Genomic DNA, 144,179 nt, shown 5'->3' with positions numbered 1-144,179 from the left:
TAGAGTTTTAGGTACTGCAGTATCCTACACAATCCTCACCCATTTTGATATTGTGTACTTTTTCTATATATTTGTTCAACAACATGAAGAAGAGAATTACGTTAACAAGGTTATCCACTAAGCCGCACATTTTTTCAAAAATTAAGAATAGTAAAACAAAGGCAAAAATAGTAAAGCTGAGTCTGTTGCTGAGCTGGAGAATTTTTCAGCTATTTGAATAGCCATTTTTTTTTTTTAATTCTTTATTTTTGAAGTGCGCATAGTAATAACAGTTGCTTAGGAGGTACCCCAAAGGCAGTCCTCGAGCACGTTAGACATAGTTTGAACATAGGGTTAAACATGAGATCTTGCACACAATTTTGAAGTAAAAACATGAACAATAATGATGTACATCGCTTAGAGAGTTTGAAAAACATAACATATAAAAAACAATGCTTTTGTTTTCTACGTAGTAGGGTAATATGCTGCGTCAGACGCTAGGTAGAAACTTGTAGAGGTGTTCTAATTTTAAATTAAGCAGGCAGGTTATTCAGTGTACCTCTTAGTTGAGGACTCAGCTGGTCGCTAACGCTAAAACTGGGAGTTGGACTTTTGAACATTGAAGTCATACATTGAACATTGTATTAGCTGTCGCTGGAGACCGTAAGGTCGTAGGGTCGCAGGCTGAGTTAAGATAGGTATAAAGGTAAGTTTAGCGAGTAAGTTAAATCAAAACGCTGAGCCTTAAAAGCAGTAAAAGTTAATCAACTATGTAGCCCTGTGCCATGTTTCTTGTATTAGCAAATATCTAGTTCTAAAAGCGGCTGGTAGGTATTTATGCTACGCGCGGTATTAATCTCACCTCCGTCCTAGTGCACTAAAAAGCCTGGACATATGGTAGTACGTGCGTGTTTAACAATCTCGTGAAACAGGCTTACAAGAGTACCAAGCAATGAGAAAAGAGAGTCAGATGTGCAGTTCAGAATCAATTTGGCTAGGTTGTTCGTCAGTGAGTTTATCAGTGTGAACAGGTCATTACACTTAGGGATCCTGGGAGTACTGTGGGGCCCCGTATTGTCCCTTCAAGAGTGCAGTCCACTCCTGGTGCTTAATATCCCAGTCAGCCGACGCCTACCCTGGAGGCTTGACAGGTAGGCCTTAGGTATTTGCGGAGTTGGTACTGTAGCAGGAGGTCGCCACCAGCATGGCTTGGAGGGGTATCCCGCCCGGGTCCGTCGCCAGTTGGAAGCTGTGTTGCCTTCTGGTAAGCCTCTCTGTCTTTCTCTCGAAGACTTGAGCGCTGGGTTTTGTCTCTTTGGCCGGAGGAATCCGGCGTTGCCGAGTGGCAGGTTAGGTGTGCAGGCTTGGTCCCATCCTGGTGCTCAGGAGGGCGATGGCCGGTGCTTGGGAGGCCTGTCAGCTTTTCCCGCTGTGAGGAGCTCTGGGGAAGGCGTTGTCTGGGGGCTCTGAACGGGCCACTACTCAGGAGGCGCCGGGTAGCCGGGCGGATCCACGCCGCTACACTCTGCAGTGCTCGTTTAAGGTGCCGACCTACTGTGTGGAGCCAAAGGTTGTTGCGGAGTCGGTAGAAGAATGTTAGGGTGCATTTGGGCGGTGTGGAGAGAGCGTTTCTTCTCGCCGCCATCTTGTCTGCGCCTCTGTGTTCCCGTGCTTGCGGGAGTTTTGTCGCTTTGTGGATTCGCGTTGAGGGGGTTGCCGTCCCCAGCGAGGACCGGGATATCCCCCGCCGGTCCAGAGGGGGGGGCAGCGGGGCAACCTCCGAGTGGGACGTGTGAGCAGGGCCTGTGCTGAGGGATCGGCCGCCTCCCCTTCGCCCCAGGCTCCACTCCAGTGTAGGCCGCATGGCCGGTAAAGGTGCTCCCGTGGCTTGTCGACGTGGGACAGGTGTCGCTGTGTGCCCTGTGAGGTCCTGCACCTGGTTCTGGGCATTTTGAGCCGTTAACATGGTTGGATCTTTCTGGGTGTCCCGATTTGTGCTCGTTGGCATGGGAGCCCTCATGGAGCACGTCCGGCCATCTTGGCAGTCAGGCCCCGCCCCCTGAATAGCCATTTTGCCACTTGGAATTAATTATATGAAAATATGGAGTATGGTATATAACCCTTTTAAGTGTATTATGTTTTTTGTTTTTTTTTTATGTACCGTATATACTCGAGTATAAGACGAGTTTTTCAGCAAATTTTTTGTGCTGAAAACCCCCCACTCGTCTTATACTCGAGTCAGTTGTCTGTATTATGGCAATTTACATTGCCATAATACAGACAAGGACCGGGGGCTGGCAGGAAGCTGTAACTTACCTTCACAGCAGCTCCTGTCAGCTCCCTTCTCTCTCCTCCGGTGCGTGCAGCTCCCAGGTCAGCTCCCTCTGCAACTCTCGCGAGAGCTGCGGGGTCAGAGCGTTGCCACGGGTTACCGTGGCAACACTCCGCGCGGCCGCGAGAGTTGCAGAGGGAGCTGACCTGGGAGCTGCACGCACCGGAGGAGAGAGAAGGGAGCTGACAGGAGCTGCTGTGAAGGTAAGTTACAGCTTCCTGACAGCCCCCTCCTACAGCCCATCCACTGGACCACCAGGGAGTGAGAGCCCCCCTCCCTGGCCAGCTAACAAGCAGGGAGGGGGGACGAAAAAATAAAAATATTAATAATAAAACAAATAATAATAATAAAAAAAAATATTAAAATAATAACATAAAAAAAAATACAAATAATAATAAAATAAAAAAATAGTTACCTAAAAAAAAATAATAACATTAAAAAAAAATTAAAATAATAATTAATAAAATGCCCACCCCCCACCAATACACTGCACACACACACTGCACTCACACACTGCACTCACACACTCACACACTGCACTCACACACACACACACACTGCATTCATACACACACTGCACTGCATTCATTATAAACACACTGCATTCATACACACTGCACTCACACACACTGCACTCATATACACACACTGCACTGCATTCATTATATACACACTGCATTCATACACACACTGCATTCATACGCACACACACACTGCACTCATACACACACACACACTGCACTCATACACACACACTGCACTCATACACACACACTGCACTCATACACACACACTGCACTGCATTCATTATAACACACTGCACTCATACACACACACTGCACTGCATTCATTATATACACACTGCACTCATACACACACTGCATACACACACACTGCATACATTATATACACACACTGTAAATAAATATTCAGTTAATATGATTTTCCCACCCTAGTCTTATACTCGAGTCAATAAGTTTTCCCAGTTTTTTGGGGTAAAATTAGGGGTCTCGGCTTATATTCGGGTCGGCTTATACTCGAGTATATACGGTAAGAATGTGTGATGTATATAGTGTATTTTTTCCCCCTGTTTTTTGGCCTTTACTATAGTTACTTATCCTGTATTTTTAACAAAGATGTATTAGTGAGGTGTGATAAAGAAAATGAAGTGTAGAAAAGCACTCCTATATATCCATCCTGGTAGCTATTCCTGAAATTAAATTTATGAACCTCCCCCATAGTTACATATGACGGTGGGCTCTGCTACTCTCACCATGAAATCAGGGATGAATATGTACCAATGTCAGGACAAGGCTTGTGCACTGTGAGAAATTTTGGTTCTGCCGAATAATTTTTCCCCAAAGACAGAAATATTTTGGCTTGATGTCCGTTTGGCGTTTGGCTGTATTTTGATTTGAAAACCGAATCAGGACCACAAACCAAAAAGATTTGAAACTGGGTCAATCAGCGTGCAGCTAAATATATAGATAATATAATATGTATTGAAGAGGAGCATTTATCCACCATTTGATTTAGAGATCAAATAAGAAAAAGTAACCAAACGAAGAAAAAACATGAGGTACAGTAAAATCGATATTTATATGTTTATATACAGGTGATACTCAAAAAATTTGAATATCGTGCAAAAGTTCATTTATTTCAGGAATGCAACGTAAAAGGGGAAACTAATATATGAGATAGACGCATTACATGGAAAGTAAGATAGTTCAAGCCGCGATTTGTCATAAGTGCGATGATTATGGCTTACAGCTCATGAAAACCCCAAATCCACAATCTCAGTAAATTAGAATATTACATGCAATCAATAAAACAAGGAGTGTACATAGAACAATATCGGACCTCTGAAAAGTATAAGCATGCATATGGACTCAGTACTTGGTTTGGGCCCTTTTTGCAGCAATTACTGCCTCAATGCGGCGTGGCATGGAAGCTATCAGCCTGTGGCACTGCTGAGGTGTTATGGAAGACCAGGATGCTTCAATAGCGGCCTTCAACTCTTCTGCATTGTTCGGTCTCATGTCTCTCATCTTTCTCTTGGCAATGCCCCATAGATTCTCTATGGGGTTCAGGTCAGGCGAGTTTGCTGGCCAATCAAGCCCAGTAATCCCATGGTAATTGAACCAGGCTTTGGTGCTTTTGGCAGTGTGGGCCAAGTCCTGCTGGGAAATGAAGTCAGCATCCCCATAAAGCTCGTCTGCGGAAGGAAGCATGAAGTGCTCCAAAATCTCCTGGTAGACGGCAGCGTTGACCCTGGACTTAATGAAGTACAGTTGACCAACAGCAGCAGATGACATGGCTCCCCAAATTAACAAAGACTGTGGAAACTTCACACTGGACTTCAAGCATCTTGCAGTGTGTGACTCTCCATTTTTCCTCCAGACTCTGGGTCCTTGGTTTCCAAATGAGATGCAAAAGTTGCTCTCATCAGAAAAGAGGACTTTGGACCACTGAGCAACAGACCAGGTCTGTTTTTCTTCAGCCCAGGTAAGACGCTTCTGACGTTGTTTGTTGTTCAGGAGCGGCATGACAAGAGGAATACGACATTTGAAGCCCATGTCCAGGATCCGTCTGTGTGTGGTGGCTCTTGATGCACTTACTCCAGCCTCAGCCCACTCCTTGTTAAAGTCCCCAACACATTTGAATGGCCTTTTCCTGACAATCCTCTCCAGGCTGTGGTCCTCCCTGCTGCTTGTGCACCTTTTTCTTCCACACTTTTCCCTTCCACATAACTTTGGGAACACCCAACTTCATTCTGCACAACTGTCAGGTCAGCAGTCTTCCCCATGATTGTGATTCCTACTGAACCAGACAGAGACCATTTAACCCCTTAAGGACCAAACTTCTGGAATAAAATGGAATCATGACATGTCACACATGTCGTGTGTCCTTAAGGGGTTAAAGGCTCAGAATCCCTTTGCAGGTGTTATGGCTTACTTAGCTGATTAGAGTGGGACACTGTGAGCCTAGAATATTGCACCTTTTCACAATATTCTAATTTACTGAGATTGTGGATTTGGGGTTTTCATGAGCTGTAAGCCATAATCATCGCACTTTTGACAAATCACGGCTTGAACTATCTTGCTTTGCATGTAATGCGTCTATCTCACAGATTAGTTTCCCCTTTTACATTGCATTACTGAAATAAATGAACTGTTGCACTATGTTTTTGAGTATCACCTGTATTTTTTTTTTATGTTCTTCTTGATCTGTGAATAAAATTTATAATTTAGTCACTGTCCCTTAGCCATTAAACATCTTTTTGTCCCATCAATCACCTCTTGTTTTGGTACCATGGGTGGAATTCAGAATATTGACACCCCGCAAAATGTTCGGAATTGCGTAGTTTGGTAAGTCCGTAAGTCGGGTACATTTTCCAAAACACCCATTTGCCCATAATTGCAGTTTGGTCCAAAGCAAATCTTCAGCTCTAGTCAGAACCAACTACTTCTACTCCAGTTAAACGTCATTGCTCTCCAAATCTTTTTGTTCAGAGTAATTGCAAGAATTGTGGCATTCACAGTAGTCCACAGTTACGTTCATCAGTTCTGACAAGTGTACATTCCTTATCACAAATGTATGACTTATGTCAAATGGGCACTTAAACCTATATCAAAAGGCTTCAATTTAGTTATTTTGGCATGAAAATAAAATTCACTTTGCATATTTATTTCTTATATTTTTGATATTTTCCATATTTATAAATAGCCTCCTTTTCATTTTACAAATGGCCAGCAGGTGGCACAACATTACTTTTTGTTCATATTGATTAATTTCCCAGCCATCAAGGCAGATGTGATTTACAAATTCTAATCTAGATAGCACATATGTGACTCTTATTTCATGTTGGTGTGCTTAGGAGAAGGGCTAGGTATCTTTCTATTTCCATCTACTAATTTATCAAAATATATACCTGTTTCATCATTACTAACATTTATTTATCTAATGCCAACACACTGTGAAACACTCAGCTGATTGAGTACAGCCTGTACGAAAACACATTCAAACAGAAGTAATCTGATACAGTGGGAGGCATAGGGCATTTAGACAACTGGTGTAGGTAAGGGTGTGAAGCAAATAATAACGGAGATGGTGAAAGAAAGATATAGTGGGGAAGGAAATAAAAGGATGTAAGGCATTGGTTGTTTTAGACCAGGGGTAGGCAACCTTCGGCACACCAGATGTTGGGGACTACATCTCCCCCGATACTTTGCTATTATTATGGTTGTAAGAACCTTATAAGAGATGTAGTCCACAACATCTGGAATGCGGAAGGTTGCCTGCTCCTGTTTTAGGGATTGGCCAAACTCATTCCAAATTGGTATAGTTTGACCTGGCAGGAGACAGTAACACAATTTCACTCCATCGTATGTTTCCACAATGAACAATCTTGCCCTTTTCCCATAAAAAGTTATATGTATGCTTCCAGAATGCACCAGTTGACATTGGTCATCTCTAAAGAGCAAATAAATATATAAACACCAATATCTAAACTGAAGAACAAAATTATTATTAACATTGACATAGTTACAAAATATTTAGCAGCGGTTTACAGTGATAGAAAGGGAATATTTAGAGGTAAAGGTCCTGCTCAAACAAGCTTACAATCTTTGTAGATCTGAGGTAGGTGGAAATATTTCGTCCTGGTACAGTGGTCTGACCGGGAATTCAAATTAGGTTTTTCAGTTCTGAGGCAGTGCTCTGTGCACAACACAAATGCAAACACTGACTGGTATTCATCCCAACAGATAAAAATAATTGAACCAATCAAGTTTAAAACTACACATGACACATTCCTAATAACATTTTAAATACATTTTATTGGGCATATTAATTCACAAATGACAAGGTGGAGAATCTAAGCCCTATAATTAATTAAAACAAGGTCATAAATTTCAACACCTTAAGAAGACATGGGGTCATTCAAAAGAACGATAGATAAGAATAAGAGAAATGTACCATGGATAGAACATATCCTTCATCTCCTGGAATGGATATGGTCTGGGTTTTATGAAATGTAAATGTTTATGAAATTTAACCACTCTAAACATTTACCAAATTTAACTAATCTTAAACATTAAACACCCCCTGTACTGTTATCTAGACATGTGCAATTCGTTTCGTTCTGAATGTACATTCATACGAATTTCATGCCATTTGGACATTCAGATGCTTTTGAATGTCTGAAGTGCCGAGGTTCCGAAGCACCGAAGTGATGTAGTTCGGAAGTGCCGAAGCACCGAAGCTCCGAAACTCCGAAGTGCCTAAGAGATTTGGATTTCTGAAAAGTGGCAAAACAAGCGAGAGGGAGGGAAAATTACGTGAAGGATGACCAATAAGCTAATTAATTTTGTGCAATGTAATGCTTGCTTGCCGAATCCAGTTTCACTATTCCCTGTCCAATGAAATTAGCAAATTTCTGTTATTGATGTTAGAGGATAGCCAATTAATGGTGATTTTTTTCACTGACACTTGGCCAATGAAGGCACACAGAGTCATTGAGGTGGGATAGTGTATAAATCAGGCTGCCAGGGTGTTCGCTTGCATTCATGTGACCAGACTAGTTGTGATAGCACAAGAGACTGATAGAGATAAATTACATTACATTTATTGTAATAAAGAACAACCACTGGGAGGAAATGGATATACTCCATCCGCCAATGTTGTGGTGGTTATAGGATATAGTGGGGCTTAACCCCTTGAAATATGTAGAAAGAAAGAGGCTACTGGTCGGCAACTCGAAGCACGGATTGCCCTCCAAATAGACCTTATATCCTTAAATTTAACAAAAAGGCTTGTGCTGCAGGTACCCACTAAAGGGGGTCTTTGCATGCAGTTAGCCAAAACAAAAAAACTCTTTAATAGTCCCTCTTGAGGAAGAAAGCAAAAACGTGATTATATATACAAGTGTGAAGTTAAAATAAAGGACCTAGTGGGGTACGGGTCATAGCTATGCCTGGCTGTTACTTATAGCGAACACAAAGGCTAAGGAGATATAAGTGTGGCTTCAAACATATGCCGAATACTCCATTAGAATAATTGTGTCGAAAAGACCAAGGTAACAGAGTGTGCAGCAACAGTTGCTAAAGCGTCTGATTATATTTTGTATCAAAATGGTGGAAACTGCAAAAATGTATACCCAAAAAATGCAAAATATAAACACAATAGAATATCCAGAAAACACCAAAGATATATACAATAATACTTTAGTATATATTTTAGGTGGATTGTTTTAGATAATACTTGTTGTATGAGACAAGGGTACAGTTGTAAAGGATATAAAAAAACTGTGGATGGCTTAAAGGCTGTGGATTGCAATATAATTGTACCTTGAATTGCCATAAAACTTTTTATCCCTTGCAAAGAATGTGAAAACAGGCTCTAAGTATCTCGTTAGAATATACAATCGATATATATCACCATGTGAAAATATCTGGAGATAATTTAAGAGCTGATTGGGTTACAAATGCAGTTCAAACTGTTAATATACCTTTAAGTGCCATAGATAAAGTTCAGTGCAAAAAGCAAATCTTAATTGTTAAGGCAGAAGGTATATGCACATCCATGTTCAATCATATAGAAAAGCATAAAGATGAATAATGTAACAATATGTACTTAGATGCCTAAACAGCTAAATGTGATTTGGGGGTAGGAGTCCCTAGCATCTTGTACATATCGCATACATATATATTCAAATGGTCTTGAAAGTGCTCAGGATCATATAGATGACACAGCCCCAGAATTGTCCAAACAAAAAAATCTTAAAAGGTAAAGATGAATCCGCTCATGGTGAGCTGCTCTGCTCGAGCTGCTCTGCTCAACGCGCGTTTCGGCGATACCAGTCGCCTTTGTCAAGAGCCGTTTTCAGAGTGCATGGCGCCTCTTTTTAAATGAGTCTTAGGACTTCCCCCCAGTATGACGTTAAACTCCCTGTCTAATCGGAAAGTCCGTACGGACGGGAGGGGGCGGGGTAATCCCTTCAATCGATACAGGGTCTAAGTTGCAGTTAACCCGAAACGGGAAAGCAAGTGCTGGAATGAATCAGACACTGATTCAAAACACTAAATGCAGGTAGCAATGTTGGGACCCTGTTGTAAATTTATAGAGATATAAAGGTCGTCCAACATAAACAAACAGATGGATTAAGTACTTAAAAAGGGTTGTAAAGATTTTACAGTATGTAAACCAAAGTACATCCAATTAGTATACAGGACGATATTATTCTATAATAGGCATACAGTTGCCATGGTTAGGGATCGAACTGGAAGTTCAAAAGAGGCATAAATGAACACTCAAAAAATAGATGTTCATTATAAATGGAAAAGAAGTAATAAGCATTCTAACATGCAGAGAAACTAAGAGAAATTGTTTGAATGGACGTGTTGTGTTGACAGTTGTTGTTAGAGGGTTAATAAAAATTAACCTTAAATGAAATAAAATAAGAAAAAGGGAATTTTAAACCAAACAAATGAACTTATAGATATATATGCAGGGTATTTACATAGTGTGAACAATGTAAAGTTTTGCAAAATAACTTGACAGGATATATGAATTGGAATATTTAGATAAAAGGGGCAAAAGAGAATCCTTCATTGAGACCTTTTGGGTGTAGTGTTTTAAGTTGAAAAATCCAAAAAACTTTCCCGTTGTCTCAAAAAGCGGTCATAGTTACCCCTACGTCTATCCTTCCGGACCAATTCTAATCCACAGAAACGAAGTCCCTGTGGGTTACCAGCATGGACTTCCTTTAGATGACGACCTATGGGGGTATCAACGAGCAGTTTAGGTGATCTGACATGCTCTTTGATACGCTCCTTGAAGGGTCTAAAGGTTTTTCCCACGTATTGTAAGTGGCAAGAACATGTGAGGAGATATACCAAACCCGCGGTATTGCAATTGAAAAAAGATTTGATCTTGAACGATCTTTTTCCGGTGCTATCGGAGATGGTTTTGGAGTCCCGTTTAATGAACTTACAAGCCACACAGTGGCCACATTGATATGATCCCACCGTGGTATTGTGTAGCCAGGTACGTACAGGGGGGGAGTGAAAATGACTCGGAACGAGAATGTTTCTGAGGTTTTTCCCTCTACGGGCGGTCATTTCGACTCTAGGTCCCAGAACCCTTTTTAGGTGGGTATCGTCCAAGAGGCACGGCCAGAACTTCTGAAAAACAGTTCTGACGGCCTCCCAGCCTGAATCAAATGTGGCTATCAAACGTGGTGGTTGCAGTTTAGTGGAAAACTCCACCTTCTTGGGTAATAGAAGGTTATTCCTATCTGCCTCTAAAGCTCTTTTGTAAGCCTGTTTGAGGCATTTGTTCGGATAGCCCTTGTCCCTAAACTGCTGTCGTAGTGCATCAGCTTGTACTTTGAATTCTTCGATGCTACTGCAATTTCTGCGGGCTCTAATATATTGTCCGGTGGGGATCCCCCGTTTGAGTGGTTGGGGGTGAAAACTTTCCCACCGTAGGAGGCTATTAGAGGATGTAGGTTTTTTGTATAGTGTGGTGCTGATGGAGTCTCCCCTTAATGTAATTGTGAGGTCTAAAAAGTTCAGTGTATCTCCCCCAAATTCCGATGTAAAAAATAAATTCAGGTTATTAGTGTTGAGAAGTGATACAAAGTTTTTGAATAGATCCTCGCTGCCTGTCCATAGGACCAATATGTCGTCAATATAGCGAGCCCAATGATGGATAAAGGGTCTAAATGGTGCAAAGGCTGAATTTGTCGCCACAACTACTTCCTCCCACCAGCCTAGATGAAGGTTGGCATACGATGGGGCACAAGCCGTCCCCATCGCAGTGCCTTGTATCTGATGATAGAATTTCTCGTTAAAGAGGAAGTAGTTGTGGCTAAGGATAAATTCAAGGAGCTCTAGAGTAAAAAGGGAATGGTCACTGAAGGCAGGGCCCCTTTTATCCAGGAAATGTTTCACATGTTGGATACCCCCCTTGTGTGGAATCGAGGAGTATAGAGCCTCCACATCGAGGCTGCAAAGTGACACAGACTCAGGGATTTCTAAACTTGAGAGGCGGACCAAAGTCTGCTTGGTATCTTGTATGTACGAAGGTAATTTTTCCACGAATGGGCGGAGAACCCTATCAAGATAGATACTGCCATTCTGGGTGAGGTTGTCAACACCGGATACTATAGGGCGTCCGGGGGGATTAGTTTGATTTTTATGGACTTTGGGCAGGCAGTAGAAGGTAGCTATCCTAGGTAGTTTGTTAAGAATAAAATCATATTCCTCCCTGGATAACACCCCTCTACTGCGGCCCATATCCAAAATCACTCGATAATCCTGAAGAAATGTATTCGTAGGATCTTTTTCAAGAGGTTGGTATGTGTCTCTGTTTTCAAGTATCTTAAGTGACATCTTGATATAATCAGTGGTGTTTAAAATGACAATGTTCCCTCCCTTGTCGGCTGGTTTGATAGTGATTGTAGTATCCCCTTTGAGTGCTTGCAGGGCTTTGTTCTCCGATCTTGTAAGGTTCATGTTTGGCTGTATATCCAAATCCTTATGGTGAATATTGTCAATAGCAAATTTCACTGATTCTAGAAAAAATTCAATATTTTTGAAACTACCCAGATTCGGTGTGAATCGACACAGGGGTTTCAAATTTGTCTGGTAAGTAGTGGTATCAGTGTCATTCTCGTCAAGGAGAGATATCAGAGTCATTAGACACTCATAGTCCTTGTCAAGAATGCCTAGATCTTTTAGTTTTTTATCCAGTTTGATTTGATGATATTTGCATAAAGCAAGTTTTCTAGCAAATAGATGTAAATCTTTTACCCATATGAACTTATTGAAGGGTGGAACAGGCACAAAGGAGAGGCCCTTCGATAAAACACTTGTTTCCTGAGGGGTTAGAGGGTGCATGGAGAGGTTGATAATTTGGAGTTTATTTGTCAGTATCGTCGTCTCCTTGTGGTGCTTCTCCCCCCCCGGCCCCTGTTTCGTGTGTAATATGGGGGTTGGCGTGGTAAGGGGTCGTCCAAGTGGCCCATCTCTAAAAAATTCACCCCTTTTTTCAAGATGCCCCTAGAGCTACCCGGGTTAGAGGTGTTAGAGTCAGAGTCTGATGGACAGGCTTGTGTCCGTGATCTGTTCTCCGAATCATTATCGGATGAGTCATAATCCGAAGTTAGTGCGTTTTCGGAGTTGGTTCTTAGGCGGCGTTTGAACGTACTATATACGTTGCCGGTCTCATAATCTTTCAGATCCCTTAAAAATTTTTGATGTTTTCTAACTTTAATCACTTGTTGATATTTGTCTAAGTTCTGCTTCAGTTTAAGTTCTAATTGATTAAATGTGGGGTCAGACTGAAATTGATGGATATTACTCAGTTCAGATTCAAGTTGTTTATCGGTAGCCTCCAGTTTAAGTTTTTCATATTTACAGATAATTTGCATAAATGTATTGGAACAAAGTCCTGCTGCTACTTCCCATTCCTTAACCATTTCTTGGTTTTCAGCATGGGAGGAGGGAACCGTGTGGACTCTAAGCCCTCTTGGAATCATACTCTTTTTTAGATAGAAATCCAAGGATGAAATCTCCCAACTAGCCCTTATTTGTTGTTTATAGGTTTTGCTAAGTTTGTTAAAGCTCTGATGAATATCAGAGGGAACCTCCATATTTTCCAATAATTCGTTGGAAAAAACTTTTTCGGCATCTTTGCACCACATTGTGCTGTCTAGTTTATTAGCAAGAAAACCTGCCATAGTTGTTGTAAATGATGGTTAAACGCCCAAATTAGATAGTCAAACACACACAGTATTTACACAACCTAGGTATTGAAACCTGAAAAAATGAGATAAAGAACAACCACTGGGAGGAAATGGATATACTCCATCCGCCAATGTTGTGGTGGTTATAGGATATAGTGGGGCTTAACCCCTTGAAATATGTAGAAAGAAAGAGGCTACTGGTCGGCAACTCGAAGCACGGATTGCCCTCCAAATAGACCTTATATCCTTAAATTTAACAAAAAGGCTTGTGCTGCAGGTACCCACTAAAGGGGGTCTTTGCATGCAGTTAGCCAAAACAAAAAAACTCTTTAATAGTCCCTCTTGAGGAAGAAAGCAAAAACGTGATTATATATACAAGTGTGAAGTTAAAATAAAGGACCTAGTGGGGTACGGGTCATAGCTATGCCTGGCTGTTACTTATAGCGAACACAAAGGCTAAGGAGATATAAGTGTGGCTTCAAACATATGCCGAATACTCCATTAGAATAATTGTGTCGAAAAGACCAAGGTAACAGAGTGTGCAGCAACAGTTGCTAAAGCGTCTGATTATATTTTGTATCAAAATGGTGGAAACTGCAAAAATGTATACCCAAAAAATGCAAAATATAAACACAATAGAATATCCAGAAAACACCAAAGATATATACAATAATACTTTAGTATATATTTTAGGTGGATTGTTTTAGATAATACTTGTTGTATGAGACAAGGGTACAGTTGTAAAGGATATAAAAAAACTGTGGATGGCTTAAAGGCTGTGGATTGCAATATAATTGTACCTTGAATTGCCATAAAACTTTTTATCCCTTGCAAAGAATGTGAAAACAGGCTCTAAGTATCTCGTTAGAATATACAATCGATATATATCACCATGTGAAAATATCTGGAGATAATTTAAGAGCTGATTGGGTTACAAATGCAGTTCAAACTGTTAATATACCTTTAAGTGCCATAGATAAAGTTCAGTGCAAAAAGCAAATCTTAATTGTTAAGGCAGAAGGTATATGCACATCCATGTTCAATCATATAGAAAAGCATAAAGATGAATAATGTAACAATATGTACTTAGATGCCTAAACAGCTAAATGTGATTTGGGGGTAGGAGTCCCTAGCATCTTGTACATATCGCATACATATATATTCAAATGGTCTTGAAAGTGCTCAGGATCATATAGATGACACAGCCCCAGAATTGTCCAAACAAAAAAATCTTAAAAGGTAAAGATGAATCCGCTCATGGTGATCGTTCAAGATCAAATCTTTTTTCAATTGCAATACCGCGGGTTTGGTATATCTCCTCACATGTTCTTGCCACTTACAATACGTGGGAAAAACCTTTAGACCCTTCAAGGAGCGTATCAAAGAGCATGTCAGATCACCTAAACTGCTCGTTGATACCCCCATAGGTCGTCATCTAAAGGAAGTCCATGCTGGTAACCCACAGGGACTTCGTTTCTGTGGATTAGAATTGGTCCGGAAGGATAGACGTAGGGGTAACTATGACCGCTTTTCGAGACAACGGGAAAGTTTTTGGATTTTTCAACTTAAAACACTACACCCAAAAGGTCTCAATGAAGGATTCTCTTTTGCCCCTTTTATCTAAATATTCCAATTCATATATCCTGTCAAGTTATTTTGCAAAACTTTACATTGTTCACACTATGTAAATACCCTGCATATATATCTATAAGTTCATTTGTTTGGTTTAAAATTCCCTTTTTCTTATTTTATTTCATTTAAGGTTAATTTTTATTAACCCTCTAACAACAACTGTCAACACAACACGTCCATTCAAACAATTTCTCTTAGTTTCTCTGCATGTTAGAATGCTTATTACTTCTTTTCCATTTATAATGAACATCTATTTTTTGAGTGTTCATTTATGCCTCTTTTGAACTTCCAGTTCGATCCCTAACCATGGCAACTGTATGCCTATTATAGAATAATATCGTCCTGTATACTAATTGGATGTACTTTGGTTTACATACTGTAAAATCTTTACAACCCTTTTTAAGTACTTAATCCATCTGTTTGTTTATGTTGGACGACCTTTATATCTCTATAAATTTACAACAGGGTCCCAACATTGCTACCTGCATTTAGTGTTTTGAATCAGTGTCTGATTCATTCCAGCACTTGCTTTCCCGTTTCGGGTTAACTGCAACTTAGACCCTGTATCGATTGAAGGGATTACCCCGCCCCCTCCCGTCCGTACGGACTTTCCGATTAGACAGGGAGTTTAACGTCATACTGGGGGGAAGTCCTAAGACTCATTTAAAAAGAGGCGCCATGCACTCTGAAAACGGCTCTTGACAAAGGCGACTGGTATCGCCGAAACGCGCGTTGAGCAGAGCAGCTCGAGCAGAGCAGCTCACCATGAGCGGATTCATCTTTACCTTTTAAGATTTTTTTGTTTGGACAATTCTGGGGCTGTGTCATCTATATGATCCTGAGCACTTTCAAGACCATTTGAATATATATGTATGCGATATGTACAAGATGCTAGGGACTCCTACCCCCAAATCACATTTAGCTGTTTAGGCATCTAAGTACATATTGTTACATTATTCATCTTTATGCTTTTCTATATGATTGAACATGGATGTGCATATACCTTCTGCCTTAACAATTAAGATTTGCTTTTTGCACTGAACTTTATCTATGGCACTTAAAGGTATATTAACAGTTTGAACTGCATTTGTAACCCAATCAGCTCTTAAATTATCTCCAGATATTTTCACATGGTGATATATATCGATTGTATATTCTAACGAGATACTTAGAGCCTGTTTTCACATTCTTTGCAAGGGATAAAAAGTTTTATGGCAATTCAAGGTACAATTATATTGCAATCCACAGCCTTTAAGCCATCCACAGTTTTTTTATATCCTTTACAACTGTACCCTTGTCTCATACAACAAGTATTATCTAAAACAATCCACCTAAAATATATACTAAAGTATTATTGTATATATCTTTGGTGTTTTCTGGATATTCTATTGTGTTTATATTTTGCATTTTTTGGGTATACATTTTTGCAGTTTCCACCATTTTGATACAAAATATAATCAGACGCTTTAGCAACTGTTGCTGCACACTCTGTTACCTTGGTCTTTTCGACACAATTATTCTAATGGAGTATTCGGCATATGTTTGAAGCCACACTTATATCTCCTTAGCCTTTGTGTTCGCTATAAGTAACAGCCAGGCATAGCTATGACCCGTACCCCACTAGGTCCTTTATTTTAACTTCACACTTGTATATATAATCACGTTTTTGCTTTCTTCCTCAAGAGGGACTATTAAAGAGTTTTTTTGTTTTGGCTAACTGCATGCAAAGACCCCCTTTAGTGGGTACCTGCAGCACAAGCCTTTTTGTTAAATTTAAGGATATAAGGTCTATTTGGAGGGCAATCCGTGCTTCGAGTTGCCGACCAGTAGCCTCTTTCTCTTTACATTTATTGTACTTTACTTGTTGCAAAATTGGATAACCACATTCCTTTTAAGTGTGTGTTCCAGGGAGAGAGAGAGAGTTTTGCCTTTTTTTTCTTCTGAATTTTGTTTCTTTTTCTTCTGAATTTTTGAAGGGGGGAGGTGAGAGAGTGTGTGGCTGTGATTAATTTTGTGTTTTTTAGATGTTGCCAGCAGGGGCGTACCTAGAGCATTTGGCACCCGGGGCGGACCCTGAGTGTGGCACCCCCCCCCCCCCATAATAAAAATTTAAGAAAACACCCACAATGTTTTGCTTTCCTATGGACTGTTTGAATGTGCGCGCAGCTCTTGCCGCGCATGTGCATTCGGCTCCACTCGGGAGCTGACGTCGGCGGGGGAGAAGAGGTCACCCCTTAATCCGAATGCGCATGCGCGGCAAGAGCCGCATGTGCATTCAAACTGCCCATAGGAAAGCATTACTCAATGCTTTCCTATGGACGTCCAGCGTCTTCTCACGGTGAGTTTTACAGTGAGAATTGCGGAAGCGCCTCTAGCGGCTGTCAGTGAGACAGCCACTAGAGGCTGGATTAACCCTCAGTGAAACATATGTTTTCAGCTGCAGGGTTAAAACTAGAGGGACCTGGCACCCATACCACTTTATTGAGCGGATCCTTAGAAATAGCATAGGAAAGGGATTTGAGTTCAAAAGATGTAGCGGCTAGGGCAGAGGTTTTGTAGAAGGGGGCCAGGGCAGGGATTTTGTATAAATGCGCCATTTTTGTAGAAGGGGGAAGACCAGTGCTTTTGTAGAAAGGGGCTGGTGAGAAACTTCTAGAAACCTCCTCCCCTGCCCCTTTCTACAAAGCCCCTGGTCTCGCCCCTTCTAGAAAACCCCTCCCCTCGCCCTTCATATAAAAACCCTGCACACTGATCACATAAATTTCATACACTCGCTACACATAAAAACCCTGCACCCCGATCACATAAATTTCATACACTCCCTACACATAAAAAACCCTGCACATCCCCCTTAATTAAAAAAAAAAGCTGCACACCCCCTTAAAAAAACCAAAAACCTGCACAACCCCCCTTAATTAAAAAAAATCCTGCAAACCCTTAATAAAAACCCTGCACACCCCCTTAATAAAAAACAAAAACTTTCACAACCCCCCTAACAAAAAATATGCACACACCCCTTAATAAAAACCCTGCACACACCCTTAATAAAAAACAAAAATCTGCAGTGCACATCCTCCCTTAATAAATAAAATACTGCAACCCCCTTAATAAAAAAAAACCTGGACCCCCCCTTTAATTAAACATACCCCCTCTAAATAAACTTCCCCCGTTTATCCACAACCCCTCTTTAATTAATCCACCCCCTCTAATTAATCCACCCCCTCTAATTAATCCACCTCCCTCTAATTAATCCACCCCCTCTAATTAATCCACCCTCCCTCTAATTAATCCCCCACCTAATTAATCCACCCTCCCTTTAATTCACCCCCTCTAATTAACCCACCCCCTCTAATTAATCCACCCCCTCTAATTAATCCACCCTCCCTTTAATTAATCCACCCCCTCTAATTAATCCACCCCCTCTAATTAATACACCCCCCTCTAATTAATACATTATACACCCCCTCTAATTAATTCACCCCCCTCTAATTAATCCACCCCCTCTAATTAATACACCCCCTCTAATTAATACACCCCCATCTAATTAATACACCCCCTCTAATTAATACACCCCCCTCTAATTAATACACCCCCTCTAATTAATACACCCCCTCTAATTAATACACCCCCCTCTAATTAATACATAATACAACCCCTCTAATTAATCCACCCCCTCTAATTAATCCACCCCCTCTAATTAATACACCCCCTCTAATTAATACACCCCCTCTAATTAATACACCCCCTCTAATTAATACACCCCCCTTTAATTAATACACCCCCCTCTAATTAATACACCCCCCTCTAATTAATACACCCCCCTCTAATTAATAAACCCCCTCTAATTAATACACCCCCCTCTAATTAATACACCCCCTCTAATTAATACACCCCCCTCTAATTAATACACCCTCCTCTAATTAATACACCCCCTCTAATTAATACACCCCCTCTAATGAATACACCCCCCTCTAATTAATACACCCCCCCCTTTAATTAATCCACCTCCTCTAATTAATACACCCCCTCTAATTAATACACCCCCTCTAATTAATCCACCCCCTCTAATTAATCCACCCCCTCTAATTAATACATAATACAACACCTCTAATTAATCCACCCCCCCTCTAATTAATCCACCCCCTCTAATTAATACACCCCCCTCTAATTAATACACCCCCTCTAATTAATACATTATACACCCCCTCTAATTAATTCACCCCCCTCTAATTAATCCACCCCCTCTAATTAATCCACCCCCTCTAATTAATACACCCCCTCTAATTAATACACCCCCTCTAATTAATACACCCCCATCTAATTAATACACCCCCTCTAATTAATACACCCCCTCTAATTAATACACCCCCTCTAATTAATACACCCCCTCTAATTAATACACCCCCCTCTAATTAATACATAATACAACCCCTCTAATTAATACACCCCCCTCTAATTAATACATAATACAACCCCTCTAATTAATCCACCCCCCTCTAATTAATCCACCCCCCTCTAATTAATACACCCCCCTCTAATTAATAAATCCCCTCTAATTAATACACCCCCCTCTAATTAATACACCCCCTCTAATTAATACACCCCCTCTAATTAATACACCCTCCTCTAATTAATACACCCCCTCTAATTAATACACCCCCTCTAATGAATACACCCCCCTCTAATTAATACACCCCCCCTTTAATTAATCCACCTCCTCTAATTAATACACCCCCTCTAATTAATACACCCCCTCTAATTAATCCACCCCCTCTAATTAATCCACCCCCTCTAATTAATACATAATACAACCCCTCTAATTAATCCACCCCCCCTCTAATTAATCCACCCCCTCTAATTAATACACCCCCTCTAATTAATACACCCCCCTCTAATTAATACATTATACACCCCCTCTAATTAATTCACCCCCCTCTAATTAATCCACCCCCTCTAATTAATCCACCCCCTCTAATTAATACACCCCCTCTAATTAATACACCCCCTCTAATTAATACACCCCCATCTAATTAATACACCCCCTCTAATTAATACACCCCCTCTAATTAATACACCCCCTCTAATTAATACACCCCCCTCTAATTAATACATAATACAACCCCTCTAATTAATCCACCCCCTCTAATTAATCCACCCCCTCTAATTAATACACCCCCCTCTAATTAATACACCCCCTCTAATTAATACACCCCCCTTTAATTAATACACCCCCCTCTAATTAATACACCCCCCTCTAATTAATACACCCCCTCTAATTAATACACCCCCTCTAATTAATAACCCCCCTCTAATTAATAAACCCCCCTCTAATTAATACACCCCCCTCTAATTAATACACCCCCTCTAATTAATACACCCCCCTCTAATTAATACACCCTCCTCTAATTAATACACCCCCTCTAATGAATACACCCCCCTCTAATTAATACACCCCCCCTTTAATTAATCCACCTCCTCTAATTAATGCACCCCCTCTAATTAATACACCCCCTCTAATTAATCCACCCCTCTAATTAATCCACCCCCTCTAATTAATACATAATACAACCCCTCTAATTAATCCACCCCCCTCTAATTAATCTACCCCCTCTAATTAATACACCCCCCTCTAATTAATACACCCCCCTCTAATTAATACACCCCCTCTAATTAATACACCCCCCTTTAATTAATCCACCCCCTCTAATTAATACACCCCCCTCTAATTAATACACCCCCTCTAATTAATACACCCCCCTCTAATTAATAAACCCCCCTCTAATTAATAAACCCCCTCTAATTAATACACCCCCCTCTAATTAATACACACCCTCTAATTAATACACCCCCCTCTAATTAATACACCCCCTCTAATTAATACACCCCCTCTAATTAATACACCCCCCCTTTAATTAATCCACCCCCCTCTAATTAATCCACCCCCTCTAATTAATACACCCCCCTCTAATTAATACACCCCCTCTAATTAATACACCCCCCTCTAATTAATACACCCCTCTCTAATTAATACACCCCCTCTAATTAATACACCCCCTCTAATTAATAAACCCCCCTCTAATTAATACAACCCCTCTAATTAATACACCCCCTCTAATTAATACACCCCCTCTAATTAATAAACCCCCCTCTAATTAATACACCCCCCTCTAATTAATACACCCCTTCTAATTAATACACCCCCTCTAATTAATAAACCCCCCTCTAATTAATACACCCCCCTCTAAGTAATACACCCCCTCTAATTAATACACCCCCCTCTAATTAATACACCCCCCCTATAATTAATCCACCCCCTCTAATTAATACACCCCCTCTAATTAATACACCCCCCTCTAATTAATACACCCCCCCTCTAATTAATCCACCCCCCTCTAATTAATCCACCCCCCCTCTAATTAATCCACCCCCCTCTAATTAATACATTCCCCCCCTTTAATTAATTCAGCCCCAGACATAAAATAACTACTTTATACTTACATTTTGATGATGCCTTGCTTGCCCGCCGATTCCGACCACTGGGTGCCTCACCGCCCGGAAATGGATCCTTCCACTTAAGATCCTTGAAGGTGGACTGACGGCGTTGCGCACGTCGTCATCACGTTGCGCGACGCCGCGGCCCGCAACTCTCCTCCCCCTCCTCCTCATAAAGAAGGAAGTCCCGCCGGTGTTTGCCCGCAAAGGTGCTGCGGCTGTGCGCAGCGTAATGATGGGGGGTGACACATGACACTGGAAGTCATGGCACCCCCCTAGTCAGTGGCACCCGGGGCGGGCCGCCCCCCCTTAGTACGCCACTGGTTGCCAGGTAGCCTGATTGCCAGGGTGTCTCTTTGCTGCACTGTGACTTTGCTACAGTGATTAATGTTGTGTTTTTTAGTTTTCTGTGATTTAATTTAAATAAAAATGTAATAAAACAAAAGAACCCATAATGGAACGTCCACATCCTCCTCACATTCTCCCCTCAAGCAAAGTGACTGAGGAAACTGGTAGCCATCATGTCGCTACTGGTAGTACCACTACTTGCTCCTCCACCAGTACTAGTGTTAAGAGGCAGAGCATTGGTAGTGGTACACTTGCTTCCTCTTCAACTTACCTGAAGCAGAGGCAAATAAAACAGCAGGAGCTGCTAGTGCCACCACCCTCCCTGGGCAAATCTCCTACAACTACCCCACTATCAACTCTCCCTGGGGGACCCTACACTGCTCTCCCTACCAGCCATCACTTGCTCTCACTTGCTTTCACTTTGCTCTCTCTCTCTCACACACACTCACTTGCTTGATCACACACAAATTGCTTTCACTCTGCGCTCACACTCTGCGCTCAGACTCTGTGTGCACACTCTGCTCCTAAACTCTCCACAAAGATGGCGTCACAAGGGTCTGATTATATAGTGTGCAGAAGTGTTGCATGCTGGTAGTGCTTCCTGATTGACTGCAATATCTGTGCCGTGAAAATATCATTTTGTAAATTGTATACATACTAAACTAACACTACTAATTATTAATTAAACCCAGACCACTTATTTAAGATTAAGTGGCTTGGGTGCTGCTGTGGTCCACTATGCAATGTAAAACAGCAGTTCCGAAGTGCCAAACCGAACGCCATTGATCCGAATTGCCGAAGCAGACTAATTTTTTTACTTTCAAACCGAACCGAACTGAATCTTTTGCCCATGCACGTCCCTATCGTAATCTAACCTAAACTCAGTGATTCTAAACCTCCCTTATAGCACAACTTTAACCTTCTCAACACTAAATGCTAACCCCTCTCTAAACTTACGCCCCCTTTACCCAAACTACTTCTATAATTATCTTTCACCCTGTAATTACACAACAACATGCATTCAAACACAACACATTACAAGCAGAAATATTCACATAAACATGCAGTTATCAGGCCTGAATATATGGTTTTAGACATTTTAATGCCTACAATATCTATTTAATCATTTCATTAAACTTGGTTCATCTTCATTTTCCTTTTTTTCTATTTTTGGGGGGAGGGAGGGTGGCATTACTTTAGAAATGGAACAATCAGTTCTCTGGAATGTACATCAAATGAATGAAGCATTAAAAATGACATAACGTGTGGTAACATTTTTTCCATGAGATGTTCCATTTTTATTTGTTTTTAATTTATATTAGAGGTTTACCAAATTGCATCACCGAGTTCAGACAAGGCGAAGGCAGAGCAAACATTGCAAATGAAGAAAAACATTAACCTTTGCATCGATTTGATATTGTTGAATAAACTTTTCAAACAATTTTATATTTTTGCATAAACTTTTAAAATGATTTAGTTTTATGAGAAATAATAACATTTTGCAATACTTAGATATATTGATATTTATATATCTATATATCTGTCACATCCTGCTCTGTTCTGTGGAGATGTCTGGCAATTGCTTCTGGTATCCAGTACTCTTGTTACAATTCTTGTTTAGTTTTTCTTGTTTTTTTGGTTTTCTATTCTATGTCTGGTTTTCTTTATGCTGGGATTTCTGGGTTCATCCCTATAGTACGTCCCTGGATTTCCCAGTCTCTTGGATTCATTTAAATGTTTGTTTTATTTGCCACACCCATTTGTTTTCCATCATTCCTTTTGGTTTCAGCCTGGACCTGCAGCAGTGTTTCAAGTCTCTGCCCTTTCTTGCAGGTAAGTGCTATATATGTCTTTTGGTTGTTTTAGCATACATTAGGCAGTGTAGGACCTGCCAGATATGGGGTACATTGGCGTTGTTGGCAGGCTTATGCAATGTATGATCATATATTGTGACTAAATCCCCATGATTTTCATATGTAGTACTTGGTTATTTCTCCTCTTGTTTTGCCTATGTTATCTTGTCTTGTTTTAGTTTGCATACCCAGTCCATGTACAGTCCTGTCCAGTCATGCCCATGTTATGATCATGTTTTCCTCATGTCTTGTGTATATGTTCTGGGTTTAGCTTACTATCTTTCTCTGGTTCTGGGTTCTATTAGTTCTGTCTTGTTTTCATGTTTGGTGCCTATCTCTAGCCTTGCCTTGTTTCTAGTACTGGATACAATCTTGCTGCAGAGCCTCCCTATTAAGCTCCTGGGAGGTCTGCTTAATTTCCTAGTTCCTGGGATCCGCTTAAGCTGATTCAGGGTCTTGGTATGTGGCTGCACAAACGCTGGTGCTCAACACCAGGGGGCGTGCAGTTACCCTGCACCAGACCCTGCTAATCCACCTCCACACTGTGACTCCTACTCTGAACATCAGGCATACTGGGTCCCGGGCACCGGACCGCCACCCGTGACAATATCACAGTCAAGGGTAAGATGTCGGCTCTACTGCAGGCCTGGGCGATCATGGTGCTCCTTCTTGACTTCATTGCAATACCCCATTACGCGAACACTCCAGAGAATCTGTGTCCCCTACCTAGCCAAGACATTGACTAACTTGTCTCTTCTATGTGATTTGATAGCTTCCTTTTTAGGCTTCAGTGACACCCTTATGCTTTGGTAATATGTTGTCTTATATTATTATTTTCCTTTATTGATCTGTTGAAGCTTAGGCAAGTCCATAGTTAGGGTTGCCACCTGGCCTGTATTTTACCGGCACAACCAGTATTTCAGGCCATCTGGCCGGTGCCACTATTGCAAACATACCGGCAATACAAATGCCGGTATTTCTCACTGTGATTTTAGAATACACTGTAATACTGGCGCCGGCCAGTAGGTGGCGCTGTGTGGGAGAGGCCGGGGTAGGAAGTTTCCCTGCCTCCACTCACTTAATCCGCGGGGGAGCAGCTCAGAGAGTGCAACCAGTAGGTACCAGCATGCGGAGATAGCCTACAGGTCAGGTAAGTGGGGGTGGTTGAGGGGGGGTACACAAGTGGGACAAAATGCGTGTGTGTATTCAGAAGTCTGTGTGTATGTATTTAGCAGTGAGTGTATGTATACAGCAGTCCGAGTCTATGAATTCAGCAGTCTGTGTGTGCATGAATTCAGCAGTCTGTGTGTGCATGAATTAAGCAGTGAGAGCATGTTCAGCAGTTTGTGTGCATGTACTCAGCACTCTGTGTGTATTTAGCAGTGAGTGTATGTATTTTGGAGTCTGTGTATGTGTATGTATTTAGACATGGAGACACTAGGGGACACTGGAAAACATGGGGACACTGAGTCTCTAGGGGAGACTGGGGGACATGGGGACACTGAGACTCCAAGGGACAATGAGAGACATTGAGACACTGGGAGACTAACTGAAACAGAGACAGGGAGACAGTGGCAGCAATCTCTCTATACAACAGAATCAAACTGTAAGTAGTTTTTTGGTGATTTTACAGAATTCTTTTGTATTGCCCTCCTTGTGATTTATAACCTGTGATGTCACGCATACATAATTAATTATGCAAATTAGTATGGCCGGTATTTTTTTTCCCAAGAAAGGTGGCAACCCTATCCATAGTACTGTGAGCCAGTTTTATAAGTTGTTATGGCTATTTATCATCTGCTCAGTACATACATATTACTGCTGTCTGTGAACTGAATGTTGATACTGTTTGAAAATAAAATGTACATTGTGTGATGTTTTGATATTTTCTTTGCATGTGAACATTTGGGCTGATGTATACCAGCTGTCATTGAGATGTCATTTTCATTTATGCCTCAATTAAAAAAAAGTGAACTAAAAAAAAAAAAACACACAAAAATAATAAAAAAGGTTTGACTCCTTACAATGGAGTTGTTTCCAGGGCACTCCTAACTCTATAACCACTAAAGTGTGCACAAGTGGTTATGGTGCTTGAAGTGTTCTATTAAAATAAAATAAAACAATTATCACAACCATCGATAAATATAATCCAGAAAAAAGGGTTTTGGGTTAGCGCTAATAATATAATGGACAGGCAGCAACCTTATAGAGGGTAACCCTCTAACCCTCTATATAAGAAATACACAGTAAAGAAAAAGAAAGGTTGCGCCAAAGAATAAATAAATAAAATGAATAAAAATAAAAGTAATAATAAAAATATATAGAAATACAAAAATGTTAAAAAATAATAAATAATAATAATGGATAAGTTCTAATGGATATCAGGAGATAAGATAAATATAGTCACTGATTCCGCTGTGGGGGTGATTCCTCTTGTTTGTAGTAGACAGTTGAACTTATCCATTATTATTTTTTAACATTTTTGTATTTTTATATATTTTTATTATTACTTTTATTTTTATTCATTTTATTTATTTATTCTTTGGCGCAACCTTTCTTTTTCTTTACTATCGATAAATATAAGCAGGCACCTGGGGTGAATTATATTAGGTATGTGAATTAAAATACAGAAGGTATTGGGGGGGGGGGGGAACTGAGAGAGGTTCACATTCAGAGTTAAAAGATATACAGACAGAGCAACTCAATAAGATGACAAATGTGTAGAACTTGCTAGGGAACTTAAACATTTAGGGTAAAAATAACCAATGAATAATTCTCTATTCATTAGTTAACAGTTGAAAATTGATATTTATAAGTTAAATGATGTGCTTTAAATGTTCTAACAGCAGATTGACTAATTACGGAGGAGACGGAAATACGTTTTGGGAGAGAGCTCAAAATTCAAATGTCTATTTTTGTGAAAAATTCAAAATTAACTGAATTGTGAAATTGTTCTGCGCTCATTGCAAGTCCAGTTTTATTATAGAAAGAGGAAACAAAGACTTCTGCTTCTAAGGACACCACTAAGGAGGAGACAGCTGGGCATGAGTCTTTGGAGATGGTTAGGTGAAGAGGGTAGAATAGTATTTTATCAGTATATAAATTGTTTTTTCTCTTTACATGTTTACAACAGATACAGTATCTCACAAAAGTGAGTACACCCCTCACATTTTTGTAAATTTTTTATTATATCTTTCCATGTGACAACACTGAAGAAATGACACTCTGCTACAATGTAAAGTAGTAAGTGAACAGCCTGTATAACAGTGTAAATTTGCTGTCCCCCCCCCCCAAATTAACTCTACACACAGCCATTAATGTCTAAGCCGTTGGAAACAAAATTGAGTACACCCCTAACTGCAAATGTCCAAATTGGGCCAAATTAGCCATATTCCCTCCCCTGTCTCATGTGACTAATTAGTGTTACAAGGTCTCAGGTGTGAATGGGGAACAGGTGTGTTACAAGATCTCAGGTGTGAATGGGGAGCAGGTGTGTTCAATTTGGTGTTATCGCTCTCACACTCTCATACTGGTCACTGGAAGTTCAACATGGCACCTCATGGTAAAGAACTCTCTGAGGATCTGGAAAAAAAAATGTTGCTCTACAGATGGCTACTAGAGGTGCTTCCTGGGGCAGTTCTGCACAGTGAGCATGGAGACTCTGAACTTTCCTCATAGAGAAAAGGGTTACGAACATGTTTGTGCTCCTAACCCTATAGTGTTTCTTTAAATATCAAACAGTCCAAGTACCTCCATCAGATTACTTAATTTGTATTTCACTAGGCCTAAACATTACTTGATGCTGGAAGCCTATGAAATGGAGTAGTCACCAGGTATAATTTATATTCCCCAGATCTGAATTGTCCATCATTAAGAGGTGGTGCCAGTGGACATTTTGAACCCTGACCCCGATTATGGAATACCCTGAGATTTTTTAAAATCATGTTTCAATGTCATATAATAATGAAACAAATACTAAACATTTAAATGTATGTATTTCAGAGGCTACAGGCCTATAAAATGTTAACTTTTAAGCAGAAAATGAATATTAAAATCTCACTCACACCATCAGCTGGTAAAATCAAGTCAGCAATTGGAATGAAAAAATAAGTAATTGTCTTTGTGTTGCAATCAAAGTATATGAGGAAATATTACAAAACTATGAAAACGTATGACTGTCTACACAGAAAGTATATATAGAATCTGCCTGTTCTATTGTCACTGGGTATGTTGCAAATTCCATTGAACGCAGGGCATGGTATGTGTTGGGTCTATATGTTCAGATGTAAAGCTGAAGGGCTTTATGGGTGAGGTGTATCCCATTATCAGAAATTGTCAAACAGCCAGGAAGGTTTCTTGCTCCTTCAATTAGATCCGCTGAGTTAACGGAAAAGGCAGGAGCGGTCTTCTTGAGCGCGCCTGCCTCCCCGTGTCTCAGATCAGAACTCATATCAGAATGCTGTAAGTATACATGTGTGAACGAGCTGATACATGTGCATGGAGAGAGAGACCTTCAGATTGGCTATTTCCCTGTGAAGAGACCAAATCTTCTGGGGAAAATGGTGAGGACTTGCAAATGCTGCATTCCAACAGAGCTACACTTTAAAGGTCTATTGAGGTATACCCCAATGAAAAGTAAATCAAAACAACTGGATATATAAAATCCACCTATTTTATTGAAATCCCAACACGTAACCAGTGGCGTACACATGACCAATGGGGCCCCGGTGCGAAAATTGATCCGTGGGCCCCTCCCCCCCGCACGCTTACTCTGCGCAGGCCGGGGCCGCAACACATGGCGGCAGGGCACCTGGTCGCGGGGGTTGCAGGGCTGCGACCGCGGTATGTACACCAGTGCATGCAGATGCACACACACTTAAAGGACCACTACAGACACCCAGATCACATCAGCTCAATGAAGTGGTCTGGGTGTCAGGTCCCTCTAGTTTTAACCCTGCAGCTGAAAGCATAGCAGTTTCAGAGAAACTGCTATGTTTCACTGAGGGTTAATCCAGCCTCTAGTGGCGGTCTCACTGACAGCCGCTAGAGGAGCTTTCGCGATTCTAAGACACTGAACGTCCATAGGAAAGCATTGAGTAATGCTTTCCTATGGGCGGTTTGAATGCGCGCACGGCTCTTGCCGTGCATGCGCATTCGGAGCTGAGCGGCGGAGGGATCCCCAGCGCCAAGGGAGTCCGGCGCTGGAGAAAGGTAAGTGCTGAAGACACACACACACTCTCACGAACAGATGCATACACACTAGCTAACAGACACACACATTTACTGACAGAGACACACTCAGCGACAGACAGACATACACACTCACTTACAAAACATACACTCTCACTGACAAACACACACTCACTAACAGACATCAAACAGACTCACAAACACACTCAGTAACAGACACACAGAGTAACACACTCACTGACACTCACTAGCAGACACACACTCAACAGACACACTCACTGACACTCACAGTAACACACACAGTAACACTAACACACAGTAACACACAATAACACACAGTAACACTCCACTCACAGTAACACTAACACACACACTAACACACACTAACACTCACAGTAACACTAACACTCACAGTAACACTAACACTCACACTCACAGCAACACTCACACTCACAGCAACACTCACACTCACAGCAACACTCACACTCACAGCAACACTCACACTCACAGCAACACTCACACTCACAGCAACACTCACACTCACAGCAACACTCACACTCACAGCAACACTAACACTCACAGCAACACTAACACTCACAGCAACACTAACACTCACAGCAACACTAACACTCACAGCAACACTAACACTCACAGCAACACTAACACTCACAGCAACACTAACACTCACAGCAACACTAACACTCACAGCAACACTAACACTCACAGCAACACTAACACTCACAGCAACACTAACACTCACAGCAACACTAACACTCACAGCAACACTAACACTCACAGCAACACTAACACTCACACACACACTAACACTCACACACACACTAACAGTCACACACACACACACTAACACTCACACACACACTAACACTAACACTTTTTTTTTATTTAATCCCCCAGCCTCCTTACCTTTTGGAGTGCTGAGGGGATTCCCTGGGGTCCAGTGGTGCTGCTGGGCTCCTGGGGGGCCGGTCACCCGGGGGCAGTCAGGCTGGCCGGTGCGCGAGGGAGCACTCTCCCCTGAGTGCTTCCTCTTCAGCTCCCTCGCGCTCCGCTTACTGATACCGGCACCGGAAGATGACGTCATCTTCCGGCTCCGGTATCATTACGGTCCGCGAGGGAGCTGAAGAGGAAGCACTCAGGGGAGAGTGCTCCCTCGCGCACCGGCCAGCCTGACTGCCCGCCGGGTGTAAGCAGGGCCAGCCTCGGGGGGCCCGGAGGTGGACGGCTCCTGGGCCCCCCAGGAGAAGAGGCTGGCCCAGAGCGTTCATACCGGGTCGCAGGGGCGGCCGGGCCCTCTGGTGGGCCGGGCCCGGTCGCAGCCGTGACCCCTGCGACCCTGGTATGTACGCCACTGCACATAACAATATAGTACAACCGTATTCTTAAAGTGCCTCCAAAGGTTCAAACATCAAGCTTGACAGCCACCATCTACATGCTTTTCATTTTAACATGAAAAGCCTAGATGGTGACTTCAAATCACCGAAGTGGTCATTGTGCTTGTAGTAACCCATTAAGTTACCTTCTCCAATCACAAAGATATAAATAACCTGCTATAGCATGGGTCCTCAAACTCCTGCCCCCTAGATGTTGCTGAACTACAACTCCCATGATTCTCTGGCTATCTATGTAATTCAAAGAATCATGGGAGTTGTAGTACAGCAACATCTGGGGGGCCGGAGTTTGAGGACCCATGTGCTATAGTTTGATTGACCACACAGTAGATACCCATCCAGTTTTATTGTTTAGGAAGTTACTAGTCAAATATCTCTTCATAATACAGTGAGGCATACATTTATTTTTTCCTATCATAGCTGCCCTGTGGTTATCCCAGAATTCTGCTTTCCATGGTTCTAGTTCCCCCATGTACGCATGCACTTTTAAAAAAAAAACATAGTATTTATATGATTACATAGTCAGGGTTGTTGAAATGAAACGTGTTTGGGATCATGATTATTGTTATTTGCAGTATTAGCAGAGAAATGTGCTCTTATTAGCACATATGGTTTACTGCTGAAGAGAAAATTGTAGGTCTAGCAGAAGGTGGTAAAAGAATTAAGACAAGAGAAGTTGAAGTTATGTCCAGATCATTGGATGAACCTGGCATGATGCCTAGAGCAGGCGCGACGCCCAGCTTGGCAGCACTTGAAAAAAAGATGTACAGATACTTCATACAGAGAACAAAATGGTAATGTGCAATGATGTAATTGCAACACATGTATCTCTAAAAGGAAAAAAAAAAGTAGCGCCAGATGTAATAATTATACTGTACTTTAAAGAATAAAAATCCATGTAAAATCCATGTAAAAAAACTTGAATATAAATAGCAAAAATAACAGGAATAGCAGATATAAATGTCCACATTAATGTCCAATAAATAAAGTGAGATTGAATATGCTGAAATCAATATATAAAATATCCAAATAAAACTTGCAAGAAGAAAACAGCCAGATACTGTCAGGAAGGTTCTTCTATGAAAGTACCAGATCAGGATTCTCCTGGGATCCGTATATAAAAAAACAGAAAAATAACTAATAGTGCAATATGTAACAACAGAAAGTGGTTCTAGTAGATCTAAGGTCTATTTAGTTCTACTCACATTTAATAGAGTTAAAATCAGCTCTATTATGGATAGAGTACAGAGGTATAATGAAGGATACATGAAGTAATGTACTTTAACAGATGTCACAGCGATACGAAGACCATAAAAATAAAAGAAACCGCAATAGTGCTCATTGTAAATAAAAACCAGGAGTATTTCTGTATGATTTCCAGAAAAAAAAAACCATTAAAAAGTAGGCAAATTCAGATTTTTGGGGAAAACACAGTGATAGAGAACCTTTTGAATATATTTTTTTAACTATATAAATGAAATGATTATATCTATATCTTTGCCAAGAAAGTTGATGAATACGTGAGGATATACCTCAAGAAGCTCTGTCACTGTCTGGAGTCTTTGTATAATTTGCATTATGCCGTGACCGCTCCACTGTGTGTCAGGTGGCAGTAGGGTAAGTCAATTTACTTACTTGAACCGTTCCTTCGCAGGCAGCGCCATCTTGAACCTCTTCGGCTACTGGCATTTGAGCTGGCTAGAGCCAACGTCAGCAGTACACTCTCTGAAGTTATGTCCAGATCATTGGATGAACCTGGTATGATGCCTAGAGCAGGCGTGACGCCCAGCTTGGCAGCACTTGCAAAAAAGATGTACAGATACTTCATACAGAGAACAAAATGGTAATGTGCAATGATGTAATTGCAACACATTTATCTCTAAAGAGAAAAAAAAAGTAGCGCCTGAGGTCTATGGAGGATCCTGCACGACCATGGGATAGTCCATGAACTGAGCTTTTTTCCCTACAGCAGTCACTGGTGATGGCTAGTGAAAATGGCAAGTGTAATAAAAGGTAGTTCTGCCTTTTTGTCAAGCTTTGCCAAGCGTAGGAAAAATACTGACACAAAGTAGTCCCTACTTTGTCTTATTATATCTTTTGACTGGGTTGGAATTTCAGTGAAATTACAACACAGTCAATGTGAATATTTCATAAAGGTTCTTTCTATATGAAATACTCATTTTTGAGGGGTGTTGACAGAGAATAGTGGGAGTTTGAGTTACATTTTTTAAAGAGTGATGCGCGTGTCCTCTTTTTTCATTTTACAAAAGATGCAGATTTTAATAGAAATTTACACTTTTGTAAGTTAACCTTGTTACATCCCCTGTTTTTCAAGCAGACAACAGATATTGTTACTTCCTGGCTTGTTTAGCTCAGTGGAGCTAAACTCAATAGGCAGCAATTGCCCAGGGCACTTGCCTTGCAAATAATTCTCACTGGCAAATCTGTGATTGGACAGCCACATAAAGTATTGGTGGAATTTGAAGGGGAGGTCTTGCAAAAGCTTCAGACAAGAGATCTGCTGCTTTTTCAAGTTTCCCTGAACATAGATACGCAGGATTCCATTTGTGAGTAAGCTACTCTATTACATAGCTGAAAGAGACGTGCGTCCATCAAGTTCAGCCTTCCTCATATATGTTTTTGCTGTTGATCCAAAAGAAGGCGAAAAAACCCAGTCTGAAGCGCTTCCAATTTTGCAACAAACTAGGAAAAAATTCCTTCTTGACCCCAAAATGGCAGTCAGATATCTCCTTGGATCAAGCAGCTATTACCCCACTAATTAGAAATTATATCCCTGTATGTTATGTTTTTGCAAGTATTTATCCCAAATGCTGTTTCGACATCCTTATAATTCTTCAGGCAGAGAATTCCACATCCCTATTGCTCTTACTGTAAAAAAAAACAACCTTTCCTTTGCCTTAGACTAAATCTCCTTTGTTCCAGCCTAAATGTGTGACCTCGTGTCCTATGTACAGCCTTATTTATGAATAGATTTCCAGATAATGGTTTGTACTGGCCCCGAATATATTTGTATAATGTTATCATTTCCAAACTAAAGAGATTTACAATTTTTTAACCTTTCTTCATAAATAAAATGCTCCATTCCTTTTATCAATTTTGTAGCCCGTCTGCACTTTTTCTAGCCATGATATCCTTCATTAGAACAGGTGCCCAAAATTGCACAGCATATTTAAGGTGTGGTGTTACCAGCGACTTATAAAGAGGCAAAATTATATTTTCATCCCGAGAATTTATGCCCCTATTTATACAACCTTATTGGCCTTAGCAACTGCAGATTGACATTGCATATTGCTGCCTAATTTGTTGTCTATAACAATTCCCAAATCCTTCTCATGTCAGAGGCGGATCCAGAGCCTGATCTCGGGGGGGGCACTTGTAGATTATTTAACCCCTTAAGGACACATGATATGTGTGACATGTCATGATTCCCTTTTATTCCCTAAGTTTGGTCTTTTAGGGGTTAAAGAAATAATCCATGCACAATAACCACTACAGCTCTGTGTAGTGGTTATGGTGCCAGGAGTGCTGGGACCCCCTCCTAGAGTAAGTAGTCATACCGTTTAAGTACAGTTTGACAACTTACCTGGGTTCTGCTGGGATATGGTGCTGTAGTAGGGCATAGGAGCAGTGGTGTGTGTGAGTGGTGCAATGTGTGAGGGGTGCAGTGTGTGTGTGAAAGGTTCGGTGTGTGTGTGTGTGTGGGTGTAGTGTGTGAATGTGTAGGGTTTGTGGGGCAATGTGTATATGGGGGAGCAATGTGTGTATGGGGGGCTGTGTGTGTGTGTGTGTGGGGGGGCAATGTGTGTATGGTGGCTGTGTGTATAGGAGGGCAGTGTATGTGTGTGGGGGGCAATGTGTGTATGGGGCAATGTGTGTATGGGGCAATGTGTGAATGTGTATGGTGTGTGTGTGGGGGGGGGCTGTGTGTGTGTGGGGGGCTGTGTGTGTGGGGCAGTGTATGTGTGTGGGGGACAGTGTATGTGTGTGTGTGTGGGGCAATGTGTGTGGGGGGCAGTGTGTGTATGTGGGGGCAGAGTATGTGTGTGTGTGTGTGTGTGGTGGGGGAGTGTATGTATGTGGGGGCAATGTGTGTGTGTGTGTGTGGGGGGGGCAGTGTGTGGATGTGTGGGGCAGTGTGTATATGTGGGGACAGTGTGTGTGTGTGTGTGTGTGTGTGTATGCAGTGTATGTGTGTGTAGGGGGCAGTGTGTGTACGGGGGCAGTGTTTGCATGTGTGGTGAGGAGGATAGGGGGACTTTTTTATAATATGTTTTTATTTAATAAAAATAAATATACATTTATGTCCCTCTTCCCTTCTTACCTTTACTTAGGATCCCTGGTGGTCCTAGTGTTGAATCCTTGGTGGTCCCAGTGGTGAGAGTGAACTCTAGCCCGCAGCTCCAGGGCTAGAGTTCACTCTTGCGAGACCCGGAATGTTGCCGTGGTCTTGTCTGTGGTTATCCCTAATTCACTACCATTTAGGGTGTAAGTTGCTTGTGCACAGGGCCGGATTAACATAGGGGCTGATGGAGCTGCAGCTCCAGGCCCAGGCCCATGGAATAGGCCTGTGGTGGAACGAGCCCCGCCACTTGTGTCTGGAGAGGACTGCTTGCCAGCCTCTTGCCCTGTGATTATGGTCCCTGGGAGGTTTGGCCCTTGAAATGGCAGATTTGGGCATAATGGATTTTTGTTGTGCTGCTGCTGGTCCTTTAACTCCCAGAGAAAGGGTTTGTACTTTTAAATTGGCACTTCGAATGCCGCCGAAGTAGTCGGAGTGGCCGCCATTCGAAAAATGAACACGTGGCGGCGGCCATCTTGATTCATTCCATGCGGTCAGCGGTATGTGTAGCCAAATTCATGGAACTGAAATCGGCTACACAGTTCCGCGAACACCGCTGAGCCTTACCTTCTCCCACAATGATTTTGCAGCCGCAGAGACTAAGTCGTGTTCGAAGATTTGAACGCTCGTTCGAATGGGACTTAGTCATTTTTTCAGCCTGAAATAGACCGACCGCACAGCCCAAATCTATGGAACTGTTTTGGGCAGGAAAATATGCTTGCGGTCAGTCATAAAGGACTTCCATCTAACTTTTTAACCCATGAACCGATTGCCCTGATTTTTGAGTATGTGTTTATTTCTCGCATGCTGATTATGAATGTATGTTTTATGTTTGTGACATGTATATTTTAGTAGTTATAAATATTGTGTAAAAACTGTATTCCTCTGCCTCTGATAATGAGATTACCCATTGTGTTCAGTAATCATATCACAGGCAGAGGGGAGGATTTTGTGTGGAAGTGTCTGTGTGTATTGTACGGATTGATTGTTCTGTAAAACCCTGTGGGCTGTACTGTAGTTGTGGATTTGGAATAAAAAAGGCTGTATGTGCCAGGACAGTGAGATTCTGCTTAACCCTCAAAACGAAGTGTCGTCTCGTTATTGGGGGAATTGGATTGTATGCTGACTGCCAGGAGTGTAAACCTTTCGTATGTTTTTACCTGTTCAGTTGTTTCCAGGATTCGTGTAGTTTGCAGTTCGGGAGATTGGTGCTTACAGTAGCTGCCTGTGCATCTGGAAAGGGGAATATCGCCTAAACGGTTTTTAACCTCTGGTAAGCAAAACGGTCCGTTACAAGGCCCATTTAAAAAAAAAAAGTTTTACTTTTTTTTTTTTTTTTTAAACACACTACTGTTGGGTTTTCCATCTGACTGGTATTTTACGAGCACAGCCGGTATTTAGGGCTGCCTGGCGGTTCCATAATGCAGTAATACGGGAAATACAAATGCAGATATTTTTCTCAGTATAAATGGAGATTACTCTGCAATACCAGCACTAGCCAGTAAGGGTCACAGTGTGTGGAGAGAGGCAGGGATAGGAAGTTACAGCATATCCCTCCCTGCCTCTCTCTACTCACTGATCTGCGGGGGAGCAGCTACACAGCACAGAGAGTTCAGACAGCAGCTCCCAGTCTGCAGACAGACAACAGCTCAGGGAAGTAAAGGATGGGGGGAAAGGCAGCAGAGAAACATGGGGACACTGAGAGATTAGGGGACACTGTGAGACATAGGGACATGTGTCTCCCAGCCAATGTCCCTAGTGTCTCAGTGTCCCCACGGCTCCCAGTGTCCCCATGTCTCCCAGTGTTCCAAAATGTGTCAGTGTCCCCATGTCTCCCAGTGTCTCCATGTCTCCCAGCCAATGTCCCTAGTGTCTCAATGTCTCCACGGCACCCAGTGTCCCCTAGTCTCCCAGTGTATGTGTCCCCATGTCTCTCAGTGTCCCTAGTGTCTCAGTGTCCCCATGTCTCCCAGTGTCCCCACATATCTTTCTCCCAGTGTCCATATGTCTCCCAGCCAGTGTCACTAGTGTCTCAGTGTCCCCATGTCTCCCAGTGCCCCCAAAATTTTCAGTGTCTCCATGTCTCCCAGTGTCCCCATGTCTGGGTCCACAGGTGCCCCCATTATTCACAGTGTCCCTAAGTGTCTCAGTGTCCCCATTCCTCCCAGCCAGTGTCCCCATGTCTCCCAGTGTCCCCTAGTCTCCCAGGGTCTGTGTCCCCATGTCTCCCAGGGTCTGTGTCCCCATGTCTCCCAGTGCCTCCATGTGTCCCCATGTCTGTATCCACAAGTGTCCCCATGTCTCTCAATGTCCCCATGTCTCTCAATGTCCCCATGTCTCTCAATGTCCCCATGTCTCTCAATGTCCCCATGTCTCTCAATGTCCCCAAGTGTCTCAATGTCCCCAAGTGTCTCAGTGTCCCCATGTCTCACTGTGTGCACATGTCTCACTTTGTCCACATGTCTCTCAGTGTCCCCTAGTATCATAGTGACAAGAGAAACACTGAGACATGGGGACACGGGGAGAAATGAGGACACTGAGACTAGGGGACTGGGCGTCCAATTCTTTGGACAGACATGCCCCCTTTTTTGGGCATGTCGCCCCTTTTGCAGTTTTGATCACGTGATTCGAGACAGTGGCCCACCCTTTTACCCCGTCCATTGACTTCCTGCTTCACTGGACACTGTTGTTAGGGGGTTTGGATTTACTTGAAAGATGAAAGCATAAATTAGAGAGAAATTAGCATAGAGTATGTGTATTCTTATAGCTGCATCCTTTGAGTTTCCCACCAACACCATCTCCATCAGATACTGTCACGACACTCCTTAGTCGACATGCCCTCGTGCAGTACTCGCACTCACCACTGTTTCTGTTTGGCACTGTTTCTCATTTCCTTTCGTTAGGCACTACACCTGGCCCTTGTTTAGCACCTATATATTCTGGTTTCTCCCCTCACTCCCTGTCAGATCATTATCCTCTATCCTTGACCCTGTACCTGCTATTTCCTGGCTCCCGTGATTCTGGCTCCTGTCTCCTGTCTCCTGTGTCTTGTTTCCTGAGTATCCTGTGTATCCTGAGTATCCTGTGTTTCCTGATCTGGTGTTCCGATGTCCTTATGGTCCTGTGTCCTGTGCCTCCTGTTCCAGTGTTCGCCTGCAGTGTTCCTGTCTAGACTCCTTCTCCAGTGATTCTGACCTTGCTGCATTATTTCTGTGTGACCTGCTTAGGACTTTGCCCCTTGATGTTCATTTTGTACTCAGGGCAGCACCCCTTCATGTCATGACAGATACGTGACGTTTGGGAGGTATGACAGCTTTAGTGTTTTTGGTCGATAAGATTCTGTAATTAGGCCCCATCATAATTGTCAGCACCAGGCCCATTGAGCTCTTAATCTGGTCCTGCTTGTGCATTATTTACCCCGAAGTGCATAACTTTGCATTTCTCTACATTAAATTTCATCTGCCATTTTAGTGCCCAGTCCCCCAATCTATCCAAATCTCTCTGCAGCAAAGCAATATCCTGCTCACATTTTAATACTTTACAAAGTTTTGTGCTATCTGCAAACACTTAAACATGTCTTTCAATGCCTATTTCAAGATCGTTTATAAATATGCTAAATAGAAGCGGTCCCAAAACAGAACCCTGAAAGTTTCCCCGAACAGAGATTCATGGTACCCCATGCTCGTGGGAACTGGTCTATTTTCGGGGGAATTCCCCTGAATGTAGACCTGCTTTCTAGCACATGCTTGCTACTGTTATTCTCTAAAATTAGACATCTACCAAAAATAAGCCCTAGTGCTTTTTTCAAGGGACAATTAATATAAGACCCGGTCTTATTACTAGGGAAAGGCGGTATTTGACATATGCAGACATTTCCTGCTTTATGTACTCCCGCCTTTATGAACTTTTGCCCAGATGCACCGCCATTTTTTTTACTGTCATTTTGTGTCAGCGGTCTGTGGATCAGGACCGAGTAGCATGCTTTGGAGTACAAAAAAGAGAAGAATAATTTGTGGCCAGGAGTAGACAAGAAGAGGGAAAAGGATCAGGAACATAGTTCCTGTCCTGAAGATAAAGGTAAGTCTAAAAAAAAAAAAAAAAAAAACAGGTTTAGACAGTACTGCAGTCTTTCTGCGCTTTCATGGACATACCTGTAATATTATTGCACCTTTTCACATTGAGAAGAGATTTGCCTTGATTTGTCTGTGTGTGTGTGTGGCTGACATTGCTGTCTGTGTGTGCTTGCCATTGTGCCATGTTTTGACAGGCAGCATTAGTGAGGAGTAGGGCTGAACAGCCTGAAGAAGAATAACGAGAGCTTTATATCAGAAAAAATAAAAGGAGTAAAAGAAAAGTGAAAAAGGAGAGAGGGACGCTGATAAAGAAGAAAGGCTTAAAGTGGACTGTGCGGTGCCCCCACTCAACAAGTGCAGCATGTCTCTTCATTGTGGAGGATGATGATTGCTGAGGATTTAATGAAGATTCCAATATGGTCTGTATTCCTTTAACGTTCCAACAATATTTGCTATGCTTTCATTTTGTATTTAATAATTTAGGTTTTCAATGGTAAAATGTGTTGGTCACGAACAGAACCCATGTTTGTCACAATGTGTCTGTGGGAAATTAGTTACTTACTTTATGAACTCTTACTTTGTGAACTAGGCTTCGGAACCAATTAGTTTGTAAAGTCTTTGCAACATTACATCACATCTGTCTTGTGGGACTCTGTCAACGAAACATGACTAATGTGCGCTTTAGCAGCATTTCATTTGACACAGTCTGGTTTTCTTACTTCCCATTCAGTGGGTTTTGCTGACACACTGTCACATTATTGATTTATTAGTAAAACCCACGCTTTTCATTTTTAACCTTGTGATAAATCTGTTTCACTAAAACTTCTTCAAGACGTCTACTCTTCTGCAACCAATACTGTTATAGAGGCTTTAATTATAATGAAAGCCAGGGTTACTCACTAAGGGGTTAATTGCCCCAAATTCAAAGCTAATTAGCAGTGAATTAAATACTTTATGTAAAGTAATTAAAAAATGTAACATTTTAGCTTAAAATAGCAGAAAATTATTCAAGGCAGCTATTTTTATACTTAGCCTATTTTGGCCTAAAAGTTCTTTATTTAAATGAGTTTCAGTGGATTGAAATCAGAATGGCAAATGTTATTTTAAACTAGCTGTTCCCTTTGAATTAAACACACATACACTGTCACGAAATATGTATGAACAAAGACGTGACATTTTATTATGACAAAACACGACTATTTATTTAGCAAGATATTGCAACTATTTATACACACTGACACATGCACACACCTTGACACACAGACACAAACACTGACACACACATATACAAACACTGACACAAACACACATATACACACAGATACACACAGATACACACACTGACACAGATACTCACACAGATAAACACACTGACACAAACACACTCAGATAAAAACATTGGCACATACACACAGATGCACACACTGACACACAGATACACACAATCTGACATATATACACACATACATGTTATCATTTTTAGATGTAAGCTTACCTTTTGTGTCCAAGAGGGTGGCTTACTTGGGATCCTGCTGATGCTGGTTGAGGCTGATGGGAGAGAGCATTCAGCAGCTCACTCCAGGGTCTCCTCTGCCTCCATGCTGTCTGTGCTGCCGCCTTCTCTTTCTTCCACTCTCCTGCGCGGCCCTCGGTGAAGCTGGGAGGAAGTGATCGGCTGATATCACAGAGGCCCAGTCAGCTTATCAAGGGACCCAGCGCTCGACCAGGCCACTGTTTAGAGACAATATCCATTGGGTGGCCCACAAATTATATACACTATATATATTTGTCATATTGTGTGTGTGACCTCCTGGGTATTGTATATGATTTGCAGGTGTCAAGGAGTCGCATTAAAAATGCGTTAAACTCCCTGAACTTCCGGGAGACTTAGGATGTCTGAGACGATATCAAGTTCAGGGTTGATCTTGATGGACTTTAGTAATTTTTCAACCAAGACAACTATGTATGTACAGCGCTACGGAATCTGATGGCGCTATATAAATAGTAAAATAATAATAATAAAACTATGTACTTTAAATCAGCTCTGCCACCAACAAAAAAATCACCTAATCTGTTTCTGTATTTCTCCCTGTGTCTGAAACCGTTTTTATTTTTTTTTGCTGTAGCATTCATAAAATACATAAGGAAAGTAGTGAAATAGGTTTTTCCTTATGTATAACAGGCAAGTTGACATAACTTGACAATGGACAGAACTTAAAGCAAGGTTCTGTTTCAGTTACCAATGAGATTTACCCACAATCCATCAGAAAAATAAATCCCACAGTCAGGAAAGCAGCAGGCGTAATGGGCAGAGAAGTATAAAATGGCAAAATAAATAATATCCGGTAAATGGAAGAAATTATTAATATTATAAATATAAAGGCTAGTTGCAAGAAGGGGCGTATAATAATTAAGATACATAGGGCCATTGGCGTACCTACCACAGTCACAAGAGTCGCAGCTGCGACTGGGCCCCTGACTCCAGGGGGAACGGCCGAAGCCGCGACCCCTGTGACTGTGGGTCACCTGGAAACCTTATGGCCTGGTGCACAGCCGCACTGGGTCCACGGTTCCTGGAGGTCTGGCAGGAAGGAAGAGCTGCACTGTGCTGCTCCCCTCCTGTCTGTGTGTTGCATGCTCAGTGTTAGAGCTCTTCCTGTCAGACCGGGAACCGCGGCCAGTAAGGTACAGGAGGGGAGGGGGGAGAGAGAGGGTATGGGATACAGGGAGGGGAGGGCGGAGAGTGAGGGGGTATGGGGTACAGGGAGTGGAGGAGGAGAGTGAGAGGGTATGGGATACAGGGAGGGGAAGGGGAGAGTGAGAGGGTATGGGATACAGGGAGGGGAAGGGGAGAGTGAGAGGGTATGGGATACAGGGAGGGAAGGGGGGAAAGTGAGAGGGTATTGGATACAGGGAGGGGAGGGGGAGAGAGAGAGGGTATGGGATACAGGGAGGGGAAGGGGAGAGTGAGAGGGTATGGGATACAGGGAGGGGAAGGGGAGAGTGAGAGGGTATGGGATACAGGGAGGGGAAGGGGAGAGTGAGAGGGTATGGGATACAGGGAGGGAAGGGGGGAAAGTGAGAGGGTATTGGATACAGGGAGGGGAGGGGGAGAGAGAGAGGGTATGGTATACAGGGAGGGGAGGGGGGAGAAATGGAGGGTATAGGACACAGGGAGCGGAGGGGGGAGAAATGGAGGGTTTAGGACACAGGGAGCGGAGGGGGGAGAAATGGAGGGTATGGGACACCTGGAGTGGAGGGGGGAGAGAGGGAGAAATGGTACACAGGGAGGGGAGGGGGGAGAAGAGAAAGGGATCAATGTGACACCTGGAGAGTAGGGGAGAGAGGGAGGTATGGGACACAGGGAGGGTATGGGATACAGGGAGGGGAGGGGGGAGAGATGGAGGGTATGGGACACCTTGGAAAAAGGCGGGAGGTATGGGACATGGGAGGGGAGGGAGGAGAGAAAGAACAATGGGACACATGGAGGGGAGGGGGAAAGAGGTAGGAATGAGACACATGGAGGGAAAGGGGGAGAGATGAAGGGTATGGGACACAGGTAGGGGAAGGGGGAGAGATTAGGGGTATGGGACACAGGTAAGGGAGGGGGGAGAGATGAAGGGTATGGGACACAGGGAGGGGGGAGAGAGGGGAAAAATTGGATACCTGGAGGGGATGGAAGAGAGGGAGGGAATAGGACACATGGAAGGGAGTGGAGGAGGGAATGGGATACATGAAAGGGAGGGGGGAGAGAGGGAGGGTATGGGCCACATAGAGGGGCTAAGGAGAAAGGGAATGGGACACATGAAGGGGCTGGACGAGGAGAAACCTATAGGACACATGGAGGGGCTGAGGGGGGAGAGGGAATGGGACACGTGGAGGGTCTGTGGGGAAGAGGAAATGAGGCACATGGGGGTGCCTGGGTGCAGGAATGAGACACCGAGAGGGGGGTTGAGACACATGGGAGGGGGGCCCCAGGGCAATTTTTGCACCGGGGCCCAGTGGATTCTATTTACGCCTCTGCATAGGGCATAAAGAAAGGAAAACCAAAACAAATACGACATGGTCATTTAACTATTACACTGCATGAATATGTTGGTGCTTTATAAATGCCAGTAATAATAATAAAAGCTATTAACGTGTTATATTCCTTTCTTTCTTTATTTATAAAATATTTTACCCGGATACATAGAGATTTCTCTTGTTTTCAAGTATATCCTGGGCCCACAAAACATTGCATTGTTACATTAGGATATAATATTACAAAAGTACAATATACAAATAATATATATATATATATATATATATAAATATATATATATATATATATATACACACACATATATAAATTTAACACATAACAGGCAATAAATATATTCAACCATGACAGGTGCATTCTGTGCTGAGGTATATTGCCATAGATCTCTTAAAAGATTTTTGATTGAATGAAGATTTGACTGTGTCCCTGAGATTATTCCATAATTGTGGTGCTCTGTAGTAAAATGATGATCGAGCCACTTTATTTTTGTATTGCGGTATGCTAAATATTGTGCTAGTACTGGATCGGAGGGTGGGAGTTTCCCAGATATGCTCTTATGCACAAGGCTGGAAAGATGAAGAAATATTCTGAAAGCTCATGGGCCAATGCTTCTTATGCAGCATTAGAAGCATTTCATTTCATTTTACAAAAAGTGCAGATTCCAGTAGAAATTGGCACTTTAATTAATCAAGACAGTGATTTCTTGCCATTCTAGATGATCTGAAGTTTAACCTGCACACTTTCTTTACTGAGTAGATCCACTAGGAGAAAGCTCATGTATATATGACAGCCCATTCTGTTCAGTGTCTGTCTGTCCTATAACCCCTGCGTTCAGTTGTTCTTTCTTTTGTAGTATGTTATGTTTCCGTTTACTGCCTTATGATGCAATGACCATCTGCATCTAGCATGATCTTCTGTCTGTTTCCTTTTTCCATGTACCTAGCATAATTAGAAACACAGCAAGGAATTTCACAACCCACTCACAATCACGATAAGGAAAAACAAAGTACTCCGAAAATCTAATCGGGTGGGCAAATGTAGGAATCTAATAAACACGTCATCGGTAATTACACGATATCTCCCTTTAGAGGACGTGCTAGTTTAATTGATTAATGTAGTCATCAGACTTAGAGATCTCAGGGTTCTTTAATCCGGAACACACTCTGTGGAGGAGCGAATGCATCTGTGCCTGACTAAACATGTTAAGGCTGAAAAACAATATCTGTGCACGGAGGAGGTTTGTCTATATTGTGGCAAAAAGACATCTGTGCTTGAATTGCACTTCCAGTCTGGGAAACTCTCAAGATCCTTGAGGAGACTAGCTTTGGCTGTTGTGTCGCTGTCCCATAGCTAAGAAAGCTTTCTTAGTTTTGGGTGATAACTTTCTAGATGAAGAATTTGCCAGAAACCATCACATACTCTTTGCCAAAATAGAAATATCCTTGGCTGTAGAGGACATAGGTGGTATAACTCTTTATACTCCTATGATCTATGATCTCTGCTAATTGTCTCTGACTTTTAGGGTATTGAACAAGTTGACTTGACCGAACCGCTTTAAATTTTAAAAGTTTCTTTGTTGAGAGAAGCAGGTTAAAATACTGTTGCTTTCTGAGAGGTATTATATCAGCATCCTTCTTTGAAGATGACTACCAAAGGGTGGTCTTCTCTCCTTGCTATGACAATGACAGAGAATTGTTTTTAGATAAAACTGGTAGAATTTTTAGTTCACCTGAAAATTAAAAATAAGTCAGATGTTCACATTACTAGACATCACGTTCGTGCAGTATTCTTTCTCTCTAGTATTTGAATAAAAGAGAGTCTGGACATGCACTGCTGTTCTTGTCAACAGGAGTTGCTAAATGTATTTTCGAAACACATTTATCATTTTAATTAGCTCCACATTGGTAAAATGATCCCAGACTGTAATTTCATCCAGTTGCAATATTAATTTACCAAGTGGTAGTTGGATGTGAAAATGTGCAAAACGTTCACCCTACCCTAACAAAATGTTGATTATCTCTGATCTCAAAAAAGAAAGGTAAAAATTCAGCTAATTTGCACAGTCTCTGTCTATTCTAATACATATTCTAATTGTCAAGGGACTCCTGGTGACCTGGCATCAGAGGATTATAATTTCAGATAGCTACAGGTGACTGAACATTATAAGGGTGTAGTCCATTAGTGCAGTGTTGCATGTTTTAAATGGGATCTGCATCATACCCCAACTTTAAGAACTAAAACGTTGCAACAGTCAAATTAAAGGAACACCATATAGTTACCAGAGAACGGCAGTGTTTACATTAAACTTCCTGAGTTAGGTTATAAATCTCTGCACGATCTGCATGGAGTTGCCGAATGCTCCCCTTGGAGATGCATTAATGCAATGCATCTCTATGAAAAAATGCTGATTGGTGGCATTTTTACACACATGCGCAATAGCCTCTCAGTGGGAAAGCACTGGATTGGCTGAGATCATAAAGATTGATGATCTCAGCCATGGAGTCAGGACCAGACTCGGTGAGACCAGCGCAGCGATGGAGAAAGTCTAGCACTATAGTGTTAGGAATACATGCTTCTAACACTATAGTGTTAATGAGTGCTCCATGAGTCTATTTGTTCTTGTGGACACATCTTGCAAACTTGAAAGAACTAGTGCATTCCCCTCCTTGTATTTGTAAGTCAAGTGAGCATAGGCAGAAGCTCAATGTAGGAAAATTTGCAGAGTTTACGTTGCTACAAAGTGTCTAGATCAGGCATAGGCAACCTTCAGTACTCCAGATGTTATATACTACATCTCCCATAATGCTCTTACACCTTTAATGCTGGTAAAGCATCATGGGAGGTTTAGTCCAAAACATCTGGAGTGCTGAAGGTTGCCTATGCCTGGTCTAGATTGTAAATTTTTGTTTGTTCACAAATTCTTCATCCCTTGTTTCTGGTAGCATTATCCTGGGAAAGTTTCCCCTATTTACCTAACAACAGCCTAAATTATTTGTGAAATTGATTCACAAGGTGCTGGAAACATACTTTAAGGGACACTGTATTAACCAGAACAACTACAGCTTCTTGTATTTGTATATAGTCAGTCCCTGCAGGGCTTTTGCAGTAAACACAGATTTTCTCAGAGAAAAGGCGGTGTTTACCTCCAGCGGCCACTCCTCAGAAGGCTACTAGAGGTGCTTCCTGGGGCAGTGCTGTACACAACTTTCCTCATAGCGATGCATTGATACATTCAGATGACTCCACCCCCGCCCTGCCTACTTGGCTGAGATCATCAGAATGTAAAATCTCAGCCACTACAATGCTTTCCAAAGTGAAAGCATTGTGATTGGCTGAGATAATCACTTCTAATGATGTCAGCCAAGGAGGCAGATCAGGGGCAGAGCTAGCACCAACAGACTGGAATAAAGGTAACATTTTACTATATTTAGGAGGGCAAGGGAGGAGGGGGCAGAGGGGCTAGATGATGGCTAAATGGTGGTTTTAACAATATGGGGTCAGGCATACATGTTTGTGTTCCTGACCCTATAGTGTTCCAATATAGTGACATGTTAGCATCACATCATTGCTGCAGTTTTATTCAGCTGCACAATGATTCATTGTATCACTAATTCCACTACATTCCAAAGGTCTCCTGTAGATTGATACCGTGTAGATAATGAGAGTACGTTGAATGGTTTGATATATTGAGTGCTCAGAGATACTTCTATGCATTGGACAGTAATGCATGGTTATTTCATTTACTGCTGTCTTCCTTATCTCATTTACTGTAATCTTCCTTCCATGCTGTCCATTCTCCACTGACCTCTGACTTTAAAAAAGGTATTTTTACCCATCGAACTGACTCTCAATAAATGTATTTTTTCTCTCACCATACTTGGTAAACTCTTAACTATTGTATGTAAAACCCAGGATGTCAGAAGTTTCTAATATACTTAAACCACAATCATTCCACAGTCTAACATTCCACACCTTTCTGGTGTTTGCTTTGAACAACAAATGAACATCACAATCATTTCTGCATTGAGTGTCTGCCTCTTGTTTGACTGATAAATTATTTGCATCAATAAATAGTTGTAAGATTAATACAGTGGTAACTAGGTATATATAATAATCCAAATTTTAGTTAAAAGCATATTATTATTAGTGAACATGGTTATATAAAAGTCTGCTTGAAAATAATCAATAACAAAGAAACATCATTTTGTAACTAAATATAATTGACTCCTAATATTGAAATATAAGTTTGTGATTCCGACTAAGTTATAATATTTTCCCCACAACTTGTCCAAAAGAAATATATTGGTACTATATCAATACTACAAATAATTATATTTCCCTGTGTTGATTCCCCATTGATCTGAACAGGGAATACATTTTGGGGAAATTGGCTTAACTACGGTTACAGTGAATTTTTCTAAAATCAGCCAAGCTGAGTTGGCATATATTTGTTGCTATACAATACAAAAATGGTTCAGGCACTCCAAGGTTCAGAACAGGCAATTCATTGGAACCCACAGCAACGTTTCGACCTTTACGGTCTTTGTCAAGCCGTGCTTGACAAAGACCGTAAAGGTCGAAACGTTGCTGTGGTTTCTAATAAATTGCCTGTTCTGAACTATGGGAGTGGGGAAAAGAATGCTATGGGACAGGGGGGAAGAACACTAAAAAAGAGGGAGGGTTGTGGAATACTAGAGAGGAGAGAGGAACATTAAGGGGGGGAACTAAGGTACAGGGGAGGAAAGGGAAGAGAAAATGAACACTGGGGTAGTGGGGACCACTAAAAGAGAAGGGAGAGGAACACTAAGATGGGGTGGGGGGTGGGAGGAACATTAAGGGGGAATGGGGGGCACTAAGAGACAGGGAAGAGGGAGGGAAGAGGAACACTAAGGGACATGGGAGGGATTGGAGGGAGGGGAGAGGAACACTAAGAGACAGGGGAGGGAGGGGTGAGGAACACTAAGGGACAGGGAAGGGAGGGGAGAGGAGAGGAACACTAAGGGACATGGAGGGGAGAGGACCACAAATGGACCTGGAGACACACAGGTGGGCCTGGGGGTGAGAAAGTCCACAGAGGGGCCTGTGAGTGGAAATACAAAGGGGCTGGGGGTGAAAGAGACAGAGGGGCTGGAGAAGAGGAAAAAGAGACACAGAGGGGCTCGGGGGAGAAAGACAGGCTAGTGGTGAAAGAGAAACACACAAAGGAGCTGGTAAGAGTAAAGGACACAAAGGGTCTGGGAGAGAAGGAGACACAGAGGCTAGGGGGAGTAAGAAACACAAAGGGGGGTAGTAAGAGATACACAAAGGGAGATGTCAGACACACTATCACTTAGACAAGGAGAACAACCACAAAATGTGTATGAAAATATTTTATTAAATGGGTCACAATAGTAGGCTATCTCAATAACTATATCAATGAATGAAAAAGACATGAAATGCCAAATAAAAAGTACAATATAACACATACAGGTGTTAAAAAAGACTGAACAATGTATGAATCTCAGAATACAAATATCCAAAATAGCCATATGAGAAACCAAACAATAGTAGTAATAAACCCCAAAATAAATTATATATACAAGGAAAAAAAGCATACCAGACCTAGTGAGAAGAAGGACAAGGGTCAACCAAAAAGCCCCCAACGTTTCGGCAAAACTGCCTTTATCAAGGGAGCCTGTGTCAGACACATAACAGGGAAAAAATAGGTAAGACATTTAAAAAGGGGCATAAGAAACAAAAGGCGGGTTAAGAGAGACACAGGTGAAGATGCTTTTGAAGATGCTTTTGGGGGGCCTGTGAACCCAAAAAACCTTGCACAGGCCCTGGCTCTGTTGTCGTCTATTGTTGTCAAGATACAGCAAACCCAACATGCAGAACTTAGAACAAGTAAAGAAAGAGAGGGAATCACAGCATACGTACATGGTCCCTAGAATGGCTAGTCTTAATGTAGAGCCCATGCGGACAAAATTCACCTTAGAAAAGGTGGGGCAAAGTCACGTACAGGCTGAGGTCAGTGATTAGAGAGAAAATGATAAGGTAAACGTCTAGACATACAAAAGTAAAAAATAGCTGAATTAAAACCAAGAAATAGAACAGCCTCTTGCAAGGACCACAACAGGGCACAGGCTAGACTAAGCAGTGAGCATTCATAGAAAGGGAACTGATTACAGAATGACATAAATATTAAATTCACAAAAAAAATATGTATGCTAAGTGAATATTTTGAAGGGTGACTGTACAGGTACTACAATATTCAAGTTTGTTGTAGCTGACTGTTTGAAACATTTATGGCTGTGTGTATGAAAACAATGTTGTATTTTGTCTGTTTGCTGCAATTAAGACATTGATGTAATTAAATTTTTACAGAAATAATTTATAATGTAGATATGATGATTTATATAGATTGAATGATTTATGTAAAGGTTTATTCTTGTCCCGTGTAAAGAAAAAAAAAATGTGTGTATAATAATATTTCGATGTTAGACGAGAACACTCTTGTAAAATGTGTTCCCCAATTCATCAATTCTTAATCACACTGCTGTGTACGCGCGAACAGCTGCTAATTTACTCTAATTGCCAGCGATACAAGACACTCAAATTAGATCTCTAAATTTAACTCTGCTACTAAAACATAGACCAAATAAATGTCAACAAGTGTTGGGTGATTGGTAATCTTCCTCTCCAATCAACTTTTCTTTGTTTCATTCCCCACAAGGAAATTTCAGGAGTCGTGCAACAATTTAAAAATAGACAAAATCAGCTGCTAATTTATATTCACTTTATGTTTCTCAGAACTGCAATCAAAGATTACTTTGTCTAAACCTAACTTCTTGACAACAGATTTTGGTATCCTCTGGGATTTTGCATAACAATTTCACATTTACATCTACATCTACTACCTTGGTCATTTACATTTTTGCACAGAAATGACTTATGCTGAAGTGCTGTGCTATGCATATAACTATGGGTAACACGTGTCAAAATATGTTTATGCAAAAAAGCTAGGACCCGAGCGTCTCACATGTTGCTTACATGTTCAAGGAACCTGCGCGTTCCACAGTTTCACATTTAACTGATACAGACCTGCGAGTCTTGTACTACTCTGTGATGTGTTATATTCTATACCAAAAACTAAGAAGAGGATTCTCTTGTCTAAATAAAAAGATATTCACCAAAAATGTGTATATATATGTTTATGCTGATAATTGGGTATGTGTCCTTGAAGAGTTCTTAAAGGCCACATGCACAACGCCATAAAACTGAGCATGCTGCTAAATTATAAACTGTTAGTTGTTTGATTATACTGTATCTTAATTGGAGACATAAAGTGTAGTTCATATTACAATTAAATGGTTTTATTGCATTGATTTTCTTATAGAAAAACATCAATTGTTTTTTAAAAATATATATATTTGATTGATTAAGGTAGTTGCAGAGTGGATAAACTACAAAAGAATCCAGAATTCATTCCTTAGTCCAACCGGACTAGTTTTAAAAAAGTTCCAATAAGTTTATTACTATTATTGCCATTTATATAGCGCCAACAGATTCCGTAGTGCTTTAGAATATTATGAGAGGGAGGATTTAACTATAAATAGGACAATTACAAGAAAACTTGCAGGAACGATAGTTTGAAGATGTTAAAGAAGATATTAACTGCCTATATCTTGCCCTGTGTTTAAGATCAAATTGATGCTTAAAAGCTATATCTAACAAAAAATGCTTCTGCTTGGTTCATCTATTCTGTTTGCGTGCACAAATCTACTCTCAAACGCTACATCAGCCACGCAAGTACTGCGAGGACGAGATAAAGAAACTCAGAGTTAGAGAACGTGCAGAGACTTGGATTGGTCAAACCACATTTCTGGGACATCTTCAAAAAGTATAAAGACACTGTTTTATCTGATCGTAGTGCACACCAGCTGAATTACTTTCAAAGTGCTAAAGTTCTGTCACTTTGTTTTGTAATCCTGCTTGATTGTTCATTAATAATCCTTTTGATTTGGACCTGTGGTTTCGCGTGCCTTATTTTCTTCAACAAAGAGAACCCTGCTCGAACGAGCTTACAGTCTATATAACACAGAGGTAACCAAAAGTGTTTTTTTCATAAAGCACTTTAAAAAGCTATTCACTAAACCAGGAATTGTGGAGAATTGACAATACCAAAAAGTATAATCTAGATTAGAAAAAAAACAAAATTCATGATGAGAGTGGGCAGACATAATCTGGCTATTTATGGTTGCGCTTCAATAAATGTGATTTTTTTTTTTTTTTTACAGTTTTTTTACAATTTCTTGGCCTGACTTTACCCAGACTACACTGATCTGTGTTTTGTTTCACTAGACCCTGACTAGTTTTTTGACACTGTCATGGATATTTACCAAAGTTAGAATTGCCAGGAAATAAAGGTGAATTTCCATTTTAAGGCCAAAGTAGATAAGTAAAAGTTACTGTGTCACAGAGCTGCTTTACAGAAAAACAAAGAACATAAAAACTGCTTTAATTGTCTCCCAAAACCTGTCATGTCGACGGTGTTCGAGAAATGTGAAAGAAAATGAACACTTTTGCAATTTATTTTTTTTTGGGGGGGGGGGGGGATTCGCCCTGACAAATGTGTGAAGGAAAAAAAATGTAGGAAAATAAAATGACAGAAGGGGCACAATATGGAACATTTTGCCATAAATAAAATAATGAATAGAAATTAGATAAAGCTTGAGGCAAAACATCCTAAGAAGTGTACATGACACCGTCACCGTGTATACATGACCCCCAATGTCCATTGTGTGCCATGGCTGTGCCAGGACCGAGCTGTGATTGTATGAGAATTAAAGGAATATGAGCACAGCATGGACATGCTATAAATGATTTGGAATGGTTATTTATTTAGTGAGAAGTGACTTTGTTTCCCTTTAAAGAGATATCCCCCTTCCCCTGTGAGCTGGCTTTGTCTGTACAGCCAGGTTTAGCCAGCCTCGGGTTCTCCCATTGCACAGCCTGGGAATAAATGGATAGAATCCGCTAATCCTCCTCCTCACTTCGAACACACACATATACAATGTAGCAGCTCTCAGAACTCCCATCCCTTGCACCCCATTGGCTGGCAGTGCTCCCTCGCCGCGCTCTCATTGGCTGCTGTCAACGTCACTCTAGCTAAGCGGGCGTCGCTGTCTGGGAAAACACGACCGACTCCGAGAGGAGCGCTGCGATTGGCTGAGCGGGGATGTAACGTCGCTTAGCTCCCGAGTCCCGCCTCCTGGCTTTCTGCTAGAGCCCAGTGTGGCTGTGGTTGGGGAGAGATGGAGAGCGGGATTACCGGGGAGCCTGCACTGGGCATGGAGCAGTGAGCGCTGGACGGTGAGTACCCTGTGTCCGCTGACTGTATACTGACACTGGGGGAGGGGGGCAGCCGGCCATGAACCCTGCACAGCCCGGGCAGGGGGGGGCTCTCCTGCCCACTAATCCTATGGAGAGAGAGGGGCTGCATGGGATGTATCAGCAGCTGCTGGTCCTTTCAGGCCTATGGCTAGCAATGGCCATGTCTCATAACGGGGGGCACATCGCCCCCCATCTCTGGGCCAAGAGGGGGGGGGGCATCGTATCCCAAAACTGATACCATAATCAATACCCTCTCCTCTATTACTGATTAATAACCATATTCTTCTAATCGATTAAATATATTATTATTATTACTGACTGTATAATACTATGTTGCTAATTACTATATTATTAATATTAGATTTTTGTCCTTATTGCTGATTGTATATTATATCACTAATTACTAATCACTATTTATTATACCCTTATTACCGATTCCTATAATCGTTATCATTATTATTGTGTTCTTACTGATTCATTACATTATTATTATTATTATTATTATTATTATTATTAACTGGTTTGTTACTATATTACTATTGCTGGCTTATCATCATCCTGTTGATTTATTATTACTATATTTAATAGTTTATGACTATTATTGATTTAATATATTTTGTAAAGCAGTTTTTTTCACTTTACTAAATGCTTAGTATTGTTGCTTTATTACTACAACCTTCCTTTATTACTAGACCTGTTGTACTGTTGGGTGTCTGTATAACCTTTTTCTCCCAGGCAGTTCCTGGATTCCTGTGATTTGAAATATTTACTAGCCATCAGTTAAAAGACTGTATCAATCATTGACTGCTGACCATTGGTATTTCAGCTGTCACGGGTTATACATCACTTGATACTTGGCTAGCCATTTTATTGGGTTAGCATCAAGGGAAATGTAGTCCAGAACAACTGGAGCTACAAAGGTTAGGCATCACTGGTGTATGTTTCTGTGCCTCCCCCTCCCCTTCACAAACTGGAAGCCAGCACATTACATACAGTCTGCCTGCTTGGGAGGAATGTGTGATCCTATTTTCTGGACAGCCTTTCTACCACTCTGGGGATACAGTCAGATTTGGGAAGGATCCGTCTGTGGATCAGCTATATTAGTCTCCACATTGGCAGTCTTCCTAGGTATTTCATTCTCACTTTCTAGATCTTGGCACTGGTATATTTATGGATTTTCCCTGGTACCCGTGGAAATATGAGTAGTTTGTGTCATGGATATCATGCCCTCTCTGATTTTCATGATGTAAATACTGACATATTTACTAAAGTGCGAATTCAAGTGAAATTGAAATTTAAAGGGACACTATAGTAACCATAACCACTACAGCTTAAAGTAGTTGTTCTGGTGTCTACAGTCTGTCCCTGCAGACTTTCTAATGTAAACACTGCCTTTTCAGAGAAAAGGCAGTGTTTACATTGCTCCCTTGGTGGTTATGGTGCTTTTAGACTGTGGACACCTTACCATTGGTTGGTTGAACTGTTTGAATGGTGCAACCAAAACCAGATTGCACTGCTCTCCAGAACTATTTGTGCAGAAGATTCACTTCTGCATTATCAGTATCCATTTCATCTAGATATGGATGTCACCAAAGACTGTCAGGGCTATTAATTAAGGTAAGAATTGAAATGAATTTACAATGTAAGGCAAAATAGCCAAATTGAAAAATAATTTGAAGGGAAACTATAGTGCCACAATCGCATTAGGACTACCCCTATAGGAAAGCATTGAATTAATGCTTGCCTATGGGGGTTTAGCTGATGCTGGATGGGCTTGTGCAAAGCGTGAGGACATCCAATGTCAGGCGACCAATACTCATCTAATTACTAGTAAGCGCCTCTTGTGGCTGGCTGGTAGACAGCCACTAGAAGTGGAGTTAACCCTGCAATGTTGTTATTGCAGTTTATCAATAACTGCAATAATTACAATAACAGTGTTAAACTTAAATGAGCTGAAGTGGTCTAGGTGCCTACAGTGTCCCTTGAAGTCGCCTATCCTTCCCGTTGATCTGTTTTGCCTAAAATTTTAAATTCTCTGAGAATTTACTTTCAATTCTCACTTTAGCAACTTTGTATGTACCGTATTTCTAATATAATTTATTTATAAACTGATTTTCTGGGTTAACTAGAAACATCCAACCCCCCACCCGAGTGCAAATATTCCGGTTGCCTGAAAAGCCCTAAATTGGTAAATTCTCTTTTTACATGGAGTATTGAACTGTTGATTTACTATTTTAGAAAGCCATCAGACTAACTTTTTACATACAGCTTACCTTATAGGTATTAAATCATTCACAAGCGGTTTAACCCCAAAGTGTTAAATCTCGCGCCATTTGACTGTGCTGCTGTCCTGATTTTCTCAGCTTCTTGAAAAAAGAAGCCCCAAACATGCGGGCCGTTGATTGTCTAAGAGCGTCAAAGAACATCTTGAGAAAAATACACATGCATCTTAATGAAGTGGTCTGGGTGTAGTTGCTTTGTCGTTTTGATCGTGCAATGTAAAACATTGGTGTTTTGGAGATACGGCAATGTTTACAATGCAGGACTAAGCGCACGTCTTGTGTCTGTCTTCCTGACCATCACTTGATGGTGCTTCCTCACTTACAACCAAGTCAGATTCGAATGACCTCAAATGTCCACTGCTGCTACTCACGGATGTAATATGTCTGTGAGAAGCACTGGATTGGATGTATAGTTGGAAGACGAAAAATAATGAAGAGACGCTGTCCTGGTGCTGGAAAAAAGTTAAAAAACTCACATAAGATTTTTTACGAAGAAGTGTAGGAGGGCAGGGGCATAAACATATAGTCTAAAAATCAGAATCTTACTTTCAGGATTATAGTTTAAAGAAAAAATTGTTGTGAATTCAAAGTGAATAAAAAAATTTGAGGTCCTAGTCATTGAGCCGAAAACATGGCTGACACTGGAGAATCTTTTCAGCTTTTTAAAATTTTACTTTAAATTCCTGATAATTAATACTTTCATAATCCTGTAGAATTATTATTTTATTTATATTCCCCCCCCCCAAAACCGTTTACAAATTTTGTTTTCTTCTTCCTTCACACGCCAAGCCTCTACAAAGTGGAAGCACTTCCCATGCAAAAAGTTCAGGTAGATAAAGTTACAGCGAGGTTTTTTGTTTTGTTTGGTTTCTCTGAAAAATCCCGTTAATAAGCGTTGGAAGCATTGGTGCTCTGTTTCAATCGCCCTTTACTTTTCAAATGATAAAGTTTTGAGGCTTGTCTTGGACTTAATTATAGCTAATTCCTTTCCTAGTGCTAATCTGTCAATGGAAAATAGCACTAATCTATTGGGAGAGAGGGGGGTGGTGGGGAGAGGGGGGTGGCATGTCTATTTTAACTCCCACATTCAATTTACAAGCAAACAATACTGCTCATCCTGGAAAGAGTTCAGCATCTTTTCCGGTGTCCAAGTAATTTGCAATCGTAGCAGGAGGCCTGTTTAGTATATGGCTGTGGAGCAGGTGCACTCAGTGGGTTTAAGTGATGATTCTTCCCACAGGGTAACATTGTTGTTACAGCCACATAAGTCAGGGGAATTGCAAACATTCAAACATTGCTAATTCAGGCAAATTTTAACCTGCCTCCCCCATATGTCCAAAAACTGTCTTCATATCTGGCTTTAAAACTGATACATTGATGGTTGAATTTCGCAGGAAAGTTAAGGTCCATGTAGTTATTTACAGTCGTTACAATGAAGACATCCCCCCCCCCCCTTCACTCCCCACATTCCTGGTGTAGATTAGTTATTGTGTAGATTAGTTATGCTGACGGGTTTTATTTTGTAAGGTTTTGCAGTCTGCAGTGATATTGAAAGTTTCGTGAGCTTGATTGGCTGAGTAACTTCTCAGTTTGATTAAGACATTTTTGAAGATGCGGTGAAAACTAGGGTTTTTCAGCAAAGGCATGGACTTAAAATGTCATTTTACTTTTATGTGAGTGGACTCCAGCCCAGACAGCCCATTTTTTACTCTACATTTTGTGTGTGTGTGTGTGTGTATATGCTTTGTGTTGTTTTTTTATTTATTTATTTTTTATATAGAGCCTACAAGTGATGCCGTGTGTGTTGTGTGGTTTCTGGGGGTGCTGATATGACAATAATTACTTCTGAATCCCAAAGGAACCACTGCAATAAGTTCATTGCTTTCACGTCAACAGCACGTGAATTCCACATACTGATTGGCAGCCCTTTCAAGACTTGCCCAACAGAATGCAGATTACACAAGTATCCTACAAAAGAGAAACGTAATGGAAAAACCAAAAAGATGAACTGACACTCCTACAGTTTCCTTAATCATAGAAATGTAAAATGGGCTCATGCATGTATATATCTGGCTTCTAAATCCCACAAGACCTCTTTAAACCGTCAAAGTTAGAATTTTATAGCAGCCCTCAACAATTTTATTCCTAGTTCTTACATGAGTTCGACCTTTTTGATTACATTTTCTTTGGCTCCAAACAAGCAATGGCTTGATGATGATATTGCTGTAGCACAGTTTGAAATCTTATCCTGTTGAGATACATAATTGTAGAGAATGACTCAATATGATGGGAAAGTGTACTTTAATTACGGGGTAAACAGATTTGAAGTTGACAATACGTTCAAACGTCATTGTGTCTTTTTTTTTTTTTGTCACAGTGCAGAGGATGAGTAAGTGCTGCCTACATTATGGTGTTCAAATTGATGCCTCATTATATACAGGAGAACTTTTACGTCTGTCCTTGCTGGTCCTGTCATTTCACAAAGGTACTAATGGCAATGACAGCCTTGGATAACTAAGTTAGTTACACATATTATTATGCTAGTGAAAGCACTAACAAATATATAGATTAAAATAGATTATTGCTTAAAGGGACATTGACACTATAACAAGTTTATCTCATTGAATTGTTTATAAGGTCTGGAGTCCAATGGCACCATGCTTCCCTTCAGTGTATAAGCATTTTTGAGCCGTTTAACACTAAATAAGGGATCCTTAACCACAACAACCATGCCCCCACTGAAGGTATGAATAAGGATATAAATTACAAACTTCCTTCCAGCTATACCAATGCATACCAGCAATGGGAGCTGTGATAGGCTGATAGTGCTCATCTGACACTCTCAGCCAATCACAGCTGACCATTGTGGCCTTGCTTGATGCTTCCTCGTTAGCCCGAGCAGCATAGAGGGGGGATGGGCTGCCAGGGACAGTCACTTAGAATTGAAACCGTGATGTTTTTAATGCTGAATAGAAGGAAGCACCGTGCCAGACACTATTCCCACTTGAATAAGATAAAGTCATTACAGTGCCTAAAGTGTCCCTTTAATTCTCATTACAAAGATGGTGGCAGCACGGAATTCAAAATTTACCACAAAACCTAGTGTGCTTTGGGATCATAGGTGGGAAATGTATGTATGCAGATAACAATTGATACCATATCTGTATGTATGTATGTATTTATTTATTTATATATAAAATATTTTACCAGGAAGGATGCATTGAGATTTTTCTCATTTTCAAGTATGTCCTGGGTCCACAAAACATTGCATTGCTACACAAAAATGTAAAAAAAAAAAAAAAAAAAAAAAAATATATATATATATATATATATATATATATATTTACTAAACAAAATCTAGGTGTCTGTATAATTCATTTTTTTTTTTTTTTATATATTTTTTTTTGGGGGGGGGGGGCAGCAGTCGCTCTTTAAAGGCCAAGTATCATAACCACTACAGCTTCTTGTAGTAGTTATGAAGCCAGGGGTACCCTGGCACGCCCCCATTGAAAGGAATAAATGTTTTTTTGAATGTTTTTACTTCTTGCTTGGGTCCGCCTTGTGCCATTTCCCACACCTATTGCAATCTTTGGAAAGTTGTAAGTTCCTCAGCAGGGCATAGCTAAGGAGAGCTTCTTGCTCTCTGGAGATGGTAGTGGAGCTATGGAACTGTGCCCAGTGTACCCAAAGTAAGAAGACAAACTGTTCAGAATCCACTTAGCTACTTACAATGGTGGGCACTCGGGGCACCATATCTGCAGTGGTTATGGTATTTGTAGTTTGCCTTTCCACTATATCCCTCAACAGCAAGCCAAACTGAGAAAGGGATAATTGAGTACACTTAATGTTTCCTTGACTCTCCTGGTACCATGCCCCTCCACCCCCCTTTTTTTTTTTTTTCCAACAATGATTTCATTGATTGACTGAGAGATCTGGGATAGCTTAATCCCATCCCTCTCAGCCAAACATTTCCATTGGTGGTGTAAGAAGCCCTGATTTAAATTAAACTATTCTTAAACTAATGATCTTGAAATAAGGGATGGTGCCAGGGTACCCCAGGCAACACAACCACTATAGCAAACTGTATTAGTTATGTTGCTGAAAGTGCCCCTTTAATTTCTGTTTCATCAACGAGCCTCTTGAAAACAAAAATGGGGAACTAGGTGAATGAATGTTCAGAAGAATATGAAATGTTAAAGGATCCATCTGTAGGACTTGAAGCATGGGTTTACAGTTACTAGATCTTTTGAGATACGTTGTGATCCTTTGCATAGCTTTGGTTTGCTTGAAGGAAAAAAAAAAAAAAGTTTCTTTTGACGTTGTGTAACGATGCACGCTTCAATTGCTTAGGGTTCCAGCCGCCATTGTGTATGAAGTGGTTTTGTATGTGGAATTACCATTTTAAAAGGAAATCAATAGCCTTTCAGAATAAGAACTGTGAGGAAGATAAAAGATTGTATGGTAAATTGGTACTCTCGTTGGGCATTCCCCCTATGAGAGTGAGCCTTGTATGCACTTTCCTTGGGTAGTATTGAAAGGACAAGTGTCGTCGTCGTCGTCGTCGTCCCAAAACAATTTTTAATAGTGCTTTTGGAGAGAAATGTATATATTTTAAAAGATGCAAAAACCGAATTCTTACCTTTTTATTATAATAATAACAAAATATTTAAAAAATTCTTCTTCTGATGCCTTAGCCCACTGAGCTATCCATCAGATAGATCTATCTATCTATCTATCTATATCTCTATTACACACCACACACCTTCGGTTGGACAGTGTTTGAAAACTTGGTTAGTCTCTATGGTTTTCCCTGCTTCTGTGCATGGAGTGACTTTGGGAAGATCATAAAGTCATAGAGATCATAATCTTTACATTTTCAAACGGTTTGACCAAAGGTGCATGTATATGTTCGAGCAGACGTGTGGATATGGGGATACCCATCCTTGGCGATTACTGACAACTGTTGGATGCAAATATTGAGCTTGGGTAAATTACATTCTGACCCAAGGTGAATAAAGATGGCTGTAGGAAAAAGTAGGCATGTGATTTCTTCAAATACTTCAGTATTATTCATTATGTCTCTTCACTATATAGGATCTCTGTAAAGCAAGCAAAGGGGAGTGTGGGAATTAGTGTCTCTATAATTTGAACCTATACACTCTCTAAAAACCTGACTACGTTATACATGTAAGGTATTGCTGTATTCGGGAGATAAAACAGAATATAAATCTAGTCTTCAAAGTATCAGAACACAGATTGGCGAAATTCACCATTACAATTAAGTATGTTTGTGAAATTAATAAAACATGATGAAATGGTAGTAGTAGTAGTAGTAAAAAAACAAAACAAAAAAACCCCCAACTAATTATGTCTCATATTAAACAGGCTATTTTGTCTTTCTTTAACCCCATTTTGTATGTCACATTGAGGTTAAAGAAACACACCAACTGTGCTGTAGTGGTCATGGTTCCAGGAGTATCCTAGTGCCCCCCAATGTAACTGTTTGTTTTCTTACCTGGGATTTGCCGTGTGCTGCTTAAAATCTCCTCTCTTCATTGAGCTAAGCCCAGTGCAGCCCTTAACAGTGTTTAACGATATACAGAGCTAAGCCCAGCGCAATGTACAGCAGTATTCAAGACGTAACTATTTTTATTGTTGGGGAGTGGGACTGTGAGGGACTCGTACTTTTGTGTGGTGGTTCCAGGGAAATCTAGTGATCATTTATAGGTCATAGATGCATTTAACCTCCTTGGTGGTATTCCCAAGCGTGGCTCTGCGTTAATGTTCAGTACCAAAAGCTGTAACCCCGAGCCACACTTGGGATTACACTGTAGTATCACCTACCTTGTCCCTACGAGCCTCTGTGGTCCTCCGCCTGATGCCGGCATCAGTCTTCCGGGTTCCCTTCCCTGTGGCGACTCAGGTGGGCAAAACCAGGCGGGAAGTTAAAAAAAGTAAACATACACACAATACATTGTAATACAGTGTAATCTGTTAGGATTACATTACTGTATCAAATCTTTTGACCTCAGTTTTGTCCCAGTGCTTTGTCCAGTGTCTTGCCTGTTCTTTTACCGTTCTTTCTGTAAAGAGAACGTCCCTGGCATCCAAAAAGCGTCCCTTTAGGTCAAAAGTGGTTTTAGAACAGCTAGAAAACAGCGACCGTGAATTAGAATCACTTGCAGAATTGAGTGTTTGTGATTCATGGGAAAATTTGTCATCAGACACTGAAAGTGACGACAGCGACGATTCTGCGACTGAGCTCAGTGATGTGCGAACTTGGTGCTCTGACTGTTACGGATCAGACAGCGCCCCCAAGATCCCTATTTGCTGGAGCATCAGGTATGAAAGTAGACGTTGAACCCCCTGGCATACGTACAATTATTTCTGACCGAAGAGGTTATTGAAAAAATAGTTACTGACAATTGGTTACTCTGCATCGGAAGTTTTCAAGAAGCAGAAAGTGGGAACCAGAGACCAAAGATGACATTTCTGGGACTAATAGTAGTGGTGGCGAAACCCCTGCAGAAGTGATATTGGACAACTAATAAATTACTTGCCACTCCATTCTTTGGTCATGTCAGAGTACAGATTTTCCCTGATCTTGACATTTTTACACTTCGAAAAATTTGATGAAACTACTCATCCTGCACCAAAACTAAAGATAATTTGGGAAGTATCTCAAATGATTCTAAAGAATTTCCAATGGAGCTATGTGCCAGAAAGAGAGATCAGCATGGATGAAAGTCTAATGGCCTACAAGGGAAGGCTCCGCTGCGTACAATACATTGCATCAAAGAAAGCACGATTTGGCGTAAAATTCTACATGCTTTGCGAATCGTCAACTGGCTACATTTGGAATTCAGTCATTTACAATGGAAATGGAACAAAATTCAATCCAAAATACAGCAAATATGGAATGGCAACATCTTCCGTTCTTTCACTCATTGAGCCATTGCTTAATCAGGGCTAATGCGTAACAACCGACAACTTTTATACGTCTCCTGAACTTTGAGTTTCTACTGCAAAACAAAACAGATGCCTATGGAACCTTTGGGGCTAACTGGCGTGACATGCCGCCAATGTTTGGCAATAGGAAGCTGAAGACTGGAGAAATGGTTGCTTAGCAAAACGATGGCACTTCGATGGCGTGACAAGAAAGATGTGTGTCTAATGAGTACAGTTCATAATTCCTCCACTGTTATGGTACGCACGAAAGGTGGGGAAGAAATCACGAAGCCAAAAGTAGTGATAGACTACAATAAGACCATGGGAGGTGTCGACAGAGCGCCCAAGGAATGAGGAAACCGCAAACAAAGTACTACAAGAGATCTTCAGGCATCTTCTTGAGCAATGCTTGTGGAATGCCTACATTCTGTTAAACAAAAAGTGACAAGCCTGTGATTCATTCTGACTTCATTTGGAAAGTTGACAAAAGTACCTTTGTACACCATCAATGGCTGTAAATAGAGCTGGACGTCGTACTGTTGGCATTGTCAACCCGGAACGCCTGAGTGGTCGTCACTTCATGGACTATATCCCACCAACCGAGAAAACGTCAGCACCTACAAGTGTGTGCGTGGTTTGTTGCTCAAAGCGAGATGAGTGGAAAGAAAATCATAAAAGAAACCAGGTTCCATTGTCCTGATTGTGATGTCAGACTTTGTGCAGTCCCGTGTTTAAAACATTTTCATACCCAGGATGTTTACTAAACCAATATGCAGTGATTATTATTATTATTATTATTATTATTATTATTATTATTACTATTATTACTATTTATATAGCGCCCTCAGATTCCGTAGTGCTGTACAACGGGTGGACTAACAGACATTTAATTGTAACCAGACAACTCAACGTACAGGAACAGAGAGGTGGAGGGCCCTGCATTACAGTGACTAGTAATATTGCACCCTTGTTTGGACAAGTCTCAGTGTTTTTGGTTTGATTACATTATTAAATTTTATTATATTTTTTTTTTATAATGTCGACTAGAATGCAATGATTTCTGGACCCAGGACATACTTGAAAACAAGAGAAATCTCAATGTATCTTTCCTGGTAAAATATTTTATAAATAAATGTCTACTAGACTCTTGTTTGGACAGATTTAAGTGAGTTATTCCTAAGAATTCCAAGCCTACAATATGAAACCACAAATTTCCATACAAAACAATGTACCGCTTTAACATTCAAAAATACTGACATAATCAGACCACCAGGGAGGTTAAAGAGGTCACTTCCTCCCTTTTAGCACAACCGATTTAGCTATTGGCAGCACAAGTTTTTTTTTTTTTTTTTTTTGTTTGTGTCTTGCTTACCTTGCTGCTCAATTCACCCCTGTAAACGTTGAAATGGCATTTACTGTGGCGAGCGAACTAGGATCTGTTACTACTCTGGGGGTTCCTCTTTATCTTCTGCTTGTTCTTTATGCATTGTCTTTTAAATTCATTTAGAATTGTGGTGGCTGTCAAATTGTAACTGCAGTTGTAGAGAAAGGGTGATGTTTAAACTGCTGTAAAATACTTTGCTTGAGACCCCTGTTGTATATTTTTGCTGCATGTGTTTTGTACATTATTTGGGAACATTATTAGAGGGTGGTGTTTGTACCATAGCTTGGCTAGATTTACCCCCTACCCTCCATGCCAAAATGAAAACAACAAAAAAAAAACACCTTTTAATTGCTGTTTTTTTCATACACCGAGGGGTGCTGCTGTCCATGACGTCATCTGGCAGGCATTCCACAGTCTGCAATGGTCTGATCCAGAGAGGAGCATTGGGGCCTGATGTCCACGCGTCCATTTAAATGCTCCTCATGGCACAGTATTGAATTCAATACTTTCCTATGAGCTGCATTTGGTCACAGATTGTTGCCCAGGAAGGTGTGTTTAACCCTTATACAAAACTGCATCCAGACCACTTTATTGAGATTATGTTGTCTGGGTAGTGTTAGTAGCCTTTTCATTTACTTTTGTAATGTGTTGCTGTAAAGCTACATGTAATTATAAAATCTGATCTTGAACATTTCATGCTGTTAAACGGTTTTAAACAAACTCCTTATCCAGCTGCTCTCTTGGAGATGTGCAATTTGAAAGAATGGATTCTTTTCAAAATCACGGAACACATTTGGCCATTTCCTGGGTATGATGTCATCAGCATGGCTAGCTTAAACAATATCATCATCACCCTGGGGGTTTTTAAATTGTTTTGATGAAATTACATCTCTCCATTAACCAAAATATATGCTCCTCGTCCATTTGAATCATTATTTATTAATGAATTTAAAGTGAATCTGCTTAAAGGAACACTTGGTTTATGAATGCATTTTTTACATGCACATAAATAATGCACTTAAATAATTTTTGGGTGTGGGTTGGGGCATAGGTGCTGACCTGGGATCTTTACAAAGAGAGAGCATCAATATTTTTACAGATGGAACTGTTAGCTTTTTGTAATTACCATACCTGTTAGGGACTTCCAGCAGGAATAGACTAATTAATCATTAATCAATTTGACGTCTACAGTCATCATGTAAAGTTTGCTGATTCCAGATGCTGTGTGCGTTAATGCTTCTCATAGAGAAGGATTTGATTGGCGGACCAGTGATTGCTGTGCATGTTGTGTTCTTGGTGCTTCTCTGGATTGATTTCATGGTACTAGGGTTGGGCTACAGGTAGGGGGGATTGGCTTAATAATGGCTTCTGTGGGATTGTATGATTTTACTATCAACTCTGCCTAAACACCATCTATATGTATCTGGTCCAATGTGTGTAGTGTTTTTTTTTTGTTTTTTTTTTTCAATCTTTAGTAAACATATTTAAAAGAAACAGACTATAGATAAGGAAGGAATACAAAATTGCGTGTTCATAGTATGGAATAATGTTCAGTAAGTCTAACTGGGGAATCACTGGGGAACTCTTCTTGCAAATAGAATAGTTTTGTTTCAAACTGCCATGGAACACTCTTTATTTTTCCCAAGCCGAGTTGTTGTCAGGATTACAAGTTGATCCAGCACACAGTACTATGTCACACCTAGGACTAAGGACAACGTATAACTGGACCTTAGAATGGCCGGACTTAACTTCTCCAAGAATAGTCAAAATACTTACCGAGGTCAGGGACACAAAACCAGACACAAAGATGAGGGAAAGCCAAAAGTCAAGGATACCAGATATCAGGAAGTCAAAACAAAGCCAAAGTCAAATACCAGAAAATCAAGATCAGTAACGCACTCTCGGATAACCATAGGCATGAAACCACGACAGGGCAATGAGCAAGAGGAGAGCTGGGTTTAAATACCCCTCCTGTGGATCAGAATGGCTGTAACCGGCCTTTGACCCCAAAGGCAATTACCAGGTTTACATGTGCTTGATTGCTGCTCAGCACAAAACCCTCCTGTGGACTTGATTGGCCATGACCGGCCTTTGACCCCAAAAGTAATTACCAGGTTTCCATGAGCATGATTGCTGCTTTTTACACCTTTTCATGTCAGGACAGTAATGTTGCTTGGCACACCTTTTCCTGTCAGGGCAGTAAATGCCATCAACCACATTTTTATGTGCGGATGAATACGTGACAGTTGTTTCCCCATTTGGTTTGGTATTTCTATCTACCGAACGCAGACCACACTCCTGGCTCACACTACCACAAACTCAAGTGCTCTCTCTGGGTGGCTGTCATTTGTATAACTGAAGAACATGTGCTTTGGAAAACGGTGGCCATCTTGTCTCCTAAACGCAGGCAGCGGTACTTGGTCGTGGAGTGTCTGGAACTCAAAGACAGATACTGTAACTCGCAAATCTCTGTAACCTTGTGCCACCGCCTGCTTCTGTTCCCGACAAGCCAGGAATGTGCTGTTCGGGGGGAAAAGGTTCACACAAACAAGGCTAACAATCACTACCTATGAGCCAAGGAATCCATTAGTTTATTTATTTTCACGTAGGAATTTACGAACATTGTCCGACCGCGACCACTTTTCTTATGGAACCAATTTGGGCAGACGCCACGTGTGCGGTCGGTTAAAATTTTCCCGGATGGCGATTCCGTTCTACTGAACGAATCCGAGCGCTATTTGGACAACTTGGGCACTTGGCTATCCTGGGATATAAGACTTGTGGGGGTTCCTAGTAATATTATGTGTGTTTTGTACTTTATTCATTGTACCTCTAGTGCCTGGAAGATAATTCGTTTAAGCAAAGTAAACTCCTTTATCTCCCAGACACAGACACCTGGATGTGTTGTCCTTATGTTTTGTCTAGAGACCCCCTGCTGGGTGTCTGTGTATAAAAGTGGGCCATCTGGCCATAATAAAACATTCTTGTTGTACCCTTCATCAAGTCTCGACTAATGTTTGGGTATGTGACGACTGAGCGCTATTAAACATACGACCTTTCGGGATTTCGGGAGCTTTTGAACAAACATACTACACGAAGTACATGAGGTTTGTTACAAGTTCCCATAATGATCAGAACATTGTTGCCTATAAGCGTGGACAAAGTTTAAGCAGGTGGAATGTATGGTGCCATGTAGGATGTCCGAAGAGATGCTGTTTTTGTACGGTAGAACTGTGAGCAAATCAGCAAATACTGTGTTGGACATGGGTTAGAGGAAAAGGGAAAGAATGGGATAAGAACTGAGGTGACAAAGAGAAGTCATGCCAGCCTATTACACAGCCAGCAATTACTTGAGCCTAATGCGGTGCAGTCTAGGTGCATTCCAGCAAAGGCTGTCACCATATTGGAGCTACAGCAGTGGACCAGTTTAGGAGAGAGGCTGTGAAAGACTTCATAGCACTTAGCTCTTCAACAAATATGGGAACCCTTTTTCAGAGTGCATTGTAACAAAGTAGTAGAATGTTGAGCTCAAGACACATGTCGAGGAGGCTGTTTTATGGAGTGGTTTGTTTTCTTCCCGCCCGGTCTGGTGTAAAGAGCAGAACTATTACAATTGTATAGCCTGCTGTGGTTAGCCAGGAAAATATATATATATTTTTTTTGTGAGTTTTGTAAAAATATCCTCAAGATATTTTTTTCGGTAGCTACATAGTTTCATCTGGTACCCCTGAGGGCCCTTATTTCAAAATGTGCAAATGTAAAGGTTTATAAAAATCTGGGTGTCCTATAATTAGTGGCTGCTTTTAAAAATATGACTTTATTCCAAACACTGTCTCTGAGATCTCCAGACTATGTGGTTGGTGGGTTATGCATTATTATTTGGATTTGCACAAAACAATGCTGGCAAGGAGCCTCTTCCTAAAGTAAAAACTGTGCACGTTTTGTAGGTTTGTGTGTGTCCGTAACCTGAGCTTTTTAATAGCTACACGAGGGCAAGCCCTCTGCACTCAACATGTGATACTTTTAAATGGGGAGAAAAAATGTGGTTGACTTAAATATTTGTAAGTAAACTTTAAAAATTTCTATTTTGACGTGTGTGTGTGTGTGTGTGTGTGTGTTAACTATATATATATATATATATATATATATATATATATATCTTGATAAAGACCCTGAAGGGTCGAAACGTTGATGCTGAAGTTGTGATTAAACACTTTATTCACTGTTGAAAAATCCAAGCGAGTGCTCCTGATTCTCACCTTTTATATATATATATATATATATATATATATATATATATATATATATATATATATATATATATTTTTTTTTTTTTTATTCTTGGGATGAAAATATACACCTTGAATATGCTATGCAGGTTTGGGCGCCTGTTCTAAAGAAAGATATCATGGCACTAGAAAAAGTCCAGAGACGAGCTACAATATTGATAAAAGGAATGGAGCATTTTAGTTATGAAGAAAGGTTAAAAAAATGTAATCTGTTTAGTTTGGAAAAACGACGCCTGAGAGGGGATATGATAACTTTATACAAATATATATTCGGGGCCAGGACAAACCTTTATCTGGAATTCTATTCATAAACAGGGCTATACATAGGACACGAGGTCACACATTTAGGCTGGAAGAAAGGAGATTTCATCTAAGGCAAAGAAAAGGTTTTTATACAGTAAGAACCATCAGGATGTGGAATTCTCTGCCTGAAGAAGCGGTTTTGTCAGCGTCCATACAGATGTTCAAACAGCTACTAGATGCATACTTGCAAAAACAGACTATTCAAGGATATAATCTTTCAATGTAGGGTAATAACTGCTTGATCCAATAAGCATATGGAATTCTCTGCCTGAAGAGGTGGTTTTGTCAGAGTCAGTACAGATGTTTAAACTGCAATTGGATAAATACTTGCAAAACATAACATACAGGGATATCATTTCTAATTAGTAGTCTAATTGGGGTAATAGCTGCTTGATCCAAGGAGACATGTGACTGCTAGTTTGGGGTCAATAAGGAATTTTTTCCTAGTTTGTGGCAAAATTGAAAGCACTTCAGACTAGGTTTTTTGCCTTCTTTTGGATCAACAGCAACAACATATGTGAGGAAGGCTGAACTTGATGGACGCAAGTCTCTTTTCAGCTATGTAACTATGTTACTATATAATGTACCGTATATTCTCGAGTATAAGACTACCCGAATATAAGTCGAGGCCCCTAATTTTACCACAAAAAATCTTATTGACTCGAGTATAAGACTAGGGTGGGAAATGCAGCAGCTACTGGTAAATTTCTAAATAAAATTAGATCCTAATAAAATATATTAATTGACTATTTATTTACTGTGTGTGTGTGTGTATATAATGAATGCAGAATGTGTGTGTGTGTGTGTGTGTGTGTATGTATATATATATGTATATATGTATGTATATATATATATATATATATATATAATGCAGAGTGTGTGCATTATATACACACTGCATTCATACAAACACACACTCTGCATTATATACACTCTGTGTAGTGTGTGTAAACTGGGTGGGGGGGAGGGAATTTTTATTTTAATATATTTTTTTAAAAATATTATTACACTCCGTTCTGCTCACAGTGTAAGTCTCGTGGTCTGCGTGCTGCGCAGAGAGTTGCCACGGCTCTGACGGCCGCGGTTGTCGCGAGACTTACACTGTGAGCAGAACGGAGCTGACAGGGGAGCTGCACAGAGGTGAAGGGAGCTGACAGGAGCTGCTGTAAAGGTAAGTAACAGCTCGCTGCCAGCCCCCAACAGTACCGCCAGGCTTGTAATGAGCCCGGCGGTCCTGGTCTGTATGGCAATGTAAGTTGCAATAATACAGACCTTGACTAGAGTATAAGTCGAGTGGTGCTTTTTCAGCACACAAAATGTGCCGGAAAACTCGTCTTATACTCGAGTATATACGGTATGTATTTTTGAAGAAGAGGGGGGGGGGGGAGAGGGGAAGCATTTTAAAAGTTTATCTAAAAATATTACATTTTAAAAGCTTATCCAAAAATAATTGTTCTTACTTTTTTCTAAAATGAAAGAGATAATGACTTCTTGCACTGAAGGACAAGCAGTATCAAAAACTGGTTTGGATGGTTTCTGTGTTTGCATAGCAATACAACTAAACAATGGATATAAATCCATATGTGATAATGGCTATTGTGAGAGGGAAAAAGCACAAATCTAGCACTGCTATCGATGCATTGAAAAATGCTATACAAACCTAGTTTGAAAAGGAAATAAATTAAAATTAAAAAACCTTTCTAAGTTTGCCTGTGGATAACAATTAAATGTCAACGTGCTTTGCTATATGTGTAAATGGTTTGATTTGTAGATTAACGTTCTGCTTTGCTACTAACTGCCAATATATTGTGCAGACCTATACAATTTGAGCGGTGGAGTAGTTAATCCTTACAATATAAAAGCAGGATATTGTTTCTCAACCTTTTACGGACTATTACCCCTGCAGGTCTAGAAAAAAAATCAATTCCAAAGTACCTGTGCCTCGAAAGTACGTTTCTATTTCTGATGTTTAGGTTACTCCCATATTTGAGAAGAAGCCTGATTAAATGTAGTAAAGATTCATAAAAAAAATATATATATATGACATAATGTGAATATTGTGTACGTAAAGAGGAGTATATGAACTATTAAAGGGACATTACATGCACCCACACCACTTCATCTCATTGAAGTGGTCTGGGTGAGGGAGGAGTTATAACGTAGATGCATGCGTGCACGTAAGCTCGCATGCCTAAGCCTCGCGGGAAACTTTGCTGGGTTCCAAGAGGTCTCTGAAACCAGCACGATGAAATGTTGAGTCCTAGTCGGTGGTGAGGAGGACCGGGCTAAAATATACCGGACAACGGCTCTGGGGATATACAAGACTGCGGTGGTCAAAACCGCGGAGTAGTGCAGGGAGAAAAATAAATCCGTGAGACGGCAAGTCAATATATCTAAGACATAGCACAGCCAAGTGCTTGTGTACATGACAAAAAACATCTGGAGATCTGAGAACTTAATGAAAGAAAGGGAACTGGGAGCGGGGAAAAAAAAGAGGCAGCAGGAAGAAGGAAACAGTCGTGTAAGGCAAACTTTAAACCTTAATTTCAGTTTTAAGCAACTTTTTTTTTTGGGGGGGGGGGGGTGGGGAGTTTGGCAATACCATGATTTTATGCCGGTCTACTAGATGTTAAACTTTTGAATAACATATATAGTTATAGGCTACAATAATGCTCCGGTTAAAATATGAAAAGATGAAAAGCAAAGGAAGAAAGGAAAGGGGAGGAAGAAGATAGAGGGGGGAAAAAAATGGCTACAAAAATAATACATGAAAGCAAACATGCCAAAAAAAAAAAATGTACCACAAGAAAGAAGAGCGTCTAATTTCTTTTCTCGACAAGCTGATAAGGGGAGCCAGCCCAGAATGCAAGATGACTCAAGTTTGTAAAATAAAGAACCTGATATAGATAGAGGGTCCCCAGAAAACCAGTGGCCAGAACAGACTATCATCCCTGCAGAGCATCTAGCTAATTGTTTTGAGGCACAACTTGTAAAAATTAAAGCCGAAAATTACCACCTTCTCTACTGATATTAAATGTGACCTTGCCAAGATTGGCGAAAGGCTAAAAGCAATGGACGAGAAGACCGATAACTTCCAAATGAAGACCAATACTGAAAGGTTGAAAAAACTTGAAGAAAATCTACTAAATAAAATTGGAGACCTTGAGGATAGGTTACGAAGACATAATCTCAGAATAAGAGGTATCCCCGAAAACATTACAGCATCTCAGACTATTGTGAAGATTTGTTTTGGTTTTTTAATTCCTTGAGTTATTCCCAAATAAAGAAACCAATTACATTGAAAGAAGTATCAGTCATGAAACCTAATTCGGAGCCAGATCATGTACCAAGAGATGTGATCATTCATGTGCCTGCACTCATTCCGTTTTAAAATACAAGTGGTACGTGCTAATGCTGTTGACCTAAAAGATACACCTTACTCGCAAATAAAAGTTTTTCAAGACTTATTGTCTCAAACCAGATTGAATAGGAAAGCATTTGCACCCTTTACGGCCATACATGGGGCTTCCCGATACGATTGAATTTAACGTACGAGGACAACAAATGTAATTTTCATGAACCACAGGCTCTCAAGCAATGGCTTCAGGAAAAGAACTTAAAATAACAAATATATAAAATGGAGACGAAAAGGAAAGTGTTTTATTTTTTCTTTTATTTTTCTTCTCTTAAATGCAGTAAAATTACAGATTTCACAGACCTTACAATAAAAGGACGCTTCAAAAAAATGATTTTTATGTACCGTATAAGACGAGTTTTTCAGCACATTTTTTGTGCTGAAAAAACCCAACTTGTCTTATACGCGAGTCAATGTCTGTATTATGGCAATTTACATTGCCATAATACAGACAGGGGGCTGGCAGTGAGCACTTACCTCTCCTGCAGCTCCCTCCTCCTCCGCGCCGGTCCGGTCAGCACCTCTGTCAGCTCCCAGTGTAAGTCTCGCGAGAGCCGCGGGGTCATAGTGCGGCTCTCGCAAGACTTACAGTGTGAGCTGGCAGAGGGAGCTGACCTGACCGGCGCGGAGGAGGAGGGAGCTGACAGGAGCTGCAAGAGAGGTAAGTGCTCTCTGCCAGCCCCCTCCACTGAACTTCCAATGCCACTGGACCACCAGGGAGTGAGAGACCCCCCCTCCCTGCCATGTATCAAGCAGGGAGGGGGGACGAAAAAAATAATAAAAATGCAATAAATAAAATGTAATGCAAAAAAAAAAAAAAAAAAAAATATATATATATATATATATATAATAAATATTAATAAAACAAAAAATATTAATAAAACAAAAAATAATTAAAATAATTATAAAAAATAATAGGGGCGCAGCCTCGCACTGAACAGGACCGGATGCCATTTCTCCCAGCTCCGAAAAACAAATATACAATCTAAGGGCTATCCTGATTACAAGCCACCATCCGACCCTGTAAACACTAGATACGGCCTAGGGACATCCCGCTGAACCCACAGATGCCCTTCCAGTACTCGCCGAAGCACCAAAAGGCAAAACACAAAACCGGGGCCTACCACAAGCCCTCATACCGCGACCTTGAGTATCTCTGGGGCGGGGGCCTTGAAGGAAACGCAGCGGAGCTGTGGCCGACACAAACGGCACCTGCCAACACGTCCATGGGGCGCAGAAACCAGAAACCCACACCCGGGAATGCACCAGAACAAAGGGACATCGGAGCTATGCTCCAGCGGCACACCTCAGCCAAGATGGCGGCCGCTGAACACCCACCTTCACCAGAATCTCCCCACACAGCTGCTCCTGCAACATCCCAGCTACAGAATCCAGCAGAGGATACAGCAACAGCCCACAGCATCAGCAGGTAACACTGAGCCTGCAACCAAACAAGACCTCCAAATCCTATACACCATGCTAGAGGACATTCAAGGCCTACTTGCTGCTGACCTGCCCATCCTAAAATCCTCCATGCAACAACTCACAGGCAGACTGGAGGCAACTGAAGCAGATGTTAAAGTGCTCCGCCAAGACACCTCCACCTTGCAGACATCCGTAATCCAACTACAGGTAGCCCATCAGGCTCTTTCACTACAGGTGGCAGCGCAGGAGGACAGGTACCGCCACAACTACGTGAGAAGGCTGCTAGCCACAGTGCTGCCACCCCCCCGCAAACAAAATAAACATCGCTGGGATGTATCGCCTACCGATGCCCACCACTGCCACAGCATCAGGCGACGTCATACTCCGCTGCGCACTACCTCAAGACAAGGGGCAAATAATGACAGCGGTAAGGAACAAGACCCCACTTACATTTGAGGACTCACAATTGTCCTTTTACCCGGACTTATCCAAAGCCACCTTGCAGTGGCGATAATCCGAGAACCCTGTCACCACCCGATTACGGGCAGCAGGAGTGTCCTACAGGTGGGGACCCCCACGATCCCTCCTTGTCTCTCACAAGGGGACCATACGAAAACTAACCACAGGGACTGATATCCCAGCATTCCTCGCAGCTCTGGATATGCAGGAGGCGACTGCGGCCCCAGCGGACTCAAATCGCACCCACGGATGGGACCCATCCAATGTGATGCCATTTGTGCCAAGATCTGCAGCCGACGGTCCGCCGGACACCTGACTGGAAGGGACACTTCCAGCCCCGACCCAAACCCACTGGAGGGACTCGCTCAACCAGCAGCCCTAGGCTGCACAGTTGCAGAGTTGCAACGTTTTACCGCTATGATTTTATTCACTTGTTTTTACCGTTCTTTTTTGTATACTTTTGTTTATCAATGTAGAATCGCCCACACGAAGCCGCGATCTTTGACCTGGGTCGCCCAGGAATAGGGAGATCAGGCTCACTATAACACAACCAGGCATTCATGACGCAATGCCATCTATGGCCCTAGTCCGGTTCTATACAGCCACACACTCAGTCACCGAATCGTCAACCCTTTACCGAGCGGTTAGCCACGCACATAGGCAGTCATCTCCCCCCTCCCCCCCCCCCCTAAAACGAGGAGGGCAGCACTCAAACCACTGACACCCTAACACAGAAACCGCTAGATCTAACTCAAGGCCTGTACCTGGTCCCAAACCTGCTTTCACATAGAGTCAAGTCTATTAACTGTGGTTCCACCCCTCACTATCTGCTATAGCATGGTATACCTCTCTGTTCGCTACACTCATTTATAGCTGCCAGTCTATGTCATGATCTCAACTAATAAGCGATTACGTCTTGAACAAATGTAAGATTTCCTATCCACCGGCATCAGTTCAATACCCAGATTAAACTTTGAACCTCTTAATCATAATCAGTGCGTAGCCAGTGGTAGTATCCTCTCTACTCTTTTCCCACCCCAAGCGCTGAATACCACTTATCATTAATGTTTTCCTTCCCCTTATAGAAAAAGTGCAGCAATCTCAACATGTATAATATTACTCCTTGTGACATCTTGTACTGCTCTTTATTGACATGTTTATGTTTCCTATGTACTTTACAATGCACTACCAAAATAAAGAATTACAAAAAAAAATAATAAAAATGCTCACCCCCCACCAAGGCTCTGCAACACACACTGCGTCTCACACACACACACTGCGTCACACACACACACACTGCGTCACACACACACACACACACTGCGTCACACACACACACACACTGCGTCACACACACACACACACTGCGTCACACACACACACACACACTGCGTCACACACACACACACACTGCGTCACACACACACACACTGCGTCCATTATATACACACACTGCGTTCATTATATACACACACTGCGTTCATTATATACACACACTGCGTTCATTATATACACACACTGCGTTCATTATATACACACACTGCGTTCATTATATACACACACTGCGTTCATTATATACACACACTGCGTTCATTATATACACACACTGTAAATAAATAATTAATATACTTTTTTTAGGATCTAATTTTATTTAGAAATTTACCAGTAGCTGCTGCATTTCCCACCCTAGTCTTATACTCAAGTCAAGTTTTCACAGTTTTTTGGGGTAAAATTTGGGGCCTCGGCTTATACTCGAGTATATACGGTATTTATTTATTTTAGGTTTTCCTGCACAAGGTGGCAATAAACTAGAATAGAGGCGTTTGATCATAGTAGGATGTATACAATAAAACAAAGTTTAAACTTAGTTTATAAAAAAAGGAAAATCATTTTGCTAAGCACAAGTATAAGATGATATACACCAGGGGTAGTCAACCTTTTTCTACCTACCGCCCACTAATGCATCTTTCTTGGTGGAAAAATGTCCTTACCGCACACCAGTTTTCGCGCAAGTGCGGAATATTTTTTGTGTTTTTACCAATAAAATAAATGTATGTACATTTATCTTTTTATTTCTTCTTTATCCATGTTTAAAATGTTTTTAACTTTTATAAAGTTTAATGAGAAAACAAATTACATTGAAATTCCCTTTACTAGTGATTAATGAGGTCCTTGAGGTTGATGCTGCGAGACTAAATATTATCTGGTTCGATTTTTGTAAGGTGGATGGGAGGGCTGTGAGGTGGGTAGGTGTTCTGTAAGCTGGGTAGCGGGGCTGTATCGTGGGTAGGGGTCCTGTATGGTGGGTAGGGGGACTGTGAGTTGGTATGGGGGCCGTATAGTGGGTAGGGGGACTGTGAGGTGGGTAGGGGGGCAGTATAGTGGGTAGAGGGACTGTCTGTGAGGTGGGGGGCGTTTGAATGGTGGGTAGGTGGCTGTAAAAACCTTTCAGTGTCCTCTTGGTCCGGTGGCAGCTCTCCACAATTAGTATTTCAGTTGAAAATGGAAAAAGGATTGACTTATCAACAAGATAAAACTAAAGCGTATATTGAAAATGTACTGATTTACCATTAACATAATAAGGTAAATCCTCCCCTTGTGCTAATGACCCCTGATGCCCAACTATACTGACTGGCATTATGGTATCTTTTCTGCGTCTCTTTTATATCGTCTTTTTCTTTGTTCAATTGGTGGTGGGTTCGTTTAGTGTGATCCCGCACCTGTACTATCTGGCGGACGATTTCGTTAACGATGACTTTTGGTGTTTACCCATGGGCTGTTCTATTTCTTGTCATTACTTTGAGATTTTTTGTTTTTTGGAATGGGTCACAGTTTTGTGAGCAGTTACCCATTACCTGGACGATTTTTTGTTCATAGGTTCGTCTGGTTCATCGGAGTGAGAGCATTTGTTAGGGTCGTTTCTGTCAGTTACGGCGGATTTCGGGGTTCCGGTGATGGCTAATAAAATGGTGGGTCCGGTTACGGTCTTGTCCTTTTATTTAGGTTTTGAAATTGACACTGTTGAGGTTGTTTTTCGGTTGTTGGTTCTCTTGCGCCTAGTGGATTTAGTACGTGCGACCAGGAAGGTTCAATTACATAGTTACATAGCTGAAAAGAGACTTGCGTCCATCAAGTTCAGCCTTCCTCACATATGTTGTTGCTGTTGATCCAAAAGAAGGCAAAAAACCTAGTCTGAAGTGCTTCCAATTTTGCCACAAACTAGGAAAAAATTCCTTCTTGACCCCAAAATAGCAGTCACATGTCTCCTTGGATCAAGCAGCTATTACCCCACTAATTAGAAATTATATCCCTGTATGTTATGTTTTATTCATAGTTACATAGCTGAAAAGAGACTTGCGTCCATCAAGTTCAGCCTTCCTCACATATGTTTTTTGCTGTTGATCCAAAAGAAGGCAAAAAAACCCAGTTTGAAGCACTTCCAATTTTGCAACAAGCTAGGAAAAAAATTCCTTCTTGACCCCAGAATGGCAGTCAGATTTATCCTTGGATCAAGCAGTTATTACCCTACATTGAAAGATTATATCCTTGAATAGTCTGTTTTTGCAAGTATGCATCTAGTAGCTGTTTGAACATCTGTATGGACGCTGACAAAACCGCTTCTTCAGGCAGAGAATTCCACATCCTGATGGTTCTTACAGTAAAAAAACCTTTCCTTTGCCTTAGACGAAATCTTCTTTCTTCTAGTCTAAACGCATGACCTCGTGTCCTATGTAAAGTCCGGTTTGTGAATAGATTTCCAGTTTTGCAAGTATTTATCCAATTGCAGTTTAAACATCTGTAGTGACTCTGACAAAACCACCTCTTCAGGCAGAGAATTGCAGCATTGCAGGTGCTGTTGGGGCACTTGGCCTTTGCGTGCTGTATCCTTCCCATGGGCCGAGCTTTGGTCGCGCTGAGCAGGAGGATCAGTGCTCCCTTGCCGCCCGCATGAACTGTGCGCCTGTCTCAGCTCAGCCAGCAACAGCCCCACTGGAAACAAAACACTGTGTGTGCCTGTCACTGATTTGGTTGTCACTGCAGTGGCGGTAGTCCTGGCCAGCGCTGTTAGAAATGGGAGAAGGTGCCCAAGCAGCTTGGGTGTTGCAGCCTGCTGAGAGCTGATGGCGGGGGCAGGCTGCTCTGGATCTTGGCTCAGACTTGATAGAGCTGTCTGTTGGTGAAATACCCAAACAGCTGACAGAGTTAAGATACTGGCAAGAAGTTATAGTAAATCAGTAAAGCTGTGGCCATTGCCCTTACCCATATCATGTGTTTTCGTGTATTTATTGGGCAACGGGTGGTTCAGTTTTTCTGGTCAGCAGTCATGTATAATGCCTGCATTGCATATTTAAAAAAAAATAAAAAATAATATATAAAAAAGAAAAAAAAATTTAATCTAAAACTTTTTATTAAAAATTAGATTGTGTGATCATATTATTTAAGTGGCTTGGTCATTTAAAGTTTGTAATCAATTTTTTTATTTTTTATTTTATTTATTTATTTTTTTAAACGAATATCTTCAAGGGGATATGCAGAATGTCAAAAAATTTAAAATGAGTTATCCAAGAATAATACACAGAGACCCTTTTAATTTTGCTGTGTTTACTGCCATTGATTGTTTTGTTTTTTTTTCCCTTAAAGGAACACTGTACACACTAAAACAACTTCATCTAAGGTTTTTATAGTACCAACAGTAGATACCTTCTGGTAAGTGCTCCAAAAATATTTTTATTTTAATGCTTTCATACCCAGGTGTTCCATGACATCACGCGCTCATTCGCAGTGCAGTCATGGCATGCAATGATTCTCGGGGACTGAATCAATGGCGGATTGCATCGATCACTGCGCATGTGCCTATGGTTCCCAGTCTTCCTCTGTGACGAGCATTCGGTTGGACAGTCAACCTGGAGGTACGCCGCCAGGATGACCTCATGTGAGGAGGAGTGTTTTACTTGGACTTTGTAGAGGAAGTACCTCTAGTAGGTGTTTGGAAAACACCTGATGACTTATGTCCAGTCACAGTCAGATATTGGAACACATGGTGTGTGCGTGGAAATATCCAAGACTCACAAGAAATGTATTCTCTGAGAAACACTCCCATCTGCTTTGAGCTTTAGTTTTTCCTCCTGAAATCTGCATTTTATTAGATAAGCCTGCAATGACACACCATTAACGAGTAGAGCATTTCAGCAAAAGTAGTGTTTTTAAAGACTGGACTGCCCCTTTAAGTTTTATGCTTGTGTATGGAAAAAGTAGGCTCAGTGGAGAGTGCATGGAGTTCTGTCCAAAAACCATTAATATTGGGGGAAAAAAAAGTAAGTTAAAATCTTTCATTATTTGTTGTCCAACATAAGCAGGCAATGATTTTTTTTAATGGAGACAAAGCATTTGTGTTTTGGGTTAAAATTTGCCATGATGGCACCTTATGGTTTAAGGCTATGCCGGACCATCTATTTTCTCATGCTATTTTTGTATTTTAATAATTATCCCTACTGACCTGTAATTCGATTACATCTCTATCAGGAATTATTTTGTTGCACTTCTTTTGTCTGCATGCCTTCTATCTATACTAATCGTCTTTATCTGCTGCTACTACTTAATTTCCTGCTCAGAGCAATTTCTCTTTGATAAATACCTGTAGGTCAAGTATTCATGCTGTGTATGAATTTCCATCTTTTTAACATGGAATACTAGATCAAAAGAATAAAATAAATTGTGTTTAAATTGTTAAATGTCATTGTATCTGGAAAGTCCACTTTGTATTTGTTTAGTATGTAACCAAATAAAAATAGAATACAAATTTAAATTATTAAAAAAAATATATTTATTTATTGGCCAAAGTGATTGGATACCACATTTGTTTATGAGCCTTGCTAGGCATAGATGAAGATATCAAAAGGCCTGTGTCTAAAATCTTGATACTTATGTCCAATCCAAGCACCATAACAACTACAGCTCGTAGTGGTACTTATGGAGCTAAAAGTGTAGGTGGTAAATTTCCCCAGTATTCTCTCCATCTTGCTCTCAATGCTGGACAAAATCACACTTGCTCCACAATGAGAAATAATTTTGGAGGACATGCATAGACTGTAGACTTTGAGCTGTAGTGGTTATGGTCTTGATCAGTCTCTAGACCATGGGTCCTCAAACTCCGGCCCCCCAGATGTTGCTGAACTACAACTCCCATGATTCTTTGAATTACATAGATAGCCAGAGAATCATGTCATGTTTCAGGGGATTCATCAATTTATACCTAGACATCAAGTTATAGGTTTCAATGTACTTTAGTAGAGCTTTATGTGCTCTTCTCCCCAGTGACTGACTGCTTTTGGTGTGGGCAAAGTAGATTTGAGTGCAAGGCAAGGTGGATTAGACTGATTTCTTGCAGGAGGCAATGGTGTGAAACTTTAATTTGCCGCTTCCTGTTCCATGAGAATGGTAATTGATTCTCCCTTTTCAATAGGTGGACTTGGAGTTAATATGCTTCACTGGTTTTCATTTTTTTTCATTTATCGCAAATACACATCAGGGGTTTTCTGTCATGAGGTCAGAGATGTAGGTACAATGTGTACGGGGAGAAAATAATTTAAATAATACACACATATATACATATAAGCCTAGGTTGGTGGAACGTCAATTGATGTCTTCAAAAGTAGACGTTAAATATTTCCATATTTGTTTTGTGTAATTAAAAATGTCATAAAATTCGATTTTTCCTTGATTGACCCTTTACTGTGTTTTTATGATGGTTTACAGTGAAGAAGACAAGATTGATTGGGGGGAAAAATCACAGAAAGGAAAACAAAACATTGAAAGGCTTTAGGGTTGGCTTATGTAAGGTTCCTTATTTGAAATGCTAGATCTCCTCTACATGTTGGTTCCAAAGTATCTGTTGATGACCGGGGGCCTGGACCATACAGGTCGTGCAGGCTTCTACATTGGTGCAGAGTGCTTAGCTGACACACTCAGCCAATGAGTGTGGTTTTGCATGGGCCAACTTAGCTCTGTAGAACTAACCTGAATCTTATGAAGAAGACAATAAACAGGGGCTTCTGCCACAGATACCAGACAGGACCTAGGTAAGTTGCCAAACTGTTTTTAAGTGGTTTGGATACTTACTGTGGAATGAAACTTAGGCACTTTTGCCACTATAACCACTACATTGATCTGTAGTGTTTATGGTGCTTCGTGTTTTCCACTTTTTTCAAATATCCCACATATTTTAATGGTCTCCTGAATAGTTTGACAGTGGGTTTAAATTTTTTTTAAAACATTTTTTTATGTTTATTACATGTATTATTTTTATGTCTTATCGGTGGTTTTGTAACTAGCTTTTTTTTCATTTTATTATTATTTTTTTTTTTTTTTACTTATGTGATATGTTTAATGTGCTTGGCTTTGAATATTATCTGGAAATATAACTACGTAGTTCATTTTTGTGGAGTCTGGGAAAAGAATGTTAAAAAGTGATGTACGGTAATTATTTGGCAAACCGAGCAGATAAAGAGTGTGTGTCACAGTGCTTTCCTGGAACAGTTTTGCCTGATGTCAAAATGCAAGCTGCACCAAAAAAAAAAAAAAATTAAATAAAATGTAAAATTCACTATAGCTGTTAGTTTTCTTTTGTTCTCGTCGTTCTTTATGGTTTTGTATTCATTTTTTTTCTCTATCCTTTATTTTCTTTCATTTTCTTTCTTTCCACAGAACTGATCTATGTTTGTTTTTTAGATATGGACAACACATATATGTAATTAATATATATTCTCTTCCCTGTTTTTTTTCTTCTCTGTCTTTCTAGAACAAGGGTTCGTTAACATACATAAGTGCACATCTTAGCGGATTTATGACTTCGGGTTAGCACAGTTTAAAGCTGCGTCTTTGAGGCATTTGGTGAGTAACATTTTGTAATTCTTCATGGAATAAACATGCCTATAGGAATATAGTAGTTTTCTGGTCAATCCCACAGTAAAATATTTTCCTAATTTTGTCTTTATTTTTATATCCCTTTTTTCTAATGAATGACTTGTTCAGTATATGACTGTATAATTATAGAGACCACTTTTACCATATAGACTTCTTTTCTTTGTGCATAATCCTAATTCACCGTCCATATTATCGCTTCTTGTAACTCTACCCTTCTTTCTAAATATCTGTCTGTAAGCGTTGTAAGCTAGTTTGAGCAGGCCTATATAAATGCAGATGATAATGTAGCTTGAGTGTTGTCTAACATCTACCGTGTTTTCCCAAAAATAAGACATCCCCCGAAAATAAGCCATAAGCTTTATTTTCGGGAGATGCTCCGAATATAAGGCCTACCCTGAAAATAAGCCCTAGTCCTTTGCAATTTCCCGAACATAAATTTGCGGAATTCCATTCGCGAGTAAGCGTATGTATCTTTGGAAATGTTTCCCTGAACATAGATACGCAAGATTCCATTTGCGAGTGAACTAATCTATGTTCGGGGCAGTTTTTCCCAAACATAGATTTGCATTATTCTATTAGCGAGTAAGCTAATCTATGTTTTGGAAGCTGGCCTCTCCTGAGGTTGTGGGCGGCTAGGGAGCGCACAGCTCTCTCGGCAACCCACAGTGATGCCGGAGCCAGAATATAACGTCGCTCCGGCATCACTGAGAGACACACGAGGGAGCTGAGCAGGAGGACCGCCTCCCCGACAGCCCAGCCAGCAGCAGCCCCACTGGACCACAGGGAAAAATCCACCAAAATGTAAGTTAGTGAGTGTGTATGTGTTTGTCAGTGTGTCTGTCAGTGAATGTGTGTCTGAGTGTATATATGCCTGTCTGTAAATCTGTGTGTGTGTGTGTGTGTGTGTGACAGTGAATGTGTACGTTTCAGTGGAAGTGTGTGTGTAACAATTACAGTGTATCTAGAAGTGAGTGTATGTCATCAGTGAGGGTGTGTGTCTGTCAGGAAGAGAAATTTGAAAGGGGCGTGGTGAGGGTGCCTGAGTTTTGTAATGCTTAGTGCAGCACAAAACCAGAATACACCACTGGAAAGAATTGTGGTAGCCTAGACTACTTTTGACAATCTTCTTGTTGTGACACACAAAATAATTGAAGACATGCCTTCTCTGTATGTTTTAAATGTATGGCCCGTGTGGGATATGCTTCCAGTATTTGATGTAAATGTATGCATGGTGTGTGGGTCACTGTGTGTGAGAGAAGTATAGAAGACAATTTCATAAATGTTCATTTAAATAATTACTTATAATTCATTACTTAATTGCCTTAAAAAGGTGAGAAATAGTCTTGTGGCATGGCCAGGTTTGGTCCTGTCAATAAGAATTTGTGCGTCTGGAGGAGACGCGACCATGCCATAATCAAAGCTCTCACATTGCCCAGACTCCCTTGGATTTTGGCAGTGTGATGTGGCCATGCTTGCTAGCAAGACGATAATGGCATCGAAATTTGCCCACACATATCCATAAAGTGCAAGGTCACTACTATCTCTTATCCACAGACAGCATTACTAAAATGATGGAAACACTGCCTTTTCAGTGTTTATATCTACATATCTTGGGCATCAAACAATTGGAATCGCTCATCACAATTTGCCATTTTGATATCTAAAATTTGCAGAGTTTAGAATAATTTGCTTTCTGGTTTTAAAACCTATTCTAAAAATGATGCATTCTGTGCAAATCTAACATGGTTTGTTTGACAAATTATGCTAGTTTTGTCCATTTAGTGGGACATTCAGAGATCATTCGCAAATTACTTCTGTCAGTTCTATAAATGAACTGGGACGGCTCATTAAATGCACACACAATCCCGAGACACTCATGCGAGCAATGACTTTTGAGAAAAAGTGAAATATCTCTATGTATAACTTTTCCAAATACAATGAACCAGCTGTAATTAAATATTATTTATTGTGTAATTGTATTTTTTTTTTTTTTTGTATTGTGTTGTGTGCCATCTGGAATGAAATAGATGGAGAATGAGCATCTCCCTCAATAAGAAGAGGATTAACATGTCAGCATGTTCTTTTTGTAATACTTTAATCTACTTCATTTGTGTAGGCTGAGAACAAGTCAACACAGTTCCTTGTGTGTAGGTATGCTTTATAATTAGCCATTGTTTTTATGTATATTTGTGGCTTGGTTAATTCGGTTAGAGGAATACCCCACAAGATGATCTGTCTCATTTTATACATTACTGAATTTCAAGCTCACGTGTAGTTAGTTTAACAGAACAAATGAAAGATTTATTATTATTATTATTATTATTATTATTTTTTTCCTTGAACTTTTTTTTAGGCTTCTCTCATTTGGTGGGATAGAAATAAATAAGTCCTGTGCAAATGTCAGTAAAACTTGACTGGTGTAGAACTATGGAGTGATATCTCTCCTGGGCCATGGCTTCCAAAATAGAATTTATTTATTTTAAATATTGGCACCCTTGGTAAATATAAGCAAAGGCATCTGTGAAAAATTGTGTCTTTGTTGATTAAAGGGACACTCCAGGCACCCAGACCACTTCTGCCCATTGGAGTGGTCTGGGTGCCAACTCCCACTACTCCTAACCCTGCAAGTGTAATTATTGCAGTTTTTTATAAACTGCAATAATTACATTGCAGGGTTAACTCCTCCTCTAGTGGCTGTCTACTAGACAGCCACTAGAGGTCACTTCCTCCTTCATAGCAAAGATTTTCTTTGCTAGAGCGTCGCTGGACGTCCTCCCGCTGTGTGAGGACCTCCAGCGTCACTCATTTCCCCATAGGAAAGCATTGAAAATCTTTTTCAATGCTTTCCTATAGGTGGCGCTAATGCGCATGCGTGGCATTGCCGCGCATGCGCATTAGGTCTCCTTGGCCGGTGGGCGGGATCAGTCTCGCCCACCGGCCGACGGAATCAGAAGGAGGAGCGGTGCGGAGGAGGAGGCAGCGACGAGGGACATCTCCGCTGCCTCAGGTAAGTTACTGAAGGGGTTTCCACCCCTTCAGCAACTGGGGATTGGGGGGTGGGAGGGAGAGGGTACCTCCAGTGCCAGGAAAACGGATTGTTTTCCTGGCACTGGAGTTTTCCTTTAACCTTTTTGATTATTCTTTTTTTTTCAGTCCCCCCACAAAATACACAAAAATGCTCTGCTTTCATGGATCGCAAACAGCACAGGTTTATTTAAAAATCTTTTAAGGATGTGCATGGCACAGTTTTTGGCACCCTTTTCGTCCATACTTTGTGCTACCTCCCTTTGCCACGATAACCACTCTGAGTCTTCTCTTATAATTCCTGATGACGTTGGATAATTCATGGCAAGGGATATGAGGAGGGACTCTCCTCTTCAGTTCAGCCCACAGGTTTTCTATGGGGTTTAAGTCAGAGGACTGGGGTGGCCGTGGCAAGACATTGATTAGCTGGTCAGTAAACCATGTTTGTGTTAATTTTGATGTATGTTTTGGATCATTGTCCTGCTGGGGGATCCAACCACAGACAATTTTAAGCTTTCTGGCAATTTATTTAATATCTGTTGAGATTTGATACTCCATGGTGCCATATAGCCTTACAAAATATCCAGGTCCTGTGGCCGAAAAAGCTGCACCAAAACAGAAGAGCCGCAACCATCTTTAACCATCTGGCATGAGGTACTTCTCCATAATGATACACATATGTGTGCATCAACCCCACCTCTGGTATTTATTTCCAAAAAAAACTCAGTTTTGGCATCTGACCATAGAACCAGATTCCATTTGAAGTTCCAGTACTGTCTGGCAAACTAAAGATGCTTGAGTTTGTTTTTTGAATGATTGTAGATGTCGGATTGTACTCTTGGAGTTTTCTGACCACAAGATGCAACTAACTTCAATTATTCAGCTGTGATCCTTGGAGATTTTGTGGCCCATCACATGGTTTCTCTTCCAGTGAGTTGAGACAATATAGATACAGGACCAGGTTTATTCATAGCATTTCCAGTTGAATGCATCTTCTTGATTATTGTCCTGATAGTGGAAATGGGCATTTTCAGCGCTTTTGCTAATTTTTTAACTTCAGTTTTTTTGTTTTTTTTGTTTTTGTTTTTTGAAGCTCAACAACCTTTTGCCGTTCAACAATCTTTTACCGCACCTCAAAGCTATACTACTTGATCTTACCTATTCTGGTGAATGACTAAGAATTTTTTTTAATTATTTTTCTTTTTTACTCCTATTTATACCTCTGTGAAACAGGAAGCCTTGGTTGAACTCTTCGTTATCCAGGTGTACTAAAAAATGTCAAATATCAATGGGAACATACTTGATATATTTCTCAAGAATTCATAGGGGTGCCACTAATTGTTCCACACATTATTTAACAAAGTGTTTTTTTTTTTATTTGTTTATAAAACTGCGTTGGGTATCAAATAATTGCAAACAAATGAGAGCAGAGTATTTTGGTGTATTTTTGAACAAGAGATCAAAAGGTTAAACAATGCATTTTTCACAAGCTTCTTTGCTTGTATTTACCAAGGGTGCCAATACTAATGGAGGGCACTGTAGAACAGGCAGGGTGTTCGGTTACTACAGAGAAAAAAGTCTGATCATGTGTGGTTTGAAATAGGTGGAGGTACGCTTTAGTGTTTTAGATCTAGATGGGCTCAATACATCTTGCACTTTTTGCAGATTTTCTGGCCACATTCATGCTGTGAATATTCACATCTTTTCTCATATAATGGGGATTCCAGCCATTGGAGTAAACGGAAGCTGTGATTATTTAATCAGCTAGAGGTGATGTGTATTTTATGACTTGGCACATTAGCCTGCTGGAATTATCCATCTGAAAAGCTGTATACTGTGCCCATGAACAGATATGCACGATTAGCAGTAGTATTTGTCTGTGCTGTAGTGTTCAAATTATGCTTATCTTTTATGTGCTTCTTCAATAATAAAAATTTAGCTATGCCTTAATGCACCGCTTAACAAAATGCCACAGCAATCCTACGTTCTACCTCTCCACCGCATATCCCTCCCCAGCTATATATTATATAAAGCTATAGCTGTACCCCCTATAACCGCACACCTGTGGTACCTTAATCTTACCCTATCCTTTATAGTCTTAAAGGGTTACTATAACCCTTTACTTTATAATGCCCTATCGGGTACAATTACACTAGTCTACCTGCCTTTTCTATTTAAAAATATTTAAATATTGGTAAATACTATCAAACTTACCTGGAACTCTGTGTCACATTCCACTCCCCTTCTGTTGTCACTCCTAGGTTCAGTCAAATGTTTCTCGTAGATCAGACTGTTTCCCAGGCTCAGAGTGCATGCACACACTGAGCCTGGAAGGGTGGACAGAGGGAGATTTTTCAATTTAAAAAAACAAAACAAAAAACATGCTTGCGCTCTGAGCCGGGGAGAGGGAAGATGGAAGGCTTTAAATAAAAAAAATAAAAAAACAATGTAGTCTAAGCTGGGAGGGAGCACAATAGAGCAGGAGGGGTGTCACCAGTGAGAAGTGTGCACTGCCAACAAACGAAATCTTTGCACAGAAGCCAGCCCAAAACTGTCACTGGTCACGTGTGCCAGTGGTAAAAGTAACCCCTTGCACAAAAGTGCACATCACTCTGTTTTCAAACTGAAATTCTGCACGTGGAGGTTCCGTCCACCATGACCACTACTAACAACAGAAGTGGTCATGGTGGTTGGAGTAACCCTTTAATCCACCCTAACCCTCAATATACGGATTTAGAGCACCAGCAGTCTAAACATCTGGGAAACATCTGGATATTCCTTACCATTGTCATTCAACCCGTTTTGTCAGTTGCCCCAGTCCCACTGTGAATTGCCCCCTAGACATTACCTTTAAACCCCTTAACCAGTCCAAACAGCTAACACTGCTTTCTTGTTATTGCAGTTACGAAGCCATGCCTCTGGTTAAGAGGAATATAGAACCCAAGCATCTTTGCCGTGGACCGGTCCCAGATGGTATAACCAGTGAACTGGAATGTGTTACTAATAGCACACTTGCCGCCATCATCCGACAGCTGAGTAGTCTAAGTAAGTGTTTTGTTATTGTTTTTTTTTTCTTCTTTTTTTATTTATTTATTTTTTTTTTTATGGCTGCTTGCTTAAATATAAAGAATAATTGTATTTTTAACTTCATGTCCAGTTAGGCTACTAAATCACTAGTAAATGTCCTAAACATAAGTAATCTGCATCTCTGTCAATTTTAAATTTGTTAATCATGAGTTCTGTCCAAAACTTTTTTTTTTTTTTTGCTTTCCAGAAGCCAGGTAGGTTTGACCGATTTTAGAGCTCTTGTTTTGGAGATATAATTTTACTGTCCTCATCCGGGAGTAAATAATAATTTAAATCTGGTTTCCTTTTATTTTTAGCTTGTACTGGTGAATATGTAGAATGTATTCAATTAAAAATATATATATTTTTTTAAAGCACAATCCAGACAGCATTTTTCAATTCCTGTGGATGACGCACAGTTTTTAATTAGACATGTGCACAAATTATTTAGAAGCGATTTGGCCAAATACAATTCTTGGTAATTGTTTAAATGAATAGATAACAAATCTTTTTACCTGTGTATTCTACACGTGTTGTTGATTAGGAATAACCATATTTATTTAATTATAAGATGACCCAGATTATATGAAGACCTCCCCCCCTCCCCCCTTGTTGGGGGGGCAGGGGGGGGGGAGGAAAGGCCTGAATGTAAGACTACCCTATGGTATTTGAAAAAAAACAACAACAAAAAACACACACATACACACACTGGTTTTAGATCTAACTAACCTAGAGGATTTGGCTGCTAACTACTACAGAGCATTTCCATTCTTAGAGAGATGTCTATTAAACAGAAGGAGGATCTAATTTACTCTTGGCATTCATTGAATCCTGTGTGGAGATTATATGTATTATATCTCCCTATCGGTTTCCCTCTGTAAAACAGACTTTGTATCTTCATGTCCACTCCGAACACCTTGTGGATTCTCCACCGCAGTTACTCCGGTTTGGACAGGGAGTTGATGCAGTGGGTCTCCTGTCCGTCCATAGTCTCCGTACTTCGATCCACATCCACAACGTACAGCACAGAGTGCTCAGTCATGGGCTGTTTCCCCTGTAACTCTCTGCTCATTGGGGATTTGAGATGGCCATGTTCACGCGGTTTATACTTTGATCTTGTGCTGCCCAAACCGGATTAGAGGGAGTTGGAGCTCAAATGTGATGGGCGGAGTTACAGGAGGATGGCAGTGCGTCTGTAAAACTGGGTTCCGTTCGCCATTCCGATCACTGTGCGGAGCTGATCTGAGGTCTGATTATAAGACTTTTTTTTTTTTCGAAGGTTTTTTTTCCCTGGAAAAAAGCTTGTGTTATAATCTAGCAAATACGGTAATTTATTCCAGTATCAATTTAAAAAGAATTTTATTCAGACGAATGCAAAATCCAAACTAATTTTTGCACATCTTGTTTTTACGTGCACACACCAATAATAATATAATAACAAAATAAACATATAATTGATGTAGAAAATGTCAGGCAAGGATACAGGTTTTTGAAGAAAGGGCTTTTATTTTGAGTACTTTCGACTAGTTGATGGCATTTTTATGTGTTTTCTTTGACAGGCAAACATGCTGAAGATATATTTGGCGAGTTGTTTAATGAGGCAAACAATTTCTACATCAGAGCGAATTCTCTTCAAGACAGAATTGATCGCCTTGCCGTCAAAGTCACCCAGCTGGATTCAACAGTGGAAGAGGGTGGGTAACTCCATGAAATCACTGTATTGGAAGGGATGCATTAACAACCACTGTTCTTAATTACATGGTAATTGCTGCTTCTTAGCTGGAGTCCTGTGTTGTCTTCTCCAAGAAGCAGATCGTGTGGTTGCTATATCCAACTCTAATTGGCAGACAGCATATTGCTATGAACTTTATCTCAATCATTTATATGAAAACACACTCCAAATGACTGGGGAAACAGTATGCTTTAAACTAAACCCCCACGCGATAATGAGAAAAGATTATTAAATCCTGTGCAGAATTTTATTGGAGATCAGAAGCCACCAAAATAATATATAATATCGTAAAGCACTGGTTTGAAATAAAAATCAATTCTCCCCATGATCAGTGGACGATAAAACGCTCCACAAATGTAACTCGTTCTTTACAATTTTCTTATAAATTTTAGCCATGGTAAAGTAAATTATAAATGTGTGGTTTTTTTTTTTTCCACTAAATCCGGTATAGTGGAGAATTGCATATTTTAGGCCCAGGTAGCCAAGTTTAGATTGGCAATTATCGGTTTAGTGAATAAAACTCAATGTGTTTTCCCTGGTGTAAAGTGCTCCGGCTTTATACGTAATAAATAACAAATAAAACCTTTTATACACAGGAATAACTTAAAGGACTGTAAAAAAAAATAAAGAAATGATACCAAGTAAAACAGATCTGCACTGTTATTCGGTGATTTGTTGAGTAATGGATTTTTAGGGGACTTGCCTACTTTTTTTTTATTTAATTTTTTTTTGTCTGTAAAGAAAGTTAATATCGGTCTATTACTCATGATTTTTCTTTTTTCTTTTTCTCGTGTGAGTAAAGGAATGTTCGAGGCAATAGCAGCGATTGGTTGAGAAATGCTTTTCCGTTGACATATTAGTTACATGAAGGAGTTTGCTTTTGCTGATAATGTAGAGATTTCCCATTGCTGTTAGACGGAAGACCTGATTGTTAATTAGCCTTATGAAGTGGTTACCTAATAAATGATTGGCTAAAGAGTGTGTGAAGATGGAAAGAAAGCAGGGGAGAATGAATATGTACTTGTTGGCTGAAAAAACAGATAGTGAGTCCAGAAAGGGAATGCATATAAAGATAAAGGCAGAAAAAGATTTGTAATGAGTGGGTTGAGAGGTGAGGCATTAGGCAGGGGGCAAATTAAGAATGTTAGAAGTATGGACAATTACAGCACAAATGTCTGCATCAAAGCCAGCGTCTTCTGGGGGACGCCATTCAGATGTAGAAGAACATACCTAAAAATGGCATATTGTGCTGTGAATGTGCCAAACCTGCATCTTGCCGCCTCCTCCTCTGTTTGGCACGTTTTGTGACGTCTTGTTGGATGATGTGTTAGGAGCACCTACGATGTATGTAAACTGAATTTACCAACTGCATATATGCAAAATCCACATCCTAAATAGGCTGAAAAACAGATTTTATAATGGTTGGTAATGCACATTCTTCCCATCTGGTCTTTATATGCCAAGCATGCTAATTTACGGTTTCTGTCACATCTAATGCCACACAGGCTATTTAAAGCTTATTCCTCCATTATATCACAGTGTTGGAGATGCTCCACAAGCCTCTTTGTTTAATTTGGTCCAGAAATGCTTGCCTAATACTCAATGCATTTGTCATGTTTCCACTGTCACTACTAAGACTGACAAAAGATTTGGAACCTTAAAGGACCACTCTAGGCACCCAGACGACTTCAGCTTAATGAAGTGGTCTGGGTGCCAGGTACCTCTAGGATTAACCCTTTTTTTTTATAAACATAGCAGTTTCAGAGAAACTGCTATGTTTATACTGAGGGTTAATCCAGCCTCCAAATCCTCTAGTGGCTGTCTCATTGACAGCCGCTAGAGGCGCTTGCGTGATTCTCACTGTGAAAATCACAGTGAGAGCACGCAAGCGTCCATAGGAAAGCATTGTAAATGCTTTCCTATGCGACCGGCTGAATGCGAGCGCGGCTCCTGCCGCGCATGCGCATTCAGCCGATGACGTCGCGATCAAGATGGAGAGGAGGAGGAAAGCTCCCCGCCCGGCGCTGGAAAAAGAGGTAAGTTTAACCCCTTCCTCTCTCCAGAGCCCGGCGGGAGGGGGTCCCTGAGGGTGGGGGCACCCTCAGGGTACTCTAGTGCCAGGAAAACGAGTATGTTTTCCTGGCACTAGAGTGGTCCTTTAATAGTCCTTAATTGCCTATCAACATCTCATGGAAGCTTTTTCAATAGGCTCGGTAGGCCAAGAATCAATTTTTAAATATATGGCCTTTGGGATGACTACAATAACCTCATATATGCATGAGGAACATGCAAATCCTTTAAATCTTTTTGATTTGACTAACCCCCACATTAACCATGCTCTCCAGGGTTCACTATTCAGCATTTTCACAACTTCTACTCATGTTATAAGATATTTACATACTTGCTTATTGGAATTTGTTGACAGACGTGTGTGTGTGTGTGTGTGGGTGTGTGTGTGTGTGATCTTTCTCTCATAATATTTATATATCTTATACAAGAGCTAGAACATTCACGCATTCACAAAACCGTAATTTCAAGGATAACAGAATGTAATCGTTTTTATTTTAAAAAACGTATAACCTAGGCCGAAACAATATCGGGTTGTACATGATGATACATTCCATAAGCCTGCACAATATATTCTAAAATTTGAAGCACACCCAGAAAATGCATGTGTTGGCAATGGTGCTGCCATAAAAACCAAAATGTATACAAAATGCAGATTAAGGAACAGCAAGCACACACAAATACAGTTTTACATTTTCCAAGGCTACGGTACTTAAAAACATCAATCTAAAGAAACAACCAAATATAGGGATATGGCCATGTTGTGTTATGACCACCACTACGCCACAGTACCCCAATATCTATGGACCATACACTAATTTTAACGTGGGAGGCAAATTAAATAGTGCTAAGTGAATTAAGGTGTAATTAACTAATCTGTTGTAAGAGCATGGTGGCTATGTATAATGCAAAATTAATGCGGTAAATATTATTTTTTTTAAATGGTGTCAAAAATAAACAATTGAAGTGATAGTTTTTTTTAATGTGTGATTTATATACTTCCAATGCATATCTTTTATCTTCTCTATAGCAAATTAAAATTGATATAATAAAGTGACATCCAAAACCTTCTAAAATTTAAACTTTCCTGTGGTCACCTCAAATGGGTTATCTGAGGCAGGGGGACTGAACAGGTTCTCAACCAAATCGAATCTGGTCTTGTCTCCACTCTAGTTTATTTTGCGAAATTTAATTTGTCTCTCACGCAAAACAAAATAGTGTAGGACCCTCTACGATTTAGTTACTGTGACATAGTGATGGACTCAGCACGATATTACAATATGATGGAACTGAATCCCCATATGTGTTTAGGATGAGGTGATTTTAAGTAGCATTGCAAAATTTTATACTCTATTTTTGTTTGCTCTTTTCCTTAATCTGCATTTTGTTTTTACGGTACTCCCTGCCTCTTTGTGTCCTAAATTTACCCGCCCCAATATTCAGGAGTGTGGCAGTTAAAGATTTTACTGCAGTGTGACTGAAGGGCTCGACAGAACCTCTGGAGAGCTATCTTTCAAATGTTTTAGATGATTTCCTTTTTCAAATATTAGATGGTACTGAATAAAAGTATTTTAGTATATACTGTAGGTAGGAAAAGAATATATATATATTTTTTTTAAATCAGAATGTGTATAGTTTGATATCTTTCTATATTTGTGCATTAAAAAATAACAACCTGTGTTATTCTAGGCAGAATGACATTTCTTTATCTCAATTGATAACACAGAAATACAGTCTATAAAGAGCATCTTACCCACCCACCCATACACCTCACAGCAGGCAGATCATGGTATTATGGGAAAATGCTGTGTTGGAATTCTGGAGATCGCTCTAAAACTCTTGATCATTGATATTGTGGTTTATTAATAATGTCTCCAGAACTCTAGGATGACATTGCTTTGCAGCTGTACACTTTTCACCGTTGTATCTCCTCCAAATTTGTCACATGCATATACAAAATACTTGTTGGTAGAATGAAGTATCCATTTTTGTTATGATTTCTACATATAAGTATGACAGGCGTTCTGATGGAGTGCTTTGTTTTGTAGCCTCCTTTATCACATTCCCCGTAGATTAATTGATGCAGGAAAAGGAAAAGTTTTGATGCTGTATTTATATTTATAACTTTCTTTTTTCTTTTTATATGTGCATGTCGTGTTATGTAGCACTTTGTGTTGACAATTTATTTTTAAATGTATTTCTTTAAATTTTTCTTCCATCAGTTTCATTGCAAGATATAAACATGAGGAAAGCCTTTAAAAGCTCAACCATTCAAGATCAGCAAGTGGTCTCGAAGAGCAGTGTTCCACATCCCATCACTGACATATACAACAACTGCGAGAAACCCCCTCCTCTGAATATACTTTCACCATACAGGTCAGGGAAGAAAAGTATTCAATGTGTGAACCGTTATTGTCTGATGTAATGGAAAATAACAAGGGAATGTGTACTACAATAACTTACACTGACCATAAACCCAAAGGGTGTAATGTTCAATTAATGCTCTGCTACCTTTCATTGACTTGACAACTTGTCCAGATGTTATAGACTACATCTCCAATAATGCTCTTACAGCCATATTGCTGGCAAGGCATCATGGGAGATGTAGTCCACATCGTCTGGACTGCCAAAGTTGCCCACCCCTGGACTAGAAGACTGTTCATGGGAACTTCAATGCATGGAATTACACTCCTTAATTCACTGAGTGAAGATGTGGAAAGGTTCTTGCGAAGTGTTTTGTTTATTTAATTTCACAAATTTTAGGCATGATGACGATGATAATTAAAAAGCGGTGGAGTTATTGCCTTAGAAAAAAATGGCTGCTCTCTTTCCTCTGTCTCTCTAAAAACTTTATTTATTTTTATTTATTTCTTTTTCCAGAAAGCCTACTCTTAAGTTATGGTTTAAAAACATAAATAAACTGGTAAATTAAAGTAAACTATTTTTACTTTTGGGCAAAACTGAAGATTTTTTGCTTTCAGTTCTGCTGTTTTAGGCAGTTTTTTTTTCCTGTCAGAATGTTTGCAGATTCAATCCAATGCGTGACTATTTTTGCCTCCTTTTTTTCCATTCGGGTTTAAATTCGGGCTTCAGTTGGAATTTCCAACAATTTGCAATTTAGCGAATAACGCTGACTGTGTGCTGTCTGGAATTCAAAGTAAATTTATACATTTTAGACCAAAATAGCTGAATAAAAAAAAAACCTCCCTTTGAGACTTTTTTCCAGTTCAGCGATTGTGGCTCGCGACTTTAAATTCACTATTCCTGATACTTCACACTTCAGTGAATAATGAAATTGTTCTACAAAGAAACATGGGAGGTAAAGACCGTTTCTAATACTCTGAATAAGTCCCTGTATCGGTTGACCGTAAACAATGTGGATAATAACGTTTACAAACGTAGAAATTAAACTTTTTTTTTTTCTGTGCACACAGAGACGACAGAAAAGATGGTTTAAAGTTTTACACGGATCCTTCTTACTTCTTTGACCTATGGAAAGAAAAGATGCTGCAAGACACAGAAGATAAGAGGAAAGAGAAGAGAAGACAGAAGGTGACAATTTTATGGCATGAAATCTGTCTCTGTAAAGGTCACTCTAAATTATTCTGTATGACCTCCATCAGCAAATATGTAATATTGAGCTAAAAGTACCTATTTTTATTAGGTGGAAACTAAAATTTGTCACAAAAATCACAAAAAAATCATGCGTTTAATAAAAAAAAAAAAAAAAAAAATATATATATATATATATATATATATATATATATATATATATATATATATATATAGTGTGTGCATGTATAAAGTGTACCATCCTCTGCACTGTCTGCTTGTTTGTTTTTCTTTTCCCTCTCTCCCCCCTCACTCTGCTCTTCAGAAAGATATTTATGACCCTCTACAAAGATGGTGTCTATTTTCTACCAAACCTGTGTCTTATCTACACTCATGTCGCTTTAACCCCTATATCACAACTCAACTTTGAATTCTATGTGTCGTCTTGCTCAGAAATGCCTTAGACTTGAGAAAGGGAGGTTATCCCGAAAGCTTGTCATTAAAAAATTCTGTTAGTCCAATAAAAAAGGTATTACAAGATACAAATTTTATATATATATATATATATATATATATATATATATATATATATATATATATCTCACAGTGAGAAGCGCCTCGTGCGGCTGTCAATGAGACAGCCACTAGAGGCTGAATTACCCATAATGTAAACATAGCAGTTTCTCTGAAACTGCTATGTTTACAGCTGCAGGGTTAATCCTAGATGGACCTGGCACCCAGACCACTTCATTGAGCTGAAGTGGTCCTTTAAGCAGTTTGAAGGGACACTCTAAGCACCATAACCACTAGTGTGGCATCTGACAGTAATCTATAAAACTGTTTACGAGTTATTTACATTTACCGTTTAGTGTTGAGCCCCTCGTGGACCTTCTTGTTTGAGCTGGTAGGTTAAAGCAGAAGTGTATCACACTACGTGTCCAAACCATTCATAAACTATTTGACAGAGTACAATCAGACAGCACCAGAGGACTCCTTGAACTATAACCATTACAGTGTGTTATGGTGCTTGGTGTCCGTTTATATGGGCACCCCAGGTAAAAATCACTCTTATTATTATGCAAATTATACTTTATATTAAAATAAAAATGTACATTTAACTTTAATCTTCTCGTATTGTTTATAAATACTATAAGCAGTTTTTCATTCTGACTAGCAGCTCCTCTGCTGCTAGTCTTTCTGTCAAAAGACTTCAACCAGCTTCCATTTCAGTAAGCGGGCTCATGTCCAGTCAGCATGAAGTATATGATTCTCATACAGAATAATTACTTGAGTGCATTTTTCAAGTACTTTTCTGCACTTCTTGGCTTTGCATCTCCCCTTCCCTGCTCCAAGTGAAGGAGAACTGAAGAGGCAGGGAATTGAGGGCCTGCAATAATGATCAAATGAACGAGATGAGAGGGGAAAAAAGTAAAACTTTAGCGCCAAATCCTTGGAATGCAATTACTGTGCCGTTATAAAATAGGCAGATTGTATACAGACAGATAAGTAATTATATGCCTGTGTCTCCCCTTCCTCTCCTGCAGGCTGCTTGGCTTCCCCAATTCAGCTCATCCACAGCGTCCACGCCATTTTAGGAAGACAGATTAATTTGTTTAAAACAATCAGAAGTAACATTAGCAAATACTGGATAATCGAAAATTAGCATGCATGTTTGGGAAAGTTGGCGACTAGCTACATAAAGGTCCCTTGCTCTATTTTCCCTCAGCTTGACATGGATTCATTGTAACCCACAGAGGACTCTCATCACATTTTAACGCTATGACTCATCCTGATCTTTCTATTGTTTTACTTCTTGTCAGGAACAAAAACGTGTGGACGGCACAACTCGTGAAGTTAAAAAAGTTAGAAAAGCTAGGAACAGACGTCAGGAATGGAACATAATGGCATTTGACAAAGAGCTGCGGCCTGACAACAGATTGTCCCCAAACATATACCAAGGAGCCTCATCCGAGGGATCTCTCTCTCCTGATACTAGGTGTGTGAACCATGCCGCCTTCAGCACTTCTACCACTGGCCATCAAAATTTGTTTTTCAGGTTTTGTTGTTTGGCAAACCACACAGTGGCAAGTTGTTGACTTATTTAGAAAGATACATATAACAATTTTGTATAACAAATCTATTTTTATCCTTACTTTTTATTTTTTTTTGTATTGATTTTATATGTTAATAATTACTCTTGTTTTTAATAAACATGCTTCAGATAAGAAGACCTCTTATGAGGAAGTCATATGATATTTCTGTGAAGTTTTAACTGTTACAATTTATTTTCTTTTGTTCACCTTTCACAACACAGAAGTGTGTCTGCGTTACATAATTTCTTGCAGTACTTGAAGATGGCTCTGTGTGTCTCAAGAAGTCTGGAAATTGCCTGCCTCTAGGCCAGGGGTAGGCAACCTTCGGCTCTACAGATGTTTTGGACTACATCTCCCATAATGCTTTTACAGCCATATTGCTAGCAAAGCATCAAGGGAGATGTAGTCCACAACATCTGTAGAGCCGAAGGTTGCCTACCCCTGCTCTAGGCTAAATAAGTTAGCATTTTTAAATCCTATAAATCTAAATGGCCCTAAAGCTTGCTGGAGTGATTTATATATGAAGAGTGTGTTCTCTTTGTAGAATGAAGAAAAAAAAAAGTGCAGATATCAATAGAAATTGTGTTTTATAGATTATATAGATATATATATATATAGAGAGAGAGAGAGAGAGAGAGAGAGAGAGAAATCTCTCAATCAACCGTGTTACATCCACCTGGTTTTAAGACAAACACTTCTTATGTCCTGGTTGCTTAGCTCAGTGGAGCTAAACTCAAGAGTCAGAAAATTGCCCCAAGCACCTGCACACAGAGAAGTGCATACAGGCAGAAAATACCTGCAAAGACTTCTTATTGAGCCACATTGGGAAATCTGTAATTGGACAGTCATAGAAAGTCTTGGGAAGAAGGGGGGTGCTTGCAAAGGCTGCAGATAGAGATCTGCAGCTTTTGTAAGCCATTTTAGAGTAAAAAAAAAAATCTTAATTCAATGCACACTTGCTTTCATGAGAGGGAAATCTACTAAATATTTGATATTTTTATTTATGCAGGAGCATAAGAAACTCTGCAACAACTAATCACTGAATATAGTTATCCAGTCAACTAACATTCACATTAGTAGGTCCCAATCCTGGTCCACCTAATCCACAAGCTCACGCTAAGCATTGTGGGATGCAGACCTTTGGCATTGTGTGACTAAACTCTATTTACTGGGCTTGTAAATGTATACCTTCAAGGTTATCATTTTAAGTGAACAATTTCTCTGATTATTCTTTACTGCATGCTTTTAACTCCTTTCATTTTACTTTAGTGCTTACAAACAGTGCTTGGTGGGTACAGGCTTGTCCTCATTGACATTGAATGAGCATTCATATAGTTGCAAATAAAAGAAGCACATTGCTGCAGTTACAAGCCCCTGCATGAACAGAGCCCGGGACATGAGGCGTTCTTGCTGTGCAATGAGCAGAAATTATGGCGTTTGGAGTGTCCCTTTATATTGCGCTCTGTAAAGTGATAACGTGGAGCCGAATGCGCATCCACGTGCATTCAAATCTGCCCATAGGAAAGCATTAAAAAAAAAACACATTTTTTTTAATTGTGTTGCATTGTATAATTTATATTGAATTACTGCTTGATGAAGAGGTAATAGTACAGTTTCTCGATAGACTTATCAATGAGTATTTATTTATATATATATATATATATATATATATATATATATATATATTTTGTGTAATGCAACACTTTTCAAATACTAGAAATTAAGTTGGTAACATTTGTACTTCATAACTCCCATCATACTTTGAAATCTGTTAGTGCATACATCATACCAATTGCTGTCAAAAATATCTGTAGGTGCTCATTAGGGACAGGACATTGTGACCAACCTTTGTTTTAAAATGCCAAATATTTTGTTTCATTGGGAGTTTATTTTTGACGAACAAAATGCCATAGAGTATGTTTGTCCGTGTCCAACCTTGGTTCTACAGCAGCCGTTGGGCTGAATTCCTCAGAATTCTCAGATGATCATCTAGAATTCTGGGACATTACAGCAGTTGGAGGGAACAAGGTTGTAGACACATGTTCTTCAAGGTACAACAAGATGTTTTGTATTTTATCGTTTTATCCTGTTTATCACAATTTGTATTTAGGTTTCATATAGCAACTTTTCTGCTGTGCTTGTGACGTAATGTAGAAAAATGCTATTAACCCTCAAAATCCAACATTGGATCTTGGTTTGTTTAGAATCTGGAGGATACATATTCCTGCTTATATTATATTATATTATATTATATTATCTGTGTATAAGTCATTATAAAAAATCATGCTAGCACTTATTTTAAAAAAATGCTTTATTTAAAACAACACAACTCACGTGGAAACTCTGTGATGTAGACCATGATAATGTTAACTTCTGCTCTGCGCGTGTTAACATTTTGAGAGAGACGTGATCTGTTTACAGAGCACTTACAATGCAAATTAGAACCGCGACCTGAAGAATTGAAGAGAGCAATGGAGTAGAGTTTGAGTTCAGTCGCACAGGAATGGGACCAGGCAGGAGACATGAAAGAGCCACTTCCTGAGGGTCGGTCATATATTTTACTTCACATTGAGTTTACTCTGCTCCTGCCTGCCCTGTGTTACAGTTAGAACATGTAAAGATTGCATGACTAACCGCTAACACATGTTGCTTGCATTACTTGCTCATCGTTCGATTAGAGTATTGAAGTGCCTTTCATATCGCGACTCCTTCCTACTAAAACTGTTTTTAATTGCTTACGGCTTTTGTACCTAATTTTATCTCTTTTATATGGTAAGAATTGCTGAAAGTGTTGTAAAGAAACTATTTTCATTACAATGAATCTCCTAGTGTTTTGCATGAATATTTTAATCCAGTTCGAAACTGGCTTCCAAGTAAAAAAAACTTTGATTGGAAATACATTGAAATTGTTGTGTACATTTTCACTAAAGCGATATATTGGTAAGAATATATTGAAAAATTATATTTCTTGCCTTTTTTGCTGCTGTTAAAATTGGAAAGTCTGAAAGTTAAATATTTTTCTCCTTTTATTCTATTTAAGGTCACACGTCTCCGATGCCACAGATTATTCCTATCCACCAACTCCAAACCACTCCATTCACCAACATTCCATGACTCCTACGTATGGAGGGTCAGGAGATTCACATCACCTCCCCTCCAACCAGAACCATGAACATGACTATAGGTCCTCAACTGGAACATTAAGACATGGTACCCTAAGTAGACCTCAACAGCCACCACCACCACCTCCACCAGCTGCAGATGGCCAACACCAAGTTCCACTAGTATCTTCTGATCCCAGGTGAGTTATTGTAATAATTATGTGGTTGTCTGCTTATGCTATAGATGGAGTTAGATCAATTTTAAGGACAAATGTCCTAAAAATATAAAAGTACCTTCGGAAACAAATGAGATTTTCCAGCGAAATGCTCGATATTATCAACCTTGTTACAGAATTACTCTTCAGTAAGAACCAGAATAAAACTATACGGGCATTGTTTGGGTACATTCCGTTTTCATGTTGTCTCCTTTAGTGTGCAGGGTAATGGGGTCACCTACAGTTAGTCACTGGAGTCTGCTGTAAGTGTTTTGATTTTATTTGGAATCCCCTGCATCAATCTCATGCCTAATATCAGTTTACATTTATGGTGTTGTAGGGTAGGTTAGCTCGGTATATATCTATCGATCCTACACACAAAAAAAAATAGTTGAATAAAAATTGCCATGAAAATGAGATTTCCAACAAATGTGACATACAATAAATGTTTAACAGAAAAATATAAAGAATAAAAAAAATGTCCAGTGAGAGACAGGAAATCTCTACATGCTGTAAATGTCAGTATATACTTTTAGACGGTAAAATTGTTTATTTTGTCTCACGGAGCCCAGCTCCCTTTATCAGAGTTGTTTTGGCTTGTCATAAAGTGGAGGAGTTTCTTGGCAATCTATAACGTAGTACAATTTATGCAGGGTTCCTCGTATAGCAGTACTGTTTCCTATAAATTAAATTAGGGCACAACATGCTTTTGAGAATTCTGAGCATCAAACTTTTGTTTCATGTTACCTTCTCTGGATGCAAATGGATTCACACGTGGGTTGTGACACATTTTACAACAGAATCCCATCATCTAATTAATAGCAGCTCCAATCTGGAAGTAAATAGAACACAAAGACTTGGGTTCCAGCAGGGAGAGAGCATTAATGGGAAGTTATCCAAAACGAAATGTCCGTATGTAAATAATGAAATGTTGCCAAACTTTTAGCTGATCGCCCTTTTAATACAATATCACTTTAAACACATGCCTTTTTTTCCATTCCTCACTGTATTTTGTTTGCAGTCTAATGCAGTTAGATGCAGTGACTGCAGAAGTCATCAGAATTCCAAGTGATATACTAGAATTTCTCTGTTATCACACAAACTTGAAATCCGCTAATTTAATGTGCCATTTCTTTTACTTTGGAATAGTTGAGAAACCAAACAGATGCATTGCCAATTTAAACAGATGAAATAAATAGTAATAGAAACATAGAATGTGACGGCAGATAAGAACAGTTTGGCACATCTATTCTGCCCAATCGTCTAAATACTTTCATTAGTCCCTGGCCTTATCTTATAGTTAGGATAGCCTTATGCCTATCCCACACATGCTTAAACTCCTTTAATGTGTTAACCTCTACCACTTCAGCTGGAAGGCTATTCCATGCATCCACTACCCTCTCAGTAAAGTAATTTATTTATTTTTAAATCTTTGCCCCTCTAATTTAAGACTATGTCCTCTTGCTTTTCTTCTTTCAAATATAGTCTCCCCCTTTTACTGTGTTGATTCCCTTTATGTATTTAAATGTTTCTATCATATCCCCCCTGTCTCGTCTTCCCTCTAAGCTATACATGTTAAGATCCTTTAACCTTACCTGGTAAGTTTTATCCTGTAATCCATGAACCAGTTTAGTAGCCCTTCTCTGAACTCTCTCTAAGGTATCAATATCCTTCTGAAGATACGGTCTCCAGTACTGCGTACAATACTCCAAGTGAGGTCTCACCAGTGTTCTGTACAATGGCATGAGCACTTCCCTCTTTCTACTGCTAATACCTCTCCCTATACAACCAAGCATTTTGCTAGCATTTCATGCTGCTCTATTACATTGTCTGCCTACCTTTAAGTCATCTGAAATAATTACCCCTAAATCACGTTCCTCAGATGTTGAGGTTAGGACTCTATCAAATATTTTATTCTCTGCCATTGTTTTTTTTTTTTTTTTATGTCTGAAATTTTGCAATTATCCACATTAAATGTCAGTTGCCATTTTTCTAGTTTACCTAAATAATTTGCCATTTGGCTTGTCCCTCCTGGAACATCAACCATGTTACATATCTTGGTATCATCAGCAAAAAGACATACCTTACCAGCTCAATGAAGTGGTCTGGGTGCCAGTCCCCCAGGTTTTAACCCTTCAGATGCAAACATAGCAGTTTCAGAGAAACTGCTATGCTATGTTAACATTGCAGGGTTAATCCAGCCTCTAGTGGCTGTCTTCCTGACAGCCGCTAGAGGCGCTTCTGCAACGCTGGATGCGAAAATGCTTTCCTATGGACTGTATGCGCGCACGGCTCTTGCCGCGCATGCGCATTCCGCTCCACTTGGGAGCTGACGGCGGGGGAGGAGAGCAGCGCCGAGGGTCACCAGCGCCGAGGGAGCCCGATGCTGGCTTAAGTGGTTTTAACCCCTTCGGCCCAGCGGGAGGGGGACCCTGAGGGTGTGGGGGGACCTAAGGGTTATATAGTGTCAGGAAAACTAGTTTGCTTTCCTGACACTATAGTGATCCTTTAAATAAATGTCCAGATTGCTAATGTGGAAACTACACAATCTTTCTAAACTTAATTGCATGTATGACTATAGTACTAAATTGTTACCTTAAACTAACACACATTAATTTTTTTTTTCCTTTTAAGGAAGGCACATGCCACACAGATGGAGTACTACCCTACAGGATCTCCACCACCTCCTCCAGTTATTCCTTCTGCTCAGACTGCTTTTGTCAGCCCTCTCCAGCACCCAACACCTGGATCCCCTGCAGCACATGTATCCGGATCGCAGTATGTTCCTTCTCCACCTCCTGCTGGGCTTTTTATGTCCGCCTCTCCTGGGCCTCCCCCTCCACCGCCTGGTCCTCCTGTATCTGCTTTGTCCATGTCCTCTTCACCAATGCATTTTTCCAAAGTGTTAGAAGCCAAGCGAATGGAGAGTGCACATATACTTGGCTTGACCAGTGATGCTCGTAGTGATCTTCTGTCTGCCATACGTATGGGTAAGCAAAAACTAGTGTAAACCACGAACTGATTGACAATCTAGAAAATATGCATATAGATTCACGGTCACATGCAAGGGGTTGTTACAATGACCTTTTATGTACTACCTAGAGTTGCAATTTCCTCTACTGCTATTGGTGATCTCCAGTTCCCATATTTCTGTCAGAAAATTGTGGGATATGCATTCTGAGCAGGAATTGCAGAAAGTGATAGATCCACTGTATAAAATAGAAATTCTGTAGATTTACTCTGAATAGTAAATGGCTTAAATGCCCAAAACACATACAGAACTAGTGACATGCAAAACTAACAACTGTTATTTCACAACTGCTTCCCTGCTGGTATGTCTAAATGTAACCCTAAAATGCCCAGTGGACCGTGCCATATGAAACCTTAAAAAAAAGACTGCAAGTGCTCATGTTCTACTCTCCATTTTGGAGAGGGATTAGAAACTTTTACTTTTGTATACCCTGGCACCCTCCTAGAGTAATTTGACAAACTGTTTTAGAACGCCCATGGCTCCAGGCCCTGCTTCTGGATTTTCCTGCAAGGCCATGCTCATTAGTTTAGAGTTACAGCTGAAAAATATGCTCAGTGAAGACATGCGACAGGAGAAGCCTGACCCAGTACGGGTACCCTGAAGATCTAGGCAAGTTGTCAAAACGTTCTAAAACGGTTTGGTAAATTACTCTTGTTCTCCTGGTTGGAATGTTTGTTTTCTTCCCTAATCAGTGATTCTGATTTAAAGGTGTTTCTATTATTTTAGAGAATACTAGTGACAAATAATAGTCTAACTCCATTTGCAGATGTTTATTTTGTATTACAAACCCTCTCTCCTACCTGGCAGTTAATTGCAGGAAGCATAAGAACAGAGTGCGTCTCCTCTCATTTCTCACTGTCACTGCTGCATTAGCAAGGAAATACAAACAAATATAGGTTGCACCAATATAAAGTCCTATAAGTCCATAATAGCTGGAGTTTGTTCTTAGCTGGTAGCCATCTAGACTTCAAATGATAGTAATATATAGAATAGAATAAAAAACGAAAATAACTGGTGATGGTACAGAGCGTATGGAACTGGGTGCAGGACACACAACAAAAATATGTATAAGGTATTTCACTGACATTTGCGAGAGCTATAAGACCAGCTCTGTGTATAACCGCATGCAGCGGTACAATCCCCACTGAAGGATATGTGGATCCTGGGGGCTGGTCTCTCAGTGTGTAAGTTATTATTACTATTGGCATTTATAATGCGCCAACAGATTCCGTAGCGCTTGACAATATTATAAATGGGGGGGGGGGGGAATTTAACTATAAATAGGACAATTACAATAAAACTTACAGGAACGATAGGTTGAAGAGGACCCTGCTCAAACAAGCTTACAGTCTATAGGGCGTGGGGTATAAAACACAATAGGACAGGAAATAGCAATCAAATAAGGTGGGAGTGAAGCAGAGCTGGAGGAGAGTAGAGTGCTGCCCTTTAGGAGAGAGCAAGAGACAGGTATGTGAGGTAGAGCTTACTCTGGGAGGCCATAAGCTTTCCTAAATAGATGGGTTTTAAAGCACTTCTTAAACGATTTGAAGATTAGGGGAGAGTCTGATGGCGGTAGGCAGGCTATTCCAAAGGAAGGGAGCCGCCCGTGGGAAGTCCTGCCAGTGTGAGTTGGCCTTATGCGTGCGAGCAGCGGACAGGAGTAGTCATGGGCAGAGCTTAGAGACAGAGAAGGGGCATACCTATGGATCTATAAAGAGATATGGAGGGCTAGAATTGTTCAGTGCTTAGTACTTTGAATTGACTCCTATAGGATACAGGAAGACATTTTAAAAGATACAAACAGCAGACAATAGTGATCACTGTAATTAATATAGCTAGAATTCTAAAGATGAGTATTGTACTCGCATATAGTGGAGCAGTAGATCCTACTCCGATGATAACGCTTTGGTGGTATGATCGCCACCAGGAATATAACGTTGAGTAGATCCTTCAAGAGGTAGTTTCCAGGATATCCATGTTGGGTAAGTATTTTTGCCAGGAGTTAGACAATTATATGGTATAAGGAGTAGTTATTTGGTGTTTACACAGTCACATCACCTTTAATTGGATAATATACAAGGTATGAAATGATTTATAAAAGTTAAAAATTATGCACTGGTATAATATAGTGTGCCTCTATGAGGGAAGGTGTAGAGTAAAAACAAGGTTTTGCTCGTTAACAAAAATGCCACGATCGGCTATTGAATAGCTAGCTTTCTCATTATGTTCAGCTATATAATTCTGTTGCTTGGCATTGGGGAGACTGGAACCAATGTTTCCCTGCTCTCTGTCTACTTTGAGATGTCATTAGTGCCAGACTCCATCCATGCAATGATGTAAAGTATCTGTGAGCACTGTACATGAGCATAGCATTACATATCTTTATACATAACTCTGTTGTAATGACACTGTGATGGATGTAGCCTAAACAACTGTGACCTCCATATTACAAGGTCAGATCCTCCATCTTCTAAAAGGGTGGTTGTCAGCTGAGATCTGGTAACATAACAGTTCAGTGAGGGATTATATGATAATACTGAATATTAGTCACGCTTTCTGTTTTAAAGTAGGCCGCTAGCCCCAAGTCTGCTACCTGAAATAAGCCTCAATTTTAATTTGTTTGAATCAGACATTATTCAATTCTGTTAGAAAAAACTTTTCAAATGTTTAACAGAAGTCACTATTAAAGTTTTACGGAAATTTATTAGACAAACCGTTTAATTTGTTTGAATCAGAAAAGATTCTATAAAAAAACAAAAAACAAAGGGACACTAGGCGTTAAAGCAACATTCTAACTTAGTGAAGTGGTTTTGGTGTATAGATCATACCCCTGCAGTCCCATTGCTCAATTCTCTCTCATTTAGGAGTTAAATCACAGCCCTAGTCACACTTCCATGCATGCGACTAGGACAGCCTTCCTAAACAATAACCTAGATATTTTACGTTCCTATATTGCCTGTCTGTTTAATCTAGAATTTCTTATCTGCTGCCCTGTTAATAGCCTCCTAGACCCTGCAGGAGCCATTTGTGTGTGATTAAAGTGCAATTTACAGAGCCGAACATAAAAACTTTTAAAGCAAGTAAACCTCTGGAAATGAAACCATTTTTGTGTGAGTCACAGACAGGGGAGGTGTGGCTACGGCTGCATAAACCGAAACGAATGTTTAAAGTAAGACTGAAGGGGTATAATCTGTACACTAAAACTGTGTCATTAAATACTGCAATTCCCTTCTCAGTGGTCTTACATGTTCCCAGATTGCACCGATGCAATCTATAATGAATGCGGAATCAAGGCTCATTTTCCTGTCCGCTCACGCCTCCCCGCTCTGTCAGTCTCTGCATTGTCTTCCAGTTAGATATAGGGCTCAATTTAAGATTTTGGTGCTTGCTTACAAGTCCCTACAAAATGCTGCTCCAACCTACCTATCCTCCCTAATACACAAGTATGTCCCGTTGAGGCCCCTGCGCTCTTCTGAAGACCTACGTCTCTCCTCTGTCCATACTCCCACATCTGATGCTCGCTTCCAAGACTTCTCCAGGGCTGCACCTTTTCTTTGGAACTCCCTTCCCTTCTCCGTTAGACTTTCACCCAATCTCCACTCATTCGAAAAATCTTTGAAAACACCCTTCTTTAGGAAAGCATATTATATAAACGGTTAGCGGGTTTTCATAACCCCTCACTCCCCCTCTCATGACTCCTCTCCTGCAGCTGTCAAAAATAACCTTATAACCTAATACGTTCTCGGTGAATACTTTTCTAGCAACCTATTTCATTACCCCTACTTATACCCTTTGTGTCACTATACCACACTCCCTCTAGCATGTAAGCTCATTGAGCAGGGCCCTCAACCCCTCTGTTCCTGTGTGTCCAACTTGCCTGGTTACAATTACGTATCTTTTACACCCATTGTACAGCGCTACGGAATTTGCTGGCGCTAATATAAAATAAATAAAATATGGGGCGGAGCCAGCTGCCTAAGTGAACGGACGTGTCCTGCGGGAGCTCCGACACCACAAACAGTCTAACTAGACCAAAACCGTTCTTTTCACCCAAAAAACCTGACCAAAACCGGGCTACAGCTTGCACCCACGATGGGACGCAAGTCCAAGAAATACCGGACGGACAAGCCCCTGCCAACCGCAGATATCGGCGACCTCCTTTGGAGGCCCCAGGGATCCATGAGGCCTGACATGGCGCCTCTCACGGATGGGCCGTCCTGGTCTTCCAGCGAAACCTCCCTCACTGACCTAAGAGACCTGGAAGCACCGGCGCACAATAGCAGAACCGAAAAAAGGGCCGATCGACAACATGGGGCACCGGTGACAGAAAACGCCCTAAAGGCCCTCCTGGACGAACTGCGGCGTAACATTGCCACAGATATCTCCACATTCCGGGACGAAATCAGAGGGGTCTCTGCCCGCCTCCATGACACGGAGGTCATTACAACGGGCCACGAAACAAGACTCGCAGCACTAGAGCGAGAACTTACTGCCCTGAAGGGCGAACAAGCTAAAATACAGCACCGCATGGCCACAGCAGAAGACAGGAGGCGGTGGAAAAATGGGAAGATCCGCGGCCTATCAGACACAGTCACTGCAGCGGAACTACCTCACTTAATCCGGAGGCTTCTGAACCACCTATTTTCAGCCAAACAAGCTAAACTAATGCAGCTAGATGGCAGCTACAGACTCCCAGCGCCACCCACAGGTACCCCAGGTGGGCAAAGGGATGTTATAATCCGCTTCAGGAATGGCCCTGACAAGCAGGTGTTTATGGCAGCCACGAGAAACAAATCGCCCTACTCCTTCGAGGAGCACCAACTAACGTTCTTTCCAGACCTCTCGAGAGCAACCTTAGACTGGAGGAGATCCTTGAAACCCCTGACCGCAACACTCGCAAAGTTCCAGGTGCCTTACAAATGGGGCACACCGAGGAGCCTCATAATCACTCAAGAATCCAGGACATTGAAAGTAATGGAGGCTGAGGAAATACCCAACGCGCTACTGAAACTCGGACTATCAACCACCCAAGAGGTAGCACTGACCTCCACTCCGGACACACAGCAGAGAACCTGGGACCCTGAGAGGATCCGCCCGTTTGTTCCCGCCGCCCTGCGAGGTGACCCTGCCACAACTGCAGTGCCCTGAACGGCTACGAACTGCAACCGGAGCCTATGCCTTTTATGGGCCACTGTTCTAATGTAGTTCACCAGGCTATACTTCTTGTTGTTCTTTTTATTTTTCTAATTATCTGATGTCTAATTAATTGATGTTTAGTTTCACATACGCTTATACCATACACCCAGGGACACGTCCTAGTCCCCATAGACATATACGCGCTGGCACAGGGAGTTCACTCCCTCCGTAACCCCCTCCACTCACTTGACGCCCACTTGCAGCACAAATACTTAACCGAAGTGAGTACCAACCTCTTGCCTCGCCATAGGCACACAAGTATACCCTCATGCACCGCAAGAGGACCGTGACCCGTGATACCCCCATTTACCGGTTGCACATCGCCATAGGTTCCCTAGGGACCACGGGTCTAGTCTCCACTACTCTTTCACACTATATTATTACTTAAATTTAACTCCTGTTACACCTTCATCCACAGACGCACACAACCATCCACATAAGGGATTGGTCACGCTTCAAACACTCCAACCTGAGCACCCATGTCCTTGATTAACACGGTAGAGTAACCTACTGAGGATGATGTCATACAAAACAAAAATTTTGTGCTAATGTCTGCTACAATATGCCGCTTTACTATTATTGTACAAAATGTTATGCTACGCAGCTGCTGTTGTGGCACTGCCTGCTATGTTATATAACCTGCACTCCAAAAATAAAGAATTTCAAAAAAAAAAATATATTTATTAAGCTAAAGTTGTATAGATGCCTACAGTATCCCGTTTCAGAAAATAATGCTAATGTTGTTGTTTTTTTTATAGTTTGAATTACTATTTTTTTCAATGTTAAAAATCTATATTGCTCAAAATTCAAATGTTTACTCAGAATATTTTGTATTTAACAGGAATTCAGTTGAAAAAAGTGCAAGAGCAGCGTGAGCAAGAAGCGAAGCGTGAGCCTGTCGGAAATGACGTTGCCACCATTTTGTCCAGACGCATAGCGGTCGAGTACAGCGACTCTGAGGATGATTCAGAGTTTGATGAAAATGACTGGTCTGACTAAAAAAAAAAAAAAAAAAAAATACCTATAAATACACCATCATTAAACAGATTTTATTCACCTGCCCCTAAGACCCTCTCTAATCATGAACTAACGTGTATAGAAGATGTAATGGTTTTTAAAGGAATTGTGGGAGCAGCCACCTTTATCCTAATTGGCTACGGGAATGCATATAGGCAACGTGCTAAGAGTAAAGACACGCCCACTCCGCAGACACAATAGAATCTCAGGGACAGAAGGTGAAGACAATTCTTGGAGCTGAAGTATTTCAGACTGTAAACTTTTTACAGATTGAAACTTTTCACTGTATAGTATGTAATATGTATTTTTTTTTTTTTTACTTTGTAGATAGATACTTCATACTTCAGTTTATTTTTATTTTTTTTGTTAGGAACTTTTGTGGTTTCTAATTGCATTAAACGCTAGAATTATGTTGTGCGTATATGTAGCACAGAGCCAGCGAATGTTAAAGGGAATCTATCACAGACTAAGGCTTCGACATGTTGCACATTGTTGATATTACAAACATATGCCCAGGCTGTTTTATTGATCCTTAATGCTGAAATTCCATTATAAGATCATCCCCTATGAACTATGTATCCGGAGAGTGACTTGCAACTACCACTAACCACTCATGAGTTACAAGAAAGAAAATCTATCAGAAAAGTTAAATTATGTGGGTTTGACTTTTTTTTTTTTTTTCTTTTTTTTCTTCCATCTAGAAGATTAAATAAAATAGTATCTGTTACTATTTGATTTCACTTTCCTGGCAATATCTGAAATTTTTCAAGCCATTTGCAGTTAAGTCCTTTAACTGCCAGATGCATTCTCAACATTTGTGTCCAGTTAGTGATATGCTTACCTGTGTTTGTTTTAATTCCAAGAAGTAACGACCGAATGCCTTTAAAGTATCATTAGTTAAAGGGACACTGTAGTCACCAGAACAACTACAGCTTAATGCAGTTGTCCTGGTGAATATAATAGCTCCCTTCAGGCATTTTAATGCAAACACTGCCTTTTCAGAGAAAATGCAGTGTTTACATTGCCCCTAGGGACACCTCCAAGTGGCCACTCCTTAGATGGCCACTGGAGGGGCTTCCTGGCTTAGGGCTGCACAGTAGGCAGCACTGCGTTCAGCGTCCCCACGTTCTGCATGGAGACGCTGAATTTTCCTCATAGAGATGCATTGATCTAATGCGGAGTTCCTGATTGGCCAAAACAGCATTTGGCCCCGCCCTGTTGCGATTTTAGTAAATCCAATGCTTTCCCTATAGGATTGGCTAAAAATCTGCCATTTTGAAGTCACAAAGGGGGCGGAGCCAGCACTGGTGGACCCATGCGGCGCTGGAAATAAGGGGAGTTTTTAAACTTTTATAGGGGGGGGGGGGGGGGTGAAGGAGGGGGCAAGCCACTTAAATGGTCGGTTTAGCACTATAGTGTCAGGAATACATGTTTGTGTCCCTGACCCTATAGTGATCCTTTAAGACCTACATGGTAATTAATCTTAAAGGACCACTCTAGGCACCCAGACCACTTCAGCTTAATGAAGTGGTCTGGGTGCCAGGTCCCTCTAGGAGTAACCCTTTTTATTATAAACATGGCAGTTTCAGAGAAACTGCTATGTTTTTAAAAGGGTTAATCCAGCCTCCAAATCCTCTAGTGGCTGTCTCACTGACAGCCACTAGAGGCGCTTGCGTGATTCTCACTGTGAAAATCACAGTGAGAGCACGCAAGCGTCCATAGGAAAGCATTGAAAGCATGCGCATTCAGCTGAAAGGGAGGATCGGAGGAGGAGAGCTCCCCGCCCGGCACTGGAATAAAGGTAAGTTTTAACCCCTTCCTCTCCCCAGAGCCCGGCGGGAGGGGGTCCCTGAGGGTGGGGGCACCCTCAGGGCACTATAGTGCCAGGAAAAAGAGTGTTTTCCTGGCACTATAGTGGTCCTTTAACTGAGCATTTCATTTTATCTAATTATTGGGCCTCTGAAACTACACAAATGTGGCATTTGATATTACTGCATTTGTTGGAAAATATTTATTGGCCAAATGCTAAAAGAAATAGATATATTTACATTTGATATCATCTATTCCCAGGTTTTAAGCTGCTGAGCTGCCAATGTGACAGCATCTCGGATTAGCCGACATGATCTTCACCTAAAGGACCACTAGAGGCATCCGGACAACTTCATCTCAATGAGGTGGTCTGTGCGCATTTTTCATTTAGTTCGAACTCTGCAATGTAAAGCATTGCTTAGTACAAACTGTAATGTTTCCATGGCAGGGTTAAACACACGGGAAGACAGCCACTAGAGACTCTTCCCCTGTTAGAGCCTTATCAGACTTGGTTCTCAATCAAATGCTGCTCAATTTAAAGATCTATAAATTAATGGAGAAATACATTCATTAAAAGTATACAAGCCATAAACTTGTAGAACTATCCACTATTTGAGATAACTACTGCACTCGATGAGTCATGACAATAATATAATTTTGACAATTGATTCTCTTTAAATTTTTACCAGGAAAATAGCTGCTGTTGCACTTTTATAAAATAATGCCTGGCTCATAGCCTATCTTGTTACCTTTTCCGTGATGAACAAATTGCTGTCTTTAACTACTAACGTTTATAGGAGGACTACTTACAATTGCTCAAAGCATTAAAAATTGTTGGAAGATTACACAATAACATTTTTGGAAGAATATGAATGATTTGGAAGAACTGTTCGCTATCTGTAAATGCTGTAAGATTCAGAAGTATTATTGACCTACGTTACATGGTAAAAATGTTTACGTCACTTGTTTACTGACTGATTTTATATTTGGGTATTCCCAGAATCTTAGCGTAGCATTCATTATCTTTTACCAGTTTTGTCCCTTGCTTTAACATGTTGCATACCTGTTATGCAATGATTTAAAATGGTGATACTTTTAAAAGCTAAAATTTGTTTTTTCTTTTTGTAACATTTTGTTAACGATGAAAACTTAGACCTGTGTGTGCTTTGTCACAAATCTTTAAAAAAAATAAAATAAAAACTAGAAGGGCCAACTTAAGTCCTCATTTGCAGACTTTGTTTTATTCCTAATAACATTGTAATTTATCGTACACGTACTGTGGGTTTGCATTGTTTAATTCTGCAGCCTACATTTTATACAATTCAGTATTTTTCATCTGGATTCATGCAGTTGTTTTGTTTGTTTCTTTAAATTTCTTTCTTGAAAAAGTGAAATGCGTTTTGTTTGATTTTTATTTTTCTTTGTTTTTTTGTTTTTGGTTTGTTTTTTTTAGCACATCATTGGGTAAATGCACGTCCTATGCTTGGGGTTATGTTATAAAGACAAATTCTGGCACGAAGTTTTGAAAGCAGAGCAATTATTCTAAACATTCTATTTGTTACTATGGTTATTGCACTAAAATTGACATTTATTAGGAACACAACTGTAAATCTGCAGATACAAATATGATGACACTTTTTATGTTTTCGGATTTAAAAAAAATAAAAAAATTAAAACCCCTTTTAATAATTGTTTAATATGAACTGCTCATAGAAAAATCCGCCCTTATCCCTTATTTTTCTATCATCACACGCTGACTTTCTGGATTGTTATTGAACGAATACACATTTTGTAACTTGTAAAATGTACTGTACTTTTTTTTCAAATTTAGGTTTTTATTGAAAGAATTTCACAAATTATGGGATACAGAAAAGAAAAGGGGAACGGGGGAGGGGGGGGGTAAAATATACTGTCAAAATCAATATCCATACCAATACAAGCCCTGAGTAACACGTTGCATTGTTATTCACTAAGCTGTAAGGTGTTCCGACGAATTATAGCTATGCGGAGTGTGCACAGGTCAGCTAATATATATGTACATAGCAATAAGTGAAATTACGTATAAGCATACATAAACTCTTATCAAAAGGTAAGCAATTGTCAAAAGATGATACCCTCACATGCAGTGCAGTAGGTTTAAAATATATTATACTAAGATACAATTCCATACTTTATGTAATTTCAGCTTAAAACACTTAAAAACATAAGACTTAAGACATAATACTAGGTCCAGTGTCATGGCAGGTGGCCTCCGATTCTATTGTCTATAGCGCTGATTACTCAATAAATTACCCTTGTCATTAAACTTTACAGATTGGAGATTAGAACTATTACCTAATCATTAGACTTGGGCATTTCAGAACTTTTCGTTTCGTACGAATGTATTCGTACGAAAAATAAAGTAGTTTAGTCAGAACCGAAATTCGTCAATTCTTTCATTCGTTTTCGTACGATATTCGTTAGTATTTTCGTTTCGGATAAACTCGTTCGTTCATTCGGCTTGTTCATTTAATTGAACCAAATGAATTCATTCATATTCATAACACTATGTTCCCTAATCCCTAAATACCGAATAGCTTCAACCGAACTCAGTAAAACCATTCGTTTCAAATGTTGAACATTTCTCTAACAACATGGCATTGAATGCTGTATTTCGTAATTTCGTTTAATTTACGCCTAAAACTCCCGAATGTTCAAATGTACGAACGCTGCCATTCGCATGAAAATGAATTGGCTCTATTAGTAAACTACCGAACCCCACTTACTATAGTCATTCGCATGGCGAATGACATTGCAAATGCAATGCATTGCTTTGCTTTTGCTTAGTTTTTCTTTTCAACGTGTATTTTATTGAGATTTTCAGTAGGGGGGTACAGAAGGGAAGAAGGAGGAAAAAAGGGGAACATACATTTCTCTAACAACATGGCATTGAATGCTGTAGTGTATTTCGTAATTTCGTTTAATTTACGCCTAAAACTCCCGAATGTTCAAATGTACGAACGCTGCCATTCGCATGAAAATGAATTGGCTCTATTAGTAAACTACCGAACCCCACTTACTATAGTCATTCGCATGGCGAATGACATTGCAAATGCAATGCATTGCTTTGCTTTTGCTTAGTTTTTTTTTTCAACTTGTATTTTATCTAGATTTTCAGTAGGGGGGTACAGAAGGGAAGAAGGAGGAAAAAAGGGGAACATACATCAAATATATAATCCAGTACAGCATATACATCCAGTGTGATTGCGCAAGGAAACATATTCACAAAAACATAAGTTTCCGGCTTTAGGTTCACAAGATCCTACCCTGTCAACTTTGTAATGGTTACAGATTATAGATTAGTTACACAACATGAGTGACTGACTACATATATATACCATGGAGGACACCATAGACATTTAGATGATCAGAGGATTATGTGGTTAGGTGGTGAGATGGGTGGACGAAGATTAGTAAAATTTTTGGAAGCGTTATGCGTTCAGGAAATAGAGACCGGTAACGGCCGGGGATGATATTCTGGTGTTTGCCGTCATCAACACTACGGCATATACTGAGTTAAGTTACTGAATTAAGCTCTACTAACTCTGTGTCGTTGGTTATATTATATTCTTTCAATATTGATTGTTAATGATTGTTAATAACCTGCATCAGTAATGCTTCATTGCTTAGCATAGGGATACCTACATCTTACTGTGTCAATAGGTCATCTAGTTCAACTATAGGGGTGTACTGTCTAGTGTCTAGGTTTTTTTTGGCTTCAGACATGAGTCATGCTTCCCTGACAGGTGGTACTGGCAACACAGTATCATTTTAGCAGAGAGTGGGAAAGTAGGAGCCAATTAAATGGGCTTTTACATACTGCCAGACAAAACTGTAAAAAATAAAAGTATCAACTTCAATGCAAAATCTATCCAGATTTTCTATAGGCCAGCCATTCAGCCATTTTGGAGCTCAGCCAGCCCACTACCCTGTGTCAGCCATTTTAGTCATTTTTATTGGGACCTTGCCAGAAGTGGTCATGTCCTCCTCCAGCTCCTCTAGTGATTCAGCTATGGATATAGTGGAGGGGGGCATTGGCCCTTCTGGCCAAGATCAAGGAGAAGCAAGTGGGAGAAGCAAGAAGAAGCAGAGAGAGCCAAGGATTTTAAAAGTAGCATGTCCTGGGAGGAAGAGTAAATATGCTCACAGCTTTGGTGCAGAGGAGAATAAAGTACTGGTAAACAAGCTTTGCCTGTACTACCAATGTATATTTGGGGGAGCAGCCAAAAATACTTCTAGAGCAAGAAAAAACAAAATGTGGAGGAAGATTGCGGCATCGGTGAACACTGTTGGAGGGAACAACCGCACCCAGGAGGTGGTGAAGAAACGGTAAGTGCACTTATATTCCTAAAAATAATTTTCTTTATGCCATGTTTTTTAAAACTTTTTTTTTCCTCCATGTGCTTTTGCTACACCCCCACCCCCACCAGTGGCAGCTATGCTTTTAAGTCTTTTAAAAGTGAGGGTTGGGTCACTTAAGCACAAAGAGAGAAAAAAACATGAAAATGTTAGTACTCAGTCAGTGCAGGGATAATGGGAATGGTAGTACTTAGTCAGTGCAGGGATAATGGGAATGGTAGTACTTAAGTCAGTGCAGGGATAATGAGAATGACAGCACACAAAGTACTACCATTCTCATTATCCCTGCACTGACAGTCAGACTCAGCATACATCAAACATAAACCCTTCCAAAAATCAGCCAAATCCCCCCAGTGGATCAAAAGTTAGCTGGAAGTCCTTTATGACCGACCGCAAGCACAATTTCCTGCCCAAAACAGTTCCATAGATTTGGGCTGTGCGGTCGGTCAATTTCATGCGAAAAAACGACTAAGTCCCATTTCGAACGGGACTTAGTCTCTGGAGCTGCAAGTTCCGTATGGGAGAAGGTAAGGGTCAGCGGTGTTCGGCAGAATGTGTAGCCGATTTTAGTTCCACAGAATCTTTAGCATACACCGCTGACCGCATTTGAGGAAACCAAGATGGCCGCCGCCACGTGCAATTAACCTGCAGTAACCTCACAGCCTGGGAGGTAAATTGCCTGCACACTTTAACTTCTGGGTGGTCTGCCTGTGTGGTACTTGGTTCAGTAAGCCCTATTTACTGAACCAAGTGGGAGAAAGCCAGGGGCAAGTTATTTTACAGGTCTGGGGACATAGTCTTAAAGGGACATTGTTCAGCAAAGTCACAATATGTCCCCCAGACGGTTCTTAAAGGGCCATACACACCCAATAAAAGTCCATAAGTTTTCAGGGGCACAATCTTCCAGGGGCCATAGTCATGAGGAAGGAGGCTGGCAGATAGGCTTCTACACAATCCAGGGAAGCAGGGCAATTTATCATTTAAAGGGCCAGTTACAAATAGCAATTTGTAACAGTATGACTTAGTGCAGGGATAATGAGAATGACAGCACACAAAGTACTAACATTCTCATTATCCCTGCACTGACTGAGTACTACCATCGTCAATATCCCTGCACTGACTGAGTACTACCATCCTCATTATCCCTGCACTGACAGTCAGTGCAGGAATAAATGAGAATGACAGAACGCAGTCAGTGCAGGGATAATGAGAATGACAGCACACAAAGTACTACCATTCTCATTATCTGACTGTCAGTGCAGGGATAATGAAAATGGTAGTACTCACTCAGTCAGTGCAGGGATAATGGGAATGGTAGTACTTAGTCAGTGCAGGGATAATGAGAATTACAGCACACAAAGTACTACCATTCTCATTATCCCTGCACTGACTGCGTTCTGTCATTCTCATTTATTCCTGCACTGACTGTCAGTGCAGGGATAATGAGGATGGTAGTACTCAGTCAGTGCAGGGATAATGAGGATGGTAGTACTCAGTCAGTGCAGGGATAATGAGAATGGTAGTACTCAGTCAGTGTAGGGATAATGAGAATGGTAGTACTCAGTCAGTGTAGGGATAATGAGAATGGTAGTACTTTGTGTGCTGCCATTCTCATTATCCCTGCACTGACTAAGTACTACCATTCCCATTATCCCTGCACTGACTGAGTACTACCATTTTCATTATCCATGCACTGACTGTCAGTGCAGGGATAATGAGAATGATAGTACTTTGTGTTCCTTCATTCTCATTATCCATGCACTGACTGTCAGTGCAGGGATAATGAGAATGGTAGTACTTTGTGTGCTGTCATTCTCATTATCCCTGCACTGACTTAAGTACTACCATTCTCATTATCCCTGCACTGACTGCGTTCTGTCATTCTCATTTATTCCTGCACTGACTGTCAGTGCAGGGATAATGAGGATGGTAGTACTTAGTCAGTGCAGGGATAATGAGGATGGTAGTACTTAGTCAGTGCAGGGATAATGAGAATGGTAGTACTGACAGTCAGTGCAGGGATAATGAAAATGGTAGTACTCACTCAGTCAGTGCAGGGATAATGGGAATGGTAGTACTTAGTCAGTGCAGGGATAATGGGAATGGTAGTACTTAAGTCAGTGCAGGGATAATGAGAATGACAGCACACAAAGTACTACCATTCTCATTATCCCTGCACTGACAGTCAGACTCAGCATACATCAAACATAAACACTTCCAAAAATCAGCCAAATCCCCCCAGTGGATCAAAAGTTAGCTGGAAGTCCTTTATGACCGACCGCAAGCACAATTTCCTGCCCAAAACAGTTCCATAGATTTGGGCTGTGCGGTCGGTCAATTTCATGCGAAAAAACGACTAAGTCCCATTTCGAACGGGACTTAGTCTCTGGAGCTGCAAGTTCAGTATGGGAGAAGGTAAGGGTCAGCGGTGTTCGGCAAAATGTGTAGCCGATTTCAGTTCCACAGAATCTTTAGCATACACCGCTGACCGCATTCGAGGAAACCAAGATGGCCGCCGCCACGTGCAATTAACCTGCAGTAACCTCACAGCCTGGGAGGTAAATTGCCTGCACACTTTAGCTTCTGGGTGGTCTGCCTGTGTAATACTTGGTTCAGTAAGCCATATTTACTGAACCAAGTGGGGGAAAGCCAGGGGCAAGTTATTTTACAGGTCTGGGGACATAGTCTTAAAGGGACATTGTTCAGCAAAGTCACAATATGTCCCCCAGACGGTTCTTAAAGGGCCATACACACCCAATAAAAGTCCATAAGTTTTCAGGGGCACAATCTTCCAGGGGCCATAGTCATGAGGAAGGAGGCTGGCAAATAGGCTTCTACACAATCCAGGGAAGCAGGGCAATTTATCATTTAAAGGGCCAGTTACAAATAGCAATTTGTAACAGTATGACTTAGTGCAGGGATAATGAGAATGACAGCACACAAAGTACTAACATTCTCATTATCCCTGCACTGACAGTCAGTGCAGGGATAATGAAAATGGTAGTACTCACTCAGTCAGTGCAGGGATAATGGGAATGGTAGTACTTAGTCAGTGCAGGGATAATGAGAATTACAGCACACAAAGTACTACCATTCTCATTATCCCTGCACTGACTGCGTTCTGTCATTCTCATTTATTCCTGCACTGACTGTCAGTGCAGGGATAATGAGGATGGTAGTACTCAGTCAGTGCAGGGATAATGAGGATGGTAGTACTCAGTCAGTGCAGGGATAATGAGAATGGTAGTACTCAGTCAGTGTAGGGATAATGAGAATGGTAGTACTCAGTCAGTGTAGGGATAATGAGAATGGTAGTACTTTGTGTGCTGCCATTCTCATTATCCCTGCACTGACTAAGTACTACCATTCCCATTATCCCTGCACTGACTGCGTTCTGTCATTCTCATTTATTCCTGCACTGACTGTCAGTGCAGGGATAATGAGGATGGTAGTACTTAGTCAGTGCAGGGATAATGAGGATGGTAGTACTGACAGTCAGTGCAGGGATAATGAAAATGGTAGTACTCACTCAGTCAGTGCAGGGATAATGGGAATGGTAGTACTTAGTCAGTGCAGGGATAATGGGAATGGTAGTACTTAGTCAGTGCAGGGATAATGGGAATGGTAGTACTTAGTCAGTGCAGGGATAATGAGAATTGCAGCACACAAAGTACTAACATTCTCATTATCCCTGCACTGACTAAGTACTACCATTATCATTATCCCTGCACTGACCAAGTACTACCATTCTCATTATCCCTGCACTGACAGTCAGTGCATGGATAATGAAAATGGTAGTACTCAGTCAGTGCAGGGATAATGAGAATGACAGCACACAAAGTACTACCATTCAGATATAGCAATCGGATGGGTGTACTGTGCATGCGCGCGACACATCCATCAGACATCCACAAGAGGTGGAGTTAACCCCTAAAGATAATTATTGCAGTTGCAATAATTGGGACACTGAACCCAGACCACTTCAATGTGCAGAATTGTTCTGGGTGCCTATAGTATCCCTTTAAACATGTCGGTATACATATATATAGAAACATATTAAAGTAATTAATCAATCACACATGTCATTGCAGTTACTACGACATCAGGCGGATGGTGAAGAGGAAGGTGAAGGCAGCAGCCGCCTCCAGGAAGACAGGAGGTGGTTCACAAGACAAAGAACCGAACCTGCTGCCCTATGAAGAGGAGCTCCTGCAGTTCCTGGGAAGAGACAACATCCTTGGGATTGAGGGGACAACTGGCACTGAAACATCTGAAGGTATGTTGTTAAAGGACCACTATAGTGCCAATAAAAGAAACTCGTTTTCCTGGCACTATAGGGTAATTAGGTCCCCCCCACTCTCGTGGTGCCCTTCCCACTTCAGCCACTTACCTTTCTCCAGCACCGGGCTCCCTCGGCGCTGGGGAACACTCCTCTCTCTGCCGACGTCAGCTCCGAATGCGCAGCAAGAGCCGTGCACGCATTCAAACCGCCCACAGGAAAGCATTACTCAATGCTATCCTATGGACTTCCAGCATCTTCTCACTGTAATTTTCACAGTGAGAATCGCAGAAACGCCTCTAGTGGCTGTCAGTGAGACAGGCACTAGAGGCTGGATTAACCCTCAGTGAAACAGCAGTTTCTCTAGAACTGCTATGTTTTCAGCTGCAGGCTTTAAACTAGAGGGACCTGGCATCCAGACCACTTCATTGAGCTGAAGTGGTCTGGGTGCCTATAGTGCTCCTTTAAATTCATATTTGTCAGTCAAAATGTACATATATCAGTTTTCTTGTGTTAACCCTCCAATTTGTGTTTTCTATGCCATCAGTGCAAGCCCCTCAATCCCCTGAAGAGGCACCAGGAACTGCAGGAGATGTGGTCTCCATGGAGAGCAGGGCAGCAGGTTCACCTCCTGTCTCCCTGGAAATGCGCCTGGCTTCACTTTCCTCTGGTAAGTATTTGCATAGCATTGTAAGATGAATGTTATATATGTGTGTGTGTGTGCGAGCATTTAAACATACACACACACGTATGATTTTACTGTATATGAAGTTAATTTATCACATACATGTATTTCAGACCATCCGCAACTTGTCGATGTTCCTTCACCACGTATGAGTGTGGTTTCCCTCCAACAGCCGGCCACTGGTGTCCAGGAACAGGGATCCACTGCTGAGCGTAAGTAAAAAATGCTTTAACTGTACACATTTTCTTTACATGCATACTAGTTTATGTAACAATCAGGGCCGGGTCGACCGCTAGGCAAACTAGCCGTCTACCTAGGGCGCACTGGCCAGGGGGCTCAATGTCTGGGTGACCAGCAGGGGTGGGGGGGCGCACATCGCTCCTCTCCTTCTGTTAACTTTATGTACTGTGGCTGAGTGTACCACGTGGATGATCTTCTGTACCATCTACTTGGCCTCTCAACGCATTTCTTTGTGCCCACCTCCCTTTCCTTCTAATCTCACTACATATATCGTGTCCGAGTGTCCCCAGGTAGAGAATCTCCTGTTTCTTTTGCATGACAGGAAGCTGATTGTTGCACTCAACTTCCTGTCATGCAGAAGAAACAGGAGATTCTCTACCTGGGGACGCTCGGACACGATACATGTAGTGAGATTCGAAGGAAAGGGAGGTGGGCACAAAGAAATGCGTTGAGAGGCCACAAATAGACTGAAAAAGGGCTAGGGGGGACAAAGATGCATAACTATACATAGACATAATATTAAATTAATAGCATGACTGCATATATCTTATTTCCAAGTTTAAATAATATTGTTGTACAGATAATAGTAAGCATTGCAACATATGACACATGCTAACAATGTTCTTTCTCTGTTTTCCCTTATAGGTTCTGATGGTACTCTCCCCCTGCAAGAGGAGGGTACCATTACCCTAACAGCAGTGGATCCTGATTCAGAGACATCAGTGGCCGAAGAACAGTTGCCGCAACTTCCTCCAACGATGGCTGCGCTGTATGCGACGAGCCCGGCTCGTCAAGCTGAACCGGACACGTCCATACAGCAGGATAGGGAATATCTGCGAGAACTTTTGCAGAATGTGGTAACCGAGGTACGCTCCATGTCAAGCATTTTGAATGAGGGCGTTAGGCAATTTACATCAGCAATGGTTTGCTTGCAGCAAAATGGTCAGCGCTTCATGGAAATGAGGGAGGAAGAGTGCATTTTAATGCGCGCGCAAGCTGCCCATAATTTGGGCATAACCCTTGCTGATGTAGATAGCCTAGTTCGTGAACAACGTGCGCAGGGTCTTCCCAGAAGGGATGATGATGATGAATAGATATCTGCGGGAATAATGCACTCAGATGTTTATTTCTCATTATCATCCACAATGTGAACACAACTGACGCTGTTCATTATAGGTTGTTATATTCTCAATTTTCTCCTGGTTTTCCCTATCCTTCCCCTGAATATACATTGGTTATTCTCCTCTGCACTATATCCTCCCAGGACTGCTCCTAACAACCTGGGCTTTCTCTGCTTCGTTGCTTCTCCCACTTGCTTTTCTAATAAAAAAAAATATTAGATTACAACTTCTGACTCCTCTTTTCTTTAATGGTGTGTGTGTGTGGGTGTATATATATATATATATATATATATATATATACATATACATATACATTACATATACACACACACAAACAAACTTGAACGAAAAATATACCGTATTTATCGGCATATAACACGCACTTTTTCTCCCTGAATATAGGTGGGAAATGATGTGTGCGTGTTATACGCCGATATACCATATTTACTTACCTGTCTTGAAGCGCGGGCCGGTGTTCAGCGCGCAACGCGGTACTGGAACTTCAATTTCAGGTTCCAGTTTCCGGCGGGACTTAAAGGAAGTGTGCACATTACAATACATACAATAAACAATACACAAGATCCAGCGCACTCTCCTATCCACTAAACAGGAACTTCAATGTTGACAGATTTTATTAGTTTGTAAAAGTTTTTTTTAAAAACACCTAATCTAGGCAAATAAAAATAATGGTGGTTTAGTTACATTATATGATCATACATTGCATAAGCCTGCCACAACGTCAATGTACCCCATCTTTGGCAGGTCCTACTCTAACAGTCTAATGTCTGCTCTAATGAGATTAACAAACTAACTTGGGAAAAAATTCCATCTGAGACTCCCTGCAGTACAAGGCTAAATAGGGACATGAGATGAGGCACCTGTAACAGGGAGGGGTGCAAAACCAAGGAGTTGGCTAGACTCCCAAATATATATATATATATATATATGAAACATGGGGGACGGTTGCACTCACCTGAACATGCTTAAATGGAGTGCTGCTGGGGGCCATATTATACAATAAACAATACACAAGATCCAGCGCACTCTCCTATCTACTAAACAGCAACTTCAATGTTGACAGATTTTATTAGTTTTTAAAAGTTTTTTTAAAAACACCTAATCTAGGCAAATAAAAATAATGGGGATTTAGTTACATTATATGATCATACATTGCATAAGCCTGCCACAACGTCAATGTACCCAATCTTTGGCAGGTCCTACTCTCACAGTCTAATGTCTGCTCTTATGAGATTAACCCATAGATATAAAATATTAATTGGGCCACAAATATCAATGTAAAAAATGTAATCATTGCCTCATCTCAAATTCCCAAGTCAGATCTTTCTCATCCCCCCTCCCCCTATCCAATACACTGCTGGCCCCCCTCCCCCTAATATACTGCTGTCACCCCCCTGCTCTAATATACTGCTGACCCCCCTCCCCTAATACATTGCTGACCCCCTTGTTCCCCTCCCCAATACATTACTGCCCCCCAATATATTACTGCCCTCCCTCCCCAATACATTACTGCCCCCTCCCCAATACATTACTGCACCCTCCCCAATACATTACTGCCCCTCCCCAAATACATAACTGCACCCTCCCCAATACATTACTGCCCCCTCCCCAATACATTACTGCCCCCCTCCCCAAATACATTACTGCCCCTCACCAAATACATTACTGCCCTCCCCAATACATTACTGCCCCTCCCCAAATACATAACTGCACCCTCCCCAATACATTACTGCCCCCCTCCCCAAATACATTACTCCCCTCCCCAATACATTACTGCCCCCTTCCCCAAATACATTACTGCCCCCCCTCCCCAATACATTACTGCCCCCTCCCCAATACATTACTGCCCCCTTCCCCAAATACATTACTGCCCCCCCTCCCCAATACATTACTGCCCCCTCCCCAATACATTACTGCCCCCTCCCCAATACATTACTGCCCCCTCCCCAATACATTACTGCCCCCTCCCCAATACATTACTGCCCCCCCTCCCAAAATACATTACTCCCCTCCCCAATACATTACTGCCCCCCTCCCCAAATACATTACTCCCCTCCCCAATACATTACTGCCCCCCTCCCCAAATACATTACTGCCCCCCCTCCCCAATACATTACTGCCCCCTCCCCAATACATTACTGCCCCCTCCCCAATACATTACTGCCCCCTCCCCAATACATTACTGCCCCCCCTCCCAAAATACATTACTCCCCTCCCCAATACATTACTGCCCCCCTCCCCAAATACATTACTCCCCTCCCCAATACATTACTGCCCCCCTCCCCAAATACATTACTCCCCTCCCCAATACATTACTGCCCCCTCCCCAATACATTACTGCCCCCCCTCCCAAAATACATTACTCCCCTCCCCAATACATTACTGCCCCCCTCCCCAAATACATTACTCCCCTCCCCAATACATTACTGCCCCCCTCCCCAAATACATTACTCCCCTCCCCAATACATTACTGCCCCCTTCCCCAAATACATTACTGCCCCCCCTCCCCAATACATTACTGCACCCTCCCCAATACATTACTGCACCCTCCCCAATACATTACTGCCCCTCCCCAAATACATAACTGCACCCTCCCCAATACATTACTGCCCCCCTCCCCAAATACATTACTCCCCTCCCCAATACATTACTGCCCCCCTCCCCAAATACATTACTCCCCTCCCCAATACATTACTGCCCCCTTCCCCAAATACATTACTGCCCCCCCTCCCCAATATACATTACTCCCCTCCCCAATACATTACTGCCCCCCTCCCCAAATACATTACTCCCCTCCCCAATACATTACTGCCCCCCTCCCCCAATACATTACTGCCCCCTCCCCAATACATTACTGCCCCCTCCCCAATACATTACTGCCCCCTCCCCAATACATTACTGCCCCCTCCCCAATACATTACTGCCCCCCCTCCCAAAATACATTACTCCCCTCCCCAATACATTACTGCCCCCCTCCCCAAATACATTACTCCCCTCCCCAATACATTACTGCCCCCCTCCCCAAATACATTACTGCCCCCCCTCCCCAATACATTACTGCCCCCTCCCCAATACATTACTGCCCCCTCCCCAATACATTACTGCCCCCTCCCCAATACATTACTGCCCCCCCTCCCAAAATACATTACTCCCCTCCCCAATACATTACTGCCCCCCTCCCCAAATACATTACTCCCCTCCCCAATACATTACTGCCCCCCTCCCCAATACATTACTGCCCCCTCCCCAATACATTACTGCCCCCTCCCCAATACATTACTGCCCCCCCTCCCAAAATACATTACTCCCCTCCCCAATACATTACTGCCCCCCTCCCCAAATACATTACTCCCCTCCCCAATACATTACTGCCCCCCTCCCCAAATACATTACTCCCCTCCCCAATACATTACTGCCCCCTTCCCCAAATACATTACTGCCCCCCCTCCCCAATACATTACTGCCCCCTCCCCAATACATTACTGCCCCCTCCCCAATACATTACTGCCCCCTCCCCAATACATTACTGCCCCCCCTCCCAAAATACATTACTCCCCTCCCCAATACATTACTGCCCCCCTCCCCAAATACATTACTCCCCTCCCCAATACATTACTGCCCCCCTCCCCAAATACATTACTCCCCTCCCCAATACATTACTGCCCCCTTCCCCAAATACATTACTGCCCCCCCTCCCCAATACATAACTGCACCCTCCCCAATACATTACTGCCCCCCTCCCCAAATACATTACTCCCCTCCCCAATACATTACTGCCCCCCTCCCCAAATACATTACTCCCCTCCCCAATACATTACTGCCCCCTTCCCCAAATACATTACTGCCCCCCCTCCCCAATACATAACTGCACCCTCCCCAATACATTACTGCCCCCCTCCCCAAATACATTACTCCCCTCCCCAATACATTACTGCCCCCTTCCCCAAATACATTACTGCCCCCCTCCCCAATACATTACTGTCCCCTCCACAATACATTACTGCCCCCCTCCCCAAAAACGTTGCTCCTAGCGCTCACCAAAGGACCATCAACACCGTAGACACCATGAGTACCGCTGACTTCATGAACCGCCGCTGCTGGGCTGGAATCACTCTGTCTGCTATCCACCCTGGACTTATGACCAGGTTCTAGTGGGTGAACCTCTTCCTTCTGTAGAGGGAAGCAGGATCAGGAACAAGAGCTCAGTAGCTAAGGGAGTACGCAGAGCATGCTGGGCTCGCATAGAGCAGTGGCTGGCAGGAGGGAGAACGTGGAGGGAGTCTGCTGGGCTCCTCTTTGCTGCCCCAACTACAGGCTACAGTTAAGAGGCAAGGAGGGGGAAATACTTTTTTTTTTTTAATTATACAAATTCTACATTAAAAAAAATAATCCCAGCAGCATTTGTCACACATCCAACACACACACACACACACACACACACACACATCAAACAGACAAACAGCATCCACTACACAACAACACACATCATCCACTACACAACCACACACATCATCCACTACACAACCATACACATCATCCACTAAACAACCATACACATCATCCACTACACAACCATACACATCATCCACTACACAACCACACACATCATCCACTACACAACCATACACATCATCCACTACACAACCACACACATCATCCACTACACAACCATACACATCATCCACTACACAACCACACACATCATCCACTACACAACCACACACACATCATCCACTACACAACCATACACATCATCCACTACACAACCATACACATCATCCACTACACAACCATATAACTAGAAAGAAATTTGAGAAACCCTAAGCTCAATTACAGTCAAAGTGTAGAGCAGGGTACCCCAATTTAGGCAGATTAAATTTAAGAAAGGCAATCTGCTCCATGAGATGAGGTGACATTTGTGAGCGCTGTGGATTCAGTATATTACCGGTTACCGAAAACACACGCTCACTTGGGACAGTGGTTGGCGGACATGAAAGCAGCTCCTGCGCAACCAATGAGAGTGCAGGCCACACACTCTTCTTCTCATCCCAATAGCTAAGAGGGTCGACATTATGGGGCAAAGGAGGTTCAGAGAGGTACGCTCTGACCATTTCTGAGGCAGTGCTCTCCTGTCTGCTGCTAGCACTCTCAGTGGGTCCAACTATATCCTCAAGCAACTCTTCCCAAAATGCAGCTGCTCCACTCAGTTGTGTGGTGGTGGTGGTAGTGCCACTGCTTCTGCAAGAAGTGGCCGACATCTCAGCCTCCTGCTGAACTACTCCCTCATACAGCATTCCCCTCTTTTGCTGCCAGTCACACACCCTCTGGATCAGTTTCTCCCTCCAATTTGTTAAGTTATTGGATCTGAGTGCAAGCTTTCCCTTAATCCTTGGATCACACAGGCAAGCTAGCATCAGTTCAGGAGAATTATCCAATCGCTCACGTAGGCGAACTTTAAGCTGATCCTTCAGCCTCCTGACCAGAGTTACTACATCAGGATGTAAAGGATCACCTTGAACAACCTCTTGGCGTTCAAGGAAGACACCCATCTTGCTCCCTAGATGGGTGAAAACAGGGATTACCTGTCCCAGATTGGCAGTGTTCAAGCTTAAATTTTCAGTGGCATCCCTGAAGGGTTTCAGGACTGCCACTAGCTGAGCAATCACTGTCCAATCGTCTCTACCTAGTGGAGAACCAATACCAATGTACTGGTCTGATGACAGACTATGGATTGCCCTCTGCTGCTCTAAAATCCTCTCCAGCATCTCTACAGTAGAGTTCCACCGTGTACTGACATCTTGTCGTAGACAGTGTGTGGGAAGACCTGCCTTCTCTTGTTCCTGCCTCAACAGTTGGCTAGCCTTCACACTGCGGTGGAAGTGCCCAGCAATCCTCCTGCACCTTTCAATCACACTGGAAACTCTGTTATTACCTTCTGGGATTGCTGACTTTACTACTAGATGGATAATGTGCGCTGCACAGCGCACACCAACAAGGTTGCCATCACGCAGAGCTTTCACCATATTTGTAGCTCCATCAGTAACCACAAAGCCCACTTCTACATTGGTGCCTGCCTCCGCTCCAACCCAAAGAGACACCATCCTCCTTACTGCCTGCAGAATGTTATCTGAAGTGTGTTTTTCATCCATCACTTCAGCATGGAGAAGGAAAGAGCGATAGCCCAGCTGATCAGATACACCTCCCTTTCTGCTAGACACTGCTGCTGAAGTTGCAGCAGCAGCTTCCTGAGACACACCAGGCTCCCACCAGTGTGCTGTCAGGGAAAGGAAGGCATGCTGGCCACTTGGTGCACTCCACAAATCTGTGGTAAAATGCACAGACTGACCAGCAGCCTTCGAAAGCTCCCTTTTAACTACTCCAACACAGGACCGGTAAAGTGAAGGGACTATCCTCCTGCTGAAAGTGGAGCGTGAGGGAAGATGATATTGTGGAGCCACAGCCTCCATCAACTGTTTGAAAGGCTGCCCTTCTATCATAGAAAATGAAGCACCCCCAACAGCAATTAACTGGCCAATAAGTCGCGTAATTTTATTGGCCTGCTGTTTAGACATAGCCCTGGAGTGGAATCCCCCAAATTGTTCCAGGGTGGGCTGGACGCATTGTGATGCTCCAACCAGTCTTGGTTGTTGGCTGGCAGCACCAGTAGCTCTTGGCTCTGCAACACCTCCCATGTCACTCCTAGCTGCCATGGTACTGGACACTGTAATAGTAGAAGCTATGCTGCCTGCCCTAGTACTTTCTGCCTCTTCCCTCAATAACACAGCCTTGTGATGGCTGCGAAGGTGATGGTTCATCCCTGCACTGGTGAGATGACCCAACACTCTCCCCCTGCTAACTTCCTTCCCACAAAGTTTGCACTTTGCAAAGCGCCCATCTCCAACACTTTCAAAGTGATCCCAAACTTTGCTGCGGCGCAAAACATTGGCACTTGCCCTTCGGGATTCTGCTGCTAATGGTGGTGTAATAATTGGTGGTGGGGGTGGTGGTGGTGGTGGTGGTGGTGGTGGTGGTGGTGGTGGTGGTCTGCTAATGGTTGAAGTAGCAGGTGCTACTATTGGAGAAAGTGGAGAGGAAGGGGAAAAATGTGCACTTGTAGCAGGAGAAAAGGTTGGACTGCTCCCTGAAGAATTCTGACTTTCCTCTACTATCTCATCCTCATTCTCAGGCTCATAGTCAAGCTCTTCATCAGCCAGACTAAATGCAATTCCTGCAAGGTTGGGGGTAAGACTGATATCACCTCCAGGAATAATAGGACTAGGAGCACTGGGTAGCATTGGCAATGGCAACAACTCCTGTGCTGAGGTGCCGCTGGTGGTGGAAGTGGTGGTCTTGAGAGGGGGATTAGGAAACAGCCTCCGTGTACAAGAAGGACGCTTCTTAGCAGCACGACTCACAGGCCTGCTTGTGGTATTGGAAGATGCTTGGGGAAAAACACGCTTCCTCTTACTTATTGGGCTACTCCTACTACCAGTTGTGTTTTTAGTATTAGTAGCCATAGTGCTCACCCTTAAAAGCCCTGCTGGTTTCCCTTTGCCATAGAAAAGACTTGCAATTCTGGGCCTTGCTGCACTGCTGCCTGCTATTGGTGCCACTGCCTTTCCTTGACCAGACTTTGGCCTCCTAGGTGGTGAGTCTGACATAGCAGCACTCCTTGACCGCTTAGGCTGACGCATAGGCTGCGTACTCAAACTACCACTACTTGTGGTGGTGGCGGTGGTATTGGTGGTGGTGGTGGCTGACTGACCCTCCCTCACTTTACTAGTGGATGAACGTTTAAGAGGATCCATTTAGAATTTTAAAATAGTAAGAAAAGAAAAGAAAAGAAGTTGAAGAAAAGAAAAGAAAGAGATAATGTAATGTATGTACTATGTGGTGTTTTTAAAATAACGTTTATATTTTTATTAAAAAGGATTATTTGAAGTTTGGTGCTATGCTAATATACAGATCAACACAGATAAAAAAAAAAAAAAATAGAGACACTAGTACTGAGGCAGATTTCTTCACTCTAGTGCTTTCTGAGGAACTATACAAAACTGCACTGTCTGCCAACAACAAGTGCTCCCTGCTCGACTACTGCAAAAAACAGCGTATGAAAAAATTTACTAATATTAGAAAAATAAAATAATAAAAGGTTTACTACAGCTACCTTGAAGCTTAGGTTAGGACAGTCACACAGTCAATCAGAAACTAAAATGAACCAAATAAAAACAGCAACCAGTTAGCTTCACTGATTGCTGTTAAACAAACACACTAACTGAACTAATAAAAATCAGTTAATGAAAAAAGGAATTTCTTCACAACAGCAGTCAGAACAGTTAACTTCACTGCTGATGCTGATGTGAGCACAAAAAGAAAATGACACTAAAAGTGTGAAAAATGTAAAACAAAAATAGACTGTTTGATTGACTAGTGTGTTTTCTGTTCTAACAAAGCACAAAGAGACTGTACTACAACAAATATATAGTCTAAACTGAAGATAATTCTATCAACTTAATAAAATGTTTTAATTAAAACTGAAGCTAATTCTATTAACTGAATAAAAAAATATTACTTAACTTTTATACTGACTGCCTGCAAAATGACGCAGCACCTCTGTAAAATCAATTTAACAAAAATCCACTTTGCTGCTAAAAATAATTAACAGATAAACTAGATTTCTTTTCTTCTAGGCTAACAAGCTAGTCTACCCCTAGGGCAGAAGCCCTCAGGCCCACTACGCTAAAGTACTGGACTGATTCTACCTTTACTCTAAATCTAAATCAATTTAAGCTAATTAATTTTGATTAAATAAAAATAAACAGATTTAAAAAGATTTAAAAAGTAATACCTGGTTGCTGTAGGCAGTAAGCAAGCGGGGGGGAAGGCAGGCACTGGCAGTGCCAGCCAGGCACCGTGTGGCACACTGACAGCAGCACAGCTCTCAAAAAGCACTAAAATAAAATAAAAAATTCTCAGCAATAGACTCAAATTCAACAAGTGAGAACTGGTAGGCACACCAAGACTCACTCACAGAAAATCTCTAAGACAAGCAATGAGGCTAACACAGCACAGAAGCACAGTGTGTCAACAACAAAACTCAGTCAAAGAAGGGCATAGAAAGATCCACTGCCTGCTTTTATACTGCTGTTTAGTTATTTTTTAAATCCACGATAAAGCACTCACCATTGGATAAGCCCCTACAGCATCATGTCAAAGGAGTGAGCTGATTAGATAAATGAAAATCAGCTCACTCCCATACCCCTCCTTTTTGATTCATACAAGAAGGCATCCGAATGAACTAATACACGAATTGAGGCAAATCAGTTCATTCATTAGTTCATTAGTTCATTCGTTTTTCTACCATCCCCATGTAAAGCAATGAAAAAGCACGAATGGTTTGTGCGTTCGGTAGTTTGAATTCGGTAGTTTGAATTCGGTAGTTTGAATTCGGTAGTTTGAATTCGGTAGTATGCTCTCGTTCGGTAGTTTGCATTGCAATACATTACACAGAGGTGCTAAAATGTAAATTCACCCAGAGTATAATTCAAAAAGCCGAATGAACGAACAAACGAAAGATTTTCGGCAAACGGCTATTCGTTTGTTCGTTCTTTAGTTTGTATAGCCTTTCGTAATTCGGTATTCGGAAGAATGACCGAAAATGCATATTTTCGTACGAAAATCCATTCGTACGAATACGAATGCCCAAGTCTACTAATCATGTTCCTCATAGAAAGTAAGCATGTCATGACCCTTTCCCCTTCTGGATTACATAGGCATTGGAATTCCACTGTTGCCAATTGTGTTGGGATGTGGCTAATTGTTTAGCCGTGTTAGCTGATAGCATTTCATATTTCAGAAATTGTCGAGTTTTGCAGTGTAGAAGGATTGGTTGGGGACATGAGGTTTGCTTCCAATGGGCGGCAATAAGATTGCGTGTAGCTAGAATCAGCATGCTTAACAATTGTTTATCTGAGTGTGTCAAGTCATCAGGTGTCAATAAAAAAAAATACTAATTTGTGATGTCAAGGTCAATGGCCGGGAGCCTACTGCATTCCACAAGTGTTGGGTTTCTTTCCATAATGGGGCAAGAAGAGGGCAGTCCCACCATATATGGGTCATTGTACCTTTGGCTTTGAAACATCTCCAGCAACTATCCGGGAAGTTAGGGTATATTTGGTGTAACCTGTCTGGTGTGAGATACATCGGTAAATAAGTTTCTTATGCGATTCTATATGGGAGTAACATGAGGAGACCCCTTTTAACGCCAGAAGTGAGTGAAGCCATTGTTCTGCTGTGAAATTCTGTGGAATCTCTCTATTCCATTGCTCTATATATGCAGCCTTCAGATCTGGATTCTGACCTGTCAACACTGCATAGCCTAAAGACAACGTTTTGGCCTTAGTTGGAGATTTATGGCATCGGTCGTACAGTGCAAGTTGAGTTCTGTCTGGCCAACGAGCCATATCTACCTGAGTGGCAACTCTGTGGGATATAATGTCCCTTAGTTGTAAGTAAGGGAATATAAAAGAATGGGGTAAGTCGTAGGCCTTTTGAAGTTCTGGGAACGGTAGGATCTCCCCCTGTCTGTCTATAATTCGAGAGTTTCCCAGTGACTTCCATTTATGTACAGAGAGCCAGGGTGATATTGCTGCGAGCGCTTTTAACGGTGCCCATGGTAAAAACTTACGGTCAGGTGTGTTCCTATGGTGTAGAGAGTCCCACGCTAGGAGCGAGAATCTAGATAGAGGCAGCAAAGTATGAATAGGTTTCCTAAATTGTTTAGGCGTCCACATGAACTCCACTGTCGATCCTATTGGACTATAATTGTTTTATATGTCTACCCACTGTAGTGTGGAAGAAGGGGCGTGTAGTTTGACTGCCGTTTCCAGCATCGTCGCTTTCTGGTATTTCATTATGTTAGGGACACCCACTCCACCTCGTAAGGTTGGGGTTTGTAGAAGGTTACGTGATAACCGAGGCCTATTTCCTCCCCAAATATATGTGGACAGAATCTTTTGGACTTCCGAAATATGTATAATAGCTTGGGGAGTAACACCATTTTAACAGTATTCACTCTCCCAAGCCATGAGAGCATCACATCTCTCCACTTGTATAGTGCTTGGGTACACATTTGTGGCAATGACGAGAGGTTATATTTAATTATGTCTCTAAAAGTGGACGGAATCTTTATGCCTAGGTACGTAATATGGGCACGTCTCCAGTCAAAGGAGAATTTATCTATCAACGTTTGGACAGTGGCGTGTGGGAGCCTCAATGGCAAGGCTTGTGTCTTAGATTGACTTAACTTATAATAGGAAATCATGCTATATTCCTGTAATGTTTGCATGAGATGGGGAAGGGATTGAGTCGGGTTGGACAGGGTGAGCAGAACATCGTCCGCAAACATTGATAGTTTGCATTCAGTATTCGATATGTTTATTCCGGTTATGTCAACATTCTTTCTTATCTTGTCTGCTAACGGTTCCAATGATAATACAAATAAGAGAGGCGATAATGGACAGCCTTGGCGTGTACCATTTGTAATTGGAAAAGGTTGCGAAATAAAACCTGCATTAGCTACTTTGGCTGATGGTTTGCTGTACAGGGCGAGGACACCTTTTATAAATGGTTCAGGGAAACCGAATTTTAGTAACACTTGTTCCATATATTGCCAGTTCAACCTATCGAAGGCCTTCTCCGCGTCCAGCGCTAAGAGAAGGCCCTGAATATGTGAGGATTCCATATGTGCCAGTACATTAAGAATTTTCCTTGTATTGTCCGACCCTTGCCTAGATATTACGAACCCTGATTGATCATTATGTATAATCCGAGTTAAGATATGTTTTAATCTTTCAGCCAGGATTTTAGCATAAAGTTTAGTATCGCTGTTTAACAAAGATATGGGCCTGAAATTTTGGCATGTGGTGGGCTGTTTGCCAGGTTTTGGTAATGTAGATACATGTGCTTGCAGCATTTCAGGCGGCATGTCTCCATTGGAGAAGCAATGATTGAGAAGTGCAGTCACGGGGGAGGCCAGGGTTGGGAATAGTGTCTGATAGTAAATATTAGTGAGTCCGTCTGGTCCCGGTGATTTGTGAGGTGGTAATTTGCGAACGATTTGCCACAATTCTTGTTCAGAGATCGGTTGAGTGAGTGAGTCAATTTCAGCTTGTGGGAAGGTCAGTTGTGTTCAAAAACGTTTGTATTTGGGAGAGAGAGGGAGTGTGTGTGGCCCTATCATCCTTAAGGTTATAAAGTGTACTGTAATAATGTGCAAACTCTTCCACAATTTCTTGTGGGTTCATCAGTTTTTTGTGTGTCGAGGAGTAAATCCATGCCACCCTAGTGTTAGCCATTCTGGCTTTTAGTTTGGTCGCTAAGACCGAACCAGATTTGTTCCCGTTTGCAAAAAATTTATGTTTATAGCGTTGTAAGATATAATTTGTCTTTTCCAATTCTATTTCGTTTAATTTGGTTTGGAGATTGCGAAGTGTCTCGCTATGTGTTGCTGATGGGCTTAGCTTGTTAGCATGTGTGAGATCTGTGATTTCCTTGATAAGTAAGGAGTATTCTTTCTCCCTTTGCTTTTTGGCTTGGCTAGCATGTTTAATGAATGACCCTCTAATCACAGCTTTATGGGCTTGTCATACCATCTCTATAGGGGATTCTAGGGTGGTATTGAAGTCAAAATATTCTTTGAGATCCTCTGTGATTTGTTGCTTAACTCGGGGGTCCTTCAGTAAGGTTTCATTAAGTCGCCATGCCCCCCGTCCCTTGGAGGGGAAGCGTTCCTGTAGTGAAATAGTAATGGGCGCATGGTCAGACCATGTGATTGTCCCTATATTTACAGTGCGTACTTTTGGGGTTGTGGAGGAGTGTATTAAAAATCTGTCTATACGTGAATATGAGTTGTGTACTGGGGAATGAAATGTGTAATCTCTATCTGAAGGGTGAAGTACCCTCCAGGCGTCTAAGAGTCCCGCCGTGTGGATTGCCTTCCTGAGGTGGGATGTAAGAACGGACCTTCTTTGGGTTGTGGCCTTCGTTACACTATTTGCTGAGGTCGTGTTCATCCCGTCATCTATTATAAAGTTTGTGTCGCCCCCTATGACCAGTGTTCCAAACAGGTTTGTTTGTGTTAGCGAGAGTATTTTGTTAATGAATTGCAGCTGATTGTCATGAGGGCCATAGATATTCAACAGAGTGTAGGGCTCATTATTCAATAAACATTGTAACAATAAGAACCTACCCTCCCTGTCGCAGATTTTGTGTTGAAACGAGAACGCAACATCTTTATTTATCAGTATCGACACTCCTCTCTTTTTCTTGACATACCCCACATGAAAACCTATCGGAAAATGTTTAGACGAGAATTGTGGCATCTTAGATTTCAGAAAATGAGTTTCCCGAAAGAATGCTACATTAATCTGTAACTTTGTGGCTTCTGCTAAAGCTAATCTCCTCTTGTGCGGAGAGTTCAGGCCCTTAGTATTAAGAGACATTATGTTTAGATGCATCTTGGCGGTGGGTAAGACTGCTGTGGTTGAAAAGTAAACAAGACATAAATTCTACTGTGAGTATAGCAATAGCGGGTCAATAGCTTAGTCTGTCCCTTCATGTAGCGCAGTGATCTCTGGGGGTCTAAACTGCACTTGAGCAAGTTTGTTCGAGGAGGTACGAGTCGCCTTATTGGCGGTATATCTTCAGCATTCCTAATCTCTTTGTGTGGAGACAGTATATTACTTTGTCCTATGTACACATTCAGGTTCCCTAGTGGGGAGGGGGAATAATAAAAAAAAGATAAAAGGGAAAAAGAAACACAATATACCAGATGGTAACTATATACAAACTGACACACCAGGACATTCCGTCTAGTGTCTAAAGAAAAAGTATTGGCCGCTTACAGCCAAATTGGGGGAGGGTGAATTCAAGTATGAGCAGTAACTATCACTCCTCATGCGTCAATATCCCATTATGCCCTATGCATATACATATACTTTAACACTTAGGTGATTTTCTAACATCAATACAGCTATGTGTGACATTATAGTAGCCAAACGGGCTACCGCAGTATTCAAAGATAACGGAACCTTATATTTATATATGTAAGTTATTAATCTCACGTGATACCAGTCCATTTCACTGTAGAAGAGCAGGAGAGCCCTGGGTTTCTCAGACAAATTGGTACTCCTTCATTTAGGTCTCGAGACTTGTATCCATTCTTTAGAGTCTTTCGCTGGTGATTTGCGGCTGTTGTTGGGTCGGTCTTCTTCAGAACGCTGATCAAACTTGATATTCCACTCTGTCAAAAGTTGGATGCCTTCTGCTTCGTTCTTTATTTGGTATTCAATGCCGTTCTTCTTTACGATTTAAACGTGTGGGATATCCCCACTTGTAGAGGATATTCACTTGTCGCAGTGCTTTAGTGATGGATGAAAACGATTTCCTTTTCGCCAGTGTGGCTGCAGATAAGTCAACGAAGAGTTTGATTCCAGCGTATTCTGCCGGCATCTCAGCGTTTTCTCTGGCTGTGCGCATTATAGTCTCTTTCGTGGTGAAATAGTGAATTCTGGCTAGAACATCTCGTGGTATAGTGGCTGCCAGAAAACTTGGCTTTGGCAATCGGTGTATGCGATCAATGTGAAGATCTTGGTCTCTGAGTTCAGGGCAGAGCGTTTTAAATAATGCTTGCGTATAGGCCTTAAGCTCTGCTGCGGTAACGAGTTCAGGTATGCCGCGCAGGCAGATATTGTTGCGCCTATCGCGGTCTTCCTGGTCTGCAATCTTGGCAGTTAAATAGTTGACCTTCTCTTCAAGAGATTCATAAGTGTCTGCCAAATTATTATGAGCCTCAATTATTTCATCTGCTTTGTCTTCTTTAGACGTGCGCTCGCTGATTGCTTTAATGTCAGCCCTTACATCCCTGGCTAACTTGGTAAAATCCACCTGAAGTGTGTGTTGCAGGTCTTTTAGCATTTTATGAAGAGCATTCTCTGATGCAGGGGCAGAGTTGTCCATAGAGACAGAGGTAGTATCACTCTTGTCCGAGCATGCTGCAGGGGATGAAGGGCCGTCGGCGCCATCTTGGGGGATCCGTCGCGGCGATGTTAAGGCCGCGATTTGTAGCGCTGGCGGGCGGATTTTCGCTTTTTTAGCGGATCTATGGGACATGGCTGCGGTGGGTAAGTGGTAGGTAGTCACCTGAGTTGACTTGTAGTCACTATCGCTTTGCTAGTCGCTGTTTTCTTTTCACCCTCCACGGAGCTGGTTACTCACACATCCACTCTCTCTTGAGCAGCCAGGCCACGCCCCCAAAATGTACTGTACTTTTAATGCCACATATTACAGAATCACAAAGTTTATTCTTAGTGTTTTTCCCCTACTTTGTTTTATGTTGTATTTGTCTTTCCAAGAGAAGCACCACTGTCCTTCTTAGAATATTTGAGAGGGAAGAGAGGTCTTTCTTTATTTTTCATTTTGATGTTTTGTGTTTAATTATTTTTTTTTTTTATTCCTTTTGAGGTAAGAACATACGAAAAAAAACAAAAAAAAACGCTTGTGATCTTCCAACTGAGTCATAGTAATCTGAAACTGAAATAATCACCTCCACTAGGGAATGCGCTAATGATATAACAGCATAAGGTTTGGGCAAAAGCCATAATAATTGGCCCCAGAAACTACAAAAACATGGCATTCAATGTCACTGCGTTTTGTTTAAAGAAAATTTCGAATAAAATGAGTATTGTTTAGAAATAATGGTACTTAAAGGGACTCTATAGTCAATACAACTTTAGTTTAATGAAACAGTTTGGGTGTATAGATCGGGTCTCTGCCATTTAGGAATTAAGACTTGGCTGAAATGACTTTTAAATTTTATTTTTTTTATGCATCCATTAAGATGGTGACTTGATATATAAAGCTATTATAGACTAAAATTCGTAACCAGCTCGGCCAACTATTTATGAGGTTGATTGGAGTTATATTCCACATATGCTGGTAGCAAGTATTTGCCTCATCATGCCATTACATCAGATGTATGTTCTAGGTACGCCACTGTAGTCAAACGGTTTCAGAATTGTTTGACTTGTAACTTGGTGTCCGCTGCATCTCCCCCTTACCCCCACTCTCCCCCCATCCTCCCCTTTTCCCTGGTACAGTTACAGGAGAGCCAAACGTTCCTGTGTCATTTTCTGCCAGTGAGTGAGCTAAACCCTGCCCTGCTTGGACCAGCTCAGATTGAGCGATTCCTGCTCTCCTGTGCCTGTAGTAGGGGTGGGAGCAGCACCAAGCAGACTCCAAATAAAGACAAACTGTTCTAAAATGGTTTTACTACTTACAAATGGATGGATTATGGTATTTGAAGTTTTCATTTAACCTGCTTAAACTGAAAGCATATTCAAGGTATCTAATTAGTAATATTTATTAACTTTTGCTTGCTTATTACTTTTGAGTAGATTCATATTTAAAAGGTGACAAATGATGACTTTTATTAATGTGCCCAAAAATAAATGGTGTATTGTTATACTAAATTCCAGGTTTTAAGGTTCCTATTGTGTTAATAAATGGTCTTAATCTCCATCTCAAATTTGAAAAAAAAATCTCCCTGCATTTCAAGTTACAAATCACTGTGCTGACTGTAGCAAGAAACATACATGCAGCATTTTAACATGGTTGTTCTGGATAAGTGTAGGGGATGGAATCAGTTTAAACTATTTTAATTGTGATTTTGTTTATGGCTTTTGTAACAGTCCATACAGTGTAGTTTATCAATGAGAAATGGTTCTAGAACTGTGGAAATCCATGCAGTAAAAGGGTACTTTTGAGGCAGGTTTGTGGAGCTTCTTATTACATTTTACTGAACCGCCCAGCCTCTCTTAACGCCTATTTGTAGCTTACGTGCATATTGGATGGGAGTCTGCCAGGCAAGGCCGTCTTTAACACAGGGCAGCTGTCCCGAGCCCAATTACAACTGGGGGGCCCCAGTCAGCTTCCCCGTGGGTCACCTGCCCTCAAACAGGTCTGAACAGGCCACCAGGATACTGAGAAATATCCCGGTTGGCTGCAGCAGGTGAAGTAATCAGGGGCCCTTTAAGAATGCTCCGGACAGGTGTACCGGCCCCTGTCTACTGTGAGGAAGTGATGTAATGTCACTTCCTCCCAGGTAACAGACTGCCGCTGGGGAGGAGGAGGAGAGGGACTGAGGTAGCCAAGTTCCTCAGGCTCACATCAACCTCAGCCATCGAGCTCACACTGGACTCCAGGGAAGCCACCCTTCTATAAAGGTAAGGAGACAAGAGCGTGACTAAACTATGTAAATGAATGTGTTTGTGTCTGACTGTGTGTGGCAATGCACATATCCCTTCATTCCAGTACCAACACTGCACACAAATACACTACTGCAAGTGTATCTGTGTTCCTGTGTGCATCTGTGTGGCAATGCATTTATCCCAGCATTCCTACGCCAACACTGCACACAAATACACCTCTGCATGTGTACCAGTGTGTCTGTGTGTATCTTGTGTGTACATATCGGTGTCAGTGTGTATCTCTGTGTGTATGTGTCAGTGTGTGCATGTGTTAATGTGTATGTATATCTGTGAAAGGATGTCATACATCCCAGCGCTCAAATCCAACATGCAAACACACCCCTGAAAACTTTACATACAAACACGCTCATGCAAACTTTACATGCAAACACACCCCTGAATCTTGGCACCAATGGTAAATACAGGGGGAGCACTTTGGCAAATGCTCCTCCGAGAAGTCAGTGAAATTTATTTAGCGGGGGTTATAACTTAGGAGATACCTCTCTGCCTCTGAGGTGTACGAGCTGGGGGTGAGAATGGTTTTGTCCACCTAAAAAGGCTCTAACTCACATAAACATTCACACACACCACAATCATTCATAGTAGCATAGCAGTCACGCATCTCTACACTGAAAGCCTAGCTCCCTGGAGCTCTGTACTGATGCCGGATCTGTGGTGATGTTACATCTTGGCTCTGGGGAAAGCCGGCGGTCCAACTAGGCAGTCACATAGGGCACAGCCAGTGCCAGAAATTCAGGGGTCGCGAGTGGGCTGGGTGTTGTTAGGGGGAGCCGTGAGCTGGCTGGCCACTTTAGGGACCCCTCAGGAGTCAGCCAACTGTTCGCTAAGGCAAAGTAGGCACCGTTTTACCTGAACAGCAGGTGAATACTTTGCCAAAATACAGTGCGTCTGGGAGAGAGTTGAGCATAGGCAGCAAGGGAGCTCCTTCACACGCCCTCTGGTGATGCCGGGAGCCAGAATATGACATCAGTCTTTCTCCAGCATCACTAAACGGCATGCGAGGGAGCAGTAGTCCCACACTAGACCCGAGGGAGAGGGCCCACACGAGCTATCCTAAAGTTATGGAAACTGAATGATCCTCAAAAAAAATAAGACTATAAATAAAATAAAATTGTGAGTGTGTGTCTGACACAGAATGCATTTCAGTGAGAGCGTGTGTCCATAACTGCGTGACTGTCAGTGAGTGAATGTGCACCAGTGAGAGCATAAGTGGGAGGGCTTTTTTGATTCTTGCACTCGTGCCCTGTGATTACTAGTTACGCTCCTCTTCATCAAGCAGGCTCCCCTGCACCTCCTTGGTCCCAAGTTGCACTGCAGGAAGGTGAGTGCTGCCTGCGCACAACAGTGCAACTTATAGGCAGCGTTAAGATCCCGTATCAGTCACATTCACCTCGGTCAGTCTGCTTGATGCTGTCACCTGGACACTTTAACCAATCCATGACTTGGATTCAGGCTGCCAGCAAATGAGGGGAAAAGCCCCGCCACATCACTTCCTGCCACTGAGTCAGTCCCCACGTGCGCTGCTAAAGGCAGCCACCAGCAATGAGGTGAGAAGGAGCCCTGATTCTATTAGTTTTATTAGATCATGCCTTCTTGTAAATAATTAAATGGGTACTGCCACTTTGAAATATTTGAGTTTGTAACTTGTAATAAATCCCAAAGTGTGGATGCCATGGAATAAGTTTTACACTGTGGCAGTGCTGGGAGTGATCTTTACCAGCACTACTTAGAAATGCCACAATACCCCTTTTTTTCTGTGTAGGTTTGGAATCCCCACCAGATTCCTTTTGGGTTGAGCAACACATCCGTTCATTATGAGTGTCCCTTTGGAGCTGACCCCATGAAAGCATAAACTGAGGAGAGTCTATGGAAGCAGTTTAACCCCTTAAGGACCAAACTTCTGGAATAAAAGGGAATCATGACATGTCTCACACGTCATGTGTCCTTAAGGGGTTAAGCCATAAATATTGCAGTTGGCATGTTAAACTCCCATGTTAATATTAGCGTAGGACCCACCGATATTGGGTGTAAAGATTAATATATGTAAATGAGTAAGCTATGTCTATTTTACACCATGTATTAATATATGCCAGGGGTGTCCAAGTTTTTTCTGCAGTGGGCCACTTCATACGAAATGTATGTGTGCATATGCCGCACTAATTTTTCACTGAGCGAAAATCACACGCACACGCATTAACTGACATCAATGTGTAACCGCGGCTGGTTCCCTTATTTACCACTATAATGTCTTAAAGCATAGAACTTAGTAGGGCTAACCATACAGATATCTTGGCCATAATTTGATATAGTTAGTTTAAGAGATCTTCTATTTAACGAGAATACAATATAAAATAAATATTTCCCTTAAAGTTTTGCCTGCATTGTATAACTTACAGAGTTATCCCAACAACAATGGTATTACATAAATTACTATTCTAGCCAAAGCTGGGAGTGATAGGATAGGCAGTCCAATAACAGTAAAAGAATGGTTATCCACAACACACTTTATGTATCTCATATATTGAATTTACATCTAGAACCTATTGAGCAATGATACAAGGATAAAACATATGATAAATCGTTTACGTAAAACACATTGTATAAATGAACATTGTGATTGTTGGTGTCATGCGTTCGACTGTTTGATCGTGTGAACGAGAAGAGGGAAAACCGAACAACAATGATGATAAAAATTGTCGAACGGCAAATAGCCTGACCGTGGCTATTTGCCGATTACCTGGCGTTCGTATGTTTGCGAGTCGTTTGCATGAACTGAGGGGCGGGCATACGGAGAGGACGCCGGGACTGGAAGAGCGGCGGATGGGAACCGGAAGTTCCGGATGTCGCGGAGAGACGAGGTTGGCTGACGAGAGGGAGGTGAGCAGGCCAGGTGAACAGCGTGCGTACGGCAGGTAGGAATGAGGTAGTAGCGTTTATATAGGAACGCTTAACTCCTCCCACAAATACAGGCCTTACGGCCTTAAACGTAAAAATATAAATATAGACATATAAAATCCATTATAGCAGAGTTTATAAGATTAAACTAAATGCTTGCAAATATCATTAATAGGTTAACATACCCTTCTGAACATGTCATCATGTCAGCCTCTCTGTCATTTTAAGATGGAGCAGCGTCTGTCTCCAAGTCTCTCCTCTGTGTCTTAACATTTAAAAGTACACCTATTTATACCTTAGGTGTCTAGGGTTACCGTAGTACATATATGAAAAAGTAACACTTCTTTTACTTTATTCATTTTAGGACCTCCCTTAATTTAGCAATTAATTTTCCTGACTTAGTTCAGGATGGCATCTTAAAGTCTGAATAGCTTATCTGTTGTTTATACTAAGACGTAAGTGCACAGTCGTGGGAGATTCCCGGATTTGGGGAAATTCCATTAACTTGGGGTTACCACAGTATATTGTGTACTGAAAGAGTCGTAGTATAGCCTTGAAGCTTGTTTATGCATTATTGTTATTGTACTTCGTCTGGGACAAAATGGCGCAAACATATTATGCACTGAGGTTTTTGCTTAACCCCTTAAGGACACATGACGTGTGTGACACGTCATGATTCCCTTTTATTCCAGAAGTTTGGTCCTTAAGGGGTTAAAGAAACATCTATGAAAAACAATATGTTCCATTTCTAACACCTTGTCAACTTGCAATATCTCTTAAAGACAAAGTACACAGTTTAAGAAATACAACATTTCATTCTAAAACTTGTAATATTTGCATTTGCCCATAACAAATGCAGATACATGTACACTCGCACACATACAGGCACACGCACACTGACAAACATGCAGATACAAACAATAACACACATACAAATACACAAAGAGATAGACAGACTAGCGCACAGAATGACACTCATACAGTTACACAGGTGCACACACTGACACACATGCGGATACACAGACACACATGCAGACAGATACACATATAGACAAACAGACACACACACACACTAAAAAACATGCAGATACACAGAATGACACTCATACAGACAAACATGCAAACTGTAATTTATTTTTTTTAGTCACCCTCCTGTTTTCTTAGCTGGATGCAGGAGTGTGGGGTCCAGTGGCTGGCTGAGGCTGTTGGGAGTCAGAGCTCACAGTATGCGCCACTGCCTGCTCCTCCCGTGCGGCTCAGTGTTAGCTGGGAGGAAGTGAGCAGCTGTCACTTTCTCCCAGCCCTGACATAATCACAATGGCCCAATCGCTCTGTCATAGGGCAGTGATGCTGACCAGGCACCTGAAGACACAGTGCCCATGCATTTGGGGCCACCTTGAGGTCCAGGAGGCCTCATGTTGGATGGCTAGGATATATGCTATAAGGACAAATAAATAATAATTTTCTGCTGAACTAATATTTTGTACTAATTTGCTTTTCTCAAGACTTGTTTACTTAATTATAAAAATCGACTCAACCCCCAGTATGACATAATAAATCAATTGGATGATCAAGGGATAATGGAAAGTAATTTTATATCTTCATCTGGGAAATTTATTTCACAACAAGACCTATGGAACCCTTGGATTGAAAATAAAAATAAAGAAATTTTACCCTAATAGCATAATTTTTCCCCCATGGGAGGTGTCAAACCTCGGACACTGCAGTCCTCAGTGTATTTTTGTATGTTTGAATATGTCTTACATTTTTGTGTATATTTTTGCGTGTTTATTGTTAATATATAAAGTCCTTGTCAATGTATAAAAGAAGGAAAATAAAAGAATAGAAAGTAAAACAACAACAAAGAAACTGGTTCAGAGCAGTGATTAAAGTGGCCACAGACTGGGTGCTCGATTTCATGTTCGCCAGCCTGTGCCGTTACTTTAAGGATGAGAGGACGAAGGCCTTCCATGGCCCTGCACGTTCTATGGTAGTCCTTCTTGAAGGAATGAATGATTTGGACAATGACAGAAAAAAAGCTGTTTTGATTGCACAGTTCACACCACATGTTGCAAAAGGAAAACAACTTGATTCACAGTTTGAATCGGATGAAAGAATTAACATGTTCTCTGAGGTTCTTGACCATCAGGTTTCAAAAATTGGATCATATAAGTATTTGAAACTGAGGTTGGCTATGATTGTTGGTTATACATATCTGTATCATGGCTTGCTGCAGAATTGAAGAAAATAAACACTTACCCTGGCCTTTCATTGAAAGCAATACAATCTCCTTTCTTATTGAAGGTTGTAGAAGCTAAAGAAAAAATGACTACAGGAATGCAGTCTGGAAAAGATGGCAGTTTAAAGGGACACTATAGTTACCAGAACAACTACAGCTTATTGAATTTGTTCTGGTGTGTAGAATCATTCCCTTCATGCTTTTTGCTGTAAACACTGTCTTTTCAGAGAAAATGCAGTGTTTACATTACAGCCTAGTGATAACTTCACTGGCCGCTCCTCAGATAGCTGTTAGAGATCCTTCCTGGGTCATGGCTGCCTAAAATGCATCCAAACATTCAGTATCTCCTCCCTCTGCATGCAGACACTGAACTTTCCTCATAGAGATTCATTGATTCAATTCATCTCTATGAGGAGATGCTGATGGCTGTGTTTGAATCATGCTGGCTCTGCCCTTGATCTACCTCTTTGTAAGTCTCAGCCAATCCTATGGGGAAGCACTGTGATTGGATCAGGCCACCACTTCTGATGATGTCAGCAGACTGCTTGTTTGTTTTTGAGGCAAACAGCATGCAGAGCTACAGCTTCTGGCTTGAATACAGTAAGATTTTGCTATATTTATGGAGGCATGAGGGGCCCAGGGGTGCTAGATGGTGGTTTTAACACTATAAGGTAAGGAATACATGTTTGTGTTCCTAACCCTATAGTGATCCTTTAAGTACTAATGAAAGAATGGTGGAGGACGGGATTTAATTTTTAACGTAAGACACTGTAGCATACCATACACAGAACCAGCCTACAGAAAGCTCACTTGA

The 144,179-nt window shown here is 41.2% G+C and overlaps 1 protein-coding gene across 5 annotated transcripts; it reads left to right on the top strand.

The window, feature by feature from the left end:
• Window positions 1-51,729: 51,729 nt before the first annotated feature.
• WASF3 (WASP family member 3) lies at window positions 51,730-109,400 on the top strand. Of its 5 annotated transcripts, XM_063429582.1 has the most exons (12): window positions 51,730-51,811; window positions 80,136-80,227; window positions 82,377-82,411; window positions 84,950-85,054; window positions 86,187-86,329; window positions 87,910-88,044; window positions 92,372-92,525; window positions 93,584-93,701; window positions 95,522-95,697; window positions 98,835-99,095; window positions 101,745-102,100; window positions 108,179-109,400. In XM_063429582.1, the coding sequence occupies exons 5-12, from the start codon at window positions 86,197-86,199 to the stop codon at window positions 108,334-108,336; spliced, it is 1,491 nt and encodes a 496-aa protein (XP_063285652.1). In that variant the 5' UTR covers window positions 51,730-51,811; window positions 80,136-80,227; window positions 82,377-82,411; window positions 84,950-85,054; window positions 86,187-86,196; the 3' UTR covers window positions 108,337-109,400. The 5 variants fall into 5 exon arrangements, with proteins under 5 accessions (XP_063285652.1, XP_063285666.1, XP_063285660.1 ...); XM_063429596.1 differs by lacking the exon at window positions 84,950-85,054 and having other exon boundaries at window positions 82,377-82,407; XM_063429590.1 differs by lacking the exon at window positions 84,950-85,054.
• Window positions 109,401-144,179: the final 34,779 nt, after the last annotated feature.

The sequence above is a fragment of the Pelobates fuscus genome, chromosome 1, assembly GCF_036172605.1.
Source record: "Pelobates fuscus isolate aPelFus1 chromosome 1, aPelFus1.pri, whole genome shotgun sequence".
Classification (NCBI taxonomy): domain Eukaryota; kingdom Metazoa; phylum Chordata; class Amphibia; order Anura; family Pelobatidae; genus Pelobates; species Pelobates fuscus.
This window is presented reverse-complemented; position numbering and strand designations above follow the sequence as displayed.

Coding starts and splice junctions, on each gene's coding strand:
- WASF3 (XM_063429603.1), top strand. CDS start 86,197: ATGCCTCTGGTTAAGAGGAATATAGAACCCAAGCATCTTTGCCGTGGA. Junction 92,526..93,583: donor AATATACTTTCACCATACAG/GTCAGGGAAGAA, acceptor CTGTGCACACAG/AGACGACAGAAAAGATGGTT. Junction 102,101..108,178: donor TCTGTCTGCCATACGTATGG/GTAAGCAAAAAC, acceptor TGTATTTAACAG/GAATTCAGTTGAAAAAAGTG.